The sequence below is a fragment of the Microcaecilia unicolor genome, chromosome 1, assembly GCF_901765095.1.
Source record: "Microcaecilia unicolor chromosome 1, aMicUni1.1, whole genome shotgun sequence".
NCBI lineage: Eukaryota > Metazoa > Chordata > Amphibia > Gymnophiona > Siphonopidae > Microcaecilia > Microcaecilia unicolor.
In genome coordinates, this window is record NC_044031.1 from 627,363,267 (window position 1) to 627,485,162 (window position 121,896).

The window sequence follows — 121,896 nt, forward strand, 5'->3', positions numbered from 1 at the left end:
ACCAGAAATTAGATCTGCTTAATTCTCCGTAATTATTTTCAACATGAAGAAACATTTTATTTGCAAACTCAGGGTGTGGCAATGGGGCTACAGTAGCCCCCTCTGTGGCATGCTTATACATGTCGCATTATGAGGATTTACATGTTTACAACTCACCATACATGACAAATATCATTACATGGAAAAGATATATAGACAATGTGTTTCTTATATGGAGGGGCGACAAAGATTTACTGGCACAGTTTTGTGAACACCTCAATAACTGTGATCCCAACATTAAATTCAACATCAACATAGGGACACATAAGGTCAATTTTTTGGATATCCAAATAACTTTTCAAGATGGCACATTCCATACCCAGCTGTATCACAAACCAACAGATACAAATTCAATATTACACTACACCAGTTTTCATCCGATAGCACAAAAAGAAGCTATCCCGACAGGGCAGTTCTTGAGAGTGAGGAAACTATGTGACTCCAAAACAGATTATCTTATCACTCAGAAATACTGAGGGATAGATTTATACGGAGAGGATACTCCAGGAAAATCATGAAGAGGGCACATAAGAGAGCCACTAACAGCCATAGGCAATGGCTGTTACAACCCCGAAATGACAATAGAATACAAACTGAAGTCTTGACATGTGTTCTACCTTTCTCACCCATGGCTACTCAAATTAAACAAATCATAAAGAAGCATTGGCCGATCATGCAACTGCATGGGATACAACTGGACCCTCGATTTGCATACACGAGATCCCAAAATTTAAGGCAAATATGAACAGCGATATCTAGAGGGAGGAGAGAGAGGACATAATAAATGTAATAGATGTGCATACTGTCGATTTGCATGGGTCACCGATACAGTTGCACACTCTGTCACAGGCTATATGATAAACTTGCGAGATAAGACCAATTGTGATTCTATGCAAGTAATCTACGGAATTAAATGCCCATGCGAGAGGTGGTATATCGGCCAAACAAAGCGGAAAATCAAACAAAGAATAGGAGAACATTTAAGCAATTTACGTACCCATAAGAAGGATACACCGCTAGTACATCATTGGGAAGAGACAGGCCATCAAGAAGCAGACCTCCGATTTGTAGTTGTGTTTCAATTTCACCACCGCCAAGGTGGTAACATTGTTTCCAGTCTTTTGAAAAAAGAGGCACAATATATCTTTAAATGGCAGACCACACACCCGAGGGGATTGAATAAAGCCATTGATTGGTGGGTGGTAGCACAAGTGTAGAACCCCCAGGGGAGGTGGGAAAATAAAAAGGGAGTGCGCATGCACCGGCATCTTCTTGCCTGATAGGGGTTGAGGTTTAACTGATCATCACCAGACAGTCTCCAACATATGTAAGCAAAAACTTTGTGTTACAATATTCAAGTTGAGAAATAGTGAGTTTGAAATAAGATAATCCATGATAATGATATGAGGTGACTCAATTTAATTTTACTTGTTATAGGTTGGAATACCCGTTCTGACAACGCTTTATACGAAACATGCAGGCATGTTGAGAACGATAAGCCAGGGCTAAGAGAGCCCTATACACGCAAGAAAAAAAGAAAGAAAGAAACTAAGAAAGGGCAGCTATCCAGAGCACACCCGATACCCCTAGTGTATCATTACGGGCACCGATAAGATAAGTAATTCAATCTGAACTAATAGATCTGAGGTTGTACCGTATACATTTTGTTATGCACAAATAGGAAGGTAGGTAGTGACCTATAGTGCAATGATGGACGGGTACTTGTGCGCTGGTATAATAAGCTGCTGAATAGCTTAAAGACAGGCACAGATCACTGAGCACAATCATATCACATTGTATCACACTAAAGTATACGATTGAATCACATACATTTTAAATTTGTAGGTTTCTAAGTTACTAGGAGTTAAAATTTAATGCCAAGAAGTGTAAAGTGATGTACTTATAGTAGATGACGACAGAGAAAGACCTGTACGGCCCATCCAGTCTGCCCAACAAGATAAACTCATATGTTCTACTTTATGTGTATACCTGACCTTGATTTGCATCTGCCATTTTCAGGGCACAGACCGTAGAAGTCTGCCCAGCACTAGCCCCGCCTCCCAACCACTAGCCCCGCCTCCCACCACCGGCTCTGCCACCCAATCTCGGCTAAGCTTCTGAGGATCCATTCCTTCTGAACAGGAGTCGTTTATGTTTATCCCACGCATTTTTGAATTCTGTTACCGTTTTCATCTTCACCACCTCCCGCGGGAGGGCATTCCAAGTATCCACCGCTTTCTCCGTGAAAAAATACTTCCTGACATTTTTCTTGAGTCTGCCCCCCTTCAATCTCATTTCATGCCCTCTAGTTCTACCGCCTTCCCATCTACGGAAAAGGTTCGTTTGCGGATTAATACCTTTCAAATATTTGAATGTCTGTATCATATCACCTCTGTTTCTTCTTTCCTCCAGGGTATACTTGTTCAGGTCAGCAAGTCTCTCCTCATACGTCTTGTAATGCAAATCCCATACCATTTTTGTAGCTTTTCTTTGCACCGCTTCAATTCTTTTTACATCCTTAGCAAGATATGGCCTCCAAAACTGAACACAATACTCTAGGTGGGGCTTCACTAACGTCTTATACAGGGGCATCAACACCTCCTTTCATCTGCTGGTCACACCTCTCTCTATACAGCCTAGCTACCTTCTAGCTATGGCCACCGCCTTGTCACACTCAGATACTATCACCCCAAGATCCCTCTCCCCGTCTGTACATATCAGACTCTCACCGCCTAACACATACATCTCCCGTGGATTTCTATTCCCTAAGTGCATCACTTTGCATTTCTTCGCATTGAATTTTAATTGCCAAACCTTAGACCATTCTTCTAGCTTCTGCAGATCCTTTTTCATGTTTTCCACTCTCTCCTGGGTGTCCACTCTGTTACAAATCTTAGTATCATCTGCAAAAAGGCAAACTTTACCTTTTAACCCTTCGGCAATGTCACTCACAAATATATTGAACAGAATCGGCCCCAGCACCGATCCCTGAGGCACTCCACTACTCACCTTTCCCTCATCCGAGCGAATTCCATTAACCACCACCCTCTGGCCTCTGTCCGTCAACCAGTTCCTAATCCAGTTCACAACATCGGGTCCTATCTTCAGCCTGTCAGTTTATTCAAGATCCTCCTCTGGGGAACCATGTCAAAAGCTTTTCTGAAATCTAAGTAGATTACGTCTATAGCACGTCCATGATTCAATTCTCCTGTCACCCAGTCAAATAATTGGGGTGCAGAAATCTAAAAAAGAGATACCAATTAGGAAGAGAGAGATTGGTAATCTCGACTCAGGAGAGAGACCTTGGGGTGATGGTGTCCGAGGATCTGAAGGTGAAGAAACAATGCGACAAGGTGGTGGCCCTGGCCAGAAGGATGCTAGGCTGCATAGAGAGGGGTATAACCAGAAGAAGAAAGGAGGTGTTGATGCCCCTCTACAAGTTGTTAGTGAGGCCCCACTTGGCACTTGGAGTATTGTGTTCATTTTTGGAAGTCATATCTTGCTGAGGATGTAAAAAGACTTGAAGCAGTGCAAAGAAAAGCTACAAAAATGTTATGGGATTTGCGTTGCTAGAGTATGAGGAGAGATACCCTCAAGGAAAGAAGAAACAGGGGCGATATGATACAGACATTCAAATATTTGAAAGGCATTAATCCGCAAACAAACCTTTTCCGGAGACAGGAAGGCAGTAGAACTAGAGGACATGAATTGAGGTTGAAGGGTGGCAGACTCAAGAATAATGTCAGGAAGTATTTTTTCACGGAGAGGGTGGTAGATACTTAGAATGCCTCTCCTTGGGAGGTGGTGGAGATGAAATTGGTAACGGAATTCAAAACTATGTGGGATAAACACAAAGGAATCCTGTCTAGAAGGAATGGATCCACAGTAGCTTAGTGGAGATTGGATGGCAACACCGGTAATTGGGAAGCAAAGCCAGTGCTGGGCAGACTTCTACAGTCTGTGCCCTGAAAATGGCAAGGACAAATCAAGGTCTGAAATATATATAAAGTATCACATACAATGAGTTTATCTTGTTGGGCAGACTGGATGAACCGTACAGGTCTTTATCTGCCATCATCTATAATGTTACTATGTAACTACCCAATGGAAGAGTGACAATATCAGGAACAGCAAATCCAGGGTTACTAAACCATAAGGTTTTCTTTTTGTTGGTATTCTGCTTTAATTTGTTACTCAAAGCATAATCATGGACCTTCTGCATGCAAAATGTTAATTTCTTAATAGCGTCTGTAAAATTCTCAGCTACTGGATATAACAGAAAAATAGCATCCACATATGAGAAAAGTAACTTATCTGCTTTTAGATTGATGGCACCCAATGAGGACATAAACAGATTGAAAAGCATAAGGGAAAGCAGCAACCCTTGCGGAACACCGCATCCTGGAAACAAGTACTGAGAAAAAAAGTTATTTTTTCTAACACAATAGCTCTGATTGATTAAGAATTCAAGGAACCAACTAAAAACTGTCCCAGTGAAGCAAATACCACTCGTTTTCAATAAGAGGCCCTCCGAAGGGACACCACCTTGTAAGTGGTGGAGGGGCTTCTGTGTTTCAATGACTCAGAGGGCTATGCTGAAGGGTTACCCATATCAGACAGGCCTCTGAGGAGAAACCAGACAAAGAGTGTCCCAAATTAGGGAGAGGGGAAAGATGGTGACCTGAAGCTCGTACACTCAACGGCCCAGCTGTCCTCTGAAGTTCAGTTTTTGTTCACTTGAAATTTCCTCTCTGCATTGTAGTTGCCTTAACAGAGGAAGGGGACAATAGGGGGTCAGCCGCCGATGACCAGCGTTTTGTCCCCTGTGCAGCAAGTGTGGGACCGCTGTGTGACGAGCTGCCCATAGATGACTGGGTTGATGAGTCCTTTGATTAGCGCCGACGAAGGAGCGTCGATGCTCTTGGACCTGGAAACAACTTCATCGCTCAAAAATCATTTAACCACCATGCCCAAAGGAGTGGAGGAGTGAGTCAGGAGTGTATGCTGAAACGGAAGTCGTTTACAGCTGAACCTGTGTCGGCGGTGCTATTCCTAAACCCTTAAGAGTTATCAGCTTGGAGTTTTTGGCTCCCGTGGAGGTTGCATTGAATGTCATCTGGAGGGTGCTCCAGGACCTGACGGTGGTAGAGAATGACTTTGCTTCAGATATAGTCTTGTTAATGAGCCACATGGATAATCTAATCGAATCCTTTGAGAATATACAGCAAATGAAGTTCTACTGAAGTAGGAAACGGTTAAGATTTGAAAATGATAAAAGACCAGAAAAAATTTGAACAAAATGAATATTGTTGCAGATGATTAATATCGAGATTGTTGTTTTCCCAGAGTTCCGGGTATGACTCCTAATGTTTTTTTTTCCTCTGAAATGATTCCAATTAATATATTAATTCAAAAGGAGTGGAGCCTGTGAAACTGGGATTATTTTAATCAGTGGAAATTGGATTGGAGATTCAAGGATTTGTATTGTTAAACAATTTCTGGTTTTAAAAGGGAAAAAAAATGAAATTAGGTGTATTACTTTCACTAATATTGGACAATAAGTATCTTTCCAATGAAATTGATGGACTATGCACCGTTATGGTCTTGAAGAAACCAACCAGATGATCAATATGGAATAATGATTTAGATAAATAATAACTGGGGATAATCAGGTTAATACCATGTTTTCTTTGTTTGCTGTTGCTTAAATTGATCTCCTTGTCTTGTTTCACTCTCCCTATTTATTTTGTGGTCTAAGAAAGAGAAAGATTGTATAAAATCCATTTATCTTGTTGAGATTGTTTTCTTCTAATATTGTTTTAATGTACAATCATCTCTGTTTTACTGTTTTGCAAGTGATCCTTGTAAAATGAAAAAATTATAAATAAATGATTAAAAAAAAAAAAAGAGGCCATGGTCTACGGCATCAAAGGCTGCAGAGATGACAAATTGAAGTAAAATAATTTGTTGGCCCAATCATAACTGACTGTTTACATAAGATGTGAGAATTAATAATGTTTCCATACTGTGCACCAGATGAAAACTGAACTGAGAAAAATGCAACATGAAAATCTGTCCAAATAAGTTGCTGTTATAGAAATATTTTTCCTGGTTACAGCTCACACTGGTTGTTAGGTATTTTACATAAGACATCCCCATTATTTACATAACTTCTACTGACCATCTCATTTAATCTCTGAGCACATCCTTCCCCCCCCCCCCACCCTCTCCTTACATGACCTTCAGTGAGGAACACTGAATGCTTCTACTGTACTCTCCCAACATTTCTTAGAAAATAAGAAACATAAGACCTCTATGTTTGATTTTCAAGGTCCTCAGACAAAATGGACCAGAGTACTTAAAGAATAAATTAGTCCTTTACACACCTTGAGACCTCTAAGGTTCTCTCAAGGATCATTACTATCTGTACCCTCGAAGAAATTGTACAATGTGATACCCGCCAGCGAGCCTTCTCAGGAACAGGTTTTGCCATTCTCATAATAACTGGAGAAGGAATGAGAGCTCTGGTAGGATTGGAACTTAGAGCAGGAAAGCATCTGCCAGGGTGTGACCCAGTGAGGTGCACTCGTGGAAGGAGGACAGCCCTAAAGGGGTATGTGTCTGATGGAAGAGGAGAGATTGGGAGCAGGAGAAATATAGCCCTTGTAAACTGACATCTGGTTACCAGGATAGCCATGGATAGGAGGATTTGTCTATATGTAAATAGCCCAGATTTAAGAATTCCCTGTTCATATACCTACGAGAAAGGATCAAGGGTCCATGGGGTCCGCCAGTCATCAATAGTCTCAACACTAAAACTGTTTGAAAGTTGGAAACATTTGGATTGTATTGAAAGAAGATTCAAGTTACTAACTGCCTGTTGCAGCCAAGTTCAATAAAAGTTAAGTTGGTTTATAAAATCTCTTGAAGTGCAGAATGGTTCCTGGACTGAATAGCGGGGCAGAACCCTGCCTGGTAAAGTGTCTCTCAAGCCTGGACCATTTGTCTACCCCCAGTTCAACTGGAGACTGATTGCACATGTGAGTAGGGTGAGAACAGCCTAAATGTGCAATGACTGTTTTATAGACCCTGGACCAGAGCTAGAACCGTGGGGAAACCCGGGCTACAAGGAAAATCCCACTTGCTAGTGCTTCTTTTCCCCAGATGGAGGCGCCAAGCGAGTAAGATAGTGGGACCGACGGAGACTACCTTCGGGAGGCTCCAGCCAGGTTGCACCCTGAATCCAGAAACGCCCAGGTCAGGGGCATTATCTATCTATCTATCTATCTATCTATCTTGAACAGCCTAAGCAATACTGAAAAGACCACATATTTTTAATTATCTCAGACAAAATGTAAATTAAAGACAGGACCTTGAATCCTATTCTAAAGGACCTGTTGTTGTGTCCTTAGAATATGTGTCAAAATAATTGCTACCATTTCGTTGGGGAAACAAACTTTATTCAAAATCCAATTGAAAAAAAGACAGCAGCCAGTTTATATGCTCTACACACACAAATAAGCTTTTTCTATATGAATATAACATTACTTTCCACACTGTAAAAGAGAAGCAAAAACCCAAGTTTTACTAAGATGCCGAAGGAGGACAGAGGGAAGGAGAGGGGCTGCTTGGAAGATATACAGCTTCCAGATCAAAGCATATTTGTTTATTCAGCAATGAAACATGTGTCTGTCAGCAGAGCCAACACATTTCCTCTCAGTCCACTGCTGATGAAAGAGTTCAAATATCACCTTAATCATGTGTTCATGTTCCTTGCTCAGAAAATTACAAGATTTTCTTTTATATGGAGGAATCTTATTTGAGAAGCCAGACACTCTTATGACTGCCTTGAAGAGTCTCTGTATATTGCTGCAAAATGGCAATTTGCAACACCCCCTCCCTTCCCCCCCCCCCCTGCATTTTACTCGCTTTATTTTTCTGACTACTCTGCCCTTCCTGTACTGTATTGCTCAATAAGCTATTTCCAGTCATAAAGCTCACTGAACCACATCTCTATGATATTAACAGAATACAGGAACAGCCTAGCAATTAGGGCAGTGGGCTCAGTACCAAGGAAACCAGGGTCCAAGTCCCACTGACAAGCCTTTTGATTTTCAGGAAGTAACTCAAGCCCTTACCTCGGGTGCAAAGTCCTCTGGAGAAATGCCTTGCGCACCTGAATGTAATTAGCCTTAAACTACTACTGAAAAAGGCAGGAGTTGATGCCAGAATCCCTTCCCTTCCCTGTCTCTCCCACTGAGGCCTCCATGTCAGAAAGGTCTGAGGTCCCACACTGAATAACGCGCTCTGGAAGTAGACAGGGTACATATTCATGAGGAAGCAGCTCACTCCTTGTTTAAGCAACAACCTCCTGGGACAGGACTGGCAAGCGCTAGGAGGTCTTTGGTCCCAGGGAGCACTCAGTCCTCTTGCTCACCAGTCCAAAATTTTGTCCTGAACCAATAAAAGCTTACTTAAAGTCTTTAAATCCTGGAACAGCTTGACAATTAATGTAGAATGTAAAATATAAGGTTAAAGTTTATTGCTCCTTCACATCCACTTCTTCCCAGCTCTGAAGATACAGACTAATATACAGTGTTACATAAGAATAGCCATACTGGGTCAGACAAATGGTCCATCTAGCCCAGTATCCTGCATCCAGCAGTGGCTAATCCAGGTCACAAGTACCTGGCAGAAACTCAAATAGTAACAACATTCCCTGCTACCAATCCCACAGCAAGCAGTGGCTTCCCCCATGACTATCTCAATAGCAGACTATGGGCGCTGATTTTTTTTTTTTAAACGTTCCAGAGGTGATCTAGGAAATTATAGACTGGTGAGCCTGACATTGGTGCTGGGCAAAATGGTAGAGACTATTACAGAGCATATTCAAAAGCATGGATTAATGAGACAAAGCCAACGTAAATTTAGTGAAGGGAAATCTTGCTTCCCCAATCTACTACATTTCTTTGAAGGGGTGAACAAACATATGGATAAATGTGAGCTGGCTGATATTTTGTATCTGGATTTTCAAAAGGCATTTGACAAAGTACCTCATGAAAGACTCCAGAGGAAATTGGAGAGTAATTGGATAGGAGATAGTGTTCTATTGTGGATTAACAACTGATTACAAGATAGAGAGTAGGGTTAAATGGTCAGTATCCTCAATGGAGAAGGGTAGATAGTGGATGTGTGCTGGGACTGCTACTTTTTAACATATTTATAAATGATCTAGAGATGGGAGTAATTAGTGAGGTAATTAAATTTGCTAACAACACAAAGTTATTCAAAGTTGTTAAATCATAAAAGGATTATGAAAAATTACAAGATGATCTTACAAGACTGGGAGACTGGGAATCCAAATGGCAGATGATGTTTAATGTGAGCAAGTGCAAAGTGATGCATGTGGGAAACAGGAACCCGAACTATAGCTACGAGATGCAAAGTTCCACATTAGGGGTCACCGACCAGGAAAGGGATCTAGGTGTCATCGTTGATGATACATTGAAACCCTCTGCTCAGTGTGCGGCAGCAGCTAAGAAAGCAAATACAATGTTAGGTATTATTAGGAAAGGAATGGAAAACAAAAATGAGGACATTATAACACTTTTGTATCGTTCCCACCTCGAATACTGTGTGCCATTCTGGTCCCACATCTGAAAAAAAGATATAGTTGAATTAGAAAAGGTATAGAGAAGGGTGATGAAAAAGATAAAGGGGATGGGACAACTTCCTTATGAGGAAAGGCCAGTGCTTTTTTTGTGCCTGTACGCAATGGTACGGCGTACCGGCACCTTTTTTTTGCCCCCCCCCCCTCCCAGAGACCCCGCCCTCCCGGCAAGTCCTGCACTTCCTCTGTCCCGCATCCGCAATCTTTCCCAGACCCCACTGCCCCTCCCATCCTGTCTTATCCCATCTCTTTCTGCCCCTTTCAAACACTCACCTTGCAGCACAATATCCCTCCCGTTCCACTTTACTTGCTCTGCGCTAATAAACAAGCATGGCAGAAGCGCGGGACCGTGGCTCTCTGCCAGCCACTACTGCTTCTTGTGCGAGGTTAACTTCCGGGTCGGCACAGGAAGCAGTAGCGGCAGGCAGAGAGCCACGGTCCCGCGCTTCTGCCATGCTTGTTTATTAGCGCAGAGCAAGCAAAGTGGAACGGGAGGGATATTGTGCTGCAAGGTGGGTGGATGAAAGGGGCAGAAAGAGATGGGATAAGAGTCAGACAGGATGGGAGGGGCAGTGGGGTCCAGGAAAGATTGCGGATGCAGGACAGAGGAAGTGCAGGACTCGCCGGGGGGGGGGGGGGGGGCAGGGGAGATGACCTGCAATGTTCACCTTGCTTGATAACCTGAAAAGATGGCACTTCCAAAAGGTTAGGGAGGGGGGCTCAGATGGGAGGAGGGGGGCTCAGATGGGTGTGGGTGGCTGGAGGGAGGAGGAGCAGGGGAACGAGGAGAGTCGCTGGACATGGGTGGAGGACAGGGGGGGTTGCTGGACATAGGTGGAGGGCAGGGGGGCAGGAGGGTCACTGGACATGGGTGGATGGAGGGGAGGGGGGTTGCTGGATATGGGTGGATGGAGGGGAGGGCAGGGGGAGAGGAGGGTTGCTGGACATGGGTGGATGGAGGGGAGGGCAGGGGGCAGAGGAGGGTTGCTGGACATGGGTGGAAGGAGGGGAGGGCAGGGGCAGAGGAGGGTTGCTGGACATGGGTAGAGGGCAGGGGGGACAGGAGGGTCGCTGGACATGGGTGGGTGGATGGAGGGGAGGGGGTTGCTGGACATGGGTGGATGGAGGGGAGGGCAGGGGCAGAGGAGGGTTACTGGACATGGGTGGATGGAGGGGAGGGCAGGGGAGAGAGGAGGGTTGATGGACATGGGTGGGTGGATGGAAGGGAGGGCTGGGGAGAGGAGAGCTGTTAAACATGGGTGGATGGAGGAGAGAGAAGAAATGCTGGACATGGATGGAGGCGAGGGAAGAGTGAGGAAGGAGATGAGATGAGGGAAAAGGAAAAGAGGACAAAAACTGCACATGGATATAGAAAATAGGCAGAAGCTGGATCCACTGGACAGTCAAGTCTGCGGAGGACCCAGCTTTTACTTATGGATGTAGGGCAAGAAATGAAGAAGAAAGTCGGAAAGTAAAGAAATAAATGGAAAGGAAGCCCTGGAAACAGAGTTAAGAGGACAGATAGCAGCAGAATCAGATACTGAGCCAGCATGATCAGAAAAACAAAGTCACCAGACAACAAAGGTAGAAAAAAATCATTTTATTTTCATTTTAGTGTCTGGAATATGCCCAATCTGAGAATTTACATCTGCTGTCTTATTTTGCACTGGGTATACTGAAGCTGTAACAGCTTACAGAAATTATTTATTATGAAAAAAAATCACATTATTTTTTCTCCTATACTAGTATAATATTTTCAATGATGTCTGTTTATATGCGCTATGACTGGTATAAGGGGTGTGGCTAATGTGGGTGTGGCTATAACAGGGGTGGGGCCATATGTGGTGACTCCGCCCACATTGAGTACCGGCACCTTTTTTCCTACAAAAAAAGCATTGGGAAAGGCTAAAGTGGCTAGGGCTCTTCAGCTTGGAAAAAAGATGGCTGAGGGTAGATATGATAGAGGTCTATAAAATAATGAGTGGAGTGGAACAGGTAGATGTGAATTGCTTGTTTACTCTTTCCAAAAATACTATGACTAGGGGGTACACAATGAAGTTACAAAGTAGTAAATTTAAAATAAATTAAAGAAAATATCTCTTCATTCATTGTTTAATTAAACTCTGGAATTTGTTGCCAGAGAATGTGGTAAAAGCAGTTAGCTTAGCGGGATTTAAAAAAAGGTTTGGATAACTTCCTAAAAGAAAAGTCCATAAGCCATTATTAAGATGGACTTGGGGAAAATCCACTGCTTATTTCTAGGATAAGCAGCATAAAATGTAATGTACTGTTTTGGGATCTTGCCAGGTATTTGTAACCTGGATTTGCCACTGTTGGAAAAAGGATGCAGGGCTTGATGTACCTTTGGTCTGTTCCAGTATGGCAACACTTATGTTCTTATGATTTTTCCTCCAGGAACTTGTCCAAACCTTTTTACAACCTAGATATGTTAACCGCTGTTACCACATCCTCCGGCAGTAAGTTCCTGAGCTTAACTATTCTTTGCATGAAAAAATATTTCCTCCTATTTGTTTTAAAATTATTTTCATGTAATTTCATTGATTGCCCCTTAGTCTTTGTAATTTTTGAAAGAGTGAAAAATCGATTTACTTCTACCTGTTCTACATCACTCAGGATTTTATAGACCTCAATCATATCCCCCCTAAGCTGTCTCTTTTCGAAGCTGAAGAGTCCTAACCTCTTGTTTTGCTAGAAGATTTTGTTTCCAATTTATCCCTGTGCTTTGGGCCTTTCTGCTTGAAAATACATGTCATTAAATTGTGCTTTATTCATAGACTCCCACTGGGGTTTGTGATGTGGACTGTGTGTGTGTATATATATATATATATATATATATATATATATATATATATATAATTATTTTTTTTTGACATTTGTATCCTGCATTATCCCAAACAGTTGCTTACAATCCAATTATAAGCAGGTACTATCTCAGTCTCTAGAGGGCTCACAATCTTGGTTTTTGTACCTGAGGCAATGGAGGGTTAAGGGACTTGCTGTGTATCACACTACAAATTGTAATTAGTCACAATCTGTAATAATTTGGTTAATCTCTGCCAAATAATAAATTCCTGATCCAAAGAAAAGTACTGTAACAGTTTTGTTATCCATTTGCCTAGTACTGGATCTCTCAGATCAGTGAGGCCGAGGGACACCCTAGAGGCTGGTGCACCATTACAGTGGTATCTGTGGTGAAAACTGTATATTTCTCCCAAAAATTCCTCTCCCAGTGCACACAGATTAACAAAGGATCCTTTAATGCTGAGATTTAACAGTAACACATACTATTAAATAAGCACAGTAAAATCATTAGAAAATATGTTGCAGGGAGGCTGTTCAGAATTATAATGAAATTTTCATTCACTGGGTTTCTAAAAATATACAATTATGTACAAAAGAAGGGAATTGAAAACAATGAGGCAAATAGCCCATAAGAGGAAAGTGAAATAGCTGCAAAATGGATCAGAGCTTCACAGGGAAAGGGAAATGGGACTTGATATACTCCCTTTCTGTGGTTTTTGCAACTACATTCAAAGCGGTTTACATAGTATATTCAGGTACTTATTTGTACCAGGAGCAGTGAAGGATTAAGTGACTTGCTCAGAGTCACAAGGAGCTGTAATGGGAATTGAATTCAGTTTTCCAGGATCAAAGTCCACTGCACTAATCACTAGACGACTCCTCCACTCCACAGGACATAGTAACCTGCGTTTGCTGTGCAGAGTACTCTCTTCACTAAATGCATTCATCTCTCTCACCTCGTGACATACTGATGACGGACCCCAGATGAACTATCAGAGTTTCAAGGGTGAAAGGATTTATAATCCTGGCTCTCCTGGGCACAGTACTCTCTGCTCTAAACTCATGCATCCCTCTCACCTCTTGATGGACTCCAATAGTTAAAGGTATCAGAGTTTCAAAGGATTTATAATCTGGGTCTCCTGTGCACAGTACTCTCTTCTCTAATCTCAATCATCCTTCTCGCCTCTTGACAGACTGATGACAGACTCCAATAGAACTATCAGAGTTTCAAAGGATTTATTATCTGAGTCTCCTGTGCACCGTACTCTCTTCTCTAATCTTATTCATTCCTCACAGCTCTTGACAGATTGATGACAGACTCCTGTAGTTGAAGGTATCGGAGTTTCAGAGGATTTATAATCTGGGTCTTCTCTGCACAATACTCTCTACTCTAGTCTCATTCATCGCTCACACCTCTTGACAGATTGATGATGAGCTCTAGTAGTTGAAGGTATCAAAGGATTTATAATCCTGGGTCTCCTGTGCACCGTACTCTCTTCTCTAATCTTATTCATTCCTCACACCTCTTGACAGATTGATGACGGACTCCAGTAGTTGAAGGTATCAAAGGATTTATAATCCTGGGTCTCCTGTCCACAATACTCTCTTCTCTAACCTCATTCATCCCTCTCACTTCTTGACAAATTGATGACAGACTTCAGTAGCTGAAAGTATCAGAGTTTCAAAGGATTTATAAACTGGGTCTCCTGTGCATAGTAATCTCTTCTCTAATTTCTCACCACTTGATGGACTGATGATCAACTCCAGTAGAACTATCAGAGTTTCAAATGAATTATAATCCTGGGTCTTCCGAGCATAGTGCTCTCTTTCTTTCTTTTTTTCTTTTTTTAAACGTTTTTATTAATTAGAGAAACACAACACTCCAAAACTGAGAACACAATATACCAGTACTTCTGTACAAACATTGCAATCCACAGTACTAGGTACTCGGGGGCATAATACATCTACATTAGACTTTGCAGTGGAGGAGTGGCCTAGTGGTTAGGGTGGTGGACTCTGGTCCTGAGGAACTGAGTTTGATTCCCACTTCAGGCACAGGCAGCTCCTTGTGACTCTGGGCAAGTCACTTAACCCTCCATTGCTCCAGGTACAAATAAGTACCTGTATACAATATGTAAGCCACATTGAGCCTGCCATGAGTGGGAAAGCACAGGGTACAAATGTAACAAAAATAAAAATTCACGCATACCATGTCCCCCTTGCCCTCTGTGATGACCAGAAAATCAACACTAAACTTAGAAAGGTTGTCTCTCTCCTTTTATTTGTAAACCTGAGAAATGCTATATTCCCCCCCTTAATACCAACCTCCCTCTCCCTAATACGCCCTCTTCCCCCCTCCCTTCCCTCCCTCCCCTCCCTATCCCACCATGCTGAACAGGCACTCAATCCGCTGTATATTGTGTGTGTGTGATTCTGCTGTCTATTATGGGAGTGAGATGTGAGAGCCACCTAAGTGGTCATCGCCTGCCATTGCTTCCATAGGCCAATGTACGGAGTATCATGCTTACAGGGTAAATTCGTATCCCCCCGTTCCCATTACACCATACTGGCCTGCCATTTAGCTAAGGGGGGGTGGGAATTTATCTATCCATTGCTGCAAGATGACTCTTTTTGCCAGCACTACTGCCAGTAAGACAAATTTGCATTGATGAGCAGAGAGCCCCTGATCTACCAGGTCAGCATTGGAGCCTAGCAATAATATGCCATATGACCATTCCAACTGGACTTGAAGAGCCCCTTCCAATTTTCCCAAGGACTCCCTTCCAAAAATCCCACAAGACCCAACATTCTAAAAAAATGGTGTACTATAGTACCTTTGCCCCGCTGACATTTATCGCATTCTTCCGAGTCCCATAAGCCCAACATCTTACCCTTGCATCCAGGGCCGTGCCTAGGGTCTCTGGTGCCCCCCTGCAGACTATCAGTTGGCGCCCCCCATGTGGCACAAGATGGCAAGGCTTACAAGCCTTTCTTGCGAAATACTTGATCGCAAATAATTTTTTATGATTTTTAACCGTGAAAATGATCGCTCACCACTTGCCACACTGACAGGATTTGTCAGCAATATTCTTAGAAAACAAATTGCTATACATTGCAAAATAAGATAGCAGATGTAAATTCTCAAAGTGGACATATTCCAAACACTAAAATGAAAATAAAATGTTTTTTTCTACCTTTGTTGTCTGGTGACTTTGTTTTTCTATCCATATTGGTCCCAGTCTCTGATTCTACTGGTCTCTATCTATTCTCTTAACTCCATTTCCAGGGCTTCCTTTCCATTTATTTATTTACTTTCCCCCTTTCTTCTTCATTTCTTGCCCTACATCCGTAAGTAAAAGCTGTATCCTCCTCTGTGGAATTGACTGGAGGAGGTATAACGTGGATCCAGCTTTTGCCTATTTTCTCCATCCATGTGCAGTTTTTCTCCTCTCTTCCCTTTCCCTCATCTCCATCCATGTGCAGTTTTTCTCCTCTCTTCCCTTTCCCTCATCTCCATCCATGTGCATCTTCTTCTTTTTTCTTTAATCACCTCCATCCATGTCCAGCACTTCTCCTCTCTCATCCCCTCCATCCATGTTCAACATTTCTCCTCTCTCGTCCCTCCCCTGTATCCATATAAAGCAATAATTCTCTCTCCCCTCTCCTCCATCCAAGACCAGCATTTCTCCTCTCTCCCCGCCAACTCCTCCATCCATCCATGTCCCGAGAATCTCTCTTCCCTGCCCTCCCCTCTCATCCATGTCCAGCGATTCTCCTCTCTCCCCTGCCCTCACCTCCCATCCATGTCCAACGATTCTCCTCTCTCCCCTGCCCTTCATGTCCAGCAAATCTTTCTTCGCTGACCTCCCCCTCCCCTCCATGTCCAGTATGTCTCCTCTGCCCCCTGCCCTCCCCTCTCATCCACGTCCAGCAATTCTCTCTTCCCTGCCCTCCTCTCCCCTCCATGTCCAGCATGGAGAGGGGAGGGCAGGGGAAGGAGGCAACATGCTGGACGTGGAGGGGAGGGCAGGGGAGGGGAGAGAGAATTGCTGGACATGGAGGGGAGGGCAGGGGAGAGAGGAGAATCGTGACTTCGGGTAAAAGATTTTGGAGCACGAGAGCAGGAACAGAAGGGAGCAGGCAAGTGAGCCAGACCTCAGGAAAAAGGTGCTGGTACAAAAAAAAGCACTGTATGTATCCCTCATTGATAAGTCTCTGACTCTAAAGTTTAGCAATTTCATTAAAGCAAAATGTATTTTCACATATCACAAACTCTTCCTATCCAAGCAGAATGTTTTATATTTATTTATTTATTTATTGCATTTGTATCCCACATTTTCCCACCTCTTTGCAGGCTCAATGTAACATAGTAAATTACAGCAGATAAAGACCTGTACGGTCCATCCAGTCTGCCCAACAAGATTACCTCATTTTACACGGTATGTGATACTTTATATGTATACCTGAGTTTGATTTGTCCTTGCCATTCTCAGGGCACAGACTGTAGAAGTCTGCCCAGCACTCTTCTTATGCTAAGTTCTGATACTAACGATGAAGTCCCTTAAAATATACACTCAAGCCCATCCATATCTATTCAGTCACAATCAGGGCAGAGACCGTAGAAGTCTGCCCAGCAATGTTCATATACTAAAAGTTTTGAAGATTCTGGTGGCTTACGATATATAAGAAATAAACATTTAGTAATTACACACAAAACATTTAGTAATTACACACAAAAAAAGCAATCAGATTTTCACTTACCAGCTCTAAGCTAAACTTCCTCTTTGAACCTACTGTCTGAACCATCAGCCAATAAAATGGCTTTTAGCTGTAGATATCTCAGGTTACCTGATAATTATGCACACATCATTGCAGTCATGCCCTCCTCTCAGTGTACATGCTCAGAAAAAACCCCAAAAACTTTGAACCACTTACAGATTTTAACAAACAATTACACTATTTATTTTTTATTTCTCCCCAGTCTCACTTGCACACCTCCCTCCAAACCTGTTCTCTTTAATTTGAATGTTGTTCAAGCTCACCCTGAATGAGGAGTTCTTCCCTCACCAAAGACATATATAGCACTGGTTGTACTCTTTGAAGCAACTTTAGCAGAGCGTGTCTGCCTCAGCACTGCTGGGCTGCCTTCACTTCCTGACATGGAGAGGGAAGGGCAGGGGAGAGAGGAGAATCACAACTTCAGGTAAAAGATTTTGCAAGTGAGCGGACCTTGGCGGCGCCCTCCAGAGGTCGGCGCCCCCCTGCGGTGCTTACCCCACTTACCGTGTTGGCACGGCCCTGCTTGCATCTAGTGACGTATGCAATGTGCAGTATTTTAAATTGAATTTCATGGAGCCCCACATTGGGAGTGGTCTTGAAAGCTAGGGAAAAACATCTTGAGAGTTCCTTCTCCGACACTTCCATCCCCAGAAGTGAACTCCATTGCTTTGCCAGCTGAGCAAAAAATGGTAGTGGCCGCCAGGCCAGTCCTATCTTATACCAGTGTGATAGCCTATTGTGTTCCGGGGGCAATTGCATGAATACATTATCCAGTGTGGTGAATGTCGGGTACGTGTTGCCTGGTCCTCTTAGGGATTGCACATAATGCACCAGTTGCAAATGAGAAAAGAATAATTTCTGCGGTAAATTCCACTTGGATTGACACATCAAAAAAGAAGAGGGGCATCTCCCACCTGTGTCTGTCAGCTGTCCGACATACCGACACTCCATTTGCTCCCATATTTGAAATGATGATCCCCCCGTCCTGCTGGAAACCGAGGATTATTCTGCAATTCCAAAAATGGGGAAGCTCCTCCCACCCTCCCCACCCTACCCCGCCACCAATGCCAAGCTAATCTTAACAGACGTAAGAGCAGAGATAGTTTAACTTGCTGTCCAATATTGTGTAAAACCGAAAAAAGCGAGGACGACTCGGCCGCAATTTCCCACACACCTAGAGGGGCGAATACACGCGACCCTGTATACATTTCATGAATCCATCTTAATGCTGCTGCAACATTATATAGTCTAAGATCCGGTAACTTAACTTCCCCCTCGCTCCTCTCCCATGTCAGCTTGTTGTAGCCAATACGTGCCCTCCGATTTCCCCAGATGAAGGAAGAGATTACTCCCCGAAATGCTCTCTCGTCCTTACCTTTTATCCATAAGGGCATCATCTGAAGAGGGTACAAAACCTTGGGGAAAATTACCATCTTCACCAGGGCCACTCTGCCCAGGAAAGAAATGGGGTATTCCCTCAATCTACTACACAGCCCCCGGATTGCCTCCAGCTTGTCACTAACATTCTTTTTATACATTAGAGTAAAATCTAAATGCAAGTGCACTCCCAAATATTTTAATGGGCCTACTGACCAAGCCAGTGGAAAATTCAGTAGCTGCCCACAAGCACAATCAGAAGATAAAGCCATCGCCTCTGACTTCTCAAAGTTGATCTTAAGGCCCGAAAAGGACCCAAATTGCTGAATTAAGTCAATAAGTAGGGGAAGTCCCTGAGACACATGGCCCAGAAATATTAACATGTCATCTGCAAAGAGATTAATTTTATATTCATGCGCCCCCACTTGTATCCCCTGGAGGTCTATCAATTGTCGAATTTTGCAGGCTAAGGGCTCAATGGCTAGAATAAATAACATGGGAGACAAAGGGCATCCCTGTCTCATTCCCCTCTCCAATGCAAACATGTTGGTCAATTCTCCATTTATCAGTATTTGAACTATGGGTTACTATACAGTGCTCTCACCCCCAACAAGAATTCGCCATCTATGCCAAATTGTGATAAAATCCAAAACAGATGATCCCAAAGTATTTTATCGAAGGCTTTTTCCGCGTCTAGGCTAGCTATAATGGCATCCCCAGGCTTCCCCCCTTAACCTGCTTAGCACTCAAAGCCCTCAGAATGTTTGTAGAGGCATATCTGCCTGGGACGAAACCAGTCTGGTCTCTGTGAACCAATGAGGGAAGTTCCCGCCCAGTCTAGAAGCCAAAATGCTGGCAAACATCTTAATGTCTTGATTTAGTAGTGAGATCGGCCTGTACGAGCCCAGCTGCTCCTTGTCTCTACCTGGCTTTGGCAGCACTACTATGGATGCAGCCAATAATGCGTAAATTATTTCTGCGTCCCCTGTTGTCTTGATCTTCCACTCTTTCGAGTAACACATGGACTTGGGACTCCAGGGCTCCAATTCGAGTTTCCGCTGCTGTTAACAAATCTTCCTGTGCAGATATTCGTTCTTCCGCTTGTTGAATTCTTACTGCGTGGCCCGCCATGCTGTCTTTAATTTCCTCCACTCCTGCATGTAGCTAGTTTGTTGTCCAAAAGCTGGGATAGATTTCTCATTGATACATGCACCATATCTTCTTGCAAGCCCATCGTAATCTGCGGCGACAAGGCCAGAGACGCCATCTTTTTCACACCAGCATTTGATTTTTCTCGTCCCTGGTGCAGCAACTTCACTGGCATCCCATCTCCATCGCTAGCATGGCACCTTTCATCTCTCCGCAGCCTACTCCCAGCCTTAACACACTCCTTGCTCTAGAATCAGGCAATTTGCAGCATGAAGAGTCGTCATAAAAACGGATTATTGAGAGAGGGGGAGAGGAGCTGAGCCAACAGACGTCCGCTCAAGCTTCAACCATCACGTGACCCCCATAGTGCTCTCTTTCTAATATCATTTATCCTTCTCACTGGGCAGACTGATGATGGAGTCTAGTAGAACTATCAGAGTTTCAAAGGATTTATAATCTGAGTCTCCTGTGCACAGTACTCTCTATTCTAATCTGATTTATCCCTCACACCTCTTGACAGACTGATGACGGACTCCTGTAGTTGAAGGTATTACAGTTTCAAAGGATTTATAATCTGAATCTCCTGTGCACAGTACTCTCTTCTCTAATCTCATTCATCCCTCATACCTCTTGACAGACTGATGACAGACTCCAGTAGTTGAAGGTATCAGAGTTTCAGAGGATTTATACTCTGGGTATCCTCTGTACAGTGCTCTCTGCTCTAGACTCATTCATCCCTCACACTTGTCTTCTTTACAGACTGATGACGGCTCCTGTGGCTGGAGTGGGCTTCAACAGCAACTCCAACAGTATGGAAATAAGGATATTACTGGGCAGATTTCTACAGTGACCCCAAAATAGGAAAGGCAAATCAAGAAAAAATATGTATTTTATATCACATTCCTATTAATATGCTGTTTGTGTATCTCAGAGGGGAGGGGAGGGGAAGACATTTTTTGGCTGATAGTGAGTAAAATGTTGGTTTGCAACATTGATGTGTGGCTCTGACTGCCTTGTTGGGCAGACTGGATGGACTGTGTAGGTCTTTATCTGTCGTCATTTAGTATGTTACTGGAGGGTTATGAAAATTCTCACTTCCCTGTGTTATGCTAGTTGTCTCTTCCAGAGTGGTCAGTAGCTTTCACATAGGCTAAGCGCTGTATTTTACTCCTCATTCTTGATAGGCAACATGTTTTCTGTGTGATGATCACAAGTTTCTCCACTCTTTCTCTCTTTGGTGGCTCTGTGATTCCCAGTGCTCTCTTTGTCTTGTATCAGGCTGGTCAGGCACCACCCAAGACTTAGGCCCTTCCTACTATTCTTTCAAGGTTTCAGCACTTCCCAGCTCCGCTCCTCCCCAGCCTTCAATCTCTTCCCTATAAGTAAAGCAGGCCAGCAGCAGCTTCACTCTGAGGATCAGAAGAGGACTGAGAGTGAAACCAGACATGAATGGAGGTCTAATCCTAGCCTTAAATGAATATAATATGAAAACCACTTTGATTGTAACCACAAAAAGACAGTATATCAAATCCCGTCCCCTTAGATCATTTGGTTCAGGATCACAACATGACTATAAGAAAATAAAAGTCATGCTAAAATCGATCATCCAGACAAAGTGGAGAATGACCTTGTCAATCAGTTCCCCAAGGAAGGCACCATCTCACTTTGGCAATACCAGAGTCCTGGGTCTTAAAATTTTGCAGTTGTCACCAGACAGAAAGCTAAAGAACTTTCTGAAACAGCCACAGTATAGTGGTGACAGGAAGTGCCCTCCTTTGATCCGACAATTGTGCAGAAAGAGGATCCAACCACTGGAAAGTTCTATGCCTCTATTTCAGACTCTAAAGAACACCCTTTGACATAAGGAATTGAAAGTATGAAATACGTGCAAAGGGATGTTTCACATTCACCAAGGCCTACTTATTTGGACAAGCAAGGATGGAATCCATCAATGGGTTGTACCCCCAATCATATCAAGGATTTATGCTGCAACATGCCCATGATGAGCCCTGTGCTGGACACCAAGGTGATAATGTCATGTATGAAACCTTGAGGCAAGTAGCCTCTTGGCCTCACATCTATCAGAATGTAAAGACAAACCCCAGAGGCTGTTTAAATTGTTGCAGGTTTCAACCTTCATCTACTCTGGTTCAACATTCAGATCAATTGGATAGATCCAGTGGTCCAGTCCTCCCATGGGAACCAGTACATGCTGTTATTTGTACATTTACCAAATTGGTAGAATGTCTACCTGCTCATAACTGCACCACTGAATCCATGGCCACCCTGCTGAAAAACCATATTTTCAGTCAGTGGGTTTGCCCATGTGGGTGAGTTTGGACTAAGAACCACAGTTTACAGGTCAAGTCATCATACATGTGCAGAAGGTACTGGGTGTGAAGAATAGATATCATATTGCATATCATCCTCAATACTTTGGCCAAGCCTAAAGGACTAATAAAACAATTATCTATATCTAGAAGAAAACATGTAGTTGTAGTGATAATAGTTTAGACTATTTGCCGGGGGGGGGGGGGGGGGGGAGGTCACGTGATGCTGTGAGCGGCAGCGGACGTGCTTGAAGCTGGCTGCTCAGGGAACCTCTCACTTTATCCTCTTACTTCACTATAACAACGGCGAATTGAGTAAATATTGACTGTCTTACTAGATCGAAGTATATGGACAAATTTCTTACCAGAACGGAACAACAGATGTCATCTAAACCACCAAGACAGGGCCAGGATCGAACGCGCCTGGGAGATGACAAAATGATGGCCTCCCCTCCGCCCGCGCAGTCCCCCTCAGATTTCATCCCTGAGCTTACTGAGGTGGTGGTGAGGGTGCTGGATTCCAGATTTGCACAACTCTCAGAGCAAATCACAGGGATGGTACAAGCTACCTCGGTACTGACTCGCAGGACGGGAGAACTCGAATGTCAAGTCTCCGACATGGAGGACATGCTTGAGGCCCATAGCGAAAGCATGGATCATTTGGAGGCTTTGACCCGCGCCCAACAATCGAAGATTGAAGATCTAGAAAGAAGAGCGAGGCGGGAGAACCTCCTTTTCATCGGGTTTCCAGAAACTATTCAGGAATCTGCATTACTATCATGGTTAGAAACCTGGCTGCTGGCACATTTTCCTTCAGTGGGGTTCAATTCACTTGGACAGAGTACATCGCATGGGACCGGCCCACGCGTGTGAACATAGACCAAGAATAGTGATAGCAAAGTTTCATCCATATTCTCAAAAGGCCCAGATTCTCCACAAATTTAAAAGCAAATCGGAGGAGATACAGTTTGAGGGCCACCAAATCTGGATATTCCAGAACTATTCGGCAGCTCTCTCAACTAAGAGACTGACTTTTTCTACAGTTTGCTCTCAACTGGTAACTAAGCATATGCGGTTTGCTCTACAGTATCCAGCCACACTACGGATTCAACATAACAACCGATGGCATTCTTTTAATGCTCCTGAGGAGGCCCGGTCCTGGATACAATCTTTGGAGGGACCATGAGAGATGGTATGAATGCTGTTGACTAATGGAGTATCCGAGGTTGCCACTCTCCTATCCGGAGGGTATCTACGCTGGGAGTTGAAAGGGATCCTTATAGTTTGACATGAGTCTGGTTCTTGTAAGAATTAAGAGTGAAATGTTTAATACTGTTCTTTTGAAATGAAGGGAGGGGGTACCCCCTCTATAGCATTGTGAATGACCCATTGTCCTTTCCCTTGTTGGGATTGTGACATTTTTCCTGTTCAAAGGGGTCAAGTTGGGGGCAAGAGGGGAGGTTGGGAGGAAGGACAGGGGAGGGAGTGGGAGGGGTTGGTATGGGGAGGGTTTGGATGGTATGTAGTGAGTGAGAGTATGATTGTACAAATTCAGGTCTACTGCAGGTTGGGGGACATGGAGGGGCATAATTGAAAGGGGCGCCCAAGTTTTCATGAGGACGTCCTCGCAGGACGTCCCCACGAAGGGGCGGGGAAACCCGTATTATCGAAACAAGATGGGCGGCCATCTTTCGTTTCGATAATACGGTCAGGGACACCCAAATCTCAACATTTAGGTCAACCTTAGAGATGGCCGTCCATGATTTTTGCCGATAATGGAAACCAAGGACGCCCATCTCAGAAACGACCAAATCCAAGCCATTTGGTCATGGGAAGAGCCAGCATTTGTAGTGCACTGGTCCCCCTGACATGCCAGGACACCAACCGAGCACCCTAGGGGGCACTGCAGTGGACTTCAGAAAAAGCTCCCAGGTGCATAGCTCCCTTACCTTGTGTGCTGAGCCCCCCAAAACTCACTCCCCACAACTGTACACCACTACCATAGCCCTTAGGGATGAAAAGGGGCACCTAGATGTGGGTACAGTGGGTTTCTGGTGGGTTTTGGAGGGCTCACATTTACCACCACAAGTATAACAGGTAGGGGGAGATGGGCCTGGGTCCGCCTGCCTGAATTGCACTGCAGTACCCACTAAAACTGATCCAGGGACCTGCATACTGCTGACATGGAGCTGGGTATGATATTTGAGGCTGGCATAGAGGCTGGAAAAAATATTTAATTTTTTTAGGGTGGGAGGGGGTTAGTGACCATTGGGGAGTAAGGGGAGGTCGTCCCCGATTCCTTCTGGTAGTCATCTGGTCATTTAGAGCACATTTTTGTGGCTTGGTCGTAAAAAAAAAAAGGACCAAGTAAAGTTGGCCAAGTGTTTGTCGGGGACGCCCTTCTTTTTTCCATTATCCAGTCCCGCCTTCGCTATGCTTCCGACACGCCCCTGTGAACTGCGATGGAAAGCAGTTGAGGATGCTGAAAATCAGCTTTCGATTATGCCGATTTGGGCATAGGCACCCTGTATAAGAGGCTTGTGGAGGCTAAGCCTCCCCAGCCCAACTGTGACCTTCCCATGGCTGCTGCTTTCACAAGCGCAGGGCTGGTGCAGCACTGCAGCCAGGCAGCTCTTCAACGGTCCCTCCTTCCTTCCTGCTCTCAGCTCCCTGACCGGCAGCCCTCCTCCTCTCCGTTCCTCCCTCCCCGCATGTGTTTTAATCCTTTTACTTTCCATGGCAGCAACATCAGTGATGAAGAAGGTACTGCGGGCTCGCCTCTGGCTCCAGCTTCTCCCTTCCCTCTTCACACAGTGTCCTGCCTTCTGTGATGATGCATTTCCTGTTTCCGCAAGGGCGGGACACTGTGTGAAAAGAAGGGAGAATCTGGAGCCGGAGGCGGGCCTGCAGTGCCTTCTTTGTCACTGATGTCGCTGCCATGGAGAGTAAAAAGGTTAAACACGTGGGGGAGGGCAGGAAGGAGCAGAGGGGAGGGCTGTCAGGGAGCTGAGGGAGGGCAGGGAGAATCGCTGGACATGGATGGGAGGGCAGGGCAGGAGGAGAGAACAGATCCCTGGACATGGAGAGGAGGGGAGGGCAGGGGGAGAGAAGAGATTGCTGGAGAGGAGGGGAGGGCAGGGGAGAGAAGAGAATTGCTGGCCATGGATGGATGGAGGGGAAGGCAGGGGAGCGAGGAGAATTGCTGGACATGGATGGATGGAGGGGAGGGCAGGGGGAGAGGTGGAGGGCAGGGGGAGAGCAGAGATCGCTGGACAGGAGAGGAGGGGAGGGGAGGGCAGGGGAGAGAGAATTGCTGGACATGGATGGAGGGAGCAGTGGAGAGAGGAAATTTGCTGGAGATGGATGGAGGAAAGGGCAGGGGAGAATGGAGAGCTGCTGGACATGGATGGATGGATGGATGGAGGGGAGGGCAGGGCAGGGGAGAGAGGAGAATTGCTGGACATGGATGGATGGAGGGGGAGGGGGCAGGGGGCAGAGAGGAAATTTGCTGGATATGGATGGATGGAGGAGAAGGCAGGGGAGAATGGAGAGTTGCTGGACATGGATGGATGAATGGGGGCAGGGGAGACAGGAAATTTGCAGGATATGGGTGGATAGAGGAGAGGGCAAGGGAGAATGGAGAGTTGTTGGACATGGATAGATGGAGGGGAGGGAAGTCAGGAAGGAGATGCACATGGATGGAGGGAAGGGAAGAGAAGAGAAATGCTGGACAGGGATGGAGTGGAGGGGAGGGAAGAGAGGAGAAATGTTGGACAAGGATGGAGGGGAGGGAAGACAGAGGAAGTAGATGCACATGGATGGAGGGGAGGGGAGTGAGGAGAAATGCTGGATATGGATGGAGGGAAAATTGCTGAATTTAAGAGCTGGATTGGAACACTTTGAGGGCAGATGTTGAAAATGGAGAAAGGCTAGGGACAGGGCTACAGATGGTAGACAGGACGCATAAGGACACAGAAGGATGGTGGACATGGTGAGAGAAAAAATATCAAATGGAAAGAAGACACTGCATAAAACAGAAGACATTGGGACCAAAGCTAATAGAAAAACTAAATGCTCAGACAGCAAAGTTAGAAAACATTTTTTTATTCAGAATTTATTAATTGGAATATGTCAGCTTTTGGAAATGTGCATCTGTGATATTTTGCATGTAAGTTTCAATTTTTCTAGTATTGCTACATGCTGAGTCTGACTTCTTGAGGTAACTTTCCAGTTCAGTATTTTGCCTTCATATCTGTTGTGTCATGTGTTTTTCATGTGTGATCAAGATGCAGTATTCTGCTAGCGTGTAGTATTTGCAGCCCTTTTTGTTTGTTTCACTAGGTTGTGTACTGGTGTTTTAGAGCCCGGTGTAATTTTAATACTGCCTTTCCACGCATAAGGTTGTAGCTCGTCCTGTCCTTGGAATTAGTACTGTTATGGTTTGGTAAGGTTAAGAGTGTGTTTTTGCACAAGTTTGTATATAGTGTTTTGCAGTGGACAGATTGTGTGTTGGCCTTACTGAAGTAGCACCAAAACATCAGAAAGGGTGTAGAGCCTAAATCATGACACACTACCTTGTGAAGGATCTACATATGGTCGTTAATAAAAGGAGCTCATTGTGAACACTATCCACCCTAAAAGGGTGTTTTGTGGCTCTACATGAGAATTGTGATATTATGATCCCTTGTTTCATATTGTTGACGGTCTGCATTTTCCGTATGTGTGGTATATTGGTGTATTAGGGTCTGTCCAGTGTAATATTTATGGTACAGTAAGGTTCTGAGTGTGTTTTTGCACAAAGTTGTGCATAGTGTTTTGCAGATGAGCAATTGTGGTTAGTATATGCTTTGAGCAACCACTTTATTCTTTGACATATGATACATATCTAATATCTCAATTTAATAAAAGGTATTAATTGTGACAATTTTTTTTTCCTGTGTGTTGTCAGACAATTATGGATGTAAGCTCCGCCCCTGGCCCCACCCCTAACCATGCCCCATAACCCCACCCCCTTTAGCCTCCCCAAACAGTTGAGCCACCGAACACCTATGGATTTGGGCAACCCTGGGAGAAGGACCTGTTCCTTGCCAAACCCAAGGGTCATTACTCCATCCTCATCCTCCTCGACCTATCTGCCGCTTTTGACACTGTCAATCACAACTTGCTTCTTGCCACACTGTCCTCATTTGGATTCCAGGGCTCTGTCCTCTCCTGGTTCTCCTCTAATCTCTCCAACCGTACCTTCAGAGTACATTCTCAAGGATCTTCCTCCACACCCATCCCGCTCTCTGTTGGAGTTCCTCAGGGATCTGTCCTTGGACCCCTTCTTTTTTCAATCTACACCTCTTCCCTGGGCTCGCTGATCGCATCTCATGGTTTTCAATATCATCTTTATGCCGACGACACCCAGCTTTATCTCTCCACTCCAGACATCACTGCGGAAACCCAGGCCAAAGTATCGGCCTGCTTATCCGACATTGCTGCCTGGATGTCTAACCGCCACCTGAAACTGAACATGGCCAAGACCAAGCTTATTGTCTTTCCACCCAAACCTACTTCTCCCTCCCTCCACTCTCTATTTCAGTTGATAACACCCTCATCCTCCCCGTCTCATCTGCCCGCAACCTCGGAGTCATCTTCGACTCCTCCCTCTCCTTCTCTGCGCATATCCAGCAGATAGCCAAGACTTGTCACTTCTTTCTCTACAACATCAGCAAAATTCGCCCCTTCCTCTCTGAGCACACCACACGAACACTCGTCCACTCTCTCATTACCGCCTTGACTACTGCAACCTACTCCTCACTGGCCTCCCATTTAGCTACCTATCCCCCCTTCAATCCATTCAGAACGCTGCTGCTCATCTTATCTTCCGTCAGAACCGACATGCCCATATCACCCCTCTCCTCAAGTCACTTCACTGGCTCCCGATCAGGTACCACATACAGTTCAAGCTTCTCCTACTTACCTACAAATGCACTCGATCTGAAGCCCCTCACTACCTCTCTACCCTCATCTCCCCTTACGTTCTTACTCGAAACCTTCGCTCTCAGGTCAAATCCCTCCTCTCAGTACCCTTCTCCACCACCACCAACTCCAGGCTCCGCCCTTTCGTCCTCGCCTCACCCTATGCTTGGAATAAACTACCTGAACCCATACGCCAAGCCCCCTCCCTGCCCATCTTCAAATCCTTACTCAAAGCCCACCTCTTCAATGTTGCCTTCGGCACATAACCGCTATACCTCCATTCAGGATATCTAGACTGCCCCAACTTGACATTTCATCCTTTAGATTGTAAGCTCCTTTGAGCAGGGACTGTCCTTTTTTTGTGAAACTGTACAGCGCTGCATAACCCTAGTAGCGCTTTCGAAATGTTAAGTAGTAGTAGTAGTAATATCTTCCGATTTGTGTCGAAAGATGGGCACCCTTCTCTTTCGAAAATAAGCCTGACAGTCTGGTGGTTCCTCGCTTTGACAGGTGGGGGCATATCCCTGGAAGAGGCTGGGCTCCCGGGGATTTCTTTGATCTGGTTGGCACAGCTTTGCGTTTTTCTTTTCCAGACATGATTGGTAATTCCCAACTTTGTATAGTATCTTGGAATGTTTCTGGAATCTCGTCCCCTGTGAAGCGATCCAAGATATTATTTCAATTTAAGCATCATAGTGCTGCCATTGCTTGTTTTAAGGAAACCAAATTGTCAGATGCCGAGCATATGAAACTGCATCAACAGTGGGTTGGGGAATGCTATTTTTCATCCTCTGGGAATAGGAGGAGTGGAGTGGCCATTTTACTGAAGAAGGGCTTGCCATGTCAGTCAAACTTAATGAAGATACAAACGTAGAGTCTTGTGAGTCCCCTATAATATTCTGGGAAGCCTCCAAAGCAGTAATTCGGGGAGAAGTAATAGCTTTTACGAGCGCATGGGCTAAATGCTTGGCAGCGGGTATTCTCCGCATGGAATAGGCTTATCGGGCAGCTCAGAGAGCCTGTATTTCTAATTCTACTCAGGGCAATAGAGAGAATATGTCAGCAGCATTAGTGGCTTTACATTCTCTTATTCATGAACAAACCAAAAAACATTTGATTGCCTGACGTCTCCAATTTCAACGTTTTGGCAATAAATTGGGGAAGCTACTAGCTCAGGTGGCCCAGACATGGGCACCTCACCAATTTATCTCTTCTCTCAAAATGACCGCAGGAATTCGCACAACTCAAGTGGATGAGATAGTAGCTGCATTCCATGCTTATTTCGAAAAAATGTATTCCTCGGAACAGACAGAACAGGGACCCTCGGTCCAGGATTATTTAGCAGATGTGGGTCTGCCACGCTTAACCCAGGTGGCCCAAAATCAGATATCTTTACTTATCTGAGTGCAAGAACTGCAAAGAGTAATCAAATCCCTTCCATTGAGGTCCACTCCTAGCCCAGATGGTTTTTCAAATGAATACTACAAAATCCTGTCTCACCAAATCTGTGGCCCTCTAATCTCTTATTATGACTCTGTGGTCGAATGAGGATTCTTCTCTCCGAGCGAAAACGAGGCCATCATCACTCTTATCCCCAAGCTGGGCAAGCTGCGAGACCGGGTAGAATCTTACAGACCAATCTCACTGTTAAATGTCAACTTAAAAATTTTAGCACAGGTGCTAGCAGATCAACTGGCTCAGTACATTCCCTCCCTGGTGGGTGATCATCAGGTTGGTTTTGTTTGTGGTCGACATGCCACTCTAAATGTCCGAAAGATTCTTCTTTCCATCGCCCATAGTCAATCTTCTAAGGAGCCTCTGTTATTAGTCAGTCTAGACGTGGAAAAGGCGTTTGACAAAGTTCACTGGGATTATTTATTTCAAGTTCTAACATATGTTGGATTGGGGGGATGATTTTTTGAGGCTGTGGAAACGCTATACCATGGCACATCTGCACGTCTGTTGGTAAATGGGATTAAACCTCTTCCTTTCTAAGTCCAGATGGGCATGCGACAGGGATGCCCCCTTTTGCTGCTGTTATTCTTACTATATTTAGAACAACCTTGGCGGACCCGGGCATTGCTGGTGTAGCATTGCCGGCCCAATTAGTAAAGGTCTTGGCCTTTGCTGATGATTTGTTTCTTACTCTCACCCAGCTGAATACATCCATTCTTCAGTTGTTAGTGGCGATAGATGAATTTGGGTTTTTTTCTGGGTTTTCATTGAATTTATAGAAATCAATGGCATTATCAATACATCCTGAGATTAGCGAGGGGTGGAAGGGGTTTTTCCCCTTCCAATGGGCACAAGATGTGGTCAAGTACCTGGGTGTCCAGATTCCCGCTGATCTATCCCGACTTTATTCTGACAACCATGAGCCTCTAAGGCTGCGAGTGACTGAAACTTTACAAGGGTGGCAGGCACTGCGGATAACTTTACTAGGGCGGATAGGGATAGCACTATATAATATGATTCTTTTTCCAAAATGGATTTACACATTCCAATTGTTAGCCCTTATGTTACACTATAGAGATGAGAGATGGTTGCAAAAGAAACTAAATTCATTTTTGTGGCAGGGGAAACGAGCCCATGTGACGATATCCAGGGCAATGCTTCCTCGTACTAAAGGGGGCTTGGTGCTTCTGGACGTTTGTTTGTTCTCAATAGCTAGCTGTATGCGCCACCTCTCTGATTGGTTTCGCGCCACTCAATATTTTTTCTTGCACTCCCACAGAGATCTATTTGGCTCCCTAAATTTTGCATATTGGCTGCATGCCCCTACAGACAAGCTTACCTCATTAGGACCCTATAATTTTATTTTTCAACCATTGCGCCAGGCATGGCATTGGTTATGCAGATTTTATAAATTGAATAGAGAGGTGTCCCCCTTGCTCCCCATCCAGGGTAACCCAGCATTTCCAGCAGATAGCTCCGCCCCATTTTTTTGTAAGTGGGCCTCCCGAGGATTCATTATTTATTTCATGTAGTGTCAGAGCGAGGAACTATCAAGCCCTTTGAAACATTATGTGAGGAATTTGAACTGGAACACAAAAATGTGTCTGCTTATTTCCAAATACGTCATTATGTTAACTCTTTGCATTCTCATTGACCCTGGAATCTTGAGAAAGCTTTAATGTAATGCTGGGACTAGATGCCCAGTTGAGAGTACCTCTGAAATATTTCCATGGCCACTTACGAGATTCAGTTAAGCAGTATGATTATTCTATGGTGACTCAACACTGGAATCGGGACCTGAAACTGAATTTGAAACCGGAACAAGTGAACACTTGCTTAATGTCCATATATGGAGAATGCTAGTTGGGGGGAGTTACCATATAAATTTATCTTTCAGTTGCACATATCTCCACAAAGAGCCTTTAGAGCTACACTGCGAGATAATGATGTCTGTCCAAAGTGTGCCCGTGGAGATGCTAATTTGGGTCATATGTTTTGGATCGGCCCTTTGGTGCACTCCTTCTGGACAGATTTGAACAAGCACATTTCACATCTTTGGAATATCACTTGGCAACCCACCCCAGGACAATTATTTGACAATTTCAAAGTCCGGGGCTCGGTGCCCCCTGGGCCTAAAGGCTTTCCTAAAAAGAACCACCTTGATGGCAAAGAAGGTAATTTTGCAGATGTTGTTGAACCCGGAATCCCCAACTGTGTCACACTGGTGATCATATATGATTCATCTCTGCTCTCTAGAAAAGAGGGAAGTCCCAGACTTAGCCTTCAAGAGAGGTGATAAGTTTTGCAAGACATGCGGGCTCATTTTCAAAAGAGGATGCCCAACACAAATTGGAAGATGGACATCCTTCTCCCAGGGTCGTCCAAATCAGTATAATCGAAAGCAGATTTTGGACGTCCCCAACTGCTTTCCGTCGCAGGGACGGCCAAAGTTCAAGGGGGCATGTCAGAGGCGTAGCAAAGGTGGGACTTGGGCATGCCTAACACATGGACGTCCTCGACCTATAATGGAAAAATAAAGGGCGTCCCTGATGAGCACTTGGACGACTTTACCTGGTCGTGTTTTTCTTATGACCAAGGCACAAAAAGGTGCCCAAAATGACCAGATGACCACCGGAGAGAATCGGGGATGACCTCCCCTTTGTTATGATTGTGGTCATAACCCCTCTCAAACTTACCTTTTTCCTGGTGGTCAGCTTAGCTGGCTTCTGTTTCTTTTGTCTGTCCTTTCTGAGCTGGCTCTCTCTCTCTGTGCTGCCAGCTTCCAGCAGCATGACTCTAATTGTTTCACTTTACTACAGCTGTGTGTGTGGACTGAGTTAGCTCTACCTCTCTTTGGGTGTACTGGCTTCAAGTGCTTCACGATGCTGCATTGGTGTAGGTTGGGCCTCTATGGGTTTCAGTGTGCTCTCTGTGTTTCAGTGTGCTGCCTGGATCTAGGGAGTGTGACATCACCAGGGAGGGCCTTGATAAGGAAGTGGTGTTCTTTCCTTCAGAGCCTTTGCAACGGTTGTGTTTGCTTTAGGTAGGGTGGTGCAGTGTGCACTTCTGACTTTGTGTCTAGTTTCCCTGCTTGCTTTTGCTAAGGTCCAGGTTAGTGTTAGTGCAGTGTGCACTGGTGTCTGTGTGTTTAGCTTTCCTGCTTTTCCCTTGTGGTTCCCCTGCTTTTCCCTCTTGGTTTAGGAAGCACCTTGTTAGTTTTGTGTCTAGCTTGCTAGGGTAGTGCTTAGGAAGCACCTTGTTAGTTTTGTATCTAGCTTGCTAGAGTAGTGCATAGGAAGCTTGTTAGTCTTGTGTTTAGCTTGTTAGTATAGGGCTTAGGAAGTCCTTTTGTTAGTGTAGGCCTAGGAGTGCCCTGGTTAGTCCAGTTCCTTGGAGCACTGCTGTCTCTTCTGTTTCCAGTCCTGGTCCCTGTGTCATCCGGTATCCAGTAAGTCCTGCCGGCCACTCGAACCCAAGGGCTCAACCCTTGGGGGGGGTAGTGGCCAAGTGCAGGTGAAGCTGTACAGACCAGTCCAGTGTGCTCCGGTCCGGTGTGTGTTCCAATCCTGTGTCCTCCAGTCCGGGGGATTGCAGTCCAGTGTTCCAGTCCTGTGTCCTCCATTCCGGGGGATTCCAGTCCGTGTGTTCCGGCTCGCTGGGCGGTGCCTGCAGTTCCTGCCGGTGCGCTTGCCCAGTGTTGGTTGGTGGGTTTTGCCTGCTGCTGTCGCTCCTCGTCAGCAGCCCAAGGGCTCACGTTTGCTCCAGAGCCCGGCCCCACGGGCTCTGAACCTGAGAACCTGACACCCTTACTCCCCCAGTGGTCACTAACCCCTCCCACCCTCAAAAATATCTTTCAAAATATTTTTTGCCAGCCTCAGATGTCATACTCAGGTCCATGACAGCAGTATGCAGGTCACTGGATCAGTTTTAGTGGGTGCACTTCAGACAGGCGGACCCAGGCCCATCCCCCCTACCTATGTTTGTGGAGGAAACAGTGAGCCCTCCAAAACCCACTGTACCCACATCTTGGTGTCCTCCTTCATCTGTAAGGGCTATGGTAGCGGTGTACAGTTATGGGTAGTGGGTTTTAGGGGGGGTTGGGGGGCTCAGCACAGAAGGTAAGGGAGGGAGCTATGTTCCTGGGAGCAATTTCTGAAGCCCACTGCAGTGCCCCCTAGGGTGCCTGCTTGGTGTCCTGGCATGTCAGGGGGACCGGTGCACTAGAAATGCTGGCTCCTCCCATGACCAGAGGGCTTGCATGTGGTTGTTTCTGAGATGGACAGCCTTGGTTTCCATTATCGCCAAAAATCAGAAACGACCAAGTCTAGGGACGATCATCTCTAAGGACGACCAAAATTTCAAGATTTTTTTTTTTGTTACATTTGTACCCCGTGCTTTCCCACTCATGGCAGGCTCAATGCGGCTTACATGGGGCAATGGAGGGTTAAGTGACTTGCCCAGAGTCACAAGGAGCTGCCTGTGCCTGAAGTGGGAATCGAACTCAGTTCCTCAGTTCCCCAGGACCAAAGTCCACCACCCTAACCACTAGGCCACTCCTCCACTCATTTTGATAATCCACGACCATATTATCAAAACGAATGGATGTCCATCTTGTTTCGATAATATGGGTTTCCCCACCCCTCTATCGGGATGTTTTGCAAGGATGGCCTCAACAAAACTTGGACATCCCTTTCGATTATGCCCCTCCTGGTCTCCCTTTTGGGATTCTCTCACTTCAGTCATACGAAGTAGGATCTTGAATTTTTGAGGAGAGTGGGGAAGGGGGGATTGGGGAGGGTGATTGGGCTGAGGGTGTGGCAGTTCATTTATTGATCATAATGGGCACTACAAATGTTCTTTGGATATCTGAACTTGTTTCTTTTACAGTACTCTGAGCCTTACAGTTAAAATTTGCATTGGTGTCAATAAATAAGAGTTATAAATAAAATAGTTAAGACTATTGGCCATTGCCCTCTGGCCTACACTATGTAAACAGTTCAGCTGACTCTTGGAACATCTGCTGTCCCGTAATTCACCTTAGTATTTTGTGCATGCTCTATAGCTTTATGTTATATAAATCGTTTTGTTCAGATCATGATGTCAACCTCTGATCACTGCATGTTCTCTGAGAGGGAGACCCATAAAAGGAATTGAAGAAAGCATGCTCACCTGGGTCTTGCCGGCTGACCCAGACAGACAGAATGTGGATGAGGAATAAACACTTATTTAACTCCGCTGCAAAATTCCAGAAGCTGAAGTTCATCTCTGGGGCTGACAAGTTGTTGAACTCCCATAACATCACGCCTGGATTTGTGCTTTAACTGAATGAAGCGACTGAGCCAGGATGTTGTCATTATTTGTTGCAGTGATGTATTGTTATTACTAGCTGTAAATATATATATATATATATATATATATATATATAGATAGATAGATAGATAGATAGATAGATAGATATAGGTATATATCTCAAGTTTTATTTGCAGTTCCTACCCCGCCTTACAGACAAGCCATCAAGGCAGCTTCCAGTCTAGTTATCAATTAAAATGGGAAAGTAGAGTAGGAACATTAGCATAACAGGCAGCATAGGGAAAGGAGGGTGGAACTCTATTATTAATCATAGGAAAGTGGGGGAAATGTCTGTGTTGGTGTGGGGAAACAATAGGTAAACTCAATGTCTTCACAAGGGAGCCTCCTGGGTCATCCTCTAATATGCAGAAGGAAGTTAACAATAAGCACTATTGAATAGGAAGGTCTTGAGGGCAATTTTGAATTTAGGAAGGGATGTCTGCAATCTCAGTGGAGTAGGTAGGGAATTCCGTGTGAGGCCCTTGCACAGAAAATATGGATGCACTAATGTGCTCATGGGCAAATTCTTTATAGCTAGGAAGTCAACTGGTTTTTACCAAGAGTTCTGAGGCTTTGGGAAGGCATACATTGTACTGTATATTGCATTTTTGTGCAGAAGTTGTGCTCTGAGAGCTGGCGGGCTGGCCCCCGCGCTTGTGGTGCCGGTTCCCCCACTGGCCCTGGGCCTCAAGATAGACTAAATTACAAGGAACAACAATGGATTTATAAACTACAGTCTATTGAATCTTTTGGTTTGAACAAAGAAATTGAGTGGATGACGTTAGTCTAGATTGGTTCCAGGACTGGATGGAACGTCAAGCCAGCTGACCCCAGCGTTGCTTTTCAATTTTGTTTTGTAGGGGAACGCCTTGAAACAGCTGTGGGTGAAACACGTGTCAGCACATTTACCCCTTCTCTATAGCTCAGATATGTAATGCTTAACAGCTAACACGCTTTGACTATGTTCATAAAAAGCTTTATATATTTTGAGTACCAAAAAGAAAAATATAATGAAAATATGATAAAAAGCTAACAAAATATTGGGACTGATGAAGAGATAAGGTGATACACCTACTTCCATCATTTTCAAAGTCAATGGCTTAAGTGGAAGCTTACCTCTGAAGATCCATTTTTTGTATATTCTTGGTGATTATTTGGTTACAACAGCAATTAATATATAGTACTTCTACAGGAGTATGGGTCCATGTGTACAGGGTGAGAAAGAGTATAAGTGCATGTGTATGTACAGTGTGACTACAGGAGTATGGGTGCAGAGTGAGGAGAAAAATATGAGTTTGTGTGTAAGTACAGTGTAACTACAGGAGTATGGGTGCATGTGTACCGAGTGAGGAGAAGAGTATGAGGGTGTATGTACAGAGTAAGAAGAGTATGAGTGCGTGTGTACATATAGTTTGAATACAGGAGTATGGGTGCCTATGTACAGAGAGAGAAGAGTATGAGTGCATATGTCAATATAGTGTGACTACAGGAGTACAGGTACGTGTGTACAGAGTGATAAGAGTATGAGTGCATGTATACATATAGTGTGACTACATGAGTATGGGTGTGTGTGTGTATACAGCGAGAAGAGTACGAGTGTGTACGTACTTAGAGTGTGACTACAGGAGTATGGGTGCGTGTGTGCAGAGTGAGAAGAGTATGAGTGCGTATGTAAGTATAGTGTGACTACAGGAGTATAGGTCCGTGTGAACAGAGTGAGGCAAAGAGTATTATGGTGACTGTGATATAGGCTGTTAGGGACTGTTGCCTCTAGGGTCTCTCACTCACAATGTGCCCAGTCTCGAATTACACCCAGTGCACAGAAAGGGTAGTCTACTGAGTCAAAGTTCGTGCAGAACAGATGTAGGCTATTAGGGATGGCTACCTGATTGCCCAGTTGGTTGACAAAGACTCAGCAGATTTTACTTCATTTCCAGTCCTACGTTTTTTCCAGAGAAGCTTTTGAACTCATCCTGGCGATACTGGTAGCCTAGGCTTATAGATGTTCTAATGGTGCCCAATCCTCATCCTGCTATCCTGAACAGCCCAACTCAAATCACATCCAAATAATACCGCAATGCAGTGGATCACATTGCTGTGCTTAGTCCCATAGGGCAAAGGATCTAGTCCTATTCCCGTAATCTACCATCCTTCCAAGAAAAGCATGGTATAGTAAACACCCCTACCTTAACAACAGATACTCACTAGACAATGCCATCACATACCCTCAGAATAGCACTACAGTCACAAACCAGAACCAAATGCTTGAACCAAGCCACAGACAATCCTCACCTCATCACCATTGTCGGTCTAAAAAAATTTGCTCTTTTCTGATCTTAACCAAACACATCTCCTTCTTGGAACACAAGCCACAACCCACACCTGTCCCCGCCATTTATATCAATGCCAGGTCGGTGGGGAACAAGACTCTATTACTCAAGGAGCTTCTAGAATCTTTAGATCTAGGCTTTCTGTTTATCTCTGAAATATAGCTCACAGAAGTCAACAGTCATGATACTGCCTCACTTATACCCTCCTGGAAGTGATGGTCTCCATTCTCCAAGACAGGGAAAAAAAGGGTTGCAGACTCGCTCTTATATTTAAGAGTTTCTTCCATGTCTCTTTAGTCAGCTCTGGGATCTTCCAGAACTGGAATACTTGCTCTGCAAATTCTGTGACGATTCAAAGGAAACAAGTCAAATCTCCCTCCTCCTTATTTACCGTCCGCCAGGAGCTTGGTCCAAAGCACAACTTCTACTGCTAGAGATAACTTCCTCTGCTATTTCCCAATTTTCCAGGATAATCCTTCTGGGAGATTTAAACCTACACTTAGAGAATTATGCAAACATCAATGTCCTCAACATCAAATCATTCCTGAAGAACAGCGAGCTATTTTTTCTGAAGGCGCAACTCATGAACAAGGCCATATGCTAGACTTCATGTCATCCTATCCTTCAGACCTGATCAACTCATTCAAAAGGAAGCCAGTACCTTGGTGTGATCATTACCAACTCAATTTTACTATTGATATTTACATGTCGAGCAGAACCAAGCACAATCCTTTCAAGCTCATATCCTCGAGAGGCAAAATAAGCGAGATCACTTTCTGGTCTGAGATGAGAGACTCCTTTAACTCTGGACTCCCACACAAGACTTAAATCCCTCTGGGATACTAAGGCGAAGGCTGTGCTGGAGAATATCGCTCCAATCACTACTAAATAGGTTAGGACGATTAGAAAATCCCCATGGTTTTCAGAAGAACTAGACAACCTAAAACAGGAATGCTGACACCTGGAAAAGCAATTGGAGAAAGAATAAAAACACTACTGATAAACTTAAATGGGAGTCTGCCTTTTGATGCTATAAAAAGAAAGTTACTGACTCCAAACGACAGTACTATAGCAGTCTAATAGGTCAAAATGATCTTGACAATAAAAAAAACTCTTCTCCCTAGTTAAAAACCTAGCTTCCTCTAATCTCAATGACCACACGCATCAAACAGGCCCTTTCACCCAAGAACTAGCTGATCATTTCACCAACAAGATCATTCAAATAAGATCTGAACTTACAAACTCTACTAAAATGGAAGAAAATTCTGCCTTAAACACCAGTGATTCTCCAACACAGGACCACAAGACTAACCAGACTTGGGAATTTTTTCAACCACTAACACTTGATGATACTAGAACACTTCTGTCGAAGTGTTCACGAGCCCACTACTCCTTAGACCACTGCCCAAAAGCCTTACTCCCAACCATCCCTATTGAGGCAGTTCACTGGCTATGAGAAAGTCTAAATGAACTGTTAAATTCTGGCTCTTTTCCTTTAGATGTGAGCAAAATTATCCTTAATCCTCTGCTGAAAGGATTAGGACTAGAAGTAACATTGGTTGCAAACTACCATCCAGTGACTAGCATGCCACTTTTTACCAAAATATTAGAAACCTACATCAGCAAACAGCTCTCTATATATTTGGAAAAAATTTCTATTCTTCTTTGGACACAATTTGGCTTCAGACCTTCACACAGCACGGAAACCCTACTGCTTATGTACTAACTACATATGTCAGGCAACATCTATGCAAAGGAGACCAAGTAATACTTCAACAATTCGATAGCTCAGCAGTGTTCGATGCAGTTGATCACACATTGCTCTTGGAACGTCTGGATCAGATGAGAATAACAGGTACTACTCTCAAATGATTCAGCAAATTCTTTTTAAACTGAAGCTATGTTGGGAAGCAAACTCTCTAAATACTGCTCTCCCAACTGTGGAGTCCTTCAAGGATCCCCTCCTCTCCTATTCAACTTCTTCATATCATTCTGCAGCTCAACAGCTTATTCTATCATATGTTGATGACATCATGCTTCTCCTACCAGTGCCCTCCACAAATAGAGACCTGATACAGTTAGTTACAGTGGGCATGAATGATGTCAGGACCTGGACAATAACCAATAAGCTGAAATTGAACTTGCAGAAAACCAAAATACTGTGGTTCAAAAATCATGGAATTGTTGTCCCTTCCTCAATTTCATTAGTCAACTAGTAAAAAAGGCCCGTTTCTGACACAAATGAAACGGGCGCTAGCAAGGTTTTCCTCGGAGCGTGTATGTTTGAGAGAGAGAGAGAGAGAGAGAGAGTGTGTGTGAGAGATGGAGTGTGTGTGTCAGAGAGAGACAGAGACAGTGTTTGTGTGAGAGAGAGTGTGTGAGAGACAGAGTGTCTGTGTGTGACAGAGAGAGTGTGATAGACAGGGAGTGTGTCAGAGAGAGTGTATGTGAGAGACAGTGAGTGAGTGTGAGCCCCCACCCCTCCCTCTCGCAGGGCCCCCTCCCCATCCCCACCTCTCTGGTCTCAGGACCCCCTCCCCACCTCCCTCTCCCGTCCCCCCCAGCCATCCATTTCCAGCGACCCTCCCCTCCCCCCTCCAGCTACCCATGTCCAGCGACCCTCCCCTCCCCCCTCCAGCTACCCATGTCCAGCGACCCTCCCCTCCCCTCCCCCCTGGCGCATCAAACCCCCTCGCCACCCGCAGCTTCCAAGTTCTGGCCCCCACCCCCTCCTGTGTGAGTTGCAATATAAGGTTGTTGTGCATAAACTTTGCACTCCCCCTTTCCAAGTGTATTGGGTCCCCCCCCCCGCCTCCATCCGTTCGTTGCAGGAGATAGTATTAATTAGGACACTTACGCAGAGCACTGTCAGGCTTCTGTTTCTCAGTTAAATCCTTTTCTTTTTCTGTTTTGAGCAACGTGTCAGACGCCAGTGTCTCTTCTGTCATTTTCTTTACTGGTGGGCGTTCTGACAGCGAAGCAGGTTCGATAGGCCGGTTAGTGAGGCACTGTCGTCAGCTGTTTCTGTTTTTTTTTGAGTTCGCTCTGTTCGAGAGGACGTCAGTCTGCTCATTTTTTTTTGAGGACGGCAGGGTCGGGAGTGCGCTCTGTGAGGGCGTCAGTCTCTGGTGCTTCATTGTTTTTTGGAGGGCGGCAGGGTTGTTAGCGCAGCAGTCTGGTCAGCTTGTTTTTTTGTTTTAGGGCGGTTGGTGTGTGTGACAGCTTCGTGAGTGCGGCAGCGGGGTTTTTTTTTCTTTTTTTGTGCGTGCCATTTCTTTCAGCTGTGTGTTTGGGCAGGTTTTTTTCCCCTGTGTTTTGCGCGTGCCAATTCTTTTGATTCTGTCAGCTGTGTGTTCGGCATGATGTCAAGCTGATCTAGCGACGGAAGCAGACCACCTCCGAGGGATCCACGGTCCCAGGCAGCTTTCGAACGTTGGAGGTGAGAATTATTATGTAGGATGGTCAAATCTTTGCAGCCAATTCAGAAACCAGAGTGCTAGGGTTCTTGCTTGACTCGTCATTCACTTTCTCCTCACACATTAACCAGATATGGAAGAAATCTTTATTAAAAATGAGACAACTACAACTAGTCAGCTCATTCTTTCATCAAAAATCCTTTGCCTTGTTAGTTCAAATATTAATCCTACCATACCTGGACTACTTACAGATCATATAGAATGTAGCTGCTAGACTAATATTCAAGTTGAACAAATATACTAGTATTTCACCATATCTTATTAAACTCCACTGGCTTCCTATTCCAGAAAGAATCAAGTTAAAAGCCGCTTGCTTAACCTTTCAAATCTTACAGGGCTTCACATATGAACTATTAGCAAGAGCCGCATCACTATGTCTAGTCTAATCTAACAGACTGAAAGAAAAAAATGAAATTAGGGACACCGTCCCAAAAGGCAAGCTGATATAAGAAGATCTTTAGCTCTCTATTCCCTGTACTAGGAATCACATCATGGAGCCCTTTACCTATTCCCATCAGAAGTCTCGGCAGCCATTTTGGGAAAACACAGTGGTAGCGCCTGCAGCACAGAAAGTGGAGAGCGCTGGAGACGGAGTAACAGCAGCGGGCAGGAAAGAGTGTGAATCTTTCTGCCCCCACAGCCGCAGAGGCCACTACACCATCAGGGTGGGTGGCAAGGTAGGACTCTAGTACGCTGGAGGGGGATGGTGGCATTACTGTGGGGGAGGGGCAGGTGTTGGCACAGTATAAGTCATCATAAAGTCAAAATATAAGGAAACCAATGGACTGCATTAGGGGCTTAAAGCCTATTTAGTTATGTTAAAACAAATTAGAGATCTGCATGAAAGACTATATATATTTTTTTATTATTTTGACTTATGAAAACCACTTGTCCCTGAAACATGCTCAAAACAGAATAATCCATTTGTACAAGAGATGAGATTAAGATGTGATTCCATGTGCCCCAATGAAAGAAGTTTAATTTTTCTTCCAGTCTTTATAATACCAGGCTTCCCAAGGCAGATTACAAGATGAACCCATCAGTAAATAGGATAGCCTCACTGAGATTTGGCCATATATTATTGTATTTATAGAACAGTGTAGAAAAAGGAGCACAAAATATAGCTTTTATTAGTGCTGTTCCCACCAGCTACAATATTTTTTAAGCAGTTTTAGTGATATTCAATTTTTAAATATCTACATATGGGAAGCTTTCAAATAAATTAAAAAGCTGTCAAGTAAAAAAAACAACAAACCTTTTGTTCTTTAACTTTTAAGGCACAGGGCTGAAAAAGGGTGCAGGGTGGGAGGGAGAAGAGAGAAAGGAGATGCTGGACAGTGGGGGGGCACCAACTGATAGTTTGTAGAGGAGCGCCAGAGACCCAAGCACCGGCCCTGGCAAAAAGCCTGGATACAGAGAAGTAGGAATAATGAAAAACATGCTGGTACCAATGCTGTGTGGGGCCGACATGGGTCCAATGAACCTTACCCTTGATAGTGGAGTAAGCATTTCCGCTATGGTGACCCGTAGTCAGGCCAGGGTGGCCCAACAAGCAGAAGCAGCAGAGATAACTTCTCCAGTTCCAGATCCTGAACCAGTTCAAGTGGAACCAGCTGACCAAGTAAGGAGGAGGTGCTCCAATGCTTCCAGCAACACCAGTTCCTGAGGTGACCAGGGCCACGAGTATGGAACCACCTGACTTAACTGTCGCACCTATTGATCAGACTGATGACCCTGATTTGTTAGTCACCAGCAGAGACCCCTCCAGATATGGATACTAATGTAGGACAGAGACATGCTTTTCAGGAAGCACAGCACGCTGACCCTGACCTGGAAGTCCTGATGCAGAGGGCCGGTCAGCCAACGAATGAGACTGGTAAAGATCATATCCTATGGAAAGGGGGCTTTTTGTACAGAAAGACTGATCCTGCTGATCCTAATAGTCCTTGGACAGCAGGCAAGCAGCTTATAGTGCCCAGGGCATACAGAGAACAACTTCTACAGTTTGCACACGACATTCCACTAGCAGGACATCAGGGGTGACACGCACATGCACTAGATTGACTCTGAACTTCTATTGGCTGTGAGTATATCGAGCCATAGTTGACTATTGTCAAACCTGTGATGTGTGTCAAAGAGTGGGTAAGACCCAAGATCACCCCCTAGCACCCCTGAAACCTTTACCCATTATCAGTGAGCCCTTTGATAGAATAGCTGTGGATATAGTGGGGCCTCTAGCTGTCCCTAGCTGGACTGGAAAAAGATATATATTGAAAGTGGTGGACTTTGCTACCAGATATCCTGAAGCGGTAGCCTTATCCTCCATAGAATCAGTGGCGTTCCTAGGGGGGGGGGGTGGTGGGGGCGGTCCGCCCCGGGTGCACGCCGCTGGGGGGTGCCACGCGCCTGTTGGCTCCGCTCGTTCCGTGCTCCCTCTGCCCCAGAACAGGTTACTTCCTGTTCCGGGGCAGAGGGAGCATGGAACGAGTGAAGCCGACAGGCGCGCGCCCCCCCCCCCCAGCAGGTAAAAATGCACCTTGGGGGGGGGGGGGGGGAATTGGCGATCCGCCCCGGGTGTCAGCCACCCTAGGAACACCACTGCATAGAATCAGAGAAAATTGCCACTGCCCTGCTAGAAATATTTTCCCAGCTAAAATCCACGAGAAATATTCTCAGCCCAAGGGATAATTTATATCTGAATTTATCCAGAATCTGTGGGCACACTGTGAAATCTGTACGCACCACGCCATATCACCCTGAAACTAATGGGTTGGTGGAGACATTTAATGGGACATTAAGGCATATGTTGAAGACATTCATAAAGACAGGAGTCCGAGACTGGGAAAAATACTTACCCTAACTACTATTTGCATACAGGAATCTAGGAGGGTGAGAGGGCCCCTCGACCTAATAAGAGAACACTGGGAGGAGAAAGTTGATACCTCTGACACCCCTGTAATTGAATATGTATTTAATATGCGGCATAGATTAGAAGAACTTGTGGGCTTTGTCAGAGATAACTTGAAGGCAGTCCAGATTAAGCAATAGACTTGGTATGATTGTAAGGTCTGAAAGAGAGAGTTTTATGAGGGCCAGCTTGTACTTGTTTTATTTATTTATTTGTTACATTTGTACCCTGCACTTTCCCATTCATAGCAGGTCCCACTTCATCAGAATAAACTTCAAGCTAATTGGGCAGGACCTTACAAGGTCATAAGGCACCTGAATGATAGAGATTTTGTTATATCTATGGACTCTCAAGACAGAAAGCAGCGCACTTTTCATGTAAATATGTTAAAGGCCTATGTAAATCGCACAGCTATGGTGCTAGCTGTGTGCAGCCTACCAGAAGAGTGTCATGATAGGGAGCCCATACCTGATCTCTCAGCAGAGATATTACCACAGCGATCTGACACTGAAGAGAGACTATCTAAATGTACAGACTGTGGAAAACCCTTCAGTCAACATGAAGAACCACAAGTACAACAGGAAACATGTATAAGAGAGACACATTCTACATGCTCTAATTAAGAGAAAGATTTCAGTATGAAGAAAGAGCTAATTCCGGACCTGAACAATAGTAAAGACACTGGATTATGTACAAGTATAGAATATGGGAAAAGCTGTATCAATAAAGCAAACGTTACAGAATATCAGAAAAACATTGATCATAGAATATCTTCATGTCCTGTTTATGACAATAGCTTCAACCAGGAAGAAAACACCATAAGAAATGCAAAATTTCACCCAGGAGAGAGACCAGTTTCAAGTACCGAGTGTAAGAAAAGTTTCAGTTGACAGAAATTGTGAAGCAGCATAGAATCCCTTCACAAATCACAACTAACAAAGCACCAGGGAATACACACAAGAGTAAAACCATTCACATGTGCCGAGTGTGGTAAAAGCTTCTGTCAGAAGATACTCCTCACTATTCACAAAATGAAGTATACAGGATTAAAACTGTTAGCATGTACTGAGTGTGATAAAAGCTTCAGTTATATGCACTGGAAGGGCAATGAACATGGCAAAGCTGATGGCCTTCTCCAGAAAGGAAGAGTCAGAACCACCCTGAAACTGAACTATAAAGGCCGCAGTCCGGGGTCTCTCTCTTGAGGAGGGAGGTGTGACAGAACAGTGTGTTTTAAGCCTGTAAACTTGCCTTTATTAAATCTTGAAGTGCATTTCTCTAGTTTGGCCAGCAGATGGTGCATGTTATGTTTTCAGCTGTTACAAAGAACTGACCTTTCTTTCCTTAGTTAACACAGATAATAAAATGCCTGAGTGATGTAACCAGCTTTTTTCAAATGTTGTTGTTGACTGGGCTCTGATTGGCCCAGGAGCTTTTTTCATTTCAATTGTACTGGTTTTTGCTTCAGTTTCAGCCAGAGAGCTTTTTGTTGAAGCCCTGTAAAAAAAAACAAGTTATATTTGATAACTGGTGAACAGCTATATGTCCTGAGCTCCCTAGGTACTTTGTAGGAAGTAACCAAAAGTTTAGTTAAGGTTATAATTGATCCATATTTCATTTACTTGTTATTGTTTGCTGACGGATTGAACACTTGCACATTGCCTGCTTGATTTGAAAAATGAGCGGTTAAAAAATCTTTTTTCACTTGTTTTGGGGATCCACTTTAAGTCAGTTCTGTGAAGTCAGCATTCTTATACTATATACTTTGAAATAGAAGGGGTTTTTTTTGGAGCCCATGAAGACACAACAGCCCGTTGATTTTCCTCCCCCTACGTTGTTTGCAACTTTTCTTTGGGTGGGTGGTTGGGCTTATTGCTGAGGCTTTCCCCCCCCCTTTTTTTCAAAAGAAATTGTTTAATTTAACAAATTCTCTAAATGCACCTCACAGAACAATAGTCATATATACAAAAATACTGTGTGCTAGCATGTGAGAGATATTTTTGAGTTTATATAGCATCTATATGCTCCAAAATCCTTTCTTTGTGATATATACGTATTGTTTGCTGATTGTACATTTTTTGTTCATTGTTCAATTTTTAAAGACAATAAATAATTGTTTAATTACTCCATCTGGACTGTTATAGAATCCTGGTGGTTTCTGTGTTGGGTCTGTGAGTGCTTTCTGGGAACTGTGGGACCACTGGGAGTGTGGCCCCAGTAACTCACTGGTGATAATTTAGTAGGAGACTCACCCAGAGGTGGCTGTGATCCAGCTGGTGGAAGGAAGGTGCTAGTGTAGAGCACAAGTGGCAGGTGCAGGCTGACCTGAGCTGTGCTGGGGACAGACCCTTAAGTGGCCGCGAGTTAACCCCAGGCAGGTGGCTAGGCATTTGGTGACAGTGTTACTACAGGAGTATGGATGCGTGTGTACAGAGTGAGGAGAAGAATATGAGTACGTGTGTACATATAGTGTGACTACATGAGTATGGGTGTGTGTATACACAATGAGAAGAATATGAGTACGTGTGTACATATAGTGTGACTACAGGAGTATGGGTGTGTGTATACACAATGAGAAGAATATGAGTGTGTTTGTACGTATAGTGTGACTACAGGAGTATGGGTGCATGTGTACAGAGTGAGGAGAACAGTATCTAAAAATGTTAAGTAGTAGTAGTAGTAGTAGTATGAGTCCTTATGTACTTATAGTGTGACTACAAGAGTATGGGTGTGTGTGTACAGAGTGAGGAAAAGGGTATGAGGATGTATGTACAGAGTAAGAAGAGTATGACTGTGCATGTACGTACAGTGTGACTACAAGAGTATGGGTGCATGTGTACAGAGTGAGAAGAGTATGAGGTCAAAATTTTACAACAGGCGTGGTGCTGTTCAAAAATACCATCCTGGAAGCCCAGGCCAAATATATTCTGTGATTTTAAAAAGGAGGAAGGAAGGCCAAACGACAGCCGGCATGGTTAAAAATGAGGTGAAGGAAGCTATTACAGCTAAAAGAAAATCCTTCAGAAAATGGAAGAAGGAACCGAATGAAAATAATAAGAAACAGCATAAGGAATGTCAAGTATAATGCAAAGTGCTAAGGAAGGCAAAGATGAACTTTCAAAAAAAGATTGCATTGGAGGTTAAAACAGAGTAAAAAAATGTTTTAGGTATATTAAAAAAGTATCAAAATACGCTGGAAACTCACTTGCAAACAAGTGGAGGAGTGGCCTAGTGGTTAGGGTGGTGGACTTTGGTCCTGGGGAACTGAGGAACTGAGTTCAATTCCCACGTCAGGCATAGGCAGCGCCTTGTGACTCTGGGCAAGTCACTTAACCCTCCATTGCCCCATGTAAGCCGCATTGAGCCTGCCATGAGTGGGAAAGCGTGGGGTACAAATGTAACAAAAATAAAAATTACCACAATCCAAAAAAACAAGTGAGGAAAAGTGTTCTCTGTAGCTACCAGTTTTTGTGTGTATATTGTATTAAAAAGTTGGAGGAAAAGACCTCAGACGCCTGTGACACTCTCTGCGCTGTTATGTTATTCAATACAGCGACTCAGTCACAGTGCTGGCTTCAATCATGGGTCATAAAAACCCCTAAAATTTTGTTTTTATATGTGCAAAAAACTTAATTAAAATGTGACAATGAAACAAAAAACAAACTTAACTTATATGCAGCAGTGTGAAGCAATTGCAAAACGACCCGTTTCACCATGTGGCTTTCTCAGGGGACTCGATGCTGCCTTGCTTCAAAAGTACTGCTTTGTGTCTGCGGCTGTCACTAAGCAGTACTTTTGAAGCAAGGCAGCATCGAGTCTCCTGAGGACATGGTGAAACGGGTCCCTGTAGGGACGTTTCACAACTGCCTCACACTGCTGCTTACAAGTTAAGTTTGTTTTTTGTTTCACTGTCACATTTTGATTAAGGTTTTTGCACATATAAAAACAAATTGTTGAGGGTTTTTATGACCCATGATTGAAGACAGCACTGTGACTGAATCACTGCATTGAATAACATAACAGCGCAGAGGGTGTCACAGGCGTCTGAGGTCTTTCCCTCCAACATTTTTTATATAATATACACACAAAAATTGGTAGCTACAGAGAACACTTTTCCTCACTTGTTTTTTTGGATTTAGGTATATTAAAAGCAAGAAGCTGGCAAAAGAATCGGTTGGACCACTAGATGACCAAGGGGAAAAGGGGCAATTAGGGAAGACAAGGCCATAGCGGAGAGATTAAATGAATTCTTTGCTTTGGCCTTCACAGAGGAAGATTTGGGAGTTACCAGTGCCAGAAATGGCATTCAAAGCTGACGAGTCAGAGAAACTGAATGAAATATCTATAAACCTGGAGGATGTAATAGCGCAATTTGGCAAAATGAAGAGTAGCAAATCTCCTGGACCGGATGGTATTCATCCCAGAGTACTGATAGAACTGAAAAAAGAGCTTGCGGAACTATTGTTAGTAATATGTAATTTATCTTTAAAATCAAGCATTGTACAAGAAGACTGGAGAGTGGCCAATGTAACGCAGATTTTTTAAAAAGGTTCCAGAGGAGATCCGGGAAAGTATAGACTGGTGAGCCTGACGTTGGTGCCGGGCAAAAATGGTAAAGACTATTATAAAGAACAAAATTACAGAGCATATTCAAAAGCATGGATTAATGAGACAAAGCCAACATGGATTTAGTGAAGGGAAATCTTGCCTCTCCAATCTAATACATTTCTTTGAAGGAGTGAACAAACATGTGGATAAAGGTGAGCCAGTCTATATTGTGTATCTGGATTTTCAAAAGGCGTCTGACAAAGTACCTCATGAAAGACACTAGAGGAAACTGAAGAGTCATGAAATAGGAGGTAGTGTCCTATTGTGGATTAAAAACTGGTTAAAAGAAAACAGAGAGTAGGCGGGAGCTGGCGGTCTCGCTACGGGCAGTCCGGACAATCTTACTGACCTGAGCGCCGAGGGAGTCTCATTGAGTCCTCCTCCAATGGCTGTACCCCCAAGGCCATTGGAGGAGGACTCAATGAGACTCCCTCGGCGCTCGGAGCGAGGTACCCGGAAGTCGGTCCCCTGCGCTCGTTTGTGGAGACCCCGCTGCTTCCTCAACGCCAGAAGGAACACCGTTGCAGGCGAGTGTATCGCCCGCAGTGAATCTGAGCGTGCCCTCTGCAGTGCTGGGAGATTTGAAAAGACCTACACCTATCACCCTAGAAACCTTATGGGAAGCGATACACGGCCTAAATTCCAACGTACAACAGATTGCTCGAAGCCTAATGGGAGAATTGGCAGAGGTAAAGCAAACTCAAATAGATATCTCTCTTAAAGTTGCAGAGCATACAACTAAATTGAATGTTTTGGACAATGACTTTAAAGCTGTGAAATCTTCAACAGAAATGTTGATGAAAAGCTCTAATTTTCAGCAGCGTAAAATAGATTTCCTTGAAAATCAAATTCGTATTAATAACTTACATTTTCTTAATTTTCCAAAATCTCCACTCATCCCAGCACTGGAAATGCTGAGGAAATATGTGTATGAGATATTGGAGGTCCCCTCTGAGGGATTCCCACCTATTATTAGAGTACAATATATTTCTGGCACAAGAAGGGGCGATATTCCTCAAAACCCTCAAGCTGCTACGAATCTAACTGACTTCCTAGAAAGTTCTATGGAGGTCATAACTGAGAGAACCACATTGCTTGTTACATTTGCTCTGCAAACAGATCGTATAATATCCTGAGACTTTATTTTCGCCATATGAACTCCACTTTTCTTGGGTAACATAGTAGATGACGGCAGAAAAAGACCTGCATAGTCCATCTAGTCTGCCCAAGATAAACTCATATGTGTATACCTTACCTTGCATTTGTACCTGTCTTTTTCAGGGCACAGACCGTATAAGTCTGCCCAGCAGTATTTCCCGCCTCCAACCACCAGTCCCGCCTCCCATCACCGGCTCTGGTACAGACCGTAAAGTCTGCCCTCCCCTATCCTAGCCTCCCAACCCACCAACCCCTCTTCCCCCACCTGCTCCACCACCCAATTTCGGCTAAGCTGCTGAGGATCCAATCCTACTGCACAGGATTCCTTTATGCATATCCCAAGCATGTTTGAATTCCGTTACCGTTTTCATCTCCACCACCTCCCATGCAATTAAGCTACTAAATAGTAAGTTTAAAACAAAATGGAGAAAATATTTCTTTACTCAGCATATAATTAAACTCTGTAATTCACTTGCAGAGAATGAGGTAAGAGCATTTAGCTTAGCAGGGTTTAAAAAAGGTTTGGATAATTTTCTAAAAGAAAAGTCCATAAGCCATTATTAAGATGGACTTGGGCAAATCCACTTCTTCTTTCTAGGATAAGCAACATAAAATCTGTTTTTCTGTTCTGGGATCTTGCCAGGTACTTGTGACCTGGCTTGGCCACTGTTAGAAACAGGATACCGGGCTTGATGGACTTTTGGTCTGTCCCAGCATGGCAATGCTTATGTTCTTATGTTAGTGTGATTACAGTGCATGAGGAGAAGAGTACTGGGTGCGAGATCAGCTCCTACACCACTCCCCTTAGGGCTCTGTCCATACAGCCTCCCTCATTCTATAGGATCAGCCCATGCACCAGCCTGCCAAAGACTCTGTGTATACAGATAGCTGCTTTCTGTTGGATCAGCCCATGTAACCTGTAGCATCTTCGCCCATTCCATCTATAGGATCAGACCATGCAGTGTTTCTCAGTTTGGATGAATTCCCCCCTCATTGTGCTATGTTCTTCTAAGTAAAAAACTTCACAGAAGTTGGGCTGTAAATTTCTCTCCTCACTGCTTCTTGATTCATCTATCATCTTTGTGCTACTTCTGCTGAAACTGGCAGGAGCTCTCCTTGTATCAGAGAAAGGATTCTTCTGGGTGTTCCCACCATGTCAGAATGCACAGTTCTCCACGCAGTCCTGTGTCCTCTGAAAAAGGTGGTAGATGCTGACCATGGGGAACATGAGCAGGGCACCAACTAGGGAGCCTGCCTGGATAGCAGCTCCACACCACATCAGGGCTACGTGGCCAGCCTCATGCAGTAAAGTCCCAATCACCACTTTCACGTATGAAAAGAGCCCGAGGAAGAGGATCCAGGAGATCACCTGAATGTAGAAAGAAAAGGAGATCTGGGTAAGATATTCTGGAGATCTAGAAGGCTATCTGAAGGGAGAGGAGGAGGCAAACAAAAAGGATACAGATCACCATTTGAGGGCAAAGTGAAAAGAGAACCAGGACCCCTGTCAGGCATAGAGATAAGAAACAAATATGGGGAGAATTTCTGAGATGAGAATCAGAGAAGTGAACCACATAAGTGAAAAAAGTTGCATGAAGGACAAGAGAGGTTGTTGTAGTGCACTTACCACCAGCGAGACCCCCACATTGTTGCCCACTAATGGAGGACAGGGGCTGAGAGCAGCCAGCACCAGCAAATAGGTCCCCACAACAGCTCCCAATACTGAGATGAGCCCCAAAACCATCATCGACCTGGTGAGAAAGAAAATATGGAAATGAACAACTGTCCATGTTTAGGGGGTTTGTGTGAAGGCAGGTCCTGGTTATCTATTATGAGACACTGAACAACATAGCTTCAGGATCTTTAGTCATTTGGTAAACATTTATAACAGTTAAATGCCAGAAGAGAGGAGAGGGCTACTGAAACTGATGTAAATGCAGGCCTTTCCACGGCACAGTTCTGCTAGAGGGATGGGAAGATTCAAGGTCTGATGTGTTCATTTGATTTATTACATTTTATATAGCACCTTGATATCCATCAAGTCACTCAAAAGCATGGGTGGTATAGGTGAAGTGTACAATGCTACAGAAGAAAGACTAAACCAACACCCACTCCCAGTCCCTACAACAACCCCGACCCTCCGGTGGGGTTTCTTGTTTGGACAGGGCTGCCTCACAGTCCCACTTCAGTACACTCCTCCCTGTTGCCTCTCTTCAGCAGAGTGGCAGCTCCTCACATTACTGCTCAAGCGCCGACTGGCAGGAGGAGGGAACATGTGGAAGCCCAGAGATGGGAGCCAGGCTTTGCTCTAATTCCTGAGAGCCGGCAATACAGCTTCCTAGACATTCATTTGATTTCAGTAAATACAAGTTATACCTGGATTCATGTTTCTTATTTTCTTAAGTGCCTCTGCTCCAGTTTCCCCACTGGTACAATGCAACCTGTTACGAAGCTATCCAAAGCTCTTTGGAAGAATGTACAACACATCTTTCTTGCACAAAGTCCCTTTCAAATGGAACTTTTTCATGGAATGCAATAAAATGCACTTTATCTATTGGCATTTATGAGAATATGGAGTCAGTCATTCTTGCAAACACTATTTGCTCTGCTTCCCATAGTATAAGCTGGAGATTGCTGCTTATAGGGGTTAAGTGGGCAGGAGAGGCTCCGATATTCAGTGGCATTTCCCCGGATAGCGCTGCTGAGTATCTCACTAACCGGTATTTCCTAACCAGTTAGATTAGGGGCTGTCAAGGGGCAGTGCTTGGATGGAGCAGCGATATTCAGTCTACTAACTGGCTAAGTTAGTGCATAAATTTAGCACTGTTAGTTTTATGCGCCAGATCAACAGGGCACCAGTCCAAATATTGCCTGCTGCCAGGTCAGCGCACATACTTGGATATTAGCTGCACATGTCCCAGCATTGAAATCTGGGGTTAGGTCAGCAAGCCACTTACTGCCATAGGCTGAATATCACCCCATATGATTTTAAGTAAACTGTCCCAAAAGGCTTCTCTAGGGAAGTGTATTAAAAACTCAAGAAACGTGCAGGGAGGAGGAGGAGGAGTTTGTGATCACATATAATCTTTCTGTTGATTTTCCCCCTCCACTGAGGTGTGCAGCTCCCTATTAGAGACTTTGTAAGGAAAAGCAATTCCTGAAGCTGCCACAGACTTTTCCCTATTTTTTAAATTAAAGAAAGGCTTCTGCATTGTGCCCATAGTAATAAAAGGCAGAAAAAGGCCAAACAGGTGTATCTAATCTGCCCCTTCTTAACCCAGAACAAGCTCCCCACCCCTATGCCTCTCATATGAATCTTCAACCCCTATCAGTCCAAGCATGCCCTGAACCTGTTAACACTTGTGGTCTTTATTTTATTTCATTTCTCCACTTCCTCTATTTTTTTTTTTTTTGCATTTTTGATTTCAAGATCCCTTTTTGGGTGGTAACTCCTAATATGGAACCCAGCAGAGGGAACCTAGAATTAAAATTAATTTTCCTATGTGGGTCACTTTGCACTTGTCCACACTAAATTTCATCTGCAATTCAGATGCCCAGCCCCTCAGTCTTAAATGGTCCTCCTGAAATTTTTCACAATTTACGTTACTTTATTCTTTACTGCATTTGCTATACCACCTAAATTGATGCACAGAGCTAAGCGATTTACATTAAAAATATTAAATATCAGAGGACGAGAAAAGAACTCCAATAAAAGATAGGATAGAGGGGAAAAAAGTAGACAACAATCAAATGTCATTCTAAAACAAAAGTCAGGGGAAAAAAAACAATAGGATCACAAGAGATAGAGGGGAAAGAAATAAGGGTACCAGGACTCTTATCACCCCACCATCACAGTCCAAAAGCCTGCCTGAACAACCAGGTCTTTATTGCAGTTTTAAATTTGTGAAGGGAAAGCTCACTACGGATATCTAACGGAAGATTATACCAAGAAGCAGGGGCTAAAAAGTAGAAAGCACTATGGCATGTTCATTCATATTTGGCGGCTTTAGGGTCTGGAAGTACATAAGTATTGCCATACTGCGAAAGACCAAAGGTCCATCAAGCCCAGCATCCTGTTTCCAACAGTGGCCAATAGAGGTCACAAATACCCGTCAAGATCCCAAAAATGTACAAAACATTTTATACTGCTTATCCCAGAAATAGTGGATTTTCCCCAAGTCCATTTAATAACGGTCTATGGGACTTTTCCTTTACGAAGCCGTCCAAACCTGTTTTAAACTCCGCTAAGCTAACCGCCTTTACCACATTCTCTGGCAACGGAATTCCAGAGTTTAATTACACATTGAGTGAAGAAAAACTTTCTCCGATTCATTTTAAATTTACTACATTGTAGCTTCATCGCAAGCCCCCTAGTCCTAGTATTTTTGGAAAGCGTGAACAAAGGCTTCACATCTATCCGTTCAACTCCACTCATTTTTCTACAGACCTCTATCATATCTCCCCACAGCCGCCTTTTCTCCAAGCTGAACAGCCCTAGCCGCTTTAGCCTTTCCTCATAGGGAAGTCATCCCATCCCCTTTACCATTCTCGTTGCCCTTCTCTGCACCTTTTCTAATTCCACTATATCGTTTTTGAGATGCGGCGACCAGAATTGAACACAATATTCGAGGTGCGGTCGCACCATGGAGCGCTACAAAGGCATTATAACATCCACATTTTTGTTTTCCATTCCTTTCCTAATAATACCTAACATTCTATTTGCTTTCTTAGCCACAGCAGCACAATGAGCAGAAGGTTTCAACGTATCATCGACGACGACACCTAGATCCCTTTCTTGGTCCGTGACTCCTAACGTGGAACCTTGCATGATGTAGCTATAATTCGGGTTCCTCTTTCCCACATGCATCACTTTGCACTTGCTCACATTAAACGTCATCTGCCATTTAGACGCCCAGTCTCCCAGTCTCGTAAGATCCTCTTGTAATTTTTCACAATCCTCCCGCGATTTAACGGCTTTGAATAACTTTGTGTCATCAGCAAATTTAATTACTTCACTATTTACTCCCATCTCTAGGTCATTTATAAATATGTTAAAAAGCAGCGGTCCCAGCACAGAGTCCTGGGGAACCCCACTAACTACCCTTCTCCATTGAGAATACTGACCATTTAACCCTACTTTCTGTTTTCTATCTTTTAACCAGTTTTTAATCCACAATAGAACACTACCTCCTATCCATACAGTGGTCATTAATTGAGCATATTAAACACATAGGGGAATAAGGGATAGAGAGAGCGAGGAGTTTCTCAGTTCCTCACTCTAACATCCTCCTTCAACCTCCAGCTTTGCTCCACCACCCCTACTCACCGAGACGGCCATTGTCTTGACCTCGTCCTCTCCTCTTCCAGCTCTCCCTCCAATTTCCATGTTTCAACTCTTCCTCTCTCCGATCATCACCTAATCACCTTCACACTTCTTCACCCCCCCCCCCCAGCCCCGTCCAACTTTAACCACTACCTCCAGGAATCTCCAGGCTATCGATCCTCCCACCCTATCCTCTAATAATTCTAATCTCCTCCCCTCCATCATGTCCTCCGAGTCTGTCGACAAGGCTGTCTCCGCTTACAATGCCACTCTCTCATCTGCTCTGGACACCCTCGCACCTTCCACCTCCCGTCCCACAAAGCGTACTAATCCCCAGCCCTGGCTGACCCCTTGCATCCGTAACCTTCGCTCCTGCACCCGATCTGCGGAGCGCCTCTGGAGGAAATCCCGCACCCATTCAGATTTCCTTCACTACAAATTCATGTTATCCTCCTTCCACTCCTCCCTTTTCCTTGCCAAACAGGACTACTACACCCAATTGACCAATTCTCTCAGCTCCAACCCCCGTCGTCTCTTTTCCACCCTTAACTCCCTCCTCAAAGTGCCCTCCGCTCCCACCCCACCCTCGCTCTCTCCTCAATCACTGGCTGATTACTTCCGCGACAAGGTGCAAAAGATCAACCTTGAGTTCACTACCAAGCCATCTCTTCTTCACCCTGCAACCCTCTCCCTCACCCAACCAACCCAGGCCTCTTTCTCCTCCTTTCCTGTCATCACCGAGGAGGAAACCGCTCGCCTTCTTTCCTCATCGAAATCCACCACCTGCTCTTCTGATCCCATCCCCACCAACTTACTTAACATCATCTCTCATACTGTCACCCCCTCCATCTGTCATATCCTCAATCTCTCCACTGCAACTGTCCCTGACACCTTCAAGCACGCCGTAATCACACCTCTCCTCAAAAAAACATCACTTGACCCTACCTGTCCCTCCAATTACCGACCCATCTCCCTCCTACCCTTCCTCTCCAAAATACTTGAGCATGCCGTTCACAGTCGCTGCCTTGATTTTCTCTCCTCTCATACCATCCTCGATCCACTTCAATCCGGTTTCCGCCCTCTTCACTCAACAGAAACAGCACTCTAAAGTCTGTAATGACCTGTTCCTTGCCAAATCCAGAGGCCACTACTCCATCCTCATCCTCCTTGATCTATCCGCCACTTTTGACACTGTGAATCATGACTTACTTCTTGCCACACTGTCCTCATTTGGGTTCCAGGGCTCTGTCCTTTCCTGGTTCTCCTCCTATCTCTCCCACCGCACCTTCAGAGTTCACTCTCATGGATCTTCCTCCACCCCTATCCCCCTATCTGTTGGTGTTCCCCAGGGATCGGTCCTTGGACCCCTTCTCTTTTCAATCTACACCTCTTCCCTGGGCGCCCTGATCTCATCTCATGGTTTCCAGTATCATCTCTATGCTGATGATACCCAGCTATATCTGTCCACACCAGACATCACCACAGAGACCCAGGCAAAGGTATCAGCCTGCCTATCTGACATTGCTGCCTGGATGTCCAACCGCCACCTGAAACTGAACATGTCCAAGACCGAGCTCATCGTCTTTCCACCAAAACCCACGTCTCCTCTTCCTCCACTTTCTATCTCAGTTGATAACACTCTCATCCTCCCCGTCTCATCTGTCCGCAACCTCGGAGTCATCTTTGACTCCTCCCTCTCATTCTCTGCGCATATCCAGCAGACTGCCAAGACCTGCCGCTTCTTCCTCTTTAACATCAGCAAAATTTGCCCTTTCCTCTCTGAACACACCGCCCGAACTCTCGTCCATGCTCTCATTACCTCTCGCCTTGACTACTGCAACTTACTCCTCACTGGCCTCCCACTTAGCCATCTATCCCCCCTTCAATCTGTTCAGAACTCTGTGGCACGTCTCATATTCCGCCAAAACCGATTTACTCATATCACCCCTCTCCTCAGGTCACTTCACTGGCTTACAATCAGATACCGCATTCAATTCAAGCTTCTCCTTCTTACCTACAAATGCATTCAGTCTGCTGCCCCTCACTACCTCTCCTCCCTCATCTCCCCCCTATGTTCCCGCCCGTAACCTCCGTTCACAAGACAAATCCCTCCTCTCTGTACCCTTCTCCAACACCGCCAACTCCAGGCTCCACTCATTCTGCCTCGCCTCACCCTATGCTTGGAACAACCTTCCTGAGCCCTTACGCCAAGCCCCCTCCCTGCCCATCTTCAAGTCTGCTTAAAACCCACCTCTTCAATGCTGCATTCGGCACCTAACTCTTACCGTTCACTAAATCCAGACTGCCCCAATTTGACCGCCCCTATCGGACTGTCCGTTCACTTGTCTCTTAGATTGTAAGCTCCTTGAGCAGGGACCGTCCCTCTATGTTAAACTGTACAGCGCTGCGTAACCCTAGTAGCGCTTTAGAAATGTTAAGTAGTAGTAGTAGAGATAAGGTGGAGAACCTATTCTGAAAACTAGAAGTAGTATTGAATTCAATAAGAAACGGGAAGCCAGTGAAGTTTCTGAAAAAAAAGAGATGAAACTGAATCATATTTACTGGCACAGAAGATGAGACGAGAAGCAGTATTCTGTAAAGTCTGAAGTTTTTTCAAAGAAATCTTAGGTAATCCTGCAAAAATAATACTGCAATTATCTATTTTTGTAACCAATAGGGACAGAACTAGATCCAGAAATCTCCTCTCACAACGTAGTTGTCTAAGCACAAAGAAACCAGACTGAAGCAAAGACAATATTTGAGGAGCAAAAGAAATTATTGTACCGGTGTGATAGAAGTGTCTAAAAGAGAAAGAGTTTGAACCGGAACAAGAGAGAATCCAGTAATCCAGCAGGCAACTGTTTTATTAACATTAAGAACCATTTTGTGTGACAACAATCAATGGGCTACCACATCGAGACAGGATTGGAGTGAGGAAATACTAGAAGTAACAGAATCTGAATAGAACAAAAGAAGAATCTCATTAGCATAAATAAAAGTAGAGATAGAAAACCTCTGAATGAAGGTCGCTAATGGACTGAGGAACAAATTGAACAGCAAGGGTGACAGTATAGACCCCTGTGGAACATCACAAGAAAGAGAGTGAGAAGCAGAAGTGGAGGAAGATGACGTGACTTTAAAGGAACAAGTAAAGAGAAATGAGACAAACCATTTAAAACCTGTTCCAGAGAGGCCTAAAGATTGAAGATGAGCCAAAAGAAGAGAATGGTCAATTAAGTCTAAAGCTGCCGAAAGGTCTAAGGAAATGACTAAAGCACAATGGTTATTGTCAAGGTAAGAGTGAATAATTTATCTGAAAATCAAATGTAAACTGTGAATCAAGTATAAATCCCAGAACCTTAGTGTTCTTTTCAGCCAGAAGATTAGTTCCAGAAGGTTGAGTCACAGCATCTGGAATACAATTACAAGAGTTTGTTCAACCAAAGTACGAGGGATAGTAACATACATAGTAACATAGTAGATGACTGCAGAAAAAGACCAGCATGGTCCATCCAGTCTGCCCAACAAGATAAACTCATATGTGTATACCTTACCTTGATTTGTACCTGCCTTTTTCAGGGCACAGACCGTACAAGTCTGCCCAGCAGTATTTCCCAACCACCAGTCCCGCCTCCCATCACCGGCTCTGGCACAGACCGTATAAGTCTGCCCGCCAAAATCCTCGCCTCCCAACCACCAACCTCTCTTCCACCACCTGCTCCGCCACCCAATTTTGGCTAAGCTTCTGAGGATCCATTCCTACTGCACAGGATTCCTTTATGCATATCCCACGCATGTTTGAATTCCGTTACCGTTTTCATCTCCACCACCTCCCGCGGGAGGGCATTCCAAGCATCCACCACCCTCTCCGTGAAAAAATACTTCCTGACATCTTTTTTGAGTCTGTCCCCCTTCAATCTCATTTCATGTCCTCTCGTTCTACCGCCTTCCCATCTCCGGAAAAGATTTGTTTGTGGATTAATACCGTTCAAGTATTTGAACGTCTGTATCATATCACCCCTGTTCCTCTGTTCAGGTCAGCAAGTCTATGCTCATACGTCTTGGTACGCAAATCCCATACCATTCTCGTAGCTTTTCTTTGCACCGCTTCCATTTTTTAAACATCCTTCGCAAGGTACGGCCTCCAAAACTGAACACAATACTCCAGGTGGGGCCTCACCAACAACTTGTACAGGGGCATCAACACTTCCTTTCTTCTGCTGATCACACCTCTCTCTATACAGCCTAGCAACCTTCTCGCTACGGCCACCGCCTTGTCACACTGTTTCGTCGCCTTCAGATCCTCGGATACTATCACCCCAAGATCCCTCTCCCCCTCAGTACCTATCAAACTCTCACCGCCTAACACATAAGTCTCTCATGGGTTTCTACTCCCTAAATGCATCACTTTGCATTTCTTCGCATTGAATTTTAATTGCCAAACCTTAGACCATTATTCTAGCTTCCTCAGATCCCTTTTCATGCTTTCCACTCCCTCCCGGGTGTCCACTCTGTTGCAAATCTTAGTATCATCCGCAAATAGGCAAACTTTACCTTCTAACCCTTCGGCAATGTCACTCACAAATATATTGAACAGAATTGGCCCCAGCACCGATCCCTGAGGCACTCCACTACTCACCTTTCCCTCCTCTGAGCGAACTCCATTTACCACCACCCTCTGTCGTCTGTCCGTCAACCAGTTCCTAATCCAGTTCACCACTTCGGGACCTATCTTCAGCCCATCTAGTTTATTTAAGAGCCTCCTGTGGGGAACCGTGTCAAAAGCTTTGCTAAAATCTAAGTAGATTACGTCTATAGCACGTCGATGATTCAATTCTCCAGTTACCCAATCAAAGAATTCAATGAGATTCGTTTGGCAAGATTTCCCTCTGGTAAAACCATGTTGTCTCGGATCTTGCAACTTGTTGGCTTCCAGGAAATTCACTATCCTTTCCTTCAGCATGGCTTCCATTACTTTTCCAATAACCGAAGTGAGGCTTACCGGCCAATTCCTCCACCTTCATTTTTTCCCAGAAATTGTATTAATTTTAATTTTGTATTATATAAACAAAGAGAACAACCTCTCCACCTCCCCCATTCTCTATTTCTGTGGATAACACTCTCATTCTTCCTGTCTCATCAGCTCGTAACCTTGGGGTCATCTTTGACTCCTCTCTCTCCTTCTCTGCACATATTCAGCAGACTGCTAAAACCTGTCGTTTCTTTCTATATAATATCAGCAAAATTCGCCCTTTCCTTTCTGAGCACACTACCAGAACCCTCATCCACACTCTTATCACCTCTCGCTTAGACTATTGCAACTTGCTTCTCACAGGTCTCCTACTTAGCCATCTCTCTCCTCTTCAATCTGTTCAAAATTCTGCTGCACGACTAATATTCCGCCAGTGTTGTTATGCTCATATTAGCCCTCTCCTCAAGTCACTTCACTGGCTTCCTATCCGTTTCCGCATACAGTTCAAACTCCTCTTTTTGACCTATAAGTGCATTCACTCTGCAGCTCCTCAGTACCTCTCCACTCTCACCTCTCCCTACATTCCTCCCCGGGAACTCCGTTCACTGGTTAAATCTCTCTTATCTGCACCCTTCTCCGCCACCGCTAACTCCAGAATCCGTTCCTTTTATCTTGCTGCACCATATGCCTGGAATAGACTCCCTGAGCCGGTACGTCAAGCTCCATCTCTGGCCGTCTTCAAATCTAAGCTAAAAACCCATCTTTTTGATGCTGTTTTTAACTCCTAACCCTTATTCACTTGTTCAGAAGTTTCAGAACCCTTATTTTATCATCCTCACTTTAATATTCCCTTATCTCTTGTTTGTCCTGTTTGTCTGTCCTAATTAGATTGTAAGCTCTGTCGAGCAGGGACTGTCTCTTTATGTTCAAGTGTACAGCGCTGCGTACGTCTAGTAGTGCTATAGAAATGATAAGTAGTAGTAAGTAGTAGAACAATATAAACTAGTACATCAGTTATGCTACTGTGTAAGTAACTTTTAAAAAATTAACCATATTTCTATTACACTCATAGTGATTTAAAATGATCATAAACAAATTATAGATTGTTGGCATATTGTTCCACTGGAAACTCTTTTTACTATGTGTAGATTCATATATTTTTTGCAATTTAGAGTTCAAGTTTTTGATGATAAAGTTTTTGATGATAAGTTTTTGATGATAAAGAATAGATTGCCACCGAAAGTGAACAGTAAGAAGTCTTGTTGATTTTCAATAGGATAAAACAAGCTTTTGGGCTCCACCTTCATAACCTTTGTTTAGTTGAAGATATTGTAATGAATAAAAACAAATAATTATTGAAACTTGCATTTTTATCACTTGTTTTTAGTTTTCTGTATAGTCGCCACCATTCACCACACGTCTGCCGATGGACAAGTTTTCAAAAGCCAGTGCAAAAAAACTGTGAGGAAAGCTACAGAGGCTAAGGCTCTTCAGCTTGGAGAAGAGACAACTGAGGGGAGATATGATAGAGGTTTATAAAATACTGAATGGAGTAGAACAGGAAGAGGTGAATCGCTTATTTACTCTTTCCAAAAATACTAGGACTAGGGGGCATGCAAAAGTAGTAAATGTAAAGCAATTCAAAGAAAATATTTCTTCATTCACTGTGTAATTAAACTCTGAAATTCATTGCCAGAGAATGTAGTAAAAGCAATTAGCTTAGCAGGGTTTAAAAAAGGTTTGGATAATTTCTTAAAAATCCATTATTAAGATGGACTTGGGAAAATCCACCACTTATTTCTAGGACAGTCCAAACAAACATACAGTAGCAGAGGATTTTAGACGAGTCAGCTTGGTGAATTGACTATGCAGGGTGGAGTCTCATATGACTAACACGGCTGTTCTCATTTCACTCTCCGGTGACTCTTTTGCTCGTGTATGTGTTTTAATCATAGACTCGTCCCCCACCTACCTATATCTTTTTTTCTTTTTTATTGTTTTTTAATTAATTTTAAACATATATCTCATTGTGACTTCTTAGTGCCTTTAATAACAGTTTACTAAGCACACAGCACTTAGATGTACTCATTGGTGAGCTCATACACCCCGACAGGTGCCTGTTTCGCTACGCTTTGTCAAGGGGGAGTATCACCAAATCAGCTTGCTAGCCACAGTGTCTATGTGTGTGACATTTGTGGGACACAGACAACAGAAGTCTGTCCAGCATCGGCCTCAGTTTCCACTATTCTTGCCCAAGATAACAACTTAATAGCCATGCTGTGTTTCCGTCCTCTTTCTATTCCACACATTTTGAATTTGCTCACCATTTTTTACTCTACCATCTCTCCTGGAAGGGTGTTCCAGGCGTCTGCTACCTTCTCTGTGAAAAAGGTTTTTCTGTTACTCCTAAGTCTACTGTCCTGCAACCTCCATTCATGTCTTCTAGTTCTACCACCCTCACGTCTCTGGAAGAGGTTTGTTTGAATATCAATACCTTTCAATTGCTTAAGTGTCTGTATCATATCACCTCTCTCTCTCTCTCCTTTTCTCTAGTGTATACATATTCAGGTGCTCCAGTCTTTTCTCATGTGTCTTATGGCACAAACCTTGTACCATTTTTGTTGCCTTCCCCTGAACTGTCTCAAGCCTTTTTATGTCCTTGAAGAGATACGGCCTCCAAAACTGTACAAGTTTCTTAAATTGCATTGATGAGTGCTCACTGGGGAGTTAAGATGCAAGGATTGTTATCAGAAAGTTGGTCTTTGCCCTCAGGAGTGCCTCAAGGATATCACTAGTTCTGTCTAGTGTACTTATGTCCTCCTTGGGTAGACACTTGGAAAAGGAAGGTTACTCTATTTATATATATATGTGGATAATGTAACTATAATTTTTCCTGTTGTTTCTTATTTAAAGGATATCCATAATACTATCAGGCTTATTTTCAAAAAAGAAGGACGCCCATCTTTCAACACAAATCGCAAGATGGGCGTCCTTCTCACAGGGTCGCCCAAATCGGCATAATCGAAAGCCGATTTTGGGCGTCCTCAACTGCTTTCCGTCGCGGGCATGACCAAAGTTCATGGGGGTGTGTCAGAGGTGTAGCGAAGGCGGGACTGGGGCGTGCCTAACACATGGGCGTCCTCGACCCATAATGGAAAACAGAAAGGTGTCCCTGACGAACACTTGGACGACTTTACCTGGTCCTTTTTTCTTACAACCAAGCCACAGAAAATGTGCCCTAAATGACCAAATGACCACCGGAGGCAATCAGGGATGACCTCCCTTTACTCCCCCAGTGGTCACTAACCCCCTCCCATCCTCAAAAAAAATTTTTAAAAATATTTTTTCCAGCCTCTATACCAGCCTCAAATATCATACCCAGCTCCATGACAGCAGTATGCAGGTCCCTGGAGCAGTTTTCGTGGGTGCAGTGCACTTCAGGCAGGCAGACCCAAGCCCATCCCCCCCTACCTGTTACACTTGTGGTGGTAAATGTGAGCCCTTCAAAACCTACCAGAAACCCACTGTACCCACATGTAGGTGCCCCCTTTCACCCCTTAGGGCTATGGTAGTGGTGTACAGTTGTGGGGAGTGGGTTGGGGGCCTCAGCACACAAGGTAAGGGAGCTATGCACCTGGAAGCAATTTCTGAAGTCCACTGCAGTGTCCCCTAGGGTGCCCGGTTGGTGTCTTGGCATGTCAGGGGGACCAGTGCACTACGAATGCTGGCTCCTCCCATGACCAAATGGCTTGGATTTGGTCATTTCTGAGATGGGTGTCCTCGGTTTTCATTATCGCCAAAAATTCGGGACGACCATCTCTAAAGTCGACCTAAATTTTGTGATTTGGGCGTCCCTGACCGTATTATCGAAACGAAAGATGGTCGCTCATCTTGTTTCGATAATACGGGTTTCCCCGCCCCTTTCTGAGGACGTCCTCAGGAAATCTTGGGCGCCCCTTTCAATTATGCCCCTCTCTCTCTCATTGTTTTTCAATTATTGCAAATTGGATGGCCTCTTATTATCTCAAATTAAATAGAAAAAAATCAAGTGGAAGACACATGATGCCTAGAGCAGGAGCGTAGGCTGCTTGCTCAGTTCCTCCGGCTCCCCACCAAATTGGCAATATATCCTGTTTGTTTTTGTATGAAATGAGTTTTGAAGGTTTTCCTGCTTTTTGCAGTGTTGGTTGACTGTGAGCGATGCAGAGTTTGGAGACCTTGTTTGGGTTATGGCATCAAGATTGACCTGCAGGGCCTCAGAGAAGCCAAGGGGAGTGGAAGCCAAGATGGCAGCTCGAGTGGCCCTGCTAAGTCCATTGGGTTGTTCTGAATAGACTAAGGAAATTGTAACAGAAGTGTGCACTGTGGTGGAAGCTGCCTTGGATGCTAAATTACAGCAAATGCAAGATCGCATTGAGGCTGCTCATGAACAACTGGATTATTTGGAGCTCGAGAATGATGCTCAACAACATCGTGTAGGTTCTTTAGAGACTGAGGCTTAGCATACAGTGGGTGCTATGGATCAGCTTTGCCTTGCTTTTAAGCAGATGGAACGCATAGTGGAAACTTTGGATGGCACAACACTTCACAATAATTTACGTTTGGTTGGTATTTGAGTCCCTCATGGATGTTGACTTGGTGAAGACTTTCGAGACTTGGCTTCCACAATCCTTAAATTTGACTTTTAGTGAGTATTATTTTAAAATTATGTGGGTCTGTAGGAGCGGTCTCAGGACCGATGATTTGTCCTGTCCTAGAGTGATTATTTTTCATGTTTATCATTTGGAGCACAAGCAAGTTATCCTGCAAGTCTTGTGTGCTGGATGTTACCTGGCATACAATAACCAGAGAGTTCTGTGTTTTTAAGATTATACTTTTACAGTACGCACTCAACGGAAATCTTTTGCTCCTTTGTGTTCTGAGCTTTATGCCCGGCAAATTTCACGTGCTCTACTCTATTCTGTACGACTTCGGTTTGTGTCAGGTGGTAAAACCCATTTTTTAACCTCTGTGGAAACAGTGCAAACTTTTACTCAATCTCTCCCAGCCAAAGGAGGACCTTAGATGATTGCTGTTCAATTTTTTGTCTCAGTTGTGGTGGGTTTGATATGCTTATTATTTGTGAATTAGCTTGTCATATTTGCCTGAATACAGTGGGCCATTTATATTGGACTCTACACCTGTTTTTGCTGAAGTGTGCTCTAGTTGGATCAGGATATACTGCTTTTCGTTTATATCTTTGGTATCTGGGATTTTGGTAGGTAGGTGGGGGTATTCACGTGTTCAATCCCCTGAAATTGGGGACAGTAATTTAGGAGTTTGGATGATGATGGGGGTTGGGTTTGGGTGGGATAGGTCATGGGATGGTGGGGAAGGTACTGGGTGGCTGGGGAGAAAATTGGAATTTTGAGACAACTGTAGTTTGTGTGTGTAGTACTTTAATTTGTTTGCTGTATTGCCAATACAACATTTAAAATAAATTAAAATAAAGAAAAAACAAGATTTACTGTTGTGTGCTAGGTAGAATCAAATTAAGGATTTGAATCTAACTATTGATGGGAGAGTCTTATTCATTAGACCATTCGATTAAACTCTTAGATGTTGTTTTGGATAACAAATGATCTATGGAATCTCAAGTTAATTCACTTGTAAGGAGTTCTTTCTATGTTATAAGAAAGTTAAGAAGTATTCATAAATACTTATTACCAGAAGATCTGTTTTGACTAGTGGTACAATCATTGAACCTTAGTAAATTAGATTACTGTAATTCGTAGTGGAGGAGTGGCCTAGTGGTTAGGGTGGTGGACTTTGGTCCTGGGGAACTGAGGAACTGAGTTCGATTCCCACTTCAGGCACAGACAGCTCCTTGTGACTCTGGGCAAGTCACTTAACCCTCCATTGCCCCATGTAAGCCGCATTGAGCCTGCCATGAGTGGGAAAGCGTGGGGTACAAATGTAACAAAAATAAAATAAAATATATTTGGGTTTATCAAAACAACTATTGAGAAAAAAAAAATCAAACTATTCAAAATGTGGCTGTACATCTGATCTTTCCCCCTAAGAAATCAAATAGAATTACACCATATTTTATTAAGCTGCACTGGTTTCCCGTAGAAGCTAGGGTGCTGTTTAAATTGAGATGTTTGTTATTCAAGATTGTATTTGGCCTGATTCCTCATTATATGATTTCTCTTGTATGCCAACCAATATCAGGACAATATTATAATACTCAAAATTCTTTCTCATTTTCTTTCCCCAGTCCTTGGAGGATTATTTTGAAGAAATTGTTTACTTGCTTAATTGCATATCAGGCAGTTAGCTTATGGAATTCTCTTCCATTTAAACTAAGGCATATGTCCAATTATGATATCTTTAAGAAGGGATTAAAAACTATGCTGTTTACAAATATGTGATAAGGAAGCAATATGTTGCAGTACCCTAGCTTAGATGTGTTTCTGTAAGGTTATTGATGACCATAATATTAATATCTGTGATAATTTGGGATTATTCTGTTACATCTTAGATTTATTTTTGATCTAGTATCTTAGTTATAATCCGCTATGAACTGTAACTCACTGCATGCTCATTTCACATGCAATAGCAGAATAGCGTCTTCACACTGACAATTGTCACCGAAGTGAAGGAAGAGATTTCAAACAAGTGAACACATGTATTGTGCCAGTGCTGCCATCTGTTGATAACGTTGTTGTTGTTTTTTTTTTTTTTTAAAGGAATGGAGAAAGGGAAGTAATTTGATATATTGCCTTTCTGTGGTGCAATCAAAACAGTTTACATAGTATGGAGGTGGAGGCATTACTTTTCATTTAACCCTCAAATTTTTGTCTTGTCTTTATTTAATGTTAAGCCATGGGAGATGTACTAATTTTCAACAATGTCACTATCTGCATTGATCCTAATGATAGTACCATGTAAATCATCAGTTGCAGAGACTAACAAACGCATGTCATCAGCATAGGCACAGTGATAAATATTTAAAGCAGCTAAACCTCTTCCAAAGGAAGACGTATAAACAGTAAATAAAGATGATGAAATAGGAAAACCATGTGGAACCCACATTGGGGAAATCCAGCGAATTGGTGATGTGTTATTGTAAGCCACATTGAGCCTGCAAAGAGGTGGGAAAATGTGGGATACAAATGCAATAAATAAATGAAAATAATAAAATAAATGTGTTAGTCATTTTAACACTGTATTTTGTAATGTCCAAAAAAGCCGTGAACCAATTCAGGGCAATCCCTGATAAACACAACACAATCAATTTAAATAGTAGTAGATCATGATCTACTTATCAAAAGTTGCAGTCAAATTGAAAATAGGTCTGTTCCTTTGGTTAACAAATTCTTAGCATCAGAGACTAAGAAAATTAGTAATGATTCTGTACTATGTGATGATCTAAAACCAAACCAAATGTCAAGCCAAATGCAAAAAGGAGATAAGGAGGGCTAAGGAGGAATTTGAAAAAAAGTTAGCGATAGAAGCGAAAACATATACAGTGGGGGAAATAAGTATTTGATCCCTTGCTGATTTTGTAAGTTTGCCCACTGACAAAGACATGAGCAGCCCATAATTGAAGGGTAGGTTATTGGTAACAGTGAGAGATAGCACATCACAAATTAAATCCGGAAAATCACATTGTGGAAAGTATATGAATTTATTTGCATTCTGCAGAGGGAAATAAGTATTTAATCCCTCTGGCAAACAAGACCTAATACTTGGTGGCAAAACCCTTGTTGGCAAGCACAGCGGTCAGACGTCTTCTGTAGTTGATGATGAGGTTTGCACACATGTCAGGAGGAATTTTGGTCCACTCCTCTTTGCAGATCATCTCTAAATCATTAAGAGTTCTGGGCTGTCGCTTGGCAACTCGCAGCTTCAGCTCCCTCCATAAGTTTTCAATGGGATTAAGGTCTGGTGACTGGCTAGGCCACTCCATGACCCTAATGTGCTTCTTCCTGAGCCACTCCTTTGTTGCCTTGGCTGTATGTTTTGGGTCATTGTCGTGCTGGAAGACCCAGCCACGACCCATTTTTAAGGCCCTGGCGGAGGGAAGGAGGTTGTCACTCAGAATTGTACGGTACATGGCCCCATCCATTCTCCCATTGATGCGGTGAAGTAGTCCTGTGCCCTTAGCAGAGAAACACCCCCAAAACATAACATTTCCACCTCCATGCTTGACAGTGGGGACGGTGTTCTTTGGGTCATAGGCAGCATTTCTCTTCCTCCAAACACGGCGAGTTGAGTTCATGCCAAAGAGCTCAATTTTTGTCTCATCTGACCACAGCACCTTCTCCCAATCACTCTCGGCATCATCCAGGTGTTCACTGGCAAACTTCAGACGGGCCGTCACATGTGCCTTCCGGAGCAGGGGGACCTTGCGGGCACTGCAGGATTGCAATCCGTTATGTCGTAATGTGTTACCAATGGTTTTCGTGGTGACAGTGGTCCCAGCTGCCTTGAGATCATTGACAAGTTCCCCCCTTGTAGTTGTAGGCTGATTTCTAACCTTCCTCATGATCAAGGATACCCCACGAGGTGAGATTTTGCGTGGAGCCCCAGATCTTTGTCGATTGACAGTCATTTTGTACTTCTTCCATTTTCTTACTATGGCACCAACAGTTGTCTCCTTCTCGCCCAGCGTCTTACTGATGGTTTTGTAGCCCATTCCAGCCTTGTGCAGGTGTATGATCTTGTCCCTGACATCCTTAGACAGCTCCTTGCTCTTGGCCATTTTGTAGAGGTTAGAGTCTGACTGATTCACTGAGTCTGTGGACAGGTGTCTTTCATACAGGTGACCATTGCCGACAGCTGTCTGTCATGCAGGTAACGAGTTGATTTGGAGCATCTACCTGGTCTGTAGGGGCCAGATCTCTTACTGGTTGGTGGGGGATCAAATACTTATTTCCCTCTGCAGAATGCAAATAAATTCATATACTTTCCACAATGTGATTTTCCGGATTTAATTTGTGATGTGCTATCTCTCACTGTTACCAATAACCTACCCTTCAATTATGGGCTGCTCATGTCTTTGTCAGTGGGCAAACTTACAAAATCAGCAAGGGATCAAATACTTATTTCCCCCACTGTAGCAAAACGTTTTTTAGGTATATTAAAAGCAGAAAGCCGGCTAAAGAATTGGTAGGGCCACTGGACGACAGTGGTGTTAAAGGGGCGATCAGGGAAGACAAAGCTGTAGTGGAGAAATTAAATGAATTCTTTGCTTCGGTCTTCACCGAGGAGGATTTGGGAGGGATACCGGTGCCGGAAAAGGTATTTGAAGCGGATGAGTCGGAAAGACTAAATGATTTCTTTGTAAACTTGGAAGACGTAATGGGGCAGTTCTGCAAACTAAAAAGTAGTAAATCGCCGGGTCCAGATGGTATTCATCCCAGAGTATTAATAGAGCTGAAAAATGAACTTGTGGAGCTGCTGTTAATAATATGCAAGTTATCCCTAAAATCAGGTGTGGTACCGGAAGATTGGAGGGTGGCCAATGTAATGCCGATTTTTAAAAAGGGTTCCAGAGGAGATCCGGGAAATTATAGACCGATGAGTCTGACGTCGGTGCCGGGAAAAATGGTGGAGGCTATTATTAAGAATAAAATTACGGAGCACGTACAAAAGCATGGGCTGCTGAGACAAAGTCAGCACAGATTTAGTGAAGGGAAGTCTTGCCTCACAAATCTACTGCATTTTTTCAAGGGGGTGAACAAGCATGTGGACAAAGGGGAGTCGGTGGATATTGTATATCTAGATTTTCAGAAGGCGTTTGACAAAGTGCCTCATGAAAGACTCCAAAGGAAACTGGAGAGTCATGGGATCGGAGGCAGTGTATTATTATGGATTAAGAACTGGTTAAAAGACAGGAAGCAGAGAGTAGGGTTGAATGGTCAGTATTCTCGATGGAGAAGGGTAGTTAGTGGGGTCCCTCAGGGGTCTTTGCTGGGACCGCTGCTTTTTAACATATTTATAAATGACCTTGAGATGGGAGTAACTAGTGAGGTAATTAAATTCACAGATGACACAAAGTTATCCAGGGTCGTCTCGTCGCGGGAGGAGTGTGAAAGATTACAAGAGGACCTCGTGAGGCTGGTGGATTGGGCGTCCAAATGGCAGATGAAGTTCAACGTTGACAAGTGCAAAGTGATGCACGTGGAGAGGAGGAACCTGAATTACGGCTATGTCATGCAAGGTTCCGCTTTAGGAGTTACGGACCGAGAAAGGGATCTGGGAGTCATCGTGGATAGAACATTGAAATCTTCCGCTCAATGTGCTGCGGCGGCTAAGAAGGCGAACAGAATGTTGAGTATTATTAGGAAAGGGATGGAAAACAAGCATGAGGATGTTATAATGCCGTTATTTTGCTCCATGGTGCGACCGCACCGGAGTATTGTGTTCAGTTCTGGTCGCCTCATTTCAAAAAAGATATAAAGGAATTGGAGAAGGTGCAGAGAAGGGCGACGAAAATGATAAAAGGGATGGGACGACTACCTTATGAGGAGAGGTTAAGACAGCTAGGACTCTTTAGCCTGGAGAAAAGGCGGCTGAGGGGTGATATGATAGAGGTCTACAAAATAATGAGTGGGGTAGAGCGGACAGATGTGAAGCGTTTGTTTACGCTTTCTAACAATAACAGAACTAGGGGACACAAGATGAAATTAGAATGTGGTAGGTTTAAAACAAATTGGAGAAAGTTTTTCTTTACTCAGCATGTGGTTAGACTCTGGAACTCATTGCCGGAGAAGGTAGTGACGGCAGCTGGCCTTGCTGAGTTTAAAGGGGGTCTGGACAGATTCCTGAAGGAAAAGTCCATTGATCGTTATTAAATTTTGGGTTTTTGCCAGGTTTTTGGGGCCTGGATTGGCCGCTGTTGGAGACAGACTGCTGGGCTTGATGGACCTTTGGTCTTTTCCCAGCGTGGCAGTGCCCTTCTTCGTCAGATCGGAAATAATCTGACGAAAAAGGGCAACCTTCGAAAGCTAATCAAGAAATGTATTAAGTTATGTCCAATAAAAAAGGTATCATCTTATTTTCTTTTCCATGTTTTATTTTGTTTGATTTCTATTGATAACCTTAAGAGTGGACTAACAAGGCTACCACACTCCTGTAGCATCAGAAACTTGTGATGTTCGGCAAGTCATTTAACCCTCCACTGCCTCAGGTACAAACTCAGATTGTGAGTGTCCCGTACCCATACCCCCCTCCCCCCACCGGGACAGAAAAATGTCCATTGTAACTGAATGTAGATTGCGTTGATATTTTTCCTGCTTGCAAGAAGTATATAAGAAATTAAACGATCCACAAACTCTAAAGTGGAAAACAACCAAGCAGATCAGTGGTAGAAGTACACGATCTTTATTAATATAGTTGAATAAAATATAAATTGCAACCATATTAATAAAGATTGTGTACTTCTACCACTGATTTGCTTGGTTGTTTTCCACTATAAGAAATTAAATATACCCCTTCCTGCCTCTCACATCCCGGCAGTTTACCCCCATCTCTCACTCATCTCCTCAAACATCCACCCTCCTAACACTCTACCCCAACTGACTCTTTCCATCTCCCTAGTACTTCAAAACACAAACTCCATCCTCCCTCCTCTCTCACTACTGTACCTTACCTGACTCTCACCTCTTCAGGAGCTTCACCCTACTCTGAATCCCCCTTTCTCCCCCCAACTTTCCTGATTTTCATCCTTCTGTGCCCATTCCCTTACAGACTCATTTCCCCTCTGTATCCCTTTCTCTCCACCCTCACCCCAGTCCTCATTTCAGTTATGTTCTACTACCCTCTACACCTCCTTCTCCTTTTGACTCCCCACTCACATTCCATACTCTATGCCCTTTTGATATTCACCACCCCTTGAATCAATCCTCTTGTCTATATGACTCTGAAATCTTTTCAAATCCACCATCACCTCTGCTCAGCACTCCACCACTCCCATTTCCTCACTTCTATTTAGCCATTTATTCCCCTTGGCCTATAGACTATTCATAGATCTGACTATTACCTGCATTAGGCATGCTACCCCACTTTACTCTGACCTTCCAATTGAATTCACCCTCTCCTCTCTCACCTCATCCCCAGCATTTACATCTCCTCTTCACACGCACCTCTTCATTATTCAACTTCTTCCTCACCTTCTTTCCACTTCTCCCTCCAATTTTCAACCTCCTCCCCCTGTGTTCCTCTTTAACACATGCACCCCTTCATCATTCACCCCCCCCCCGCAGCATTTAATCTGTTCCTCTCCTGTTTCCCTCTCCAATATTCACCTTCATCATTCACCACCCCAGCATTCAATATGTTCCTCTCCTGTTTCCCTCTCCAGTATTCACCCCATCTTCTCTCTCTTCCTCAGAATTCAAACCTCTCCTCTTGTGTTTCCCCCTTACACATACACCCCTTCATCATTCACTCTGTTCCTCTCCTGTTTCTCTCTCCAGTATTCACCCCTTCATCATTCACCTCCTCCGCAGAATACAGTCTGTTCCTCTCCTATTTCTGTCGCCAATATTCACCCCTTCATCACTCACCTCCCCCAGCATTCAATCTGTTCCTCTCCTGTTTCCCTCTTCAGTATTCACCCCATCTTCTCTCACTTCCCCCAGTATACAATCCTCTACTCTTTTGTTCCTCCCTTTCACATACACCCCTGAATCATTCACCCACCCCCTGCTCCTCTCTGGTTTCCCCCTCCAGCATTCACTCCATCTTCTCTAACTTCCCCCAGTATCCAAGCCCCTCTTCTCTTGCCTCACATAAATGAGCATTCACTCTCCTCCTCTCTCACCTTCAGTTTTCACAGTCTCCCTTTCTGCTTGCAGTTTTGGGAATACAAAGAGCAGCTCCTCTGTGTATCCCCAGGACAACACGCAGTATGTACTGGGGACAGCAGAAGGAGTTATAGCAGACAGCAGAGAAATGTTGGCTATACTGCCAGCATTTTCATGCTCTTCAAAGTGCAGTGCACCTCCTCTCAGATGCTGCTCTACTCAAGTGTGGCAGCTGATCTTCTTTCGGGGTCAAGAGATTCAAGAAAGAACTTGGAAGACAAATAAAACAACTTGAGTCTCCTTGAAGATCCACAAAACTTGGGCTGTTTGTATATCTAGTGTGTTTGGCTGACTGGAAGCTTTCAGTGCCACCCAGAGGGTGGGAGGCATATTATTACCAATGCGTCCCAGATGCCTTCAGAGATTACATTCTACCCCTACCTGCTCCTATTTTCTGCCGACATCCAGTGCCACTTCCAGAGTACCAATATTTTATAACCTTCTCTGAACCCTTAGCAGGCACATGCTTATAATCTATGTCATGCCTGAGACCTGTCACCCATAGTGCCAGACACCATGGTATTTTGCTAACACTTACCTGCACATGAGAAACATGGCAATGAAGCATGCCACAGGATTGGCAATGTTACTCAGAACCACAGACAGGTGGTATGCCATGGTCCCATAAGGCAGACAGGCATAAGTCTGCACGGATGGCAACACACCATTGGTCAACGCATTAGAGACCATCAACAGCACCAGCAGATATATATTTCTCCAAGTCAGGAAAGGAGAGGAGACAGTGGGCTTTACAGTGGTTTCCATGTTCTCTTTCATATCTGTAGTGGTGTAAGTGCTGTCCCTCAGAGGGAAGGACTCCAGGCTATCATGGGGAGAGCTTTCTGGTGGCTGCTCATGGACCCTTTGCATATCTCGCTCCTTCTGGTGCCAGTATACAAGTCCCACAAAAGATATACCAGAGATAGTGAGCAAGACCCAGATGAACCAGAAGTATTTGGTGGCGGTGAATTTCTCCTGGAAGTAGAAAGGCTCTGTGCCATTCCCAAAGCTGTTGTTACGGCACTCCAGCTGGCCAATTCCCTGGCCCAATGCTGCTACACATGGAAAGAATGCACTGAGGCCCTGCCCAATGAAGAAGGTGCGGATGAAGGCCGGTGGGAACTGGTACATGTATGGCAGGAAGGTGACATTAGAGGTGCAGCAAAGGAACGCCAGCACAAAGCCCAGCAGCAGAAAGGGCAGACTATGCACTTCGCCACCTATGAGCACAGTCTGCTGCCAGAAGACAGCCAGGAAGGTGGCCGCCAGCACACTCAGTGCCTGGATCCCATGGATTAACCACTGCTCCTTCAGCAGCTCCGGAGCAAACCTGTGTGTAAGGGTGACTGCGATGGGGCCCAGGTTCCCAAAGGCAATCAGAACTGTGAGGTAAGCGGGCAAGTTCCATCCTGCAGAAGGAAAAGAAAAACAGTGGGGTCAGGACACTGCTCCTCTCACTTCAACACAGCAACAACGTTCAGGCCTTGGCCCCACAGCACTAATGTTATAAAAGGGCTCCTAAGGGCCCACAAAAGGAAAGAGGAAACAGTAAAGTTATGACATATATTTTATTTTTTTATTTTTGTTACATTTGTACCCTGTGCTTTCCCATTCATGGCAGGCTCAATGCGGCAGGCAATGGAGGGTTAAGTGACTTGCCCAGAGTCACAAGGAGCTGCCTGTGCTGGGAATCGAACTCAGTTCCTCAGTTCCCCAGGACCAAAGTCCACCACCCTAACCACTAGGCCACTCCTCCACAAGTGCTACTCTCACACCTCATCACAGCAGGGCCTAGTTCATTCCCACCCAACCTCCCCAACTCCTGCCCACCCCTACAACATCTCTTCACTTTATAAGTTAAGACTTTAAGTGCTAATTAGGATAACAAGAGGGGAATCTTCATTAAAGAGTTTTAATTACATTTCATTACTTTCTGAGATCTCAAAGAACAAGTCCATTCTCTTGAGTCTAGAGTAGCAGACATGGGGAAGCTAAGAAAAACAGAGAGGTACGTAGAGCAGACATACAGAGACATAGGAGAGAAGTCCCACCTCTAGTCTGGCAGCCTCTGTGCTGCCTTGGAGGAGGTAGGTCTCCTAAAAGGAAAGAATCACCCTGGTGAAGTAATCCTGTAGCCAGGACCAGCCAACCAGGGGATGCAATATCCTCTTGAACTGAGGATGTCTCTCCAGCAACTTCTACCCAGGAGGGAAGGGTTAGGACAGCTGTTGTAGTTGGTGATTTGATCATTATGCATATAGATAGATGGGTGGCTGGTGGACATGAGGATCGCCTAGTTGCTTACCTGCCTAGTACGAAGGTGGTGAACCTCACTCATCACGTAGATAGGATTTTAGATAGTGCTGGGGAGGAGCTGGTTGTCTAGGTACATGTGGGTACCAAAGACATAGGAAAATGTGGGAGGGAGGTTCTGGAAGCAAAATTCAGCTGAAGTCCAGATCCTCCAAGGTAGTGTTTTCAGAAATGCTCCCCATTCCAAGCACAGGACCCAAGAGGCAGGCAGAGCACTGAAGTCTCAATACGTGATTGAGATGATAGTGCAAGGATGAGATATTTAGATTTGTTAGGAACTGGGCAACATTCTGGGAAAGGGGGAGCCTATTCTTAAAGGATCGATTCCACCTTAACTGGGATGGAACCAGGTTGTTGACATTACTACTAAAAAGGAGATAGAGCAGCTTTTAAACTAAAATTGAGGAGTAAAGCAGAAAATCAACCAGGAGCACATAGTTCAATGTGAAGCTGTTAGGTTTTCAAGGCAAAAACTAGGTTCGTGAGCCCTTGGGCAGTGACAGGCAAAACCACCCCACACCAGAGACAAGGCAGAACTCTGACAGAAACAGCTAGACTTCACCTGCACTTAACCGCCCTTCCCCAGGAGTTGAGCCCCTGGGTGCAGGCTGCTGGCAGGACTTACCGGACAGGGCAGGAACTGGATACCAACAAGGATGAACAGGGACTAAGGGTCAGAGGGAAAAGGAATATACATGGGCAGCAAGGCAGGAAACTGGGCTAGGACTCACAGACAGACAATACTACACAAGGCAGGAAATGGACAAGCTAAAGGACAGGAACTGAAAGCTGCCAAGCAGCCACTGAAAAACACTGACAGACAAGAGTCGGGACTGAAAGCTGCAGAGCAGCCACTAAGCAAGAACACAGACAGAAAAGAGTCAGGACTGAAAGCTGCCACGCAGCCACTAAGAGAGAGCTACAGACAAACAGAAACTAGACCAGGAATACAGACCAGAAACAAGACTAAGAAATAAGCAACAAACCTAAGCTAAACTACACACAGACTAACTAGAACCGGATAAGAACCTCAAACAAGAAACCAGACTAGGCAGAAGTGCAACAAAGCACCAACAAACCAGGGACCTTAGACGATGCAAAGGCCCACACAGAAGTTTCCAGGTGATTAATAAAGCCCATCAGCTGCTGAAGTTCAGCTGCAGGAATCACCAGGCAGCTACGGGTACTGTTCAGGCCCAAACAACAGAAGCAAGTCTGGCAGCCCGGAAGATCCGGACCAGGCCGGTCTGGAACGGGTGACAGTCCACAGCAGCCACCGGTTCTGGCCACCAGGGGGCGAGGTGAGCACAGACAAGGAAACGCTCCCTGAAGCATACTATTGAAACAGGACATTTAGAGAATCCCAATAGAGAGGTTTCAACAATGGTGAAAGAAAGCCAGTAGTGTTTAAGGTAAAGGATGCACATTATTCCCGTCAACTTCTAAGCAGCTTGTAGATGCAAGGAAAAAACACAATTTGAAGTGTCTGTATACAAATGTTAGAAGCCTAAAAAATAAGATGTGTTAGAGTATATAGCACTACACATGAGGCAGATATAATAGGCACCTCAGAGTCCTGGTGGAAGGAGAACAATCAATGGGATGCTGTGTTATAAGGGTACAAATTATATTGCAATGATAGAGTGGATCAAATTGAAAGGGTAGCATTGTGCTACATATTAAAAGTTAACTTGAGTCAAACAAAATAAACATTCTACATGAAACAGATAACAGCATGGAATCATTATGGATAGAAATTCCATGTGTGAAGGGAAGGAGTATTCTTGTAGGGCTGTACTACTAAAGGGAAGTGGAGCTGGCTAGAATAATTTGTTAAATGGACTGATTTGGTTTTAACAGCACTTATGCGAGCACGATATATCCTCCAAGGGAAGTGGTAAAACAGATCTGTTTATTTGGGTATGATTTGTTTTGGGAGAATCTTAAGAACTGTATGTGGGTTATATATGCAATGTTATCAAGTGCACTATACCTCTTTTTGAACACGCTAGGTAGTTATAGCATGTAGATTTGAAGGTTACATTTGTTTGAGCTAATTAGTCCAGTAGTGAGGAGAGTTATGTATATTTTGAATTTAGGGCATTCTTTTAATATATTGAATATATGCTATATACAGAAGGTTCTTTGGTTTAATCTATGCTATATGCGTAAGAGTTCAGAATCAGCCTAGATGTATGTACATACACGGTAAGGAGGTGGAACACCAAATGTGCAATGATGGTTCCATCTGTGACATCACCACATACTCCCTTTGGGGATATAATGGTTGGAATGGGTATGGTCTGAGCACATTTAAACACTATATAATTGCATTATAAAAAATTAAAAAGTTTATTGTTTATCCAAGGTATAGTAGGTAGTACTGTACTACTGTCTGCCAGGACAGAATGGACAGATGAAGAAATGTTTACAGAAATTAGAAAAGCTGGCAAATTGGGAAACAGTATAATAATGGGTGATTTCAATTATCCCAAAATAGACTGGATAAATGTCACATCAGGGAGTGCCAGGGTGATAACATTCTTACATAATAAATGACTGCCAAGCACATAGCCCAAATAGCTGGAAACAAGTCAGCTTTTATGGCCCATTTATAATCATAGGTCCTAAAAATCTCCTACTAAGTGCACAAGTATAAACATGTCACTCAAATCACATGCTCTTTTTATGTTGAAATTATTTTTATTAAGACCAACTCGGTAAAGAAAGATAATACATAAGTAGACTACAAATGGTCAACACATTTTTACAACTGCCACTCAAGTCCAACCCTTCTACCCATACAATAAACTCCCATGCTAAAACCCAGTAAGATAAAGCAAAATCAGGAGGCCTGTACTCTTATGACCTCCCAAATATAGCAGGGATAAATAGACAGACTGCACTGGAGCACCTGAGAAGTCTTCAGAGAATATTAAGAATCCCACTTCGAGCTGCTGGTGACAAAGACTGCATGTATGTGAGCCAGACAAGAAAAGCTTTTTTTAAAATAAGGGAACCCTAGCCCTAGTGCACTCTAAAAGCATCAAAGAATGAAATTTGTTACGCCAGGCCCAAAAGGATGGGAAGTCAGAAGACGTCCAGACTGCAAAGATAATTTTCTTGCCCACCCCGCCAGCTTTCTGAATTAGCTGATGTCCATTTTTACTCTGCAGCACAAAAATCTCATGACGGTCAAGGAGGATAACCATTGGTGTGAGAGGAATAGAAAAATTCAATAAAGTCTCCAGATAATGGGTGACTGAACTCCAAAAGGACTGAATCTGAGGACAAACCCAAAAGGCACGGAACAGATTATTCACATCCAGATGGCATTTTTGGTAAAGTGGAGATTCCCACCTTCCCATTTTAAAGAAATGTTCTTGAGTAAGATAAGCAATAAGAGAAACTGATATTCCCTGAAATCAGCATTAACAGTAAGATTTGGAATTCACTAAGAAATCCAATGAGGTGATAGATAGGACGCTGCAAGTCCAGGCAGCACCGACGTAAGAGATCAGACAAATCTTTATCAGGAAAGAGTGGGATAAGCAATTTATGAAGAACAGATACCAAAAGGCAACTCTCCACCACTCCCTGGAAAAGTGTACTCGCCTTAACAGTATGCTGGGCTTGCAAATCTACAGAATCCAGAGGCAATATAGTGGGAGAGTTGATGGTACGCAAAAATATCACCCAGACTGGTTAAGGAGCCATCACCAAGTTGAGCCAAAGGTTTCATCTTAACATTAGCTCCCAACACCTGAGACAGATACCGTATATCCTTAGCACCCAACAGCCAAAAGTGATATTATCCATGCCCGGTGTAAAGGAAGCATTTTCCTGGATAGGCATCATGTCAGAAATTTCTGCTGATATATGCCAAAGAGTGGTAAGTTCCCTCCAGAGATCTTGTTATGGGTGAAACAGAACACTAGACTGTATCAATGAAGATAAAGTTCGTAGGGGGGCATGAAGGAGGTACTGGAGATGCCAAGGACGAAAATAGTGTTGTTCCAATAATAAAAGCATATAATCTTGTGAGTTAAGAAGCCAATCTCCCAGATGCCTTAACAAACTTGCTCTATTGTATTTCTTGATAACCTGGGAGGCCTAAACCTCCCTCCTTCCAAGAACCCATAAGAAACCTAAAGGGCATCTTAGGCTTGGTCCCACCCCAACAATAGTAATAATTTAGATAAACAACAGAGGTCCCGGTGAAATAGTTTTAAAGGTAGCATTTGAAACGTGTATAACCAACGCAGGAACTCTGTTATTCTATAAAGGAGAATCCGACAATGTAAACTAAAGGGAGATACCTCCAACAGAGCAAAGCATCAGAAGTGATTTGAAACAAATGATCTATATTAAGACAATATAAATTCGACGTGTGCACCGAAAGCTGAATTCCTAAATAACGGAATGAAGAGTCTGCCCTCGTAAGGGGAAAGACACCCTCTGCCAGTGATTCCGAAGATCTCGTCTACTACTACAAATCACTTCTATAGCGCTACCAGTCGTACGCAGTGCTTTACAATTGTCTAGATGCCAAAGTCTGAAAAATTCAGTTTAAACCTGGAAAATTCACCATATTCTGCAAAAGTTTCCATCAATGCAGGTAAAGATGTCTGAGAAACATATGAACCAAAAAGTCAATGGCGAATGCTGAAATCTGAAAAGTAGAACACCAAAATCTATTCCATGGATTTCTGAATGAGATTTAATGTCTCTAATTAAAAAATCAAGGGTTAAGACAAACAAAAGCAGAGATAAAGGGCAACCCTGTCTGGTTCCTCTTTGGATAGGAAAGGGGTCAGAAAGAATCTCATTAATGGAAATGTATGCTTGTGGATTGGACTATAAGACTCTAAGCGCCTCAACAAAAAAGAAAACCATGAATACCATATGTTTCCAAAACTTTAGCAGAAAATCCCAGGAAACCCGATCAAAACCCTTCTCCGCATCAAAGCTAATAAGCAGAGAAGGCAATTCCTGATGTTGAACGTAATCCAAAGAGGCCAAAATAACTTGAATATTCTTAGTGGCTGTACGCTCCTGAATAAAGCCAACCTGAGAATTATCTAGAAGATCAGACAAAATGTGAGCTAAGATTTTTGTTAGTAGTTTGGTTTTATAGTTCAGGAGAGAGATTGGATGATAAGATGATGGACGATGGGATTAGGAGATCACGTCCCAGTTTCAAAACAACGATCATTTGTGTCAGTTGGAAAGAGTCCGGTATCCGCTTATGATGAATCAACTTTGTGTACATTATGATGAATCAACTTTGTGTACACTGAAACTAACTAAGGACCTATCTCCATAGAAAGGATTGTATAAAATTCAGTTCGGAACTTATCTGGTCCCGGAGCTTTTCCAAGTGTACTCTGCCGAATGGCCATCTGAACTTCATCCAGAGTAATAGGGTTATTAAGCAAAGCTAGAATCTGGGAGACAACAATGGAAGCTCTAAGTTAGTTAAATATAAAAGAACCATCTAAGCGATCCTCTGGATCCTGGTCATTTAAGGCTGCATAAAACTCCTGAAAAATTAGCAGAATAGCATCATCCGAGTTTAAGTGGCCATCCACACCTTTCATCTGAAGAATCCGTTGACAGCCTGTCTGCTGATGTATCAAGTGGGACAAGAGTTTCCTGTTCTTGTTACCATGGAGGAACAACTGATATTTGTAATAAGTTTGCGACTTAACTGCCCACTGATGCAATAACTCATTTAGTTCAGCCTGGGAGGCAAGAAAATTAGCCTTATTGGCCAATGTGGAGGAGAACCCAAATAAGGCCCGTTCTTTACTAACCTTCCTCTCTAGACGCAAAATGTTCCTATTTAACATTTTGCACTTATGGTGTACATAAGCAATGGTTTTTCCCTGTAATATGGTTTTAGCTGCTTCCCAAATGAGAGTCAGCCAATCCAAATATGCTTGATTATGTCTATAATATTCCTACCACTTCTTAATTAAAAAGTCATGATAGTGGAGGTCGCCATAGAGAGAATAGCCAATGGCATCCACTCCTGACACCCCCCCCTCAAATGAAATTGAATCCAGATCATGGTGTAGTCAGAGATTGCATGTGCTAATTTAAGCTTTGGAGATCCTAGAAAAAAATCCCTAGAGACCAATATATAATCAATCCTAGTGGAATGTGCCTGAGATAAGTGAGTATAGTCACACTCACCTGGATGCAACGCCCGCCAGACATCTATGAGATCTAAAGCACTACAAAGAAAAGGGAGTCCCTTGGAAGAATCCAAACAAGCCCCAGATGGAGGAGAGGACTTGTCCAAAATGGAGTCCTAAACGGAATTGAAATCCCCCCCCCCCCCCGGATGATATTCCTGTGCAGCAGCGGTGACAGTGTAGTAATTAAATGTAGAAATACTTTATTATTAAACACACTGGGGGCATAAAAATTGCTTTGCTGATTTATCAAAATTATAGAAAAACATAGCTTCCTTCGGAATCAATGATAAGAACATAAGAATATTAGAGTTGCCATACTGGGTTAGATCAATGGTCCATCTAGACCACTATTCTGTATTCCAACCAGTGGCCAAGCCAGGTCACAAGTACCTGGCTGAAACCCAAATCGTGGCATAAGTACATAAGTATTGCCACACTGGGACAGACTGAAGGTCCATCAAGCCCAGCATCCTGTTTTCAACAGTGGCCAAACTAGGTTACAAGTACCTGGCAAGCTCCCAAAATAGTACAATACATTTTATGCTGCTTATCCTAGAAATAAGCAGTGGATTTTCCCCAAGTCCATCTTAATAAAGGTATATGGATTTTTCCTTTAGGAAGCCATTCAAACCTTTTTTGAACCTAGCTAACTGCTTTTACTACATTCTCTAGCAACGAATTCCAGAGTTTAATTACACGTTGAGTGAAGAAATATTTTCTACGATTCGTTTTAAATTTCTCACTTTGTAGCTTCATTGCATGTCCCCTAGTCCTAGTATTTTTGTAAAGAGTAAACAAGTGATTCATATCTACCCGTTTCATTCCACTAATTATTTTATAGACCTCTATTATATCTCCCCTAGCTGTCTTTTCTCCAAGCTGAAGAGCCCTAGCTGCTTTAGCCTTTCCTCATAGAGAAGTCATTCTATCCTCTTTATCATTTTCGTCGTCCTTCTCTGTACATTTTCTAATTCCACTCTTTTTTGTTTTTGTTTTTTTGTTATATTTGTACCCCGCGCTTTCCCACTCATGGCAGGCTCAATGCGGCAGGCAATGGAGGGTTAAGTGACTTGCCCAGAGTCACAAGGAGCTGCCTGTGCCGGGAATCAAACTCAGTTCCCCAGAACCAAAGTCCACCACCCTAACCACTAGGCCACTCCTCCTCTGAGATGCAGTGACCAGAATTGAACATAATATTTGAGGTGCGGTTGTACCATGCAGCGATACAAAGGCATTATAACATCCTCATTTTTGTATTCCATTCCTTTCCTAGCCGCTGCTGCACACTGAGCAGAGGGTTTCAACATATCATCAACAATGACACCTAGATCCCTTTCCTGATCGGAGACCCTTAATGTGAACATAAGAACATAAGATTAGCCATACTGGGTCAGAACAATGGTCCACCTAGCCCAGTATCCTGTTTTCCAAACAGTGGCCAAGCCAGGCAACAAGTACCTAGCAGATATCCAATGTGGAACTTTGCATTATGTAGTTATGTAGTGCATCACTTTGCACTTGCTCACATTAAATGTTATCTGCCATTTAGACGCCCAGTCTCCCAGTCTCGTAAGGTTCTCTTATAATTTTTCACAATCCTCCCGCGATTTAACAACTTTGAATAATTTTGTGTCATCAGCAATTTGAATTACCTCACTAGTTACTCCCGTCTCTAAATCATTTATAAATATGTTAAAAAGCAGCGGTCCCAGCAAAGACCCCTGGGGAACCCCACTATCTACCCTTCTCCACTGAGAATACTGACCATTTAACCCTACTCTCCATTTTCTATCTTTTAACTAGTGTTTAATCAACAATAGGACACTACCTCCTATTCCATGACTCTCCAATTTCCTCTGGAGTCTTTCATGAGGTACTTTGTCAAATGCTTTTTGAAAATGCAGATACACAGTATCGACCTGCTCACCTTTATCCACATGTTTGTTCACCCCTTCAAAGAAATGTAATAGATTGGTGAGGCAAGATTTCAATTCACTAAAGCCATGTTGGTTTTGTCTCATTAATCCATGATTTTGAATATGCTCTATAATTTTGTTCTTTATAATAGTCTCTACCATTTTGCCCGGCACCGCCATCCGGCTCACCGGTCTATGATTTCCTGGATTTCCTCTGGAACTTAAAAAAAAAAAAAATCGGCAATATATTGGCCACTCTCCAATCTTCAGGTACTACTCTTGATTTTAAAGATACATTACATATTACTAACAGTAGTTCTGCAAGTTCATTTTTCTATTCAATCAGTATTCTGGAATGAATATCATCCGGTCCAGGAGATTTGCTAATCTTCAATTTGTCTAATGGCACCATTACATCCTCCAGGTTTATAGAGATTTCATTCAGTTTCTCTGATTCATCAGCTTTGGGATACCATTTCTGGCATTGGTATCTTTCCCAAATCTTCCTCGGCTTTGTCTTCCCTTAGTGCCCCTTTTACCCCTTGGTCATCTAGCGGCTCAACTGATTCTTTTGCTGGCTTTTAATATACCTAAAAAAATTTTTTACTATCAGGCTTATTTTTGAAAGAGAAGGACGCCCATCTTTTGACACTTCTTTTTATAATCTATATAAAAATAAGTTATTTAAAATATAAAACAATTAAAGTGGCATTAAAAGTGAGCCAATGAAGAAGTATGTGCTTTATCCATTGCCATAAAACATTGTTGGCAATGAGCACAGCTGAGGTCACTATGAATTAGGTAAAACATTCTTGTAACAAGTGAAAATACTATATTGCTTTAAGTTCTTGAGGCTGGGAACTGAGTGTGGTATAGAGGGAACTTTCACACTTAAACACCCTCCTCCCCAGTCCCATCCAATCCTAACAAATACATTTAGGAATCTTCAGGCTATTGACCCTTCTACTCTGTCCTCCAGTGTTTCAAATCTCTTCTCTACCACTATGTTATCCAAGTCTGTCATGGAGGCTGTTTCTTCCTATAATACTATTCTCTCCTCTGATCTGGATTCTCTCCCTCCTCCCATTCCCCGTTCTGTAAAACATACCAAACCCCAGCCTTGGCTGACCTCTAGAATCCGCTACCTACGTTCCTGTGCCTGTTCTACCTTTGGCTGAATTCCTGTGCCCATGCTGACTTCATACATTTCAAATTCTTGCTGACCTCCTTCCAGTCTGCTCTTTTACTTGCCAAACAGGACTATTAAATCCAGTTGACAAATTCTCTTGGCTCAAACCCTCAACGTCTCTTTGCCACACTGAACTCTCTCCTCAAAGTGCCTTCACCTCCAAATCCCTCTTCACTTTCTCCCCAGACTTTGGCTGAATACTTTCATGATAAGGTTCACAAGAATAAACTTGAATTCTCAACCAGGTCACCTCCACCTCTTCTTCCTTTAGTCCATTCTCTCAACCCTCCAACCCCTGCCTCCTTTTCTTCCTTTTCTGAAATCACTGAAGAGGAAACTACACATCTTCTTTCCTCCTCGAAACTAACTACCTGTTCCTCTGATCCTATTCCCACCCATCTACTTAACACTATCTCTCCTACTGTCATCCCTTTTATCTGTCATATCCTCAGTCTTTCAATTTCCACTGCGACTGTTCCTGATGCCTTCAAACATGCCATAGTCATACCACTCCTTAAAAAATCTTCATTGGACCCTACCTGTCCTTCCAACTATTGCCCCGTCTCCCTCCTCCCTTTCCTATCCAATGTGCTGTTTACCGCCGTTGCCTTGACTTTCTTTCATCTCAAGCTATTCTTGATCCACTTCAATCTGGCTTTCGCCCCCTTCATTCAACTGAAACAGCACTTGCTAAGGTCTCCAATGATCTGGAGTGGAGGAGTAGTCTAATGGTTAGTGCAGTGGACTTTGATCCTGGGGAACTTAGTTTGATTCCCACTGCAGCTCCTTGTGACTCTGGGCAACTCACTTAACCCTCCATTGCCCCTGGTACAAAATAAGTACCTGAATATATTGTAACCAGGCGCCTCTCTTGTGCAGCCAAGGATAGAACAATCTCCTCCAGCCCCAGGCTCCCGGTACAATGAATAAATAGATGTCCACCAGTAACTTCAATCTTAAGGACTTTTATTCCATGCAGGTTTTTAGTACACAGTTCCAACAGCAGCATAGCACATACCAGGATTCAATACAGGCTTCAGTCTGGGCTCTTTATCCAGTGCACAATAAACAGTAATTAAATTCCCAAGACAAACAGTTCTTTCAGTTCATCATCACAGTTCAGTCACCAAGCAGCATTTTCTACCTTCTATCCTCTTTACCTTCAGGAGAGTTCAATATTTTAGGGACTCCTTCTACCCAAGGGTTTTCCCCTGCATCAGCTTCACAGTGAATTCATACTTTTGGGACTTCCTCTCACCCAAGGAATCTCAGCCTGCTTCAGTACTTTAGGGACCTCCCTGCCCAAGGATTTTCAGCCTGCAAATACTTCTCTCCTTCTCTCTCCTGAACTGAACTAATGAGACTCCTTTCCTAATCAATCCCTGGCTTCTGCCTTCACAACCAATCATTCTCCACTCATTAGCTTCTCTACACACCCATACCAGCTGAGTTGAGCATGAGCCTAATGAGGAGCTCCTGCACACAGGGTTTCCTAGCTTTCTTTCCCCCTAGTGGCAGCCAATCTACACCTCCTGTTAGCTTACACCCATGTCCTCCCTTATTGCAGCTAGGAGTCCAGTCCGGGTTTTCCATCTCACCCCCTGGCTCCTTGCCTGCAATGCCTTCTGGGACTTGTAGTTCAGACTGAAGCTGCCTTAACCCAACTAGCCTGGATGTGACTTTATCACAATATATAAACCGCTTTGAATGTAGTTGCAAAAACCTCAGAAAGGTGGTATATCAAGTCCCATTTCCCTTCCCTTTCTGGCCAGATCCAAAGGTCTCTATTCTATCCTCATCCTTCTCGATCTATCTGCTGCTTTTGACACTGTTGATCACAGCCTACTCCTTGATACGCTATCCTCACTTGGATTTCAGGGCTCTGTCCTTTCCTGGTTTTCTTTTAACTCTCTCCCAGCGTACCTTTAGTGTATACTCTAGTGGATCCTCCTCTACTTCTATCCCACTGTCAGCTGGTGTACCTCAGGGATCTGTCCTGGGACCTCTTCTTTTCTCCATCTATACTTCTTCCCTTGGTACTCTGATCTCATCCCATGGTTTTCAGTATCATCTTTATGCTGATGACTCCGAGATCTACCTCTCCACACCAGAAATCTCAGCCGAAATCCAGGCCAAAGTATCAGCCTGCCTGTCTGACATTGCTGCCTGGATGTCTCACCGCCATCTGAAACTAAACATGACCAAGACTGAGCTTCTTATCTTTCCCCCTAAACCAACCTCTCCTCTTCCCCCATTCTCTAATTCTGTGGATAACACTCTCATCCTTCCTGTCTCATTAGCTCGTAACCTTGGGATCATTTTCAACTCCTCTCTCTCCTTCTCTGCACATATTCAGCAGACTGCTAAAACCTGTCGTTTCTTTCTCTATAATATCAGCAAAATTCGCCCTTTCTTTTCTGAGCACACTACCAGAACCCTCATCCACACTCTTATCACCTTTCGCTTAGACTATTGCAACTTGCTTCTCATATGTCTCCCACTTAGCCATCTCTCTCCTCTTCAATCTGTTCAAAATTCTGCTGCACGGCTAATATTCCGCCAATGTTGTTATGCTCATATTAGCCCTCTCCTCAAGTCACTTCACTGGCTCCCTATCTGTTTCTGCATACAGTTCAAACTCCTCTTATTGACTTACAAGTGCATTCACTCTGCAGCTCCTCGGTACCTCTCCACTCTAATCTCTCCCTACACTCCTCCCCGGGAACTCCGTTCACTGGGTAAATCTCTCTTATCTGCACCCTTCTCCTCCACTGCTAGCTCCAGACTCCATTCCTCTTATCTTGCTGCATCATATGCCTGGAATAGACTTCCTGAGCCGTATGTCAAGCTCCATCTCTGGCCGTCTTCAAATCTAAGCTAAAAACCCACCTTTTTGATGCTGCTTTTAACTCCTAACCCTTATTCACTTGTTCAGAACCCTTATTTTATCATCCTCACTTTAATATTCCCTTATCTCGTTTGTCCTGTTTGTCTGTGCTAATTAGATTGTAAGCTCTGTCGAGCAGGGACTGTCTCTTTATGTTCAAGTGTACTGCGCTGTGTACGTCTAGTAGCGCTATAGAAATGATAAGTAGTAGTAGTAGCAGTAACATCTAAACCAGATAGCAGCTTGGTTGTACCATCACAGGTTGAAACTTAATCCGGAGAAATTCAAACTTCTTGTCTTTGGACTTACACTTGTGCTGATGCTTGCAAGCCCCATCACGATGGCTGGAATGGTAATTATTAGAGTTGACTCAATCAAGGTCTTAGGAATAATTTTGTACAGTAACCTATCATTCACTGCTCATATCTGTAGCATAGTTAAAACCTGCTACTACAAATTAAGTATCATTATCCCATGCAATCTTCTAACACTGTCCAAGAGCTAACTCAAGTATTATACCTTGACACAGCCATACTGACGAACTCTGGCCACAGTAGGGGTGTGTCCAAAATGGAAACAGCTTGAAGTTAAGATTCTAAATAATTTATATTTACGTCACTTTAAAGCTGGTTCGATTAGACCTTTAACAGACTTATTCCAAGGGTTTTTAAAAAATGTCTATGAAGTGATTTTACCCTGTATATGCCTACCATTATTTCTTCCTTAACACAAAAGTGGAGGAAGGGTTCTTTGGCTTTTCCCCTTGGATTAATTTTGGTAATATAAGTATCGTCAGCCTGAAGGGTAGTTTTGTGTATTCCGGGTCAGAAATGAACCTCTCTCCTATGCCTGGAGATTTGTTTGATTTGAATTTTTATATTTCATTACTTGTCTTTCCAAACCTGAGCTCAAAGTAGGTTACATTTCAAACCGAGTCAGTAGATCCCTGTCTCAGAGGGCTTACATCCTATGCTTGCCCCCTTGTATCACTGTTTATCACTATCAGAGGCTTTCACTGTTAAAAGGAACACCTTCACCGGCTGACACTGCTCACACAAACTTGCAGGACTTTCTTACCTTCTGGCAGATCCTTCACCACCACAGGGAGCTCAATCCAAAGAGAATTCACTGCAACCCAGGAGCCCATGCCAAATAGCGCCACCAGGAGATGAGTAACCAGGTCTCTGCTCATCAGAGATGCCGGCATCTTCCTAAGGCTATCAGGGATCAAGGACATAAGGATCAGAAAAAGGAACTATTTGTAGGAAAAGGGAGAGGCCTTACTGCTCTCATGTGCTATATAAAACAAAACCAATGTAAATGAATTAATCAATTTGAGATGAATAAAAAACTCTTTCCGGTCACTACTTGGCTGGTGGCGGTCAATGTTTTTTAAAGCACTGATCGCTACTGCTAAATTAGACCTGGACAGTTAATGCCAGGCCATGTCTTGGAATCAGTATTGAGTAATTGGGTATAACTAGCTAGAAGCTAGCTACCTGCATATATCTGGGTGCCAGCTGACCTGCCCAGCTGAATATCGGCCAGCATCCAGATAAGGGGATCTGTCACTAATGCAACAGTCCTTCACTCCCCTGTCCAATCCCCTCCCCACAATGCTGATCCCTCTTGCTAGTTGAATCCCAACATATAAATAGTTACAACAATCTAGCTTAAACACTAAGCTCTGCACTATCACACGGAAATCCTCCCAAGGTCATTTAATTGTTTTATTAACATCTTTATTAGCAAACAACATATCACAACAAGAATTAATACAAGCATTTTTCTTTCCCTCCAGAATCCTTAAATTTCCTCATTTGTTTGATCTTACTAAGGACATAAAGTTAGGAAAAGGAATCTTGAAATGTCCTCAAAACTTGAGCCTTCACTGTCAAATCAGCATCCAGGACTATACCTATGCTAAACATCGGATCCTTAATCGGAAATGTAAGTCCATGTAAAGCAAAAGATTCACATCCAACCGTAGTTCCCCGTAGTTTCATAATCATTAATAGTTTTTGAAAGATTCAAGGCGAGATGGTTCTGAATCATTGAGTCCTGAATCTTTGATAAGCACAGTCTATTTTTCACCCTTTCAAATAGTTGCTAATCTTTTACCTGGCAATGACTTCAGGCTCATCGTTCCATAGATTCCTGAATCACCCCTGGAACCCTTTTATAAATTGATGTTAAACTGGCCCAATCTTCAGATACCATGGACAATTTTAATCATAGGGTAAAATACTAATAGATAGGCAATTTATTTTTGCAATCTGGTCCTGTCTTTTATTTTTGAGTTATTTCAGTACTCTGGGGTGTATACCATCCATTCAAGGTGGTTTGCTGCTCATTAACGTGTTGATTTGGCCAATGTAAGCCACATTGAGCCAGCAAATTGGTGGGAAAATGTGGGATACAAATGCTACAAATAAATAAATAAAATTACATCTTCTTAGTTAACTGAGATTTGTTTCTGTTCCTTTGTATCCTTATCTTTAACTACTGTCTCTGGGAGAAATCTTTGTTACTATTCTATAAAAGAATGTTAGATTCAAATTCCTTTTCAGGGAGCATGTCAATGGAATGTGCTGCTTTTGGTCCTGAAAACACAACCATCCTATACTTATTTTAGGAAGTTGCTTAAGACCCATTTATATGAAGGTTAATCCTGCGTTTATACTGAGGTTTTGAGTTTTGTAATTTCCCTCAATTTATTGAGGCACTCCTTTTGTGAACCTTGGAACTAATGGTTGGTATATAGGAACCAGGTAAAATAGAATATTGATAGTTCCTTTACAATCTTCTCAGTGAAGACAGAAGCAAAAAATTAATTTAGCTTCTCAGCTATGACCTTGTTCTCTCCGAGTTCCACCTTTTAGCCCTCAATCATCTAGCACTCACACAATAGTCTTGGTATCACTCTCAGACACCCCTATCCTGGTCCATGTACCATTAGGACTCGGACACATACTGGCCCTGTATCACTCTCACACACTCCTATGGTGGTCCTTGTATCACTATCACTCGCACAAACTCCTAGGTTAATCCGTGTACCACTACCACTCACACACACATCAGTCTCAGAATCACTCTCACAAGCTCCTAGGTTGGTCCATGTACCATTACTACTCACACACACACCAGTCTTGGTATCACTCTCACAAACTCCTAGGTTGGTCTGTGTACCACTACCAATTGCACACACCGGTCTCAGAATCACTCTCAGAAACTCCTAGGTTGGTCCATATACCACTACTACTCACACACACACCAGTCTCGGTATCACTCTCACAAACTCCTAGGTTGGTCTGTGTACCACTAGCATTCGCACTCGCACAAACACCGGTCACAGAATCACTCTCACAAACTCCTAGGTTGGTCCGTGTACCACTACTACTTACACACACACCAGTCTCAGTATCACTCTCACAAACTCCTAGGTTGGTTTTGTGTACCACTAGCACTCGCACACACACCGGTCTCAGAATCACTCTCACAAAGTCCTAGGTTGGTCCGTGTACCACTACTACTCACACACACACCAGTCTCGGTATCACTCTCACAAACTCCTAGGTTGGTCTGTGTACCAATAGCACTCGCACAAACACCGGTCTCAGAATCACTCTCACAAACTCCTAGGTTGGTCCGTGTACCACTACTACTTACACACACACCAGTCTCGGTATCACTCTCACAAACTCCTAGGTTGGTCCGTGTACCACTACTACTTACACACACACCAGTCTCGGTATTACTCTCACAAACTCCTAGGTTGGTCCGTGTACCACTAGCACTCGCACAAACACCGGTCTCAGAATCACTCTCACAAACTCCTAGGTTGGTCCGTGTACCACTACTACTCACACACACACCAGTCTCGGTATCACTCTCACAAACTCCTAGGTTGGTCTGTGTACCACTAGCACTCGCACACACACCAGTCTCAGAATCACTCTCACAAACTCCTAGGTTGGTCCGTGTACCACTACTACTCACACACACACCAGTCTCAGTATCACTCTCACAAACTCCTAGGTTGGTCCGTGTACCACTAGCGCTCGCACACACACCGGTCTCAGAATCACTCTCACAAACTCCTAGGTTGGTCCGTGTACCACTACTACTCACACACACACCAGTCTCGGTATCACTCTCACAAACTCCTAGGTTGGTCCGTGTACCACTACTACTTACACACACACCAGTCTCGGTATCACTCTCACAAACTCCTAGGTTGGTCCGTGTACCACTAGCACTCGCACAAACACCGGTCTCAGAATCACTCTCACAAACTCCTAGGTTGGTCCGTGTACCACTACTACTCACACACACACCAGTCTCGGTATCACTCTCACAAACTCCTAGGTTGGTCTGTGTACCAATAGCACTCGCACAAACACCGGTCTCAGAATCACTCTCACAAACTCCTACATTGGTCCGTGTACCACTACTACTCACACACACACCAGTCTCGGTATCACTCTCACAAACTCCTAGGTTGGTCTGTGTACCAATAGCACTCGCACAAACACCGGTCTCAGAATCACTCTCACAAACTCCTACATTGGTCCGTGTACCACTACTACTCACACACACACCAGTCTCGGTATCACTCTCACAAACTCCTAGGTTGGTCCGTGTACCACTAGCGCTCGCACACACACACCAGTCTCGGTATCACTCTCACAAACACCTAGGTTGGTCTGTGTACCACTAGCACTCGCACACACACCGGTCTCAGAATCAATCTCACAAACTTCTAGGTTGGTCCGTGTACCACTACTACTCACACACACACCAGTCTAGGTATCACTCTCACAAACTCCTAGGTTGGTTTGTGTACCACTACTACTTACACACACACCAGTCTCGGTATCACTCTCACAAACACCTAGGTTGGTCTGTGTACCACTAGCACTCGCACACACACCGGTCTCAGAATCACTCTCACAAACTCCTAGGTTGGTCCGTGTACCACTACTACTCACACACACACCAGTCTCGGTATCACTCTCACAAACTCCTAGGTTGGTCCGTGTACCACTACTACTTACACACACACCAGTCTCGGTATCACTCTCACAAACACCTAGGTTGGTCTGTGTACCACTAGCACTCGCACACACACCGGTCTCAGAATCAATCTCACAAACTTCTAGGTTGGTCCGTGTACCACTACTACTCACACACACACCAGTCTAGGTATCACTCTCACAAACTCCTAGGTTGGTTTGTGTACCACTACTACTTACACACACACCAGTCTCGGTATCACTCTCACAAACACCTAGGTTGGTCTGTGTACCACTAGCACTCACACACACACCGGTCTCAGAATCACTCTCACAAACTCCTAGGTTGGTCTGTGTACTACTACTACTCACACACACACTGGTCTATCACTCTCACACACTCCTATTTTGGTCCGTGTACCACTAGCACATGCAAATGCTGGCCTTAGTATCGTTCATATACTTGTTCTAATCTCAATTGCACAATGTCACTCATGTCTGTATCACTCAGTCCCAGTGTTTTTAGTGCTCATTCATGTTTATACATACTCATTGCTGAACTGTATATGTCCCAATATCGCTCAGGGACACTTGTCCCTCTACCACTCATGCATCTCTGTATTGCTTCTCGACTTTTACAATGGCACATTTCACTAGTCTGCCTGTGTCTGTTTACTACACATTTCACACATTTTTACCTGTGTTTTCTGCCTGCCTGTGTCTCTTTACTACTCATTTCACACATTTACCTGTGTTTTCTGCAGGTTCTGAAGTACAGCTTTTGTGTCACCTCACAGCCTAGAAGACAAAGGGCAATCTTTAAGCAACCAACCTTGTACCGAGATGCCAAATAACACAGCATGAACAATAAAAACCTTTCCCTTGGAGCAGTGAGTCAGACCGAGGCTCGAACTGAAGAGGTACACCCATGCAAGTGTGGAAAGGAGGGAACAGGGTAAGATACCTTGCCGAGTCTGAAACCATACCTTCCAGGTCCAGAAAAGAGTGATCAAGAGAAGGTGCTTGGCTAGGGAAAAGCCCTGAAAATACAGTGAAGGGATTAGGATGGGGTGTCAGGCAGCGTCATCCATGTGTAGACAGAAAGGATCAGTCAGCAATTGGAGAGGTCAAAGCTCAGGCCAGTCCATCACACCAGCAATACTTATCAACTTTCAGATATTTATTATAAGGTAATCACTTTCTGAAGGATAACAGCACAAGGGTGCTTTCTGAAAGATAAGAAGACAAGAGGCCTCTGGAAACTGTCACACTCTACAGCCCTCCCCTACAGCTCTGTACAAATTGGAACAAAAGTCAAACAGGCGGAGGACACAAGAAGCCCTGTAAACATTAGAGTTGTGTGCAAAAGCTCAGCCCACAGTTCTGCAATGCACACATAAAACAACAAAGTTCATGCCTGAAGCAAGAAATAAATCAAATGAAAATAAATGTGTGTGGAAACATGGGACACTGCGCTGACTGACATGGAAACATGTGTACTTCAGGCATGCATTAGCCGCAATCTTTTAACTCAATGGCCAGGGGTGCATTTAACACGTCACTAACTGTTGTTTCTTCTACTATGCAGTTCCTGCAGAGAGATATTCCTCTATTTTTGACACAGTGTCTTATGCAGAAGTTGAACCTTTGTTACTTAGGCTAAGTCATCTTCTTCACCGGAAAAGATTGTTGTCCAACCAATTTACTTTGTAATCCTGCTTTGGAAATAATGCACTGGACTGTGTATTTCATAAATAATGCTTTGAACACAGGCTACTTTCAAACCATACTGGATGAAATCATTCTCACACCTTTTCCTAAATCTTCAAACTCAGATCTGATAATACCAAGTAACCACAGGCCAATCAATAGTATACCTCCCGCACTTTTACCCTATGATCAGAGTGAATAGCGTGCTTAAATTTGCATGCTATTACCTCTGATCATAGGAATGGCAAAGCCCCGTGCTGTTTCAGTGCTAGTTTTAGAGCGCTGTTTGGAACAGCAAGGGGCATCCCACAGTAATTCTTTAGCACTGGGGGTGGGTCTGGGAGCAGAGACTAGACATATTCGTTACTAAACAGCACAGCTACATTGCTGTGCGCTAACAGATTAGCATGTGGTTAGCGAGTGATTCTTATTGACTACAAAATATGCCATTTAACCCTGCAGTAAAAATCTCCTTAGTGCGAACGACCCGCATAAGGACGCACTAAGGCCACTTTTTACTGCAGTTTGGTTAAAGGGCCCTTTAATATTTTACATTCATCTCAATTTGGTCCTGATTTTACTCTCTCAAGCGAAAGAAATACTCAGTGCTGGTGGTCAAGCTGTATGGTCACAGTTGGCCACTTCCAGCGTATTTGATACAGTTGATCATACACAATCATTTGCTAGACTAACAGGCGTAATTTCAAAGTTTCGTGGAGGGGCATAATCGAAAGGGGCGCCCAAGTTTTCCTGAGGACGTCCTTGCAGGACATCCCAGCGAAGGGGCGGGGAAACCCATATTATCGAATCAAGATGGGCGTCCATCTTTCGTTTCAATAATACGGTTGGGGGCACCCAAATCGCCAAATTTAGGTCATCCTTAGAGATGGTCATCCTTAGAGATGGTTGTCCCCGATTTTCGGCCATAATGGAAACCGAGGACACCCATCTCAGAAATGACCAAATCCAAACCATTTGGTCATGGGAGGAGCCAGCATTCGTAGTGCACTTGTCCCCCTGACATGCCAGGACACCAACCGGGCATCCTAGGGGGCACTGCAGTGGACTTCAGAAATTGCTCCCAGGTGCATAGCTGGACCCCCCAACCCACAACTGTACCACACTACCATAGCCCTAAGGGTTGAAGGGGGGGCACCTACATTTGGGTACAGTAAGTTTTTGGTGGGTTTTGAAGGGCTCACATTTACCACCACAAGTGTAACAGGTATGGGGGGATGGGCCTGGGTCCGCCTGCCTGAAGTGCACTGCACCCACTAAAACTGCTCCTGGGACCTGCATACTACTGTCATGGAGCTGGGTGTGACATTTGAGGCTGGCAAAAAATATTTAAAATGGTTTTTTTTAGGGTGGGAGGGGGTTAGTGACCACTGGTGTAGTAAGGGGAGGTTATCCCAGATTCCCTCCGGTGGTCATCTAGTCAGTTCGGGCACCTTTTTGAGGCTTGGTCATAACAAAAAATGGAGCAAGTAAAGTTGCCCAAGTGCTCGTCAGGGACGCCCTTCTTTTTTCCATTATGGGTCGAGGACGCCCATATGTTAGGCACGCCCCAGTCCTGCCTTCGCTATGCTTCCGAAACGCCCCCATGAACTTTGGTCTTCCCCGTGACAGAAAGCAGTTGAGGACGCCCAAAATTGGCTTTCGATTATGCCGATTTGGGGACCCTGGGAGAAGGACGCCCATTTCCCGATATGTGTCGAAAGATGGGCGCCCTTCTTTCGAAAATAAGCCTGATAGTAACCTATGGAATTTTGTGGTTTCAGAAACTGATAGGAAATGCATGGATAAAATGTGTCTCTCCTCTGCTTGGCGATCTCCTTGAGCGTTCCTCAAGACTCACCTGTGTCACCTATATTATTTAATATTTTTATGAGCTCTCTTGGCTTAATTCCATTGGAGAAGGAACAACTCTTCTCTCTTATGCACATGATATATTCATTTTAATCCCTCTTATTAGAGGCTTGCATCAGTCATTAATATAATTAAGAATGGGCTTGATTTTAACCTATTAACAGATACTAATGGACATTCCCTTGTGAGTGGGTTTATTGAGAATACAGAGAGAGAAGAAATCCTGATAAATTGTTTTAAAACACAAACAGATTTATTCTTAATGAGTTCATAACTGTCAGTTTCCTTGCCTTAGTAGAACTGCACAGGAATCTGGCTGATTGAACACTGTAACATTGCAGGAGGGGAATGGGTCCTACAACTCTGCATGTAAATAGAGTACTTAAATTGCAACTCCACTGTTTAAGTAAGAAAAGATATGTAAATGATCAATCTTCAATGATCATTGATGGAGGAAAAAGCCTCAAAGTACCAAGGTTTATTAATATCCCTTACGGTACCAAATCAATCCCATTTGCAGATTACTCGGTCATTTCAAGGGATTAGATATTTATCATCGGCTTAAAAAACCTCCGTACGTATATGTGTGCGTGATCTAAAACAGATTAATGGGGCGCTCAATATCTTAGATCTCGCTCCTACTTGTCATCATTTGAATACACAGTTATATACGTTCACCAAAATGGACTTAGCTTGTGTTGTGCTTTCGCATGAAGTCCTCAATTGCCTCATCCAGATCTCCCCTGAGTCTGATATACAGCACAGTGAAACGTTGGCCACCGTTGGTCAGGGGAGATCTGGATGAGGCAGCTTTTAAACTAGAAACGGGAGGGGGGGGGGGGGGGGGGGGGAAGGCCGACAGTCGCTCAAAAGCGCATGGTTTGGAATAAAGTATCTTTTAAAGATATCATCATTAAAACAGGGAAGATAGGGTATCCCGGTAGTGAGGCTGCAAACAGACCATAGCAGATCAGGTGTCCTTAAATAGAAATAAAAATCAGACAAAAGATTGCAAATTAATACTGTCAGGTACTGAGCATGATGTAAATAGGAACAACAAACATAGTTTGAAATGTCTATATTCGAATGCCAGAAGCCTAAGAAATAAGATGGGAGAGTTAGAATATATTGCACTAAAAGAAAAATTAGATATAATAGGCATCTCTGAGACCTGGTGGAAGGAGGATAACCAGTGGGACTCTGTCATACCGGGGTACAAATTATATCGAAGTGATAGGGTGGATAAAATTGGTGGAGGGGTAGCATTGTATGTTAAAGATGACCTTGAATCAAATAGATTGAAAATTCAGCAGGAAACAAAACACATCTTGGAAACCCTGTGGATTGAAATTCCATGTTTAAAGGGGGCTAAAGGGTAGTGATAGGAGTGTACTACCGTCTGCCTGGCCAGGATGAACAGACGGATGTAAAAATGTTATCAGAAATTAGGGAGCCTAACAAACTGGGCAACACGATAATAATGGGTGATTTCAAGTGCCCTGATATTGACTGGGTAAATGTATCAGGGCATGCTAGGGAGGTAAAGTTCCTTGACAAAATCAAGGATTGCTTTATGGAGCAGCTGGTACAGGAGCTGACAAGAGAAGGAAAAATTCTAGACCTAGTCCTTAGTGAAGCGCATGATCTGGTGCGGGAGGTAATGGTGATGGGGCTGCTTGATAACAGTGATCATAATATGATCAGATTTGATATTAGCTTTGGAGTAAGTATAATCAGGAAATCCAATACGTTAATGTTTAACTTTCAAAAATGAGACTATGATAAAATGAGAACGGTGAAAAAAAAAACTTGAGGAGCAGCTGCGAGGGTCAAAATTTTACATCAGACGTGGATACTGTTCAAAAATACCATCCTGGAAGCCCAGGCCAAACATATTCCGTGTATTAAAAAAGGAGGGAGGAGGGCAACAATGTCAGGTTCCTGACCTGGAATGTGGGTGGAATAACTACTCCGGTAAAGAGAACTAAGATCTTAATGGCACTTAAGAAACATAAAGCTGATGTGGCCTGCTTGCAGGAAACCCGCTTGTCAGAGGCTGAGCACCAGAAATTGAAACGTACATGGGTGGGCGAGGTACATGCGGCCCCTGCAGCGGGAAGGAGCAAAGGGGTAGCTATTTTGATCAGAAAAGGATTAGCAGCAAAATCTAAGGTTGTTGGAAATAACCCGGAGGGGAGATATCTGATGGTGCACTTGTGGCTAAGACACCGAGAATATCTGGTGGTGGCACTGTATGGGCAAATTTGTATGATAAAACTTTTTATGACCAAGTGATCCAACGGTGCCTCTCATTCAGCCCTATACCTATATTAGTACTGGGGGATTTTAACTTAGTAGCAAACCCAGTACTGGATTGCTCCACCCCCAGATGGGCTAGCAGGGGAGGGAAGGGATCGAGAGCTCTTCCCCAGTTTATGCAATCGCTCAATCTAGTAGACGCATGGCGAATTTTGCACCCCGATTCGCGAGACTACACTCATCTCTCTCGTGACCATGGCAGCTGGTCCCGCACAGACTACGCCCTCGTGGACCAACGCTTATTCCCATACGTGGAAGCTGCAGTGATTGGGCCGGAAGAGATTTCCGACCATGCGATGGCTTGGGAGAATTTAAGGGATTTGGAGGAGTCCCGGGGCGGGATGGCATTTCCCCTCATACTTGTCCACTGACAAAGACTTTAATCGATATCTCCGGGGCAGCTGGGGGGACTATGTGAAATTCAATGCACTTCATAAAAGCCAGCCCTCATTATTCTGGCAAGCTGCTAAAGCAGTTCTGCATGGAGCAATAATAGCCTATACTGCTAAAAGAGAACGACGGATCACAGGAGCCATAACTAACCTAGAAAAACAGTATCAAAAAGCAAAGCGCAGGTACATCCGCACTCCTAACCCTTATCTTAAAGAACAAATGCAGGCAGCGCAAATAGCTTTGAACTCTCTCCTCCATGAGAGGGCCTCACGAGCATTAGTGTACAGGAAATACCACTTACAGAGGTATGGTAACAAAGCTGGGGCCCTGTTAGCACGGATGATTAAAACGTGGGGAGGAACGAGAACAATCACAGCGGTCAAAGATGGAGAGGGCCGTATTCAAAATCAAAAAGATAAGATAGCACAGGTGTTCCGGAGTTCTATCAAGACATGTATGCTGCACAGACCCCCCCCCCCCCCTGCCCTGGGACGAGATTCTGAAATACCTGAATGGGGTGGGTTTGGCCCGTCTAACTATCTCAGATTTGGATGAGCTGAACAAGCCGGTCACTGGGAAAGAGTTGCAGGATATAATTAAAACTCTACCTTCCCACTCGGCCCCGGGACCGGATCGATTCACCAGTGAGTTTTTCAAACTCCTAGGCCCGGAGATCATAGGTTCATTGCAAGCGTACTATGAGGAGGTGGTGGAGCTGTGGAAATTTCCAGCTTATGCTAATGAAGCGTTAATTACCTTACTCCCAAAGCCGGGGAAAGATGAAACAAAGGCAGGTTCGTATAGACCCATATCCCTCATCAATGTAGACACAAAAAAGGAGGGAGGAAGACCAAACAACAGCCCGCATAGTTAAAAAGTGAGGTGAAGGAAGCTAAAAGAAAATCCTTCGGAAAATGGAAGAAGGAACCAACTGAAAATAATAAGAAACAGAAAAAGGAATATCAATCAAATGCAAAGCACTCATAAGGAAGGCAAAGAGAGACTTTGCAAAAAAGATTGCGTTGGAGGCAAAAACACATAGTAAAAACTTTTTTTAAGGTATATTAAAAGCAAGAGGCTAGCAAAAGAATCAGTTGGACCGCTAGATGACCGAGGGGTAAAAGGGGCAATCAGGGAAGACAAAACCACAGCGGAGAGATTAAATGAATTCTTTGCTTCGGTCTTCACCGAGGAAGATTTGAGAGAGATACCGATGCCAGAAATGGTATTTGAAGCTGACGAGTCAGAGAAGCTGAATGAAATCTCTATAAACCAAGGGGATAATGGGGCAATTTGACAAAGTGAAGAGTAGCAAATCTCCTGGACCGGATGGTATTCATCCCAGAGTACTAAAAGAATTGAAAAATGAACTGGCGGAACTATTGTTAGTAATATGTAATTTATCTTTAAAATCGAGTATATAGACTGGTGAACCTGACGCCGGTGTCGGGCAAAATGGTAGAGACTATTATAAAGAAGAAAATTACAGAGCATATTCAAAAGCATGGATTAATGAGTCAAAGCCAACATGGATTTAGTGAAGGGAAATTTTGCCTCACCAATCTATTACATTTCTTTGAAGGAGTAAACAAACATGTGGATAAAGAAAAGCCGGTTGATATTGCGTATCTGGATTTTCAAAAGGCGTTTGACAAAGTACCTCATGAAAGACTGCAGAAGAAATTGGGGAGTCATGGGATAGGAGGTAGTACGTAGTGTCCTATTGTGGATTAAACACTAGTTAAAAGATAGAAAACAGAGAGTAGAGTTAAACAGTCAGTATTCTCAATGGAGAAGAGTAGATAGGGTTCCTCAGGGGTCTGTGCTGGGACCACTGCTTTTTAACATATTTATAAATGATCTAGAGATGGGAGTAACTAGTGAGGTATTTAAATTTGCAGATGACACAAAGTTATTCAAAGTTGTTAAATCGCAAGAGGACTGTGAAAAATTAGAAGAGGATCTTATGAGGCTGGGTATCTAAATGGCAGATGACGTTTAATGTCAGCAAGTGCAAAATGATGCATGTGGGAAAGAGGAACCTGATCTATAGCTATGTAATGGAAGGTTATTAGGAAAAGAATGGAAAACAAAAGTGAGGACGTTATAATGCCTTTGTATCGGTCCATGGTGCGACCGCACCTCTAATATTGTGTTCAATTCTGGTCACCAAATCTCAAAGAAGATATAGTGGAATTAGAAAAGGTACAAGAAGAGGGGTGACGAAAATGATAAAGGGGATGGAACGACTTCCCTATGAGGAAAGGCTGAAGCGTCTAGGGCTCTTCAGCTTGGAGAAGAGACAGCTGAGGGGAGATATGATAGAAGTCTATAAAATAAATGAGTGGAGTGGAACGGGTAGACGTGAATCGCTTGTTTACTCTTTCCAAAAATACTAGGACTAGGGGGCACGCGATGAAGCTACAAAGTAGTAAACTTAATATGAATCGGAGAAAATATTTCTTTACTAAACGTGTAATTAAACTCTGGAATTCGTTACCAGAGAATGTGGTAATGGCAGTTAGCATAGCGGGGTTTAAAAAGGGTCTGGACAGCTTCCTAAAGGAAAAGTCCATAGACCATTATTAAATTGACTTGGGGAAAATCCACTGCTTAGTTCTGGGATAAGCAGCATAAAATTTTATTGAACCTTTTGGGATCTTGCCAGGTATTTGTGACCTGAATTGGCCACTGTTGGAAACAGGATGCTGGGCTTGATGGACCTTTGGTCTGTCACAGTGTGGCAATACTTAGGTACTTAAATCAAAATATGAGTTCTTTAAAGAAGTGTGAACAAAAACCTCTCTTTTTTGATATTAACGGAGCCTGGTTTGCCCAGTCGTGAGTCTGCTTCCTGCCCTTGTTATGCTCCAATACAGCGTTATCAATTTGGACCCGGGGATCCACGCAGCAATTGAAACATTGTCCAACATCGGTCCTGGTCTTGTTGTGGGAGAAACAGACTTGATTGCAAGTAAATCTTTTTGCACTGCTAAATAAACTTGCCATAATTATCTAAGAATAGCACATAGATAGATGTCAGGAGGTTTTTTTGCCTATGATGAAGCAAAAACGCATTTTTGGCTTTTAAGCTGTGAGTTTTTGTAAGCCTACTTGGCTTCTTGAGGCTTTTTCCTCCTTTTTAAGAAAAGACATATGAAGTGATAAGAAGAGATCAAAAGAGAGGTTTTTATTCACAATCCTTTAAAGAACTCATATTTTGTTTAATGTTTGTTGCAATTAGGCGTTCTTATTCCATATTTTGCTTTAGAAGTATTCTAGTTTTCACTGTTTGATGATGTATATGGACATTTGTTGGCTTTTTGTACCTTCTTTAGATAATTCCTGTAGGATTGCCCTCAACGGTACCTTTAGGGGAGGACTCGTACGTCCCCACAGTAGTAGTAGGAGGGCAGGTTACGCCTCCTCAGATTCTCACTACTTGGAAAGCAGAGTTAAAAGACATTTTGAAACATAAAGGGATAACATTACCAGATGTACCAGACATTCAGTCCTAGGAGAGAGTGGTAGCTTATTCCCCTGAAGAACAAATTAGTACTATGGGGAAGGTGTTGCAAAAATGTCTGCAGCCTCACAATGACAGAAGGTAGAGAACATTTTCAGGGATAGCAGGGCATACAATTAAGTCTACACAAGACACTACTTGAAAAATCATGAACATTGTTTATATAATTGAATGCCCTTGCAAACAAATATAGATTGGTCGTATTAGCTGTCCCATAAAAGTGAGACTCAACGAGCATAAATCTCGCATTATTACTGAAAATCCACAAACTTCTTTGACAGCATATTAGCGAGAGTATCATCATCAGTGGCAAGACATACGATGGTGAATAACAGATGTCATTCAAGTAGGGTGGGAGTGAGGTCATACAGAAAAATTATTGAATTATAGAGCGAGTGGGGCAGCAAGTATATAAGAACATAAGAGTAGCCATACTGGGTCAGACCAATGATCCATCTAGCCCAGTATTTTCCAAACAGTGGCCAAGCAAGGTCACAAGAACCTGGTAGAAACCCAAATTGTGGCAACATTCCATACTACAAATCCCAGGGCAAACAGTTGCTTCCTATGTCTGTCTCAATAGCAGACTATGGACTTTTCCTCCAGGAAGCTGTACAAAGCTTTTTTAAACCCAGATACGCTAACTGCTGTTACCACATCCTCCGGCAAAGAGTTCCAGACCTTCTATTCGTTGAGTGAAAAAATATTTCCTCCTATTTGTTTTAAAAGTATTTCCATGTAATTTCCTCGGTTGTCCCCAGTCTTTGTACTTTTGAAACGAGTAAAAAAAAATTGATTTACTTCTACTTGTTCAACACCACTCAGGATTTTGTAGGCCTCAAATCATATCTCCCCTCATTTGTCTCTTTTCCAAGCTGAAGAGCCCTAACCTCTTTAACCTTTCTTCATACGAGAGAAGTTCCATCCCCTTTATCATTTTAGTTGCTCTTCTTTGAACCTTTTCTGCTATATCTTTTTTGAGATATGGCGACCAGAACTGAACACAATACTCAAGGTGTGGATGCACCATGGAACGATACAAAGGCATTATAGTACTTTCTGTCTTATTTACCATCCCTTTCCTAATAATTCCTAGTATCCAGTTTGCTTTTTTGGCTGCCGCCGCACATTGAGCAGATTTCAGCTTATTATCTACAATGACACCCAGACCTTTTCTTGAGCACTGACCCTCAAGGTGGACCCTAGCATCAGGTAACTACGATTTGGATTATTCTTTCCAATGTGCATCACCTTGCATTTGCCCACATTAAATTTCAGCTGCCATTTGAATGCCCAGTCTTCCAATTTCCTAAGGTCTTCCTGCAATAATTCACAGTCAGCACGTGTTTTAACAATCTTGAACAGTTTTGTATCATCTGCAAATTTGATGACCTCACTCGTCGTTCGAAATTCCATATCCTATAATTTGCACCTTCGTCTGAATGCCTGGGTTCGTAACACACTTCCCATTGGTCCGCCCTGGCGATGACATCAGAGGGCGGATCAGTGAGAGGGAAGGGAAGCCAGCAACAGCCAGCTACAGAACATTGGAGGTGAGTAGAGAATTGCCCCCCCCTCCCTCCCTCCTGTCCTCCTCCCGTCCTCCCTCCGAGTTCCAGGCCCCCCTCTCCTCCTCCCCCTCTCCTCCGAGTTCCATGCCCCCTTACCTCCCTCCCTCCTTCTCCTCCGAGTTACAGGCCCCCCTCCCTTTCGAGTTGCAGGATGCCCCCTCCCCTTCGAGTTCCACGCCCCCTCTCCTCCCTTCCTCTCTCCCCTCCGAGTGCAAGCATGACCTGTCCTCCAGCAGCTCTTCCGGAAACATGAAATGAGGATGGGACCAGAGGCAAAGCTGAGACAGATGGGAAGGCAGTCTGAAGCGCCGCTCGCCTTAACTGCTGATGCTGGACCCCGAGGTAAGAATTTTTAAATTACTGCCGGCACTTAGGAAGGTGAGAGGCTGCCGGAGGACAGGTCGTGCTTGCACTCGGAGGGGAGAGAGAGCGAGGGAGGGAGGCACGGGGGTCTGGAACTCAAAGGGGGGGGAGGGAGGCATGGAACTCGGAGGGGAGGGGGGTTGGAACTCGGAGAGAGACAGAGGAAGGGAGGCGGGCGTGGAACCTTGCTAGCGCCCGTTTCATTTCTGTCGGAAGCGGGCCTCTTTTACTAGTCATTTATAAATATGTTAAATAGTACCAGTCCCAGTACAGATCTCTGCAGCACTCCACCGTTCACCTTCCTCCATTGAAAGAAATGACCATTTAACCCTACCCTCTATTTTCTGTCAGATAAGTTCCTGATTTAAAATGGACTAAAAAGATAAAAATAAACAAAAATTGTGTGAAATTGAAAAAACAGTAGTTTTTCTTTAGGATTGATGAAGAAGTTTGGCTGGTCATTAGTCTAAAGATATACTGAGACATGACCGAAGCCATTGAAGTTCTTTTTTCTCCTTTTAATTTTAGCAAACTGGAAGGCCCCCTTTTACTAAGGCACACTCACGTTTTTAGCGTGCGCGCTAAACGTTAGAGACGCCCATAGGAATGCATTGGTTTCTCTAACGTTTAGCGTGCCCACAATTTAAGCGAGCCTTAGTAAAAGGGGGCCTAAGTTACTTGTATATTTTTTCGAATAGCAAATTAAAGAGAACAATTCTGGACTTATACACTTCTGACAGTGGCTCCAAAAGGACTTAATGGGGAGTTTATAAGTACATAAGTATTGCCATACTGGCACAGATCGAAGTCTATCATGCCCTGCATCCTGTTTTCAACAGTGGCCAATCCAGGTCACAAGTACCTGGCAAGATCCCAAAACAGCACAATACATTTTATGCTGCTTATCCTAGAAATAAGCAGTGGATTTTCCCCAAATCCATTTTAATAATGGTCTATGGACTTTCCTTTAGGAAGACATGTAAACATTTTTTTAACCCTGCTAAGCTAACTGCTTTTACTACAATCTCTGGCAATGAATTCCAGAGTTTAATTACAAGTTGAGAGAAGAAATATTTTCTCTGATTTATTTATTTATTGCATTTGTATCCCACATTTTCCCACCTATTTGCAGGCTCAATGTGGCTTACAATACATCATGAATAGTGGAAATATATAAGAGAATATACATTTAGTATTACATAAAGATCTTGGGTAGCATGATAGTGATGAAACATGATAGTAGTTTAACAAGCAAATAATGTAAGACAATTCTGAGTATATGTGTAGGAGTTCACATTTGTTGATCTTTGTGGTATGCCTTTTTAAAGAGATGAGTCTTCAGTAGTTTGTGGCAGTTAGTTAATTCATAGATCGTTTTCAAGCTGTGCGGCAGCTCGTTCCAGAATTGTGTACTCAAGTAGGAAAAGGTTGACGCATGCGTTAGTTTGTATTTTAGACCTTTACAGTTGGGGAAGTGAAGATTGAGGAATGTGCGGGATGATTTTTTAGCATTCCTGGGTGGTAAGTCTATCAGATCTGACACGTAGGCTGGGGCATCTCCATGAATGATTTTGTGAACTAGGGTACATATTTTGAACATGATGAGTTCTTTAAGTGGGAACCAGTGTAGCTTTTCTCGTAAGGGTTTCGCACTTTCATATTTTGTTTTGCCGAATATGAGTCTAGCTGCTGTGTTCTGAGCTGTCTGAAGTTTCTTGATTATTTGCTCTTTGCAGCCAGTGTAGAGTGCGTTGCAGTAGTCTAGATGACTGAGTACTATTGATTGTACCAGGTTGCGGAAGACGGTCCTTGGGAAGAAAGGTCTTATTCTTTTTAGTTTCCACATTGAGTGGAACATCTTCTTGGTTGTGTTTTTCGCATGACTCTCAAGAGTTAGGTGTCGATCAATGGTAACTCCAAGAATTTTTAGGGTATCCGAAATTGGAAGGTTCAGTGTTGGAGTGTTAATGGTGGTGAATTTGTTCGTGTTATGTTGAGAGGTGAGAATTAGGCACTGGGTTTTTTCTGCATTGAGTTTCAGTTGAAATGCATCCGCCCATGAGTGCATGATGTGTAGGCTTTGGTTGATGTCCTTGGAAATTTCCTTTTGTTTAAATGGGATGTAGATCGTTACGTCGTCTGCGTATATGCATGGGTTGAGGTTTTGGTTTGATAGTAGTTTGGCCAAGGGTATCATCATTAAATTGAATAAGGTCGGTGAGGGGGGGGGGGGGGGTCCCTGAGGAACTCCGCATTCAGGTATCCATGTGGCTGATGTAGTCGAATTAGATGTCACTTGGTATGATCGTGTGGTTAGGAACCCCTTGAACCAATTGAGAACGTTGCCTCCAATTCCGAAGTACTCGAGGATATGTAGTAGTATTCCATGATGAACTATGTCGAAGGCGCTAGACATGTCAAATTGTAGAAGTAGTATGTTCTTGCCAGTTCCAATCGTTTGTTTGAACTTATTCATGAGAGTAACTAGTACTGTTTCGGTACTGTGGTTAGACCGAAATCCTGACTGGGAGTCGTGTAGTATTGAGAATTTGTTTAAGTAGTTTGTGAGTTGTTTGGTCACCATCCCTTCCATTAGTTTGGTTATTAAGGGAATGGATGCTACTGGCCTGTAGTTGGTTAGTTCACTAGCACTTTTCTTTGCGTCTTTGGGTATGGGGGTGAGTAAGATGTTTCCTGTCTCCTTTGGGAAAAGTCCATTTTGTAACATGTAGTTCACGTGGTTCGTTAGGTCTGTTGTAAATTGTTGAGGGGCAAATGTCATAAGGTTGTTTGGGCATATGTCTAGTTTGCAATGAGATTTGGCGAATCTTTTGAGCGTCTGGGAGATGAGATCCTCTGATAATATCTCGAAGTTGGGCCAGGTTCTGTCTGCTGGGTATAGGGTCTGGGTCTAGGCAATCAAGAAGTATGGCGTAATCGATGGTACTGGTAGGGATTTTACGTCGCAGTTGTATGATTTTCTCATTGAAGTATCTCGCGAGATTGTCTGCTCCTGGTGTATCTTTGCTGTTGGTTGTGACTGGTGTTATATCTAGTAGTTTATTCACGAGTTGGAAGAGTTTGTGTGTGTCCTTGTAGTTTGGTCCAATTTCAGTTTTGTAATATAGTCTTTTAGTTTGTCTTATGGTATATTTATATTTTCTTTGAAGTTGTTTCCAGGCGTTGAGTGTGGGGTTGTCTTTCTTTTTCTTCCAAGCACGTTCTAACCTTCTAACTTGTGTTTTAAGTTTTTTCAGTTCTTCATTGAACCATGGTATTGAGTTCTTTCTGTGTGAGGTTCTAGTTTTAGTTGGGGCAATATTGTCTAATATTGATCTGCATCTGCCGTCCCATTCTAGGAGGAATTGGTTTGTATCTGCCTTCATTGTCCACCCGTTGTGGTAAATCTGTTGCCAGAATATTACCGGGTCTATTTTTCCTCTCGTGGTGTAGGTTTTTTGTTCTTGTTAGTTAATTGTGTCTTTCGTTCGCCATTGGAGGGAGATATATGCTTTATAGTGGTCTGACCACGGTGTGGGTGTCCATTTTGTATCTGTTAGTATAAGGTTTGAGTTGGGGTCGAATGTGTGTGTGATAATGTCTAGTGTGTGTCATTTAGTGTGGGTTGGTTGAATGTTTGGTTCGTGAAGATCCCATAGTTGTAGGAACTCTTTGCATTCTTCGGCGTTTGTTGAAGTAAGATCTTCGAGGTGCAGGTTGATATCTCCTATTATGATAAGGTTTGAGGTTGTAACACAGGTGTTCGAGATGAAGTCCATAAAGTGTGTTTGGGAATCTTGCCAGTTGCCTGGCGGTCTATAGAGTAGGACTGCGTTGAGGTGTTCCTGCAGATTTGGGTGATTAATTCTTATCGATGCGATTTCAAGTTGTGGCAGAATGGATTCAGCTGTGGTTATAATGGTGAACTCGGATTTGTATATTATGGCTATTCCTCCTCCTCTTTTTCCGTTTCTTGTCCAGTGGGTAATTTTGTATCCCGGTGGGCATAGGTCTAAGATTATGGGGTCATTTTAAATTTACTACTTTGTAGTTTCATTGCGTGCCCCCTAGTCCTAGTATTTTTGGAAAGAGTAAACAAGTGATTCACGTCTACCCGTTCCACTCCGCTCATTATTTTATAGACTTCTATCATATCTCCCCTCAGCCATCTTTTCTCCAAGCTCACTTGCTCACATTAAACGCCATCTGCCATTTAGATGCCCAGTCTCGTAACGTCCTCTTGTAATTTTTCACAATCCTCTTGCGATTTAACAACTTTGAATAATTTTGTGTCATCAGCAAATTTAATTACCTCACTAGTTACTATTTGCTTCCATAAAATTCTATCAACACTTAACCATGTTTTTTTTCCATTGCCTTTCCAATCTCCTACAAGTTTTCCTTACGGACAAAAGTTCAGAATTAAACCATTTTTCATTTCTACAAATGGACTTCTTGATCTTCTGAGGTGCTACGTCATCCAGTATATTTTTACTTACTGTATTCCAATTAATTAACTCATCTAATTCAACTGGGTCACTTGTATAGTATTTATCTACTTTCTCCCCCTAAAAACTTGGTATTGACTTTACTCCTAGCCTTATAATATGATGTATTTTTAACACGGAGATTATTTTGCAGACTCTTTTTAGCTCAGATACGCCATCTTAATGTAAAATTCAATAAGTAATGGTCCGACCATTAAGAGGGTGCCCATTGACCTATCTCAACTGTCAAGCTACTGGTTGTATAAATGATCATATCCAATTGATGATTCTTCACATGTGTAGGCTGAGATGGAGGTAAATAATATCCCAATAAATCTTGCACATTATTATTATATGTTCCATTCCAGATATAAATTTATGTCACCAAGTAACATAGTTGAATGCGAAATGTTGGTATAACTAGCAACAAAATCATAAAAATCATCACAGAACTGCTGCCATTTCCCAGGAGGATTATAAAACAATAAGCATGTTAAGGAGTAATTCAATGTAGCATCCTCAATTCTGCAAGCTAAAATCTCTAAACCAGAGGAAGTGAAGTAATCCAAGAGAGATACCTTAAAATTAGCATGATACAATAATCCTAAACCTCCTTCTTTATTTTACTTTTCTTGGGACAAAAATTTATAATCCGGTGGACAAATCTCATACAATAATGGATCATCATCTGATTTCAGCCAGGTCTCAGTACAAAACAGCAAACACGTTTTTTCCACCTCAATCCAATTTTTAATAATAGTAGCTTTATTTCCTAATGATCGTATGTTAATATAATATCCTGGGATTGGAATAGATGAAGATTTAACATAAGGTTCACAAACTATCCTTTTTAAAGATCTCTAATTTTTTTTTGCACTGAATTTGGCTTGTGTTTATATCTACAACTAGATTTCTGCCAATGACCTGCTACTACTTAAATATTATATTGCATATAATCCTCACATTTCAATAAGAATCTCATTAATTGATAATTAAAATGAGCAGATGGAAATGGAAATGAAGTAATTATATATGAAATTAGAGGCTATCAATTGAAGAAACAGGACTAAAAAAATGCCCTAGAAGAAATAGACTTATAAAAAAGACCTTTAGGCTCATTTTCAAAGCACTTAGCCTCCCAAAGTTCCATAGAAACCTATGGAACTTAGCCTCCCAAAGTGCTTTGAAAATATGCCTCCTTATGTGCCCCATCTTGAATTAAAATTTTAAAACTTTAAAAATAACTATAAAATTAAAAATAATATGCAAAGTGTGTCCAAAGGGGAAGGATGTGCCCCTTTGGCTCGCTCCTTCGGTGCAACACCTCAAGAGTCGGTGTATCTTAATGCCGTGGGTAGATGATGTCATCTAATGATGCCCTCCGGTCTTGGACGTCGGCTCCTCCCACTTGCTGCATGAGAAGCTCAAGATGTGAAAGTTCAAGGAGCCATTCCTACTCCACCTAGAGATTTCAAAGACAGGAACATCTACAAGCATCAATGGAAGCAGGTTCAATACCTCTCAGACATCTTTTGGAAACGTTGGAAGACAGAATACCTTCCTACTCTGCAGTATCGAAATAAGTGGCAGAATAACCAGCCGAACCTATAAGAAGGTGAGCTTATATTGCTGAAAGACAGCCAAACACAGCGCCAACAGTTGGACACTGGGACTCATCACCAAAACCTTTCCAACTGAGGATGGAAAAATCTGCAAACTGGAAATCAAGACAGCGAACCAAGGTACGCCGAAGACCTTCATCGAACCAGTCACCAAAGTGAAACTTCTTTTACCTTGAGATGAGACGTGAACACTGCAAACCTTAGTCCACTCCAAAGTCTCAAAGACTTTTTCTTACTTTTATGTTGTTTGTTTCTTTGTGTTGTCTGTCTCTTGTTTCAGCTCCTGCGAGACTACAAGAGAGAGATCACCAGAGCAGCAGTGAACCGGAGACGAGTTGCCAAGCTTCAAGATACACCTTTATTTATTTATTTGGATTTTGCTCATACCTTTTTCAGTCGTAGCTCAAGGTGAGTTACATTCAGCTACACTGTGTATTTCTCTGTCCCTAGAGGGTTCACAATCTAATTTTGTACCTGAGGCAATTGAGGTTAAGTGACTTGCCCAAGATCACAAAGAGCTGCAGTGGGATTTGAAGCAGCCAACTCTGGATGTCAAGTCTGGTGCTCTAACCACTAGGCTACTCCTCCCCTCTGCTTTATTTATGGACTTTGCATAGACCTTGTGGTATTCATAAGTTTGAAAAATTAAATAGTGGTAACTACTGATACCAGGCAGGGAGTGTAAAGCCCCAATATTCATGAAGGCAGGGTGCTTGTTGTTTATATGTTCCTGTGCTCTTTAAGTAGGATAGGACTTTAAGTGATGTAATTGTAGTTCTCTTGTGATAGGCTCTTCCTGAGCACCTGTCCATGTTCCCTATGCCTTGTGGGACTTTTCCTATTGGATGGCCTTTATCCCTGTGTATGCTGAGCTGTAAACTGCCTATTCTCCCTCTATTCAGTGAAAGGAATCTCTGCAGCATACTTGTTATGAACTGCATTTAATACTGTACCTGCTTTAAGCCTTTCAAAAGCCTTGTAACATCACCAATAGGTCACCATTTAAAAGTATATACAGCATCTACTCTTCAGCCAATGCTGAGATCGCCTGGCTTCCCTGGTATACAGGGGGAGCTGTTCTCTGACTCCCAGTCCAGCACATCTAACTGGAAGTTATTTTCTTTTGTTTGAATTTGCATTAAAGAAGATTTTGGTTCAAGAGTTCCGAGTCTTCACAGTGATGTTCTATATTCTGGTTTAGCTGACAGTCTAGCTGAGCGTATGAGATAGCACTTTTGCAAGGACTGTACAACCAGGCTTCCCAATGCAGATTACAACAACAGGTTAAGATGGACCCATCCTCACTGAAATTTGGCCATCTGTATTGTATAGAACAGTGTAGACAAATGTGCACAAAATGCAGAGTTGATATTTATATCTACATATAAAAAGCTTTCAAATCAAATATAAAACTGTCAAATAAAAAAAACGTTAAAAAACCACACACACATATATATATACTAGGAAAAAAGGCCCGTTTCTGACACAAATGAAACGGGCGCTAGCAAGGTTTTCCTTGGAGTGTGTGTGTTTTACAGAGTGTGTGATAGTGAATGTGTGAGTGTGTGTGACAGAGTGAGACTGGGTGCGAGAGTGTGTACGTGAGAATGAGAGTGTGTGCCAGGGGCCCCCCTACCTGCCAGTTGCAGGGTCACCCCCCCCTCCCTCCCTGGGTCTGCCCGCCCCTCCTCCAAGTTCCAGGGTCCGCCCCCCCCTCCCTCCCTCCCAGTTCCAGGGTCATTGCCCCCCCTCTCCCCCCCCCCTCCAGCCACCCTGCCACGTTTAACTGCAAAATTAGGGAGCTGTGTAGTGTAATAAAACGCACCTGCAACGTTATGAAGCTGACTCTGTGGCTTCACTGAAGTGAAGGGTTCGTCAGTCTGTCACCATCTCTCTCGGCCCCGCCCTCGCGCCTCTGATAGGTCCGCCGCCCTCGACGTCCTCACGTTTTACACTTCTATAAGCAGAGGATGGTAGATCTGGTTTGCAGCTTGGGATTTTGGCTTACATTTGTGGGTCACAGTCTTCTACCTTTTAAGGTAGTACCTATCCAACTGGAACAGCTTTTTACTTTTTACAGATGGGACACATATAGGCAGTCTCTTATTTCTAATAATCTTTTGCTATAGTTTTGGGTGAGCAAAAATGGTGCTAAGCTCCGCCTACTGGCTTCAGTCCATATAAAGGGCTAGATAGGCTCAAGGAGTTTGATTGAGAACAGAAGACAGCATGACATCAAAAAGTTGAAGCCACTTAGGTTTGTATGTTTCCCCTTCCCCACGCAGCCTAAAGCAAACAATCCTATGAGCTGCTGCATCCATGTTGTCATTCTTTATTGTTGGTAGCATTTTAATTTAATCTCACTTATATATTCAAACATGCCGGCTTGTACAGCTTACGGATGTACACAGAGGAAGTATAAGAACGGAATAACTTTTCATAGGTAGATTGGTAGAATAGTAATTTATTATAAATTGTACACAGTGTGTAATTTGGAAGGGCTAGTTATATGACACCTTAGCACTGCTATATTTGTGCAGAGATTTTTTTCCTCCTGGTAAAGGGCCACCAAAACAGACATCATATTATGAGAATCAGGTGCTCAACATTCAGAGTTTCTATTTATTTATTTACTTATGACATGTATATCTCACATGAAATAAGAATGAAGTTGAAACCTGGCAGCATTTAAAATCTTTTTTTTTTTCCCTCTGCCTAGATCAAAAAGAGAAAGATGGTTTATGGGAACAGTATATTTATTACTAGGTCTGCCTCTTCTGTTTGGGCGACAGCGGCATGGGCTTTCTACTAACCTGGAAAGAACTGCACATTCCCTCTAGATACTTAATCACCCTAACCTGGTATCTGCTCATGACAGGGTTACACAGTCAAGGCAGTATAAACCTATGTAATTAGAAAGGAACCCAGTATTTAGTAGATAAAGAAATATAGTTTATTAACATTGATATCGCACCCAAATGTAGTACAAGCAGTTCAGGCATTCACATGGTAGTACAGCACTTCACGACAGATGACATGTGCCTTAAAAGGTTACTGGCATTAGGAACATAGGGGATCCAAGATGGCCGCACCTCACTAAGACGCTGCAGGTCGGGATCTTACCTTAACAATGCCTAAACGTCGTGGGAGAGTAGCGGCAAGAGCTTCCCCGCTCCCCACCCCATTGCCTGGAACTATTGATCGATTCTTTAGACCTACGGGTCTTGCCTCTTCTAGCGGGATGCTGCCAGCTGGAAATGCCGTCGAACTGGAAACTTCGGCTTCCTTTGGCCCGGATGTCACGCTAAGCCCCGCAATGCGTTCCCCACCTCCTCAGCCGATTGGCGCGAGCTCCTTTCTCGTTGAATCGACAGGGTCTACCCCGGAAGGTTTAGAGGGCCCTGCAGAGCGTCGATTGGAAGCACAGCAAACATCTGAGAAGAGAGCGGAGGGCATTTTGCCCAGTGAGACGCCACGGAGTGAGGAGAGAGAAGCTGATGAACAAGGTCGGACTCCAGAGTTGACTCCTAAAAGGTTTGAAATTCCTAAAGAGTTAGTGGAAAAACCAAAAGATGTGACACTAGATACGTTATGGGATTTGGTTTCTAACCTGGGTCAAATTTTTCTTAAGCAAAATAATGAGACATTACCAAGACTAAAATCTTTGGAGATTGAATGTAAAAAAAAAAGAAGAGGAGTTTAAAGACTTGAAGGAAAAAATTGTGAAATTAGAAGAGAATATGGATAAAAAAATATCGAATTTGGAAGTAATTCAAACCACGATGATAAAAGATTTGACTAGTCTGAGGATGAAGACTGAAATATTTGATAACTATACTAAAAGTCATAACTTAAGATTTGTTAACTTTCCCAGACTACATAATGTAACTCCTCAAGAAATGTTAAAACGTTATCTGCGTGAGATTTTGGAGATCCCTGAACAAAACCTACCACCTTTTACCTTGGTTTATTATATTCCCGGGAAAGACCCGAACCAGATACCCGATCAACCAATTGACATTTCTCTTTTGCTTGAAACTACTGACTCTGAACTTGCCTCGGCTGCCACGTTGGTGGCAACCGTGGCATTATTGCCAGATAAGAATTGGATATTCCGCATGTTTTTCCGTAATAAAGATAAACCCTTTTTAGGGTTTAAAATCCTTTTGTTTCCAGATGTCTCTAAGGAGACTAGACGGCGGAGGAAACAATTCTTGCTCCTAAAGCCTGAAGTGTTGCACTTGGGGGGTACCTTTTTTTTAAGATACCCCTGCAAGTGCATAATAAGGCTTGGGGGGAAAAAATATGTATTTATGGAACCAACTCATGTTTCCGCACTTATAGCCTCAGCTAAATTAGATAAACGCTAAAATAATTTTAGGCATCACCTCTTATTGGAGTGCGATAACTGTTTAAAAATTTTTTCTGTTGTTAATTTCCAGTACTTTTTCCTACATTTTGGACCCCTCATTTATGGACTTGAGTGCCAATTTCCTGAAGAGTGAATTTATTTTACTTTTGGTGTTAAAGTTTTTCCAGAGATAAATTTATACTTATGTATGACACTTCCTAAACAAGATGTTTCTTGTAATAATTTGAATAAGTGAATAAATAAATAAAAAAAATAAAAAAAAAAGGTTACTGGCTTCTTCTCTCTAAAAAACTGCTTAGGTAGCAGACCTTTCACACTTTTTTGATCCCATAGATCCCTATGAGCATTCCACTTTCTCACCTGCACTTTCGTCATAATTGGCACATATATCCAATTATACCCAAGTTCTAACTTTTCTTATCTTTTATCCAATTAGGACCGAGTTTCAACCTTAGCAAGTTTGCTTATCTCTTATCCAATCATGACCAAGTCTCAGTTTTCTTATCTCTTATCCAATTATGACCAAGTTTCAGCTCTCCTATCTCCAAACTTCGCTTACTCTTAAATTGAACTTTTCTTCACCTGGCCCAATTATTTTTATAGTTTCTCAGTATGCCTATGTCCAGCTATACACAACCCTTGCCAACTTTGTAACTCTGCCCAGGCTAAGCAGGCTGTCACATTTCTTCAGTGAAGTATCAGGACTGAGAGATGCTATGATTTTAGAGGCGTAGTTTACTTTAGAAAGCCTGAACCTGTTTTTCACTGCATTCAATGTGTGAACTTGTGCCTTTTGTTTTGTGAAATGCAGTGGTATATTATAAAAATGCACTTAATATTATTTATTACTACTATTTAAAAGAGAGATATTCAATAATGAGGGCAGAGCTACCTTCATGCAGAAGTACAGTCAGTCTAAATGTGCCATCATTTCCAGTTCTATGATATATATTTATTTCTTCTTCAAGTCATTTTTCAACAGCATTTTCTCAGTTATTACCCAACTGCAAACACATTTATAATGTTAGTTAATGAGTTTTGGATGTTACTGAATTCTACTATTCTGTATCACTGTATTTCCAGTTTTGGCACAGTCTAAGTCATCACAAGGTCAAAATATAAGAAAACCATGGAACTGTATTAGGGGTTTATAGCCCATTTAGTTAGAGATGAGAGATCTGTGTGAAAGAAAATATTTTTATTATTTTGACTTACAAAAAAACACTTTTCCCTGAAACATGCTCAAAACAGAGTAATCAATTTGTACAAATGAGATGAGGTGACGATGTGATTCCATGTGCCCCAATGATGGGAGAGTTTAACTTTACTTCCAATCTTATAACGCCAGGCTTCCCAAGGCAGATTAGAACAACAGTTAAGATGAACCCATCAGTAAACATGATACCCTCACTGAAATCTGGTCATGTAAGGTAAAATTATGTATCATACCTGATAATTTTCTTTCCATTAATCATAGCTGATCAATCCATAGACTGGTGGGTTGTGTCCATCTACCAGCAGGTGGAGATAGAGAGCAATCCTTTTGCCTCCCTATATGTGGTCATGTGCTGCCGGAAACTCCTCAGTATGTCGATATCCAAGCTCCATCCGCAGGACTCAGCACTTAGAGAATTACACCCACAAAGGGACACTCTGCCCAGCTCACCACCGCCGAAACGGGGGAGGGGAATTAACCCAGCTCATCCCCACACAAGTGGGGGAGGGGAATCCGTCCAGCTCATCCCCGCGGAGCGGGGGAAGGACACCACACCCGCCGATGCGGGGGGATCTGGCTTATCCTGCAACCGCGGGAGGAGCTGACTGACCCTAACACCGCCGAAGCGGGAGGGGTACAAAGCTGCCCTACAGCCGCACGAAGCGGGAGGGAGCGCCGGCAGAATTTATGTCTCAATCCAGCCCCGAAAAACGGAGGGGAGAGGAATGCAGCAGCTCACTGTAACACAACTCGTCTCAACTCTTGAAGAATCCAATTGAAAAAACTTGAACACGAAGTCCTCCTGAACAGGAACTGAAGACTAAACTTGAACCTGAAATGCAACCAGAATATAAACAGTACAGATATCTGGGAGGGGCTATGGATTGATCAGCTATGATTAATGGAAAGAAAATTATCAGGTATGATACATAATTTTACCTTCCATATCATCATGCTGCTCAATCCATAGACTGGTGGGATGTACCGAAGCAGTACTCACCCAGGGCGGGACATAGAAATCCCTGACCGCAACACTGAAGCTCCAAACCGGGCCTCCGCCCGAGCAGCCACAGTCAAGCGGTAATGCCTGGAGAAGGTATGGGCCCGATGCCCAAGTTGCCGCCTTGCATATCTCTTCCAAGGAGACGGACCCGGCCTCTGCCATCGAGGCCGCCTGAGCTCTAGTGGAGTGAGCCTTCAGCTGAATAGGCGGCACCTTCCCCACAGCCACATAAGCCGCTGCAATGGCTTCCTTGACCCATCTTGCCACTGTAGGCTTAGCAGCCTGCAGACCCTTACGAGGACCTGCAAACAGGACAAACAGATGATCCGATTTCCGGAAATCATTGGTCACTTCCAAGTATCTGATGATGACTCGTCTCACATCCAGATATTTGAGAGCAGAGTATTCCTCTGGGTAGTCCTCCCTACGAAAGGAAGGGAGACAGAGCTGCTGATTCACAGGGAAGCGAGAAACAATCTTGGGCAGGAAGGAAGGCACTGTGCGAATAGTCACTCCTGCCTCAGTGAACTGCAGAAAAGGCTCTCGACATGAGAGTGCCTGGAGCTCGGAAACTCTTCTGGCTGAAGTGATAGCCACCAAAAAGACTGCTTTCAACGTCAGGTCTTTCAGAGATGCCCTCGACAAGGGTTCAAAAGGCGGCTTCTGCAAGGCTCTTAGCACCAGGTTGAGATTCCACGCAGGCACCACTGAGTGCAGAGGAGGGCGCAGGTGATTAACTCCCTTGAGAAAACGTACCACATCTGGCTGCGAAGCCAGGGAAGCACTGTTGGAGAAGAGCATCTACTCCCAGAGATCGAGGGTCCCGTCCTCTGCTGAAAAAGCGCGGCACTTGGCAATTGGCCGATGACTCCATCAGATCTAGGCTCGGCTGGCCCCAGCGCTTCGTAATGTCCAAGAATGCCTGAGCCGATAACTGCCACTCTCCGGGATCCAAGGTATGGCGACTGAGAAAGTCCGCCTTGACATTCATGACTCCGGCAATGTGGGCCGCTGACAGCTGTTCCAGGTTCGCTTCCGCCCACTGGCATAGATTCATGGCTTCCTTGGCTAGAGGGGCGCTCTTGGTACCTCCCTGGCGGTTGACATAGGCCACAGCCGTGGCATTGTCCGACAGGACCCGTACTGGCTTCAACGCCAGTACCGGGAGGAACTCCGAAAGCGCCAACCGAATGGCTCTGAGTTCCAGGAGGTTGATAGACCACTTTGCCTCTGCAGGAGACCAGAGCCCCTGCGCTGTCCTTCCCAAGCAGTGGGCTCCCCAGCCCATCAAAGAGGCGTCCGTCGTGACGACAATCCACTCCGGGGTCACAAGAGGCATCCCTGCAGACAACTTGTCTGTCTTCAGCCACCAGCTCAGCGCCTTGCGCACTGCTGGGTCCAAGGGAAGGCGCACAGCATAATCCTCCGACACCGGAGTCCAGCGCTGCAGCAGAGAGTGTTGTAGTGGTCTCATATGAGCCCTGGCCCAGGGCACTACTTCCATCGTGGCCGTCATAGAGCCCAACAGCTGCACATAGTCCCAAGCCCGAAGCGGAGAGGCTACTAGGAACTGGTCCACCTGAGCGTGAAGTTTGACAATCCGATTGTCCGGCAGGAACACTCTGCCCACTTGGGTGTCGAATCGAACTCCCAGATACTCCAGGGACTGAGTCGGGCGCAGCTGGCTTTTCTCCCAGTTCATGATCCACCCCAGGGAGCTCAAAAGAGCAATCACTCGGTCCACAGCTCTGCCGCACTCTGCATAAGAGGGGGCTCGAATCAACCAGTCGTCCAGATAAGGATGGACTTGTACTCCTTCTTTTCGCAGGAAGGCCGCGATGACCACCATTACTTTGGAGAAGGTCCGCGGAGCAGTAGCCAACCCGAACGGGAGGGCTCTGAACTGGAAGTGTGGGCCCAGGACTGCAAAACGCAGAAAGCGTTGATGAGGAGGCCAGATGGGAATATGCAAGTACGCTTCCTTGATGTCTAAGGATGCCAGGAACTCCCCTGCCTTCACTGTTGCTATAACAGAGCGGAGAGTCTCCATGCGAAAGTGCCGAACTTTCAAGGCCCGATTGACCCCTTTGAGGTCGAGGATAGGCCGTACAGAACCTCCTTTCTTTGGTACCACAAAGTAATGGAGTAACGTCCTTGCCAAGCTGATTTTCTGGCACCGGAACGACCGCACCCAGGCGGATCAGATTGTCCAATGTCTGCTGCACTGCCACAGCTTTGACCGGAGACTTGCAGGGAGAGAGTACAAACCCTTCTCTTAAGGGTCGGCAGAACTCTAGCTTGTAACCGTCTCTGATGACTTCCAGCAACCAAGCGTCTGAAGTTACCCTGGTCCACTTGCCCAGAAACGAGGACAGGCGTCCTCCAATCTGCACTGGGCCATGGACCAGGACCCCGTCATTGGGTATGAGACCCTGGGGGAGGACCGGAGGGCGCACCTCCGGGACGGCGGTCTCTGCGAAAGGAATGCTGCTTGGGGGAGAAGTTCCTCTTGAAGGAAGAGGGGGCAGAGGAGCCCGACTTGCCCGGGTGGTACCGACGGGCTTCCTGAAACCGTCCTCTGGAGATACCAGGGCGAGCACTGGCCCGAGCCCTGACCTCTGGTAACCTCTTGCCCTTAGATGTGCCGAGATCGGTCACAATTTTGTCCCGCTCGACCCCAAAGAGCAGCTTGCCTTTAAAAGGCAACTTAGCCAGGCGGGACTTAGAGGCGTGGTCCGCAGACCAATGTTTCAGCCAAAGCCACCGCCGCGCAGAGACCTGTCTGAGCCATACCTTTAGCCGAGGCTCTCAAGACATCATACAGTAAGTCTGCCAAATAAGCCAAGCCCGATTCCAGGGCCGGCCAATCAGCACCTCAAGGAAGGATCCGAGGGGGAAGCCCGCTGCCACAATCGTCAGGCACGCCCTGGGCCACGTAGGAGCCGCAAAACTGAGGCCTGCAAACTTAAGGCAGCCCGCCTCGAAGGACGACCTTAAGGCCGCCTCAATCTTCTGTCTTGGGCGTCCTTTAGGGCTGTGCCACCTTCCACGGCAACGCCGTTTCTTAATCACCGCAGTGATTAAAGAATCCACGGTAGGCCAAAGAAAGGCCTCCCGTTCACTTTCCGGCAAAGGATAGAGGCGGGACATAGCCCTAGCCACTTTGAGCTTCGCTTCCGGGACATCCCATTGAGCCAAAATTAAGGTGTGCATGGCATCATGCACGTGGAAGGTTCTAGGCGGCGCTTCGTCCCCCAGCATAATGGCGGAGCCAACAGGGGCCTGAGGGAGAGATGTCCTCTGGAGAGGAAATCTTCAAAATGCTCATGGCCTGCACTAACAGGTTGGGCAAATCCGTCATGAGCAAAAGATCCGCGTCTGCAGAGGGGGGTCATCCGTCGGACCGCGTCGCGAAGCCGGCGGAATCTGTCTCCGCCAAGGAATCCCCAAGAGGACCGGTGGGGAGAACTCAGATACGCTGTCCTCATCTACATCAGAGGGAAACAGAGTCCCGCTAAGGCCCGTGGAATCCACCCGAGGGCGTTTACTTCCGGGGGCCTCAAAGCCCCTTTATCGGACAAGGGAGAAGGGGCCAGCTGTTTGCATAAGGGAAGACCTGATGCAGCAGCAAAATAAACTCGGGGGAGAACCCCCCAGACTGTGCACTTCAGCAGCCTGGGCCACAGCTCTAGACGCACCCTCAACCGGCGCTCGCAAGAGCGGGAGAGAACCATGCTGCGCATCCAAGATGGCGTCCGGCGCAAACCTCCGCGAAGGAGCCGCACGGGAAGAACGCGCTTAACTTTAGCCGCTTTTTTGCCGTCGCCCAAATCAAGGGCGGTCATATGGCATTAACGTCTCCCAGCTCAAGGGCGGCCCAAGAAGAAGCCGTCCGAGCAGAGTGGCCGGCCAAGATGGCGGAGGCGAGCAGCGGGGGATGGGCGTTTATGGCGGGAAAAACCGGCCGCACCGGAGGAAGACCCGGGACACTGACCGGCCTCCGAACTGACAGCCCAACAAGGGGCGAATCAGACTTAAGACCACCCGCATCCCCCGCTAGAAGCGCACACGCGGTCCGGGCGAGGATTCTTCGCGCCCTCCAGCCCTCCGACGCCATAGGGCCACGTGGAGATCGATCGGGGAACCCCCTGCCCGCTATGAAAAGGTAAAAATTACCTGCTTCTCGCTCCGAGCTGTAACGAACTGGTGTCCCAGTGAGTAGCTGCAATAAAAGTTTAAATAAACGTCGAAATAAACGCCCTTAAGGACGTCCAAAATTTTCTTTTTTTTTTTTTTTAACGGAGCCAGCGGGAGGGGGTGAGAAAAGGAGGGACCTGGCGCCACCAGGTTTGCACTTGCTCAAGAAGAGCCCTCAACCCCAGGTAGCTCAACAAACCTAAAAATTAGGCTTGGAGACCTAGCCAGAGCTGCTGTTGTGTGTGACCACCACCTGCTGAGATAGAGAACATACTGAGGAGTTTCCGGCAGCACATATAGGGAGGCAAAAGGATTGCTCTCTATCTCCCCCTGCTGGTAGATGGACACAACCCACCAGTCTATGGATTGATCAGCATGATGATATGGAATACTGTATTGTATCTACATATGGAAAACTTTCCGACAAATTAAAAAAAAAACTGTTAAGTTTAAACAAATCTTTGTCCTTCACCTTTAAAGCACTGCCTATCCAACTGGAACAAAGTTTGACTTTTACAAATGGACCACGCATAGGCAGTCCTTACTTCTACTAATCTTTTACTATTGTTTTCAATAGCGTTCGCTATTGTTTTTGGTGGTAAGCTAGAAAGCCTTAAGACTACACAGTTTCCTGTCCTCAATCTAACATGCTTGCTCATGCTCAGATGATAGATCCCGCCGCACTTCACGCCCGATATGACGGAACGTTGCGTTCCAGTGGGGGAGGATCCAGTAATGTCACGGTGACGGGCCCCGGAACACAAACGAACTTTGAAGGAGTACAGGAAATACTACGGGATAGTAGAAGAGTAATCCACAACGCTATTTTAAACTGTTAACTTGTAAAGGTTTTCTAAGAGGATCCCGCAGTATCTGTCGTTTACCTTTTACCCAGGGACCCTCACTAGTGCTGTCACATAAAGGAATGTCTCGGTGATACGGTAACCGCTTCTTCGCTGCAGATTTCAGCTCGCGATGCTCATGATCAATCCACTTCACGCTGAGGTGGTGAGCGCACGCGCTCACAAAACTGGAGGCTGGAGCGAGACTTGAAAACGCAAAGAGAGAAGGGAACCGCGGCTGGAGATCAAGTAGCAAGTGACAGTGAGTTTGGGTTCACTGCAGCCAAAAGGTAAAAGACGGATACAGCAGGATCCT

The 121,896-nt window shown here is 44.0% G+C and overlaps 1 protein-coding gene across 3 annotated transcripts; it reads right to left on the reverse strand.

Moving 5' to 3' along the window:
* Window positions 1–50,100: 50,100 nt before the first annotated feature.
* Window positions 50,101–121,693, reverse strand: SLC52A2 (solute carrier family 52 member 2). 3 transcript variants are annotated; one of them, XM_030190256.1, is made up of 6 exons: window positions 121,623–121,693; window positions 92,840–92,888; window positions 88,153–88,292; window positions 73,106–73,976; window positions 51,043–51,166; window positions 50,101–50,784 (listed from the first exon to the last, which is right to left on the reverse strand). In XM_030190256.1, the coding sequence occupies exons 3-6, from the start codon at window positions 88,280–88,282 to the stop codon at window positions 50,572–50,574; spliced, it is 1,338 nt and encodes a 445-aa protein (XP_030046116.1). In that variant the 5' UTR covers window positions 88,283–88,292; window positions 92,840–92,888; window positions 121,623–121,693; the 3' UTR covers window positions 50,101–50,571. The 3 variants fall into 3 exon arrangements, with proteins under 3 accessions (XP_030046116.1, XP_030046117.1, XP_030046115.1); XM_030190257.1 differs by lacking the exon at window positions 121,623–121,693 and adding an exon at window positions 111,776–111,785; XM_030190255.1 differs by lacking the exon at window positions 121,623–121,693 and having other exon boundaries at window positions 92,840–92,983.
* Between the last annotated feature and the right edge of the window lie 203 nt (window positions 121,694–121,896).

Coding starts and splice junctions, on each gene's coding strand:
- SLC52A2 (XM_030190255.1), bottom strand. CDS start 92,952: ATGCTGTGTTATTTGGCATCTCGGTACAAGGTTGGTTGCTTAAAGATT. Junction 88,293..92,839: donor AGAACCTGCAGAAAACACAG/GTAAATGTGTGA, acceptor GATCCCTGATAG/CCTTAGGAAGATGCCGGCAT. Junction 50,785..51,042: donor ATGTGGGGGTCTCGCTGGTG/GTAAGTGCACTA, acceptor TTCTACATTCAG/GTGATCTCCTGGATCCTCTT.